A 142,684-nucleotide genomic window follows, 5' to 3' on the forward strand; every position below is an offset into this window, starting at 1 on the left:
ATTTAACTAGGCAAGTCAGTTAAGAACAAATTCTTATTTTCAATGACGGCCTAGGAACCGTGGGTTAACTGCCTGTTCAGGGGCAGAACGACAGATTTGTACCTTGTTGGCTCGGGGATTTGAACTTGCAACCTTTCGGTTACTAGTCCAATGCTCTAAGAAGAACAATTCGGGTTGCCATCAAAATTCTTGAGAGCTAAAGTGACTAATAAAGGAATTTAAATATCGCAAGAGAAATTATAATTCCCCCTCATTAAAATCGACAGATAAATCGTCATAAATTGATGGAAAATTAACTAATTTGACTGCTATGATTAAACCATACGGCCCGGGGAGGTAGGCTATATGGCGAATATACCACGGCTAAATGCTGTTCTTTATGCACGACACACCGTGGAGTGCCTGGATACAGCAATTAGCCGTGGTATATCGGCTATATACCACAAACCCCAGAGGTGCCTTATTGATATTATAAACGGGTTACCAACGCAATTAGAAGAGTAACAATTATTTGGTCATACCTGTGGTATATGGTCTGATATGCCACATGTTCAGCCAATCAGCATTCAGGGCTTGAACCACCCATGTGCATAACTATAGATAAATCCAACAGGAGAGTTTGAGGGATGAAAGTTGGACAGAGGATCTCGAAATCTCTATGTTAGAAACAGTTGGATGAATTAATAATTGTAATGTTAGGCAATTGTGACATTATGTGCCAGATGTTAAGACTAAAAACCGTTATAGATGGTCTATTTGGGAGATTGACTAGTCATTTCAATAGGCATAGGCTAGAGGCTAGACCTATTAACTAAAATATGGGTTTATAATTGTAATTCAACTTTGTCATAGTTTGGTTAGCTAGATGCAGATAGACTACAGCCCCTGATATGCCTACATCTAATTTCAGATCGCCTACAGTAACCTAGGAAAGATGTAAAATGAATGATTTAGCAGCTTGCTTAGTTCAAATTGTCAGACTAATTTATTCAACATGCATAGGGAGGCGATTTCAATGTAGGAACTTTCCCTTCTGGAATAGGCTACTGAGGATGGGGTTATAATTTCAATCACTGAATCAAATATTAATAACATGGATATGAATTGAACAGGCTTATGCTTGTCAAAAACAGTCAGTGGTTTTTATATATATTTTTTATCTGTAACCTAATCTGACAGACTATTACCCTCAATCTAATGCATTCTAATAACAGCTGATCGGCAATTGCGATAGAACTGCGACGATGACACACAATTGATAACTTCCAATTTCATTAACCAAACATGGACATTAATAAACACAAGGCTACAACAACAATACACTGAAGTTATAGGCTATTTATTAAATCAGTTTGCCAGCTCCAGGTAGACTACACAAGTGGCACAAATTGATTTGCAATGACTCCAGTGATATCATTTCAACATATGTATTGTATCAAATGGTAGGCTACAGTAGCCAACATAGGCATAGAAATTAATAGGCTACTTGATTTATTTAACTAGGCAAGTCAGTTAAGAACAAATTCCTATTTACAATGACGGCCTACCGGGAAACTGCATTGTTCAGGGGCAGAACGACAGATTTTTACCTTGTCAGCTTTAGGATTCGATCCAGCAACCTTTAAGTTACTGGACCAATGCTCTAACCACATTTAATGTCCGTTTTATTGTGGACTTTTTTCCCATGACAGAAGCATGTGAGGGAGTTCCATAACTTCCATTTCAAAATTCTACTGCGCATAAAAGCTGATTTAACTAAATGTTTTTTTTTTAGGGGGTAGATCTTTAATATTGCAGATAGATTGTGGTTTCTATCAATGTAATTGTCTGGCCCATTTCCAATCCCCCATATATACATTTTTTGTAAATATACATTGTATATCACTTTATATATTTTTTTTTATATAATATTATTCCCTAACCCTACCACCTAATTGGTGTAAACTAATGGACAACAATACTTAGGCTTCTACATCCTATATACATTTTACAGACAACTAATGTAAAATATACTAACTTGTTCATTTTTTTATCAATTGTTTGTTAACAATGTAATTGTACACAAACACTGTATAGCTTCAAAAACATTGTTAAAAATATCATTTTGATCTCATGAATTTGAGTGGTTCAATTTCTCCAGCCCCATCCCTCAACTCTTTTGCCAAAACAAGTGGCGGGGCAGCCAACCGGTTGTTGTTTTTCGAATTGCCCCTTTAAAAGCTAGAATCCTTAAATTGGTGAAACTGCCACGTCCATTTGGCATATTACAACATCAAAAAAGTTACTGCAAACAAACTGTTTTTCCCCTTCGGAAATCATTGCACGCGCAATAGAACAGCAGAATATGTACTGAAATTTATTTTACCACGCTGCCGGACGTTCCTCTTCCTCTCAAAACAAAAACAATATTAAAGACGCTGGGGCGAACAGTGGTGCTGTTTCCCCAACTGCGGATTCGATAATTAAACCGAAACTAAACCAAAATGCCTGGAACAAACCAAAGTAACCCTTCTCCCACTAACAACAATAAACCTATCCCAACAAGCCTATCATAACAATTCATCATGGGAGCTAGTCAGACCCTCTGCCCAAACCTGACCTAATAACCTCCTCTCAACCTGGTTTTCCCTCACAGTTTCACAAATGGGAAACACAGCCTCGTGTGTCACAATTGTTACACTACACCTGATCTTCCTGAACCGCAAAGGTTCAGGTTTTCCACATTTTGTGTTACAGCCTGAATTTACAGTAGATTAAATTGAGATGTTACTGGCCTACACACACAAACACACAATACCCCATAATGTCAAAGTGGAATTATGCTTTCAGAAATGTTTACAAATTCATAAAAAATGAAAAGTTGAAATGTCTGGAGTCAATAAGTATTCAACCCCTTTGTTATGGCAAGCCTAAAGAAGTTCTGGAGTAAAAAAACAAATCAGCTTAACAAGTCATAATAAATTGTATAGACTCACTCTGTGTTCAATAATAGTGTTTAATATCAATCTTGAATGACTACCTCTGTACCCCACACATACAGATAATTGTAAGGTCCCTCAGTCGAGCAGTGAATTTGAAAACACAGATTCAACCACAAAGACCAGGGAGGTTTTCCAATACCTCACAAAGAAGGGCACCAATCCAAGATGGCGTAGCAGTCAGACGTCTCTGTCATGTCCCGTGTATATATATATTTTTTCCTTCATATATATTTCGTATATATTTTTAACCTCAATTTCAACATACTCTCCTGCAACCCTCCTCACCCAATGTGGTATGGATCTGCTATTTTCTATACTTTAGAACCGGAACCCCGAACAGAAGCTAGCCAGCTAACTAGCTACAAGCTAGTAGTCAGTTAGCCACAGCTAGCGGTCATCAGCTAACCTCAGCCCGGTCAACTCCTGCCAGGCTTGTTAGGATTGGTGTTTATTGCACTATAACCCAATGCTATATCACATGTGATATAATATTAGCAACTGTTAGCCTGGGCGCCTGGGTGTCTGTGTGTGTGCTGGAAGTAACAGTTAGCCCCAGATAAGTGTGCTGGGAAGCTGTGGTTAGCCTTGAGCGAGAACAGTGTGCTCTGTATGCAGGTGCAAATAGCACAGACAATGTTGCAGAGCTGTCTGACCTCAGTCTCTGGGGTGAGGGAGCGTAATCTACACAGCAACAGCGCCGGGACACAAAAGAGCGCAAAGAGGCTGGGACTAGCCTGAGCGCCGGCGATAGGCTGAGCAAAGTTTAAACCACGCTCAGCCTCTACGGTGATAGGCCAACAGACGGGTTGGAACTATGTCTGTCACCGTATAAGAACAGCTGTTTACTTACATCCTGCCAGTTCCCTGTTCTACCCTGCGGGGTGGTACAGTGAACCCGTATATACGAAAATTGCATTTACCATTTATCGCTTGAGTTTAATAAAAATACTTAAAGTATATTCGGTGACTCTGAATCACATTTTGTCCTGATACCAGATTGAATTGACGTAAATCCCTTATATGGTGACCCCGACGTGATCTGGTTGAAGGACTTCGCTGGAGATTGTCCAGCCAATTGACCATTGCTGTCGTCAGACGGTGTCTCACAACTCCAGACCGGTCAACTAAAAAGGTAAGCAGAAACCTATTGTGAAAAAAAAAAAAAATTCTGCACATTGGCATTATCCAAATTTAGTTTTGTGAGACACCTGTTTGACGTAAGTAACCAAATTATATGATTGATAAAATTTAAAATATAAATAACAATAGCTGTTGAATGTAAGAAGCGTATGTTGTGGTGAATGCAATTTTTATTGGCCAAGTAAACGTAGGTATAACAGCGAATGTACTGTACTAGATACTGGGTATCAAGTTTGATTGTAGTTAATAAGTCGGGGACTATTAACAAGTGTGTGTGTGTAAGCGTAGGTATAACAGCGAATGTAATGTACAGGATACTGGGTATCAAGTTTGATTGTAGTTAATAAGTCAGGGACTATTAACAAGAGTGAATGAAGTCCTGGAACTACTGTTGTCAGAACGTATGAGTGATGTACATTAGGTATTAGTCGGCGTACTAATACTGGTTTGAATGATCTGCGGATAACGGTACAGGCGGGGACCTGTGTTATACTGAGATTGGCTTAATGAGTGACTGGCGTACAGTAGGTATTAGTCGGCGTACTAATACTGGTTTGAATGATCTGCGGATAACGGTACAGGCGCGGACCTGTGTTATACTGAGAATGGTTTACTGATTAAAGTTCATTGGGTATTAAGTCAGAGCGCTACTACAAAGTTTGAATGACCTGCGGGTATTTTTGAAGTTATAACATTTAGCTATTAAGGGTGGTAATAACGCTGATATAGATTAAAGATTTGTTCTAAATGTATACTAGTTATACATTTCCCCATTGCAGGTTACTGTGACTGAGTTGATTGCAAACTGTAGTTCGGTATAAGTAGAGAATAACTGTATCTAGATTGGCCCTGAATGTATACAATTTATACAATCCCCCTTTGGAAACTATGAGTCTTGTGTTCCCAGAAGTCCCTCCCCAGAAAGCACCATGGGGGGTTAAGGCGTATGGGGGAAATTACAGCTGTATCACTGGTACAGGTAGAGGTATAAACTATGGGAGGCTCCCTACTGCTGTCACGTTCCTGACCTGTTTTCTCTTGTTTTGTATGTGTTTATTGGTCAGGGCGTGAGTTTTGGGTGGGCAGTCTATGTTTTCTATTTCTATGTTGGGATTTTGTGTTCGGCCTGGTATGATTCTCAATCAGAGACAGGTGTGTATCGTTGTCTCTGATTGAGAGTCATACTAAGGCAGCCAGGGTTTCACTGGTGTTTTGTGGGTGTTTGTTCCTGTGTCAGCGTTTGGGCCACACAGGACTGTGTCAGGTTAGTCACGTTCGTGGTTTTTGTTAATTTGTAGTGTTTGTTGGTTTGCCATTAAATCATGAATACTTATCAATCCGCATCTTGGTCCGATCCATGCTCCTCCTCGTCTGAGGAGGAGAACGACATTGACAGCCGTTACAGAAACACCCACCAAACCAGGACCAAGCGGATTGGAGAAGGACGGCAAGAACAAAAGCAATGGAGAGAAGAGGAATGGACATGGGAGGAGATCCTGGACGGCAAAGGACCCTGGGCTCAGCCAGGGGAATATCGCCGTCCCAAGGCGGAGCTGGAGGCAGCGAAGGCAGAGAGGCGCTGGTATGAGGAGGCAGCGCGGCGACGCGGTTGGGAGCCCGAGAGTCAGACCCAAAAATTTCTTGGGGGGGGGGGCACACGAGGAGTGTGGCAAAGCCGGGTAGGATACCTGAGCCAACTCCCCGTGCTTACCGTGGAGTGAGAGGGCGTCGTACTGGTTAAGACACCGTGTTATGCGGTAAAGCGCACGGTGTCCCCAGTACGCGTGCTTAGCCCAGTGCGGGCTATTCCACCTTGCCGCACTGGGAGGGCTAGGTTGGGCATCGAGCCGGATGTCATGAAGCCGGCCCAACGCATCTGGCCACCAGTGCGTCTCCTCGGGCCGGCATACATGGCACCAGCCTTACAGATGGTGTCCCCGGTTCGCCAGCATAGCCCAGTGCGGGCTATTCCACCTCGCCGCACTGGCAGGGCTACGGGCACCATTCAACCTGGTAGGGTTGGGCAGGCTCGGTGCTCAAGAGCACGTGTCCTCCTTCACGGTCCGGTATACCCGGTGCCACCTCCAAGTACCAGTCCACCGGTGGCAGCCCCCCGCACCAGGCTGTCTCTCCGGGTTCTCTCTCCAGCTGCTCCCACCTGTCCAGCGCTGTCAGAGCTTTCCTCCTCTCCAGCGCAGCCAGTGCCTATACCACGCACCAGGCTGTCTCTCCGTCTCCTCCCTACAGGTCTGCCAGTCTGCCCAGAACTGCCCGTCTGTCCTGAGCTGTCAGAGCTGCCCGTCTGTCCCGAGCGGTCAGAGCTGGCTGTCTGCCCAGCGGCGCCTGAACTGCCCGTCTGCCCAACGCCGCATGAACTGCCCGTCTGGACTGAGCCTGCAGAGCCGTCGTCCAGCCAGGACCAGCCAGAGCCGTCCAGCCAGGACCAGCCGGAGCCGTCCAGCCAGGACCAGCCGGAGCCGTCCAGCCAGGACCAGCCGGAGCCGTCCAGCCAGGACCAGCCGGAGCCGTCCAGCCAGGACCAGCCGGAGCCGTCCAGCCAGGACCAGCCGGAGCCGTCCAGCCAGGACCAGCCGGAGCCGTCCAGCCAGGACCTGCCAGAGCCGTCCAGCCAGGACCTGCCAGAGCCGTCCAGCCAGGACCTGCCAGAGCCGTCCAGCCAGGACCAGCCAGAGCCGTCCAGCCAGGAGCTGCCAGCCAGTCAGGAGCTGCCGGAGCCAGCCAGCCAGGATCCGCCAGAGCCTTCCGCCAGCCAGGATCCGCCAGAGCCTTCCGCCGGCCAGGATCCGCCAGAGCCTTCCGCCAGCCAGGATCCGCCAGAGCCTTCCGCCGGCCAGGATCCGCCAGAGCCAGCCGCCGGCCAGGATCCGCCAGAGCCAGCCGCCGGCCAGGATCCGCCAGAGCCAGCCGCCGGCCAGGATCCGCCAGAGCCAGCCGCCGGCCAGGATCCGCCAGAGCCAGCCGCCGGCCAGGATCCGCCAGAGCCAGCCCAGCCGCCGGCCAGGATCCGCCAGAGCCAGCCGCCGGCCAGGATCCGCCAGAGCCAGCCGCCGGCCAGGATCCGCCAGAGCCAGCCGCCGGCCAGGATCCGCCAGAGCCAGCCGCCGGCCAGGATCCGCCAGAGCCAGCCGCCGGCCAGGATCCGCCAGAGCCAGCCGCCGGCCAGGATCCGCCAGAGCCAGCCGCCGGCCAGGATCCGCCAGAGCCAGCCGCCGGCCAGGATCCGCCAGAGCCAGCCGCCGGCCAGGATCCGCCAGAGCCAGCCGCCAGCCAGGATCCGCCAGAGTCCCTCAGCCAGGACCTGCCAGAGTCCCTCAGCCAGGACCTGCCAGAGTCCCTCAGCCAGGACCTGCCAGAGTCCCTCAGCCAGGACCTGCCAGAGTCCCTCAGCCAGGACCTGCCAGAGTCCCTCAGCCCGGAGCTGCTGCTCCTTATCCCGGAGCTGCTGCTCCTTATCCCGGTGCTGCCCCTTATCCCGATGCTGCCCCTTCATTTAGGTGGGTTTAGTTGGAGGGTGGTCATTGGGAGGGGGATACGGAAGCGGGGAGTGACTATGGTGGGGTGGGGACCTCGCCCAGAGCCTGAGCCACCACCGTGGTCAGATGCCCACCCAGACCCTCCCCTAGACTTTGTGCTGGTGCGCCCGGAGTTCGCACCTTAAGGGGGGGGTTATGTCACGTTCCTGACCTGTTTTCTCTTGTTTTGTATGTGTTTATTGGTCAGGGCGTGAGTTTTGGGTGGGCAGTCTATGTTTTCTATTTCTATGTTGGGATTTTGTGTTCGGCCTGGTATGATTCTCAATCAGAGACAGATGTGTATCGTTGTCTCTGATTGAGAGTCATACTAAGGCAGCCAGGGTTTCACTGGTGTTTTGTGGGTGTTTGTTCCTGTGTCAGCGTTTGGGCCACACAGGACTGTGTCAGGTTAGTCACGTTCGTGGTTTTTGTTAATTTGTAGTGTTTGTTGGTTTGCCATTAAATCATGAATACTTATCAATCCGCATCTTGGTCCGATCCATGCTCCTCCTCGTCTGAGGAGGAGAACGACATTGACAGCCGTTACAACTGCTGACTGCATCACTAATGTCACTATTAATGCCACCTGGCCCGTTGAAGGGCTGAACCAAACTAGAGGTGTTGCTGATGTATGGTGGATGTGTGGACCTGCCAGGCGGTTGACCCCCATTTTGAAAGGAGACTGGCAGGGCACATGTGCTTTGGCCAGTCTGATAACACCATTGACTATTATTGAGGTTACAGCTAACCAACTCCTGGGATCTGCACATGACACAGAGGCTCGGGACCAACCCAGGAGACGGCAGAAACGTGACGCTCCTTGGTCCGAGGGTACAGATAACATCCACACCAACCTGTTGGGGGTCCCAATAGGGGTCCCCCACGAATTCCAGACATTAAACAAGAATGATGGGCTGTGGCATTTGTTGCCCATTATTGGCCCAGCTATTGTTGATGCTAAGCAAACTGCCTGGATCAATTATATCTACTATAATCAACAACGATTTGTTAACTACACCCACACCGCACTTACGGGGATGGCTGAACAATTGGATGCCACCTCTCGAACCGCTAGACAAAATAGGCTAGCACTAGACATGATTCTGGCCAACCAGGGAGGTGTGTGTACAATGTTTGGAGAACAATGTTGCACGTTTATCCCTAACAATACCAGTCCGGATGGGAGCATTTCAAAAGCTCTGAGCGGGTTAGAAAAGTTATCTGTGGAGATGAAGGGTCTTGCCGGTGTGGAGGAGGGTCAAAGACAGTGGCTGGTTTGGCTGGGTGGGTGGCTGGTTTGGTGAGTACACTGCATTGATGGTTACTGGATTTCTGACCCTAATAGTTGTATTTCTTATATTAATGTGCTCTGCTGCATGTATTATCCCCTGTTTGAGGAAATCTTTTACAGATGTTGCGCACGCTGCGGTTATGATGCCACTGCTTGCTCACGGGGGGGATGCTGAGACTGCCTTGACAGAGGATGATCCATGGTTTGCTATAAAATAATAAAAATTGCTTATTTTTAGTTTAATTCATTGCTTTTTGTTTCACAATATATCCTTGTAATCTTTTACCCTGTATGTTGTCCTACCTTATGTCAAAGTTTAAATTTCCTGGGTGGGAGGTAGCCAACCTAGTACCTGTTAGGGTAGCAGGGTGCACTAGATGGTTTTTATTTTCTATAAAATAAAGGTGTGTTTCTTTTAATCTTTGTATTCTGAGTGTGACACCCTAAAAGGGTGTCAAAAGGAGGAGTCGAAATGCAACTTAGCGTATATCATTTGTTGATTTTTTCTTTGTTGATTAAAAAAATAGAAATAATAATAAAATTAATTAATTAATAATAAACTTTTTACTATTTTCATGAAATACTATTAACATATTACTATACTGTGACCGCTGAAGTAAAGGGTAATGAGTGACACCCTAGGGGTGTCAAAAGGGGGAATCCTAAAAATCCCTATGTTATCTAATATGTTACTAGGGTACTGAGAACGTGTTCTGAATGGTCATTAAAGGTCTAAAGTTCCTGGGTTTATCAACAACCTAGTATGTATGTATCGATCATTGAACTTTTTGGTTTCTGTTTTAATTTACACCCCTTTTGGGGTGTAAAAAGGGGGATTGTTAGGATTGGTGTTTATTGCACTATAACCCAATGCTATATCACATGTGATATAATATTAGCAACTGTTAGCCTGGGCGCCTGGGTGTCTGTGTGTGTGTGCTGGAAGTAACAGTTAGCCCCAGATAAGTGTGCTGGGAAGCTGTGGTTAGCCTTGAGCGAGAACAGTGTGCTCTGTATGCAGGTGCAAATAGCACAGACAATGTTGCAGAGCTGTCTGACCTCAGTCTCTGGGGTGAGGGAGCGTAATCTACACAGCAACAGCGCCGGGACACAAAAGAGCGCAAAGAGGCTGGGACTAGCCTGAGCGCCGGCGATAGGCTGAGCAAAGTTTAAACCACGCTCAGCCTCTACGGTGATAGGCCAACAGACGGGTTGGAACTATGTCTGTCACCGTATAAGAACAGCTGTTTACTTACATCCTGCCAGTTCCCTGTTCTACCCTGTGGGGTGGTACAGTGAACCCGTATATACGAAAATTGCATTTACCATTTATCGCTTGAGTTTAATAAAAATACTTAAAGTATATTCGGTGACTCTGAATCACATTTTGTCCTGATACCAGATTGAATTGACGCAAATCCCTTATAGGCTGCACAGCGAGATTCAACCCAGAGCATATCGGACTGCTTTTTCTCTACCACATCTCCGGATTCCTACCGCAAACTCTGAACATTTGAGAGGTCCATCAACTAGCCGGGAGGTCCATCAGCCACTCCTTGGGCTACAATACCTATATCTGGCTCATTGTTCTATCTGTGCACACTGTCTTTGACCCAGCCTTTTGCTAGCCTCGTACGAACATCCTGATCGCACGTGCTTACATGATGTTTCGCGACACATAATGTAAGCTCGCGAGGATCAGGATGGTTCGTATGAGGCTAACCTTCTGCTACTCACCTAAAATTAGCTATATAGTATAAGGGATTCCATTCCAAGCATGGATGGGTTATTCTATTTGATAGAGCAACGTTGTTAGTTTCCCTACAAGCCTATCATTATAATAGTAATATATCATATTCTTGATCTTCAACAGATGCTCAGCCTTTGGCAGAAAAAAAACTGAGTTGGGTGAGTAAAAGTCTCACATTCAATGGTGTTCCCTTTCAAATTGTGGGCACGAAGATGTATGAATGCCACCAGGGGGAAAGACAGACTAACAAAATACAGATATGCTTCTGAAATGAACAGAAAGGCAGGAAGTTCAAAGACAGATCACGGTAATTTATACCATACAGTATACTGTACCAATTTACAACATCAATTTCCTTTTAATAATGTTGAAGTGCTAAAGAACAATGTAATGTTCCTCAATAAAATTTAAGAAGATGGGACTTAAACGGGTGTCCCACCTTTGTGGTCACTCCCATGGCACTTATCGCAAAAGTATGTAAGTGGGGTTAGGGTGGTGAGTTTTCCCTTACACTGTAAAGCGCTTTGGGTGTCTAGAAAAGTACCCTGTAAGTCCAATCAATTATTATTATTATTACATGTTTTGCCATCTTCCATAGCTTTAAGACCATGCCTTTGTACAGAGACGGAAACTGGTACAAAATACCTGGGAGGAGGAAAGTGTGCGGGTTGTTCCACCAATTGAGTACCTTTTGTGTAGTGTAACTTTTATTTCACCTAATTTTAACATTCTGTCATTGTCACGAATCCCGTTTCCTGAGTCTGGTTGTTGCCTGTGTTCTGTTCTGGAGTGTTTTTCCGGTGTCCTGGAACGCACCCTGTCTGGTTGCCGGGCGTTTTAGCTAGTTGGGAGATCTCAGATTACCCGCACCTGTATCCCATCAGCTATCTGTGCACCTGGTCCTGATCATCATCTCTCCTGTTCATAACCCCGGACCTGACATCCATTCCCTGCCGGATCGTTAGCCTTAAACAGTAGGTTGTGCCAGCGTATCAGCCTCCAGCTTGATAGAAATTGTTTTGTTGTTTTTGTACGTCTTGCTTGCCTGAAACTTACCCCCGTTTGTTCTGTCTTCAGTTATTCACCCGGATCACTTACCCCATTCCTGCCTGGTCGTCGGAGGCTTCAGCTACTCCCTTGGACCCACCTATTCACTCCCATCAACTCACCACCGCTGCCCGTTACGCTACCTGGATATTTCTACCCCTTCATATTCACTTGTAAATAAATACTCACCTTCTTCCTACTCTCCTTGTCCTGGTCTGCTTCTGGGTTCGATTTTGAAAGAACGTGACAGTCATGAAGAGTTTAACATAATAAAAACATGTTCTCATTTCAAGATGTTAAATAAATTACTATAGTGCCTCATTTTAAAAATGTATTTATTTATTTCACCTTTATTTAACCAGGTAGGCTAGTTGAGAACAAGTTCTCATTTGCAAATGCGACCTGGCCAAGATAAAGCATAGCAATTCGACACATACAACACAGAGTTACACATGGAATAAACAAAACATAGTCAATAATACAGTAGAACAAAAAGAAAACAAAAAGTCTATATACAGTGAGTGCAAATGAGGTAAGATAAGGGAGTTAAGGCAATAAATAGGCCATGGTGGCGAAGTAATTACAATATAGCAATTAAAACACTGGAATGGTAGATGTGCAGAAGATGAATGTGCAAGTAGAGATACTGGGGTGCAAGGAGCAAGATAAATAAATAGAGTATGGGGATGAGGTAGGTAGATAGATGGGCTGTTTACAGATGGGCTATGTACAGGTGCAGTGATCTGTGAGCTGCTCTGACAGCTGGTGCTTAAAGCTAGTGAGGGAGATATGAGTCTCCAGCTTCAGAGATTTTTGCTGTTCGTTCCAGTCATTGGCAGCAGAGAACTGTAAGGAAAGACGACCAAAGGAGGAATTGGCTTTGGGGGTGACCAGTGAGATATACCTGCTGCAGCACGTGCTACGAGTGGGTGTTGCTATGGTGACCAGTGAGCTGAGATAAGGTGGGGCTTTACCTAGCAGAGACTTGTAGATAACCTGTGGGTTTGGTGACGAGTATGAAGCGAGGGCCAACCAACGAGAGCGTACAGGTCGCAATGGTGGGTTGTGTATGGGGCTTTGGTGACAAAACAGATGGCACTGTGATAGACTGCATCCAGTTTGTTGAGTAGAGTGTTGGAGGCTATTTTATAGATGACATCACCGAAGTCGAGGATCGGTAGGATGGTCAGTTTTACGAGGGTATGTTTGGCAGCATGAGTGAAGGATGCTTTGTTGCGATATAGGAAGCCAATTCTAGATGTAATTTTGGATTGGAGATGCTTAATGTGAGTCTGGAAGGAGAGTTTACAGTCTAACCAGACACCTAGGTATTTGTAGTTGTCCACGTATTCTAAATCAGAGCCGTCCAGAGTAGTGATGCTGGACGGGCGAGCAGGTGCGGGCAGTGATCGGTTGAATAGCATGCATTTAGTTCTACTTGCGTTTAAGAGCAGTTGGAGGCCACGGAAGGAGAGTTGTATGGCATTGAAGCTCGTCTGGAGGTTAGTTAACACAGTGTCCAAAGAACGGCCAGAAGTATACAGAATGGTGTCGTCTGCGTAGAGGTTTATCAGAGAATCACCAGCAGCAAGAGCAACATCATTGATGTATACAGAGAAAAGAGTCGGCCCGAGGATTGAACCCTGTGGCACCCCCATAGAGACTGCCAGAGGTTCAGACAGCAGGCCCTCCGATTTGACACACTGAACTCAATCAGAGAAGTAGTTGGTGAACCAGGCGAGGCAATCATTTGAGAAACCAAGGCTGTCGAGTCTGCCAATAAGAATGTGGTGATTGACAGAGTCGAAAGCCTTGGCCAGGTCGATGAATAAGGCTGCACAGCAATGTCTCTTATCGATGGCGGTTATGATGTCGTTTAGGACCTTGAGCTTGGCTGAGGTGCACCCATGACCAGCTCTGAAACCAGATTGCATAGCGGAGAGGGTACGGTGGGATTCGAAATGGTCGGTAATCTGTTTGTTAACTTGGCTTTCGAAGACCTTAGAAAGACAGGGTAGGATAGATATAGGTCTGTAACAGTTTGGGTCTAGATTGTCTCCCCCTTTGAAGAGGGGGATGACCGCGGCAGCTTTCCAATCTTTGGGGATCTCAGACGATACGAAAGAGAGGTTGAAGAGGCTAGTAATAGGGGTTGCAACAATTTCGGCAGATAATTTTTATAAAGAGAGGGTCCAGATTGTCTAGCCCGGCTGATTTGTAGGGGTCCAGATTTTGCAGCTCTTTCAGAACATCAGCTATCTGGATTTGGGTAAAGGCGAAATGGTGAAGGCTTTGGCGGGTTGCTGTGGAGGGTGCCGGGCAGTTGACCGGGGTAGGGGTAGCCAGGTGGAAAGCATGGCCAGCCGTAGAGAAATGCTTATTGAAATTCTCAATTATAGTGGATTTATCAGTGGTGATAGTGTTTCCTAGCCTCAGAGCAGTGGGCAGCTGGGAGGAGGTGCTCGTATTCTCCATGGACTTTACAGTGTCCCAGAACCTTTTTGAGTTAGTACTACAGGATGAAAATTTCTGTTTGAAAAAGCTAGCCTTAGCTTTCCTAACTGCCTGTGTATATTTGTTCCTAACTTCCCTGAAAAGTTGCATATCGCGGGGGCTGTTCGATGCTAATGCAGAACGCCACAGGATGTTTTCGTGCTGGTCAAGGGCAGACAGGTCTGGAGTGAACCAAGGACTATATATATTCCTAGTTCTACATTTTTGGAATGGGGCATGCTTATTTAAGATGGTGAGGAAGGCACTTTTAAAGAATAGCCAGGCATCATCTACTGACGGGATAAGGTCAATGTCAGGTCGATTAGAAAGGCCTGCTCGCAGAAGTGTTTTAGGGAGCGTTTGACAGTGATGAGGGGTGGTCTAAGTGCCAAATAAAGTAGCAGGGTTTATCTTAAATCAGAAAAAAATCTGCCAATTTCAAAAATGGGCATTTCTGTGAACATTTAGGTGAAACTGTGTACGTTTTACTTGTGGATTTTGAAAATAAAACTCTAAAATCAAGATGTGTCAATTTGTTGGTCTACATGTCATTTTAAAAACAATGCTTGTAGTAAACCTATTTTGGGTCAAGAAAAGTATGAGTAAGGGCAAACATCATGTTAAGCTTGCAAGCTGAGTTTGTATAAGACATCCGATTACCACTTTGCATTTAAAAACGGTTGGTTTTATTATAGCTAATAATTAACCAAATCATTGATGGATTACTAGATAAAAGAAAACATAGAAAACCTTCGGTGTGAAAACTCCCCAAAGGCAGACTGAAAAGTAACTGAATTTGTCGATAGACCCTTTTACCAATAAAGTCACTGAAGGGTTCTGAAAATTCGCAAAAATATAGTCCCTAAATTGGCAAGACTGGATTCCACCAGATGGAAGTATCACACTCTCACACTCACCACACATGAACACACACATAATCAAACCAGAGATATGATATAATGACAATGGGATTCGTTGCTCCTGCTTATTCCTCTTTGGATTGGTGGAAACATCTTGTTATTTGAATAATAATTTTGAATATTTTATGAGGAATGTTGATGTCAACCGTGTGTATTCAATGGAGAGTGAGATGCTTAGACCATCTTGAAGTTCAACAGGGACTCCGATATAAAGTGTTTTTTATCAAAGTTGCCAGGATTTTACTTGCATCACACTTACAGTGGGGAGAACAAGTATTTGATACACTGCCGATTTTGCAGGTTTTCCTACTTACAAAGCATGTAGAGGTCTGTAATTTTTATCATAGGTACACTTCAACTGTGAGAGACTGAATCTAAAACAAAAATCCAGAAAATCACATTGTATGATTTTTAAGTAATTCATTTGCATTTTATTGCATGACATAAGTATTTGATCACCTACCAACCAGTAAGAATTCCGTCTCTCACAGACCTGTTAGTTTTTCTTTAAGAAGCCCTCCTGTTCTCCACTCATTACCTGTATTAACTGCACCTGTTTGAACTCGTTACCTGTATAAAATACACCTGTCCACACACTCAATCAAACAGACTCCAACCTCTCCACAATGGCCAAGACCAGAGAGCCGTGTAAGGACATCAGGGATAAAATTGTAGACCTGAAAAAGCCTGGGATGGGCTACAGGACAATAGGCAAACTTGGTCAAGAACTACAGGAAACATATGATCTCTGTAATTGCAAACAAAGTTTTCTGTACCAAATATTAAGTTCTGCTTTTCTGATGTATCAAATACTTATGTCATGCAATAAAATGCAAATTAATTACTTAAAAATCATACAATGTGATTTTCTGGATTTTTGGATTTTTTGATTCCGTCTCTCACAGTTGAAGTGTACCTATGATAAAAATTACAGACCTCTACATGCTTTGTAAGTAGGAAAACCAGCAAAATCGGCAGTGTATCAAATACTTGTTCTCCCCACTGTATATCACTACACTCGTAACAACCTAATCATTACGAAACTTCTATTAGACCAAATAAGTCTCACTTGTCAAAATAGCAATTCATGTTTATCTTGACTAAATTTGACTCTCTCATTGCCCCCCCATACAAAAACTCCTTGCCTGCTTAATAATTAAGGATCTGCTTAACGTGGACAGATTTCAGGCAGATTTCACTCACTTTTTATTAATTATTTTACTTATATTTGTGTATTGTTTTTGTGGTGTGGTTTTCACATAAGCCCTTTTGGGCTTCCAACCTATGGAGGATCAAACCTGCCACAAATCAATACATAAATAAATGCACACATAGATAAATGGATGAATGAAGCACACAAATAGATATATATAAATATTAATCTCACTTTAATTAATTTTATTCATTTTTATTATTTATTTATGTATTTCTTCCTCCAATATGATAATGAGGGGGTGTCATCAAACATTTGTGGGTGGTATATAACACACCATTCGTAAATCAATGTCACAGCGCGTTGCTCGATTCAGTATGCCAGAACGGTGTTCAACGTTTAATTAAATCAAATCACATTTTGTTCGTCACATGCTTTGTAAAGTTTAATTAAATCAAATTTGAAATCAAATCACATTTTGTTCGTCACATGCTTTGTAAACAACAGGTGTAGACTAACAGTTAGGGTCCTTCCTAGCAATGCACAGAAAAAGGAAATAATAGAAAAGTAAAACACGTAATAAAAGTAATAATAAATACACAAACGGTCCTGTGATGAACGACCAGTTGAAAAACGGTGTGATTATGGTGGCACACAGGGCAATTTTCTATGGTGTGCTGCACCTGAACTCTAAGTCATCGGGCAACTTCCTCCAAATTGTAGCAGCTAGCTGACTCAAGTTTTCGATGCATTCCTCGATAACCGGGGTTTGTGTGCTAGCTTAACACATAGAGCTGCCTCCCTGAACTTGCCTCTGACTGGGCTTGAACCAGGTGCCTCTACCTCGCCAACACAAGTGACCGACGGCTTGACAACGTGCGAACCAATTTAGGCTATACAAAATTAACCAATTGGATAGCGCCATCGGCGATATTTTAAGCTAGCGGTGGAGTGAGGTTACGGTATGTTCTTAAATCGAGGCTCTCAAGTGGCACTGCATCTCAGTGCAAGAGGTGTCACTACAGTCCCTGGTTCCTATCATCAAATCAAATCAAGTTTATTTTATATAGCCCTTCGTACATCAGCTAATATCTCGAAGTGCTGTACAGAAACCCAGCCTAAAACCCCAAACAGCAAGCAATGCAGGTGTAGAAGCACGGTGGCTAGGAAAAACTCCCTAGAAAGGCCAAAACCTAGGAAGAAACCTAGAGAGGAACCAGGCTATGAGGGGTGGCCAGTCCTCTTCTGGCTGTGCCGGGTGGAGATTATAACAGAACATGGCCAAGATGTTCAAAAATGTTCATAAGTGACAAGCATGGTCAAATAATAATCAGGAATAAATGTCAGTTGGCTTTTCATAGCCGATCATTAAGAGTTGAAAACAGCAGGTCTGGGACAGGTAGGGGTTCCATAACCGCAGGCAGAACAGTTGAAACTGGAATAGCAGCAAGGCCAGGTGGACTGGGAACAGCAAGGAGTCATCATGCCCGGTAGTCCTGACGTATGGTCCTAGGGCTCAGGTTCTCCGAGAGAGAGAAAGAAAGAGAGAAGGAGAGAATTAGAGAGAGCCAAGATTTTCAAAATGTTCATAAATGACAAGCATGGTCAAATAATAATCAGGAATAAATGTCAGTTGGCTTTTCATAGCCGATCATTAAGAGTTGAAAGCAGCAGGTCTGGGACAGGTAGGGGTTCCATAACCGCAGGCAGAACAGTTGAAACTGGAACAGCAGCAAGGCCAGGTGGACTGGGGACAGCAAGGAGTCATCATGCCCGGTAGTCCTGACATATGGTCCTAGGGCTCAGGTTCTCCGAGAGAGAGAAAGAAAGAGAGAAGGAGAGAATTAGAGAGAGCATACTTAAATTCACACAGGACACTGGATAAGACAGGAGAAGTACTCCAGATATAACCAACTGACCCTAGCCCCCCGACACATAAACTACTGCAGCATAAATACTGGAGGCTGAGACAGGAGGGGTCAGGAGACACCTATCCAGGCTGTATCACATCCGGCTGTGATTGGGAGTCCCATAGGACGGCACACAATTGGCACAGCGTCGTCCGGGGTAGGCCGTCATTGTAAATAGGAATTTGTTCTTTATTTAACTAGGCAAGTCAGTTAAGGTTAAATAAAAAAATAAAAAAAATAAACTCTGTTACACCTCCACATGGAAAGGCAGGTAATCTGGAAAGGCGCTGTTTTCAGAAGCGTTAGCCAGCACTGCCAAGTCTCTGGCTGTTGCTCGCCTGATTGCAGCCATACTAACTAACTGCCAGAAGAACTGGTCTACTGTAGCTACAGTATCTACCGGTTGTAAATCTCTCAAGTGTGTGTAGTTTGATTGTTTACTTCTCGGACCATCAGAGTCAGGCAAAAGCAATCAAGCAACGTGCCGTGACATTGATCATCCAATGATGTGTTAGATACCACCCACAGATGTTGATTGACACCCCCTCATTATCATATGGAGGAAGAAATAAAAAATAAAACAAATATATACATGAATGTGTTAATAAATAATTAAATACATACATATATGTAGATGCATTTTGGTCAGTATATTTGTATTTCCTTGCTAATTTATTTATGTGCAGATGTATTTATTCATTTATCTATATACAGTTGAAGTCGGAAGTTAACATACACTTAGGTTGGAGTCATTAAAACTTGTTTTTCAACCACTCCACAAATTTCTTGTTAACAAACTATAGTTTTGGCAAGTCAGTTAGGACATCTACTTTGTGCATGACACAAGTAATTTTTCCAACAATTGTTTACAGACAGATTATTTCACTGTATCACAATTCCAGTGGGTCAGAAGTTTACATACACTAAGTTGACTGTGCCTTTAAACAGCTTGGAAAATTCCAGAAAATTATGTCATGGCTTTAGAAGCTTCTGATAGGCTAATTGACATTATTTTAGTCAATTGGAGGTGTATCTGTGGATGTATTTCAAGGCCTACCTTCAAACTCAGTGCCTCTTTGCTTGACATCATTGGAAAATCAAAAGAAATCAGCCAAGACCTCAGAAAAAAATGTGTAGACCTCCACAAGTCTGGTTCATCCTTGGGAGCAATTTCCAAACGCCTGAAGGTACCATGTTCATCTGTACAAACAATAGTACGCAAGTATAAACACCATGGGACCACGCAGCTGTCATGCCGCTCAGGAAGGAGACGCGTTCTGTCTCCTAGAGATTAACGTACTTTGGTGCAAAAAGTGCAATTCAATCCCAGAACAACAGCAAAGGACCTTGTGAAGATGCTGGAGGAAACAGGTACAAAAATATCCACAATAAAACGAGTCCTATATCGACGTAACCTGAAAGGCCGCTCAGCAAGGAAGAAGACACTGCTCCAAAACCGCCATAAAAAATCCAGACTACGGTTTGCAACTGCACATGGGGACAAAGATCATACTTTTTGGAGAAATGTTCTCTGGTCTGATGAAACAAAAATAGAACTGTTTGGCCATAATGACCATTGTTATGTTTGGAGGAAAAAGGGGAAGGCTTTCAAGCCGAAGAACATCATCCCAACCGTGAAGCACGGGGGTGGCAGCATCATGTTGTGGGGGTGCTTTGCTGCAGGAGGGACAGGTGATCCTAACTGACCTAAAACAGGGAATTTTTACTTGGATTAAATGTCAGGAATTGTGAAAAACGGAGTTTAAATGTATTTGGCTAAGGTGTATGTAAACTTCTGACTTCAACTGTATGTGCTAACAGATTTGGTGGCGTTTGAGCTATTGAATTCGGCACAACCTAAAATTGTCACTTTGGAGTCTGGACTATAGGCCACTGAAGAGATTCTTATGGCTTTCAAATCATCTCGACCGCAGACTTCCTCTTCCAATGCTTACCCAGGCAGGGATGTTCCACTCAGGGCCTGTTTGATCTGACATAGAGCAAGTCTCATCTTAAGCCATTCTCTCATTTGCAACGCAGGCGAAAAACTCCCGGTTTTTGGTTGAAAAAGTGTGCTGAGGCAGCTGTGAAAATCTTCACTGTTGAATCGTCTGGTTGGAAAATGTAACCCATATGTCCTTCACTCGTATCAATCACACCATTAAAACAATCAGGTGCATCACAAAGAATGGCATCAATTTTTTTGTCATTGTGTTCCTGACACAAAGGACACAATACAGATAATTGGTCTAGGAGCCATGTTTTATGTCGTTTATCTCTCATGGTTTCTTGTCGCTTGTAGTGTTCACAGGTCTTACTTATACTTAGGCATACCTACCCTGGAAATTACTTTTTTCATTCTACAGAGGCTCACAAGCTCACTCCATAAGTTCACTACAAAAATTCCCAACTGTTTAAACTTTTCAAACTCAGGCCTCCCTCATTCACTATATAAATTCCCAACTGTTTCAAATGGTCAAACACATTCAACAGTTCAACAAGGTCACTACACATCAATCAACATGACATTTTTATTGAAAACATATGCTTTACTTCAAAGGAACAGCTGCACTATCATATTACATAAGCACTCACAAGATAGCGTGAGAACATCCGGACAGGAAGTCCATAAAAGGGCATAAACACGTGACACTAAAAATAGATCATCAATCACTTTTTCACACATGCCATCTACTGTATTCTCTCTATTGTGCCTTCAGAAAGTATTCACACCCCTTATATTATATTATTCATACCCAAAAAAATGACCACATTTTGTTGAATTAAAGCCTGAATTCAAAATGGTTTAAATTGCTTCTTCTTTTTTTACAGAAATATCTTATTTACATAAGTATTCATAACACTTTTCTATGACACTCCAAATTGAGCTCAGGTGCATCCAATATACTCTGATCATCCTTGAGATGTCACTAGAACTTGATTGGGGTCCACCTGTGGCCAATTCAATTGTTTTGACATCATTTAGAAAGAAACACACCTGTCTATATAAGTTCCCACTGTTGACAGTGCATGTCAGAGCAGAAACTATACCATGAAGTCCAGGGAACTGTCCGGTTATCGCCGAGATACAATTGTGAGGAGGAATATATCTGGGAATGGCTATAAAACTATTTCTATGGTGTTGAAAGTTTCCATGAGCACACTGGTCTTCATCATTGGGAAATTGAAAAAAATATGGAACTACCCAGACTCTGCATAGAGCTGGCTGTCCGACCAAACTGAGCAACTGGGCGAGGTGACCAAGAACCAAATGCCCACTCTGACAGAACTACAGAGTTCCTTGGTTGAGATGGAAGAACCTGCCAGAAGGACGACTTCACCAATCTGGGTTTTATAGGAGAATAACCAGATGGAAGTCACACCTGAGAAAAAAGGCACATGACAGCACGCCTGGAGTTAGCAAAAATGCATGTGAAAGACTCAGAGCATAAGGCTACGTCTGGAGAAAACCAGGCACACACAGCCCATCACCTGTCGAACACCATCCCTACCGTGAAGCATGGTGGTGGCAGCATCATGCTATGGGGATGCTTTTCAGCAGCAAGGACACAGGCAAATCCTTGATGAGAACATACTTCAGAATGTAAATGACCTTAACTTGGTCAAGGCCCCAGTCTAACAGGACAGTGACCCCAAGCATACAGCCAAAGCAACACTGGAATGGCTTCAGAACAAGAATGTGGAAGTCCTTGAGTGCCCCAGCTGAAATCCAGCCTTAAATCCCATTTAAATTTGTGGAAATTCTTGAGGATTGCTGTTCACCGCTGCCCCCCATCTAACTTAATAGAGCTTGAGAAAATCTGCAGGGAAGAATGGGAGAAAATCCACAAATCCAGATGTGCAATGCTGATACAGATACACCCAAGACGACTCAAAATTGTAATCGACGCCAAAGGTGCTTCTACAAGTATTGACTCCGAGTGTGAATAATTATCTAAATCAGATATTTCTAAAAAGAACCATTGAAAATCACAGCATATCTTTTGGCTGTCTTTTGAGTGGGTGAATATAGGTTGGAATCTCATTGATCAACATCTCAACCAACTATTACCCAATTATCCACGTGGAAATGACATGGTGTGCCCAGTGGGAAGCGATCACTTGTCACTGACTTTTATTTTGACATGAGGCAAGCGGAGAAGTGGGACCCACGTTTGTAAAGTCTGATTTAATATAATTTCTTTTGAACCTTTATTTAACTAGGCAAGTCAGTTAAGAACAAATTCTTATTTACAACGATGGCCTACCCCAGCCAAACCCGGATAACACTGGGACAATTGTGCGCCGCCCTATGGGACTCCCAATCACGGCCGGATTCTAACCAGGGTGACGCTTAGTGACGCTTCTTGCACTGAGATGCAGTGCCTTAGACCACTGAGCCACTCGGGAGCCAGTACATACAGTACATTCCTTTTAATATTTTGTCTCAAAAGGACCAATCCCCCAGACAAATGAGCAGACTAAGTTCAAATGTAATTTTATTCAATATTCTGGTTTCCAGAGGTCCTGAGAGAACCGTTTCCAAAGATTTATTGTATTGCATTATGTCAGACTGTGACTAGCTAGCTGGCTATCACTGGATGATGTATCAGGCTAGTCAGAGGCTTACTTTCAGGGGCTGGTAATATCACACTGGACATAAGATGGTTACAGTTATGGTCAAGTTTATTCTGATGTTGTTTGTATAAAATGTACCAAAAAATGACAAAAACCTTTAAATGAATCTGAGCATATTAATCTTTGAGCATCTCACAATGAATGTTTGACAGAGAGCTCAGCCTATTGCCTTACAGTTGCTGCTCTCCAGAGACCCTGCCACTCCTCTAACTGCTCTTCTTCTTCCACTCCACCCTCCATTCAATCCAGTCCAGTAGGGTTCGACTGGTCTGCCATCCAGCTACCTCCAGAGCTAGAAGAGATGAAGCACAAACAATGGTGACTGACCAGTGTGACAACATCCAGGGGCGTCAGTTGGGTATGGCGCTCAAGACCAAAAATGTAAATTAGACTCAAATCATTCCAATCCCGATTTACAATGCAACAGCTGTTTAACATATTGCGGGCTGGCTTTAGGACCATGTGGAGCATCGCTCGGAAAGCGGCTGCCAGCCTGCGGCCTCAGAGAGAGTAGAGAAATCGAGACACCCCACTCCCAATTTTTTTCCTGATTGGGGCGGGGCCACTCTGGTCTACTTATTGCCCCCGACGGGGCGGGAGCGGACAATAAGTAGACCAGAGACAGCTGTTCCGTCTCTTGCGTGAGCATGCCAGATATTATGGAGGAACCGCGAGCTCACATGGGTAAAGCCTGCTCATGCGAGAGAGGAAACGCCCACTTATACAGACAGGAACCGTGACCATTTTTTCTTCAATGGTTAACCGCCTGAGTAAACACTTATTTATCTTTTCGCTCACTTTTAGAAAGCAGGGACAGTGCCAGTTTGCTTTGCTGGACAGCAATTTAGGAAGTGTGCTGAATGCTTTGAATTTGATGTCGGCATTTGAACTGTCTTATTTGATAGCCAGGAGATAATTTAATTGGGAGGTGGGGAAGCCCTCCTTTTTGGTGGCCGCTCAAAAACAAAAGCATTTATTGCCATTAAAATATGGGTTATGAAAGATGGAGAGCTAATTTATATTTTCATCTGTTCACCGAGTAGGCTAGAGCAAGTTTGGTTTCCTGTTTTTGGCCTTAAAAACGAACAATTGTAGGCTACAACAAATGTGCATTGTCATGCAGTGACAGAATGATTATTGAGATAATGCAAATCATTCATGATTACTTAGTTGGGCTAACTTTTTTCAACTTCTTGATGTAGGTCTACTTCATTATCATCATCCTCTGTCTGAATCCTTAATCCCTACCTGTAGCCTACCTGCCTCTGGTATAATGCATTTCCACCACTCACTATCAGTCTTGCTTGTCCATCTTCCTGAATTAAAATTAGATATTCTAACAATCTTGCTTGCAAAAGTTATTTAGCTATAGTGTGGATGTTGCACTTTTTAAATATAATGAGCACCCAGATAGTAATGTGTTGCACACACAGAAGTTGCACTATCAGATGGAGACAAGCTGGCCCGGGGAACAAATTGAGCGAGCCACCCCTTCGTTGGTTACTGAACTGAAAAAAGAAATGTCCTCTCACTGTCAACTGCGTTTATTTTCAGCAAACTTAACATGTGTAAATATTTGTATGAACATAAGATTCAACAACTGAGACATAAACTGAACAGGTTCCACAGACATGTGACTAACAGAAATGGAATAATGTGTCCCTGAACAGGGGGGGGGGGGGGGGGGGGGGGGGGTCCAAATCAAAAGTAACAGTCAGTATCTGGTGTGGCCACCATCTGCATTAAGTACTGCAGTGCATCTCCTCATGGACTGCACCAGATTTACCATTTCTTGCTGTGAGATGTTACCCCACTCTTCCATCAAGGCACCTGCAAGTTCCTGGACATTTCTGGGGGGAATGGCCCTAGCCCTCACTCTCCAATCCAACAGGTCCAAGACGTGCTCAATGGGATTGAGATCCGGGCTCTTCGCTGGCCATGGCAGAACACTGACATTCCTGTCTTGCAGGAAATCAGCCATACTGCTCATTCTGTGCGTGGTGGCATTGTCATGCTGGAGGGTCGTGTCAGGATGAGCCTGCAGGAAGGGTACCACATGAGGGAGGAGGATGTCTTCCCTGTAACGCACAGCGTTGAGATTGCCTGCAATGACAACAAGCTCAGTCCAATGATGCTGTGACACACCGCCCCAGACCATGACGGACCCTCCACCTCCAAATCGATCCCGCTCCAGAGTACATGCCTCGGTGTAACGCTCATTCCTTCGACGATAAACGCAAATCCGACCATCACCGCTGGTGAGACAAAACTGTGACTCGTCAGTGAAGAGCACTTTTAACCAGTCCTGTCTGGTCCAGCGATGGTGGGTTTTTGCCCATACGCGATGTTGTTGCCGGTGATGTCTGGTGAGGACCTGCCTTACAACAGCCCCCTGCCTACAAGCCCTCAGTCCAGCCTCTCTCAGCCTATTGCGGACAGTCTGAGCCCTGATGGAGGGATTGTGCGTTCCTGGTGTAACTCGGCAGTTGTTGTTGCCATCCTGTACCTGTCACGCAGGTGTGATGTTCGGATGTACCGGTCCTGTGCAGTTGTTGTTACACGTGGTCTGCCACTGCGAGGACGATCAGCTGTCCGTCCTGTCTCCCTGTAGCGCTGTCTTAGGCGTCTCACAGTACGGACATTGCAATTTATTGCCCTGGCCACATCTACAGTCCTCATGCCTCCTTGCAGCATGCCTAAGGCACGTTCACGCAGATGAGCAGGGACCCTGGGCATCTTTCTTTTGGTGTTTTTCAGAGTCAGTAAAAAGGCCTCTTTAGTGTCCTAAGTTTTCATAACTGTGACCTTAATTGCCTACTGTCTGTAAGCTGTTATTGTCTTAACGACCGTTCCACATGTGCATGTTCATTAATTGTTTATGGCTCATTGAACAAGCATGGGAAACCGTGTTTAAACCCTTTACAATGAAGATCTGTAAAGTTATTTGGATTTTTACAAATTATCTTTGGAAGACAGGGTCCTAAAAAAGGGACGTTTCTTTTTTTGCTGAGTTTACATCAATATTCTCAGTGCCACATTGTTGGTTAATAGAATGTTTAAATACTCTGAGGCACCTTGTTGATAAAATGCCTCAATATTCGTTGAATGTTTTCCTTCCCTGGTGAATATTGCAGAAATTATAAAATGAGCTTGGCGCACACATTATGCAGCGCAATAAGAGAAAATGTAACTACTGGAAATATATAGGTTCGACACAGAGAATGATAGAGGCCTCTAGTGGCCAAAAGGCCATTTTAGCATGGGCAGCGCCATGAGGGCTTCCACCATTTTAATGTAGTCAACTGGATGGGATTTCCAACTTCATTGGCTGAGCCCTCCTGGTGACCGTGTTCGAGTCATGTCCAACCGGGTCATCAGGAGGGATCAGCCAATAGTGAAGAAGAAAATTGACTACTTCAAAATGGAGATTGCCTCAATGACGCTGCTCATATACGCTACAATGGCACATATAAAATATGAAACTTCTATCTATCTCTATGGTTTGATAAGGTGACATGTAAAGGGGCCTTAGCTCCCTTTTTAAAAGGCATGTGTAGATTTTCTATTTGTATTTCGTGATTTAGGACATTCTTTGGTCGAGTCATGCGTCCTTGTCGGCCTAAGTAAGTCATTTTGTGTAGGCCTAGGCCTTGTATTCAATGCATGTTTTTGATTTATGTGGCATAGTTTGCATTCGCGGCCAGCTGTTTTATGCACCAGATACTCACATTTATTTTTATTATATTTATTTAACCTTTATTTAACTCGGCAAGTCTTAAGAACAAATTCTTATTTACAATGACGGCCTACCAAAAGTCAAAAGCCCTCCTGCGGGGATGGGGCCTGGGATAAAAAATAATCATAATAATAAAATAAAATAAAAGGACATTGATATCGGCTTTTGAAATTCGTCCTTGTTGTGACCTGATAGCCTGTATTATGCATCTATTTCATGTTCACTGTATGTGCTGTTCCACAAGTAAATGAGTCAATTTATGAAGTTGAGTAGTGGTTGACATTTTACACACCATTCCACAGACCTTTAAACCCAATATTGAGGTGATAATTAATGGCTGGGATCATTTTTATTGGTTTTTGCTGTTCTCCAAATAGCATTTTATAGTTTTTAAACTGTGTAGAAATGCAGTAAATGAGCTTCAACTTCCAAACAATTCCTTGGGGGGAGGGGCATACCCTAGGTTTAGCTGAACGGACGCCACTGACGACATCCCAACATACACGGTGGGAGTAAACAGCTACTGACTGAGCACACCTTGTTACACTGAGCTTACCTTTGAGGAATGGCTGAAAAATGTGGTCCATAAGTTTATGACTCTCATGCACCAGCTCCCAATGATCTTGAGGGAAAGGAAAAAGGGATAACAGAGTTATAACACAGCATTGACAAAGACTTTGGTTTAAACTGTCATGTAAAGATGATCATTAAAGGCTCACTGTTGCTGTGTGACATTGAGAGTTGTTTGAGAGCCCCCTCTAGTGGCGAGACAGGGTGTAACACCGTGCAGAGGCACACTGCTTGGCACACAGCCCTGATCTCATCACATACAGATGCATCTGTTCCCAAACAAACACACACCGAGCCTAAGGGAGAGAAATAGCACATTCAATAACACTCACATGACATACACCATCTATTAAAATGACATGATGTAATGTACATCCATCTCGAAACAACCCACGTCAAAACTGAATACAGCAGTTGGTGGGGGATTACTGAAATATGTTATACACACCACGTTTGACTCCGATAAGGAAGAGCTTCTGGTTGTTTTTCATGGCCAAATTAAGGTCCTCTGACCTACAAAATGAAAGAAATTATATCATTGAGCATGAACATCCAAATCTGAGCACACTTCACTTCCACACCAAACAGGCAGACACCAACTTACATATAAACAAGTTCCCCTAGCCTCACTCCCAGTTTGATTGGCACTGTCCTCCTGAACTCTAAAAAAATAAACAGCAGAAAAGTATGTTAAAGCCATTGATAGTTGATAGCCATAATGATCAACAAGCCATTTCATTGTTTATTATTCACTGAATGTCAGCCATACCCAAGAATACAGGCTCTTTATGATTGGCCTCTAGTGGACCGAGGACCCGCCCACAATAGCAAGCCGAGCTTCGTTGAGTGTCTCCATGACAACCGAACGCACTGCTTTGTAATTTGCAAAAAGGTGGAGGATGGTGAAAAGGAAGAAGAGGACGAATGTCAGCCTGAGGAGATGAGAAGGGATGGAAAACAGATCAATATCCATCGAATAACCAATAGGTTAGCTATATAGAGCTGTCATGTCCTATCTCATACAGTGGCAGTGTAAGCAGTGCAATAGAGGACTCACAGTGGATTGACAGTGACAAGAGGAATAAGGATCAGACTGACCAGCAGTCCAGACAGATTCACTAAAGTCTCCTGTAAAGAACACATGAATTACAATAAGATCCTCATCTTAAAGCAGCAGTACAAGACAGGACAGTAAAAGCCATGGGTTAGTTACAGTATCTTACAGTATCATCAAGTAGAGAAATATGTATGGAGCACCTGGCTGCCATCTTTGGCAGAGATGTCCGCCATGTTGTCTCTGCGAGCTTGGTGAAGAGTCAAAGCAGCTCTGGTGGCCCCACCTGCAACCCCGACAATGGACTGACAAACACAGAGAGAGAGAGATATCGAACAGTGTACATTTACATTTAACAGACGCTCTTATTCAGAGTGAATTACAATCAGTGCATTCAACCAAAGTAGGTAAAACAACCACATATTAGGAACATTGCAAGTAAAACCTTCAAAATAGCTGGTTGCTATCTGCAAAATCAATGCTAGTGAGAATATGGTATTCAGGTTTACCTTGAATATTCCAGCAGAGCACACAATTAGAGTGAAGAATGTTGGGCAGTTAGGAGCCAGTATTTCCATGAACATGGCGATATCATTGAGAACATCAGCAACAAGCCTAAGGAAAACAGCACAAGCATTGACATACCCAATAATTCCATAACACACAATGAACACACTCACTTTATTGATGCTTGACATCCCTACCTCCATTTTTTGGCCTCAGAGTCTAGTTTATTCCTAAAACACAGAGAAAGACAAAATTTGAAAAACAATATTGACAATTACTAATAGTAGATTACAAAACAAATCAAAACTCATTAAGCCAGGCAAATAAGATTCTTCCCAGCATGCCTGTGCCATCTAAAATGTAGATTGTTTTTTTTATAAACCCCCTTAACAGGAAAGAAGACAATAGTCTTATCACAGTCATTAACACTAACCTCGTAATAACCAGGTAATTGTTGCAGCAGCAACTGTTGCCTCTTGGTTTCCAACACCAACACCCCTTAAAGAGGCCTGGGTGGCAAGAGTACCTGAAAGAGAACTGGAAAAGGCCTGTGTGTGTGTGTCAGAGAGAGGGAGAGGGAGAGGGGGAGAGAGAGAGTCCAATAGAGTGTTAAAATGTACATAATAAATTTGACATTTCAAAATTATGGCACACATATCCACAAAACAACCACATCCTCTGTCTTTCTCACACAGACCTACCTGAAGAGTATCCCAAAATTGATACTGCAGGTAATCACCACTGACACTCTCTGGATACCCCTGAGGCAAGAAGACACTCTAACAAGAGTAGATGAGATATGAGAGAGAGAGATATGAGGGGGGGGGGGGGGGGGGGGGGGTGTTTAGGGACAGAATGAAATTTACAGTATGGGTACCTGGAGGAAAACGAGGGAGGGTCATGCTTTTTCAATTTCAGTCAAGGGGAGGGTTTAGTATTTTTTTTAAATCTACTCCAGGGGAGGGTCATGTAATTTGTAATTGATGACATTTCTATATTTCTCAGTGTTTTAGAATTAGTTGCTTACTAGGCTATATATCGATGTGTGCCCGATGCCTCCCCTCATCTCTGATTCTCCACTGGGCGCGCAATATCAAGTGTGCTTATAGGCTATTTAGTGTGGTCTCAATCAAATGATCCATAGCCTATATGTGCTTGCTAGGAGAAGCACAGAGCAAAGTTATATTTCTAAGATAGCTGTTGGGATGGGGTAAATAAAACTAGGCAGCATTACACACTGCAATGGATATTCCAACCCTGAGCCCCAGCCTGCGCTTGCTGACCAATGGCTAACCAATGGCTGTGCTGTGTAGGCCTACGGTGGCAGTTCAGGAGAGTCAAAGGCTTCTTCTGATTTTTTTGTTGATTGCGCGCCGACTAGCCTATGTTCTGTTTAGGTTAAGAAGGAGAGGGTGAATATGAGGAGCTATAGGAGGACAGACTCATTGTAGTGGCTGGAATAGAATAAATGGAACGTATAAAACACAAGGAAACCACGTTTGACTCCATTCTATTAATTCCATTCCAGCTATTACAATGAGCTCGTCCTACTATAGCTCCTCCCACCAGCCTCCACTGGTGTGAACAAGCATTACAACTCAGCCTGGAAAACACCCTCCATTCACCTTTTATGGTGACAGTAACACCCTTTATTTGCTGTATAATTTGTAACTATTGGCATTAGGCCACGGCATGCAAATATTTAGTTTATCAATAGATTATTGTGTTTATATGCCCTGCCTTGGTATAGGCTCTGGGATTAAATAGGCAATGATGTCGCGTTCCTATCGCACAGCAATACTGTAGCCTATACATACTGTGAAATATTTTACCTAAACTACTGCCCTATTTAATGTGTTAGCAGTCATTTATGCTGTATCTGGAAAATAACTGTCAGTTTCTGAACGAGAAAACAATGGCACATTTTCGTGGACCTGTCAGCAGAACATTTTAATTCGGCAATGTTTTAAAATAGACTTTTCCCCCAACCTAAATATGATGGAGAACCCGTGAATTCTGAAACATAGTAGGGCAGGCCACAAAAAAATGCAATTACAGTACTTACAGTAGGTACAGTTGTATTTCTCCTGTGTTTTTGTTTTACTTGACTTTTTAATTTATGTTTTATAGTACTACTGATATTTATTACTGCGAGAAAAACATTTCACAGTAGGCTACTTATGCACATGAGAATACAAATTGAAAAGCCATACATAGGCCTACTTCAATGTAAAAGATCAGCTGTTAAATTCAACTGTATACCGGTATTATAAACCGCACTGCCTATGAGTTTGCAAAACTTGAAATACATATAGCCTATGTATTTACTAGGCTACTAGGTCCAATTAAATGAGAGATGTGGATGGTCATTTGTTGTATGGCTCCTTTGAGAATATGAACCCAACACGTCCAGAAAAAGTGAGGAATATATTCTGCAAATATATTCCCTAAAAAAGGGAAAAAGATTCCTATGTCTAATTATAAGATTTCTATGTCTAATTATTTTTGATTTTAAATATAAAACACATATATTTTCATTCTTCTAACTAATGGTAAATGGTTGCATTCTTGTTCATATGTTTTCCTGTTTTTAGTTTTTTATTAAGCTTTTCATCATATCCCCCATTTGCACAAAATAGTTACTTGCAGTGGCGACCCGTCATTCAGGGCAGAGCCCCACCAGTTTTGCGCAACAACAAAAAAACAAGTCGACAATCTACTGGCAAATCCTTTTTAATCCTTGTCATATGAAGATAAATTATAGATAAAACGTATCGGTGCTCATCGGCCATTGGACATAAAGACATAAAGAACAAGTTGGAAATCGCAAATTCACCAATGAGTTGTATGGAAGGAATCAGTGGCTAACTGCAAGCACTGCAAAGCAATCACTAACATTAGCCTGCTATTCAATGGAGTGGCTGTGTGTTTTTTTTCGAGTTCCCACCAGAAATCCAGAGAATGGCAGACTTTGATGACAAAGTTTGTTGACAAAATGTGCCCACAAAGGACCGCCGCGCCACCTTCACAAGGTGAGTCCAAAAATGTATTGTATGCTGCTGCATAAATTATGTAATATGCAAGGGAGATATGTACACTGTAGCTAAGAAAGTAATACTAAGTGTATGTTGTGTAGTAAGCTGTTAGTAGCCCATGTCATTCGTGGCCGGTGTGTGCTTGTTTGCCAACTTTTTTTCACAGCTTTGACAGTGCTACTGATAGTAGTGGTGGCGCCTGGGTTGCACATGCGAATTCAGCAGACACAACATTCTACAATAGAATTCTGTTATTTGACATGTCAAATTAAAAGCTGCACTATGCGTCGAATAGTGTTATGACGTGTATCTTTTTTGACAGGCAAAGACCCAAACGGCGTTCAATGTGCCTCACCCTAATAATTTGGTCTATTTTCACCTCTTAATTTTGCCTACTGTTCTAACTTGGTGGTGCACATGTAGCCTATAACCTGTTTTAGAGAGATGTAATCATTGAATATTGCAAGAGCTTTCATTGTCTGGTTTATATGTCCCCTTTATTTATCCTACAGTTCTGACTTGTTGTACAGGGAGTACACTGTAAGAACGGCCCATGTTCTGAATTCTGTCGCTGTACATTTCAAAAGTGCTGAACAAATAGTTATATTAGCTACGTCCGTCGTCGCTCGTTAATGTCTTAATCGAAATTACAGATTGCCTCTTATCCACTTGTCGTCCCCTTATGCCACAGTTTGTACATCTCAATTGTCAGTAGAAACCACATTTGTTTAAGCAAGTCAGCCATATCAGCTATGTAGGCAGTAAATGAGGCTGAATGAACTGTTTCGCTGCCAGACAAGGCTCCGCTGAAAGCCAGGTGTAGCAGTGGTAAGGTGTTGGGACTGCTGTTGGAACAGCATTATGAAGGCCCTAACAGTTTGTGGACACCGTTTGTTACTGTTATAGTGCAATTAATGTATTGTTTAGTGTTGTGTTGTGTAGTGGCTTTGCTGGCATGCATCCCACATTTTTGTTTTTGCCCCACCAATAGATTTACATCGTGGCTAAAATCGCCACTGCTTACTTGCAATACAATATTTCAACCACTAGCAGATGTGTGTACACATGGTCTAAAGTTTGCGGAGAGGTGAGCACATTCTCACAGTCAAGCTAAACTTTTTTAAATGCCAACTTTTGCGTGAAAAGTGGCGCAAGCACATTTTGGGGTATTATTTTGTACTTATGAAAGGTTTATAAATTAGGCCCCTGGATCTGTCCCAAGAAGTGAGGGTAAACGGTAGGCATGTTCCCTGTTATCCACTTTATGTTTAATTATTTGGGGTATAGATGAGGGTCACTTGTTTATTTTCAAGCGTTCAGGGAGGGTTTAGGTCAAATATATTTTGCTGAAGAGGGCCAACCATTTTCACTTCAGAGATGTCCAATTTTCTCCATGTAACCCTTATTATAAATAACGTTCACTCCCTTTGCAGTTGTGAGACTATATTCAGTGAGCCTTTATCAAAATTCATTATAATGTAAAAAAATGTCTCACTTTGAACACGCCAATGATGGTTTTTCCAGTCGTCCCACCGTTGCCCCCTACTCTTTCTCTCTCCATTACTCCATCCTTCAACTGATATTTCCATGACTCGAGGGAGCCATATCTCTCCGTTGCCACCACTGGCATTTTCTCTTTCTCAATTTAATGAAACACCACCTGCACGGTTAGACATATGTTTGTAAATAATATATTTAGGTATGCATTTTATGCAATAGTACTTTCTGTTGCATGTTTTCACTTACCAAAGCTTTACTTCCGTGTTTTCAGAATCCACGTCAGCTGTACAAATTCTGTATTTTCTATTGGCTAAGGACTGAAACTGTCCCTGCAGTTTAGATCAATCCCGCGATTGCTTTGGGACAGCTTGATCCAGAAGTCACAGATCATTTTCCACAAGCATGAATTCTGCTTGTTTGTAGTATTTGTCTGTGTGTGTGTCTGTGTGTGTCAAATAAAATCAATAAAATTGTATTTGTCACATGTTTCGTAAAAAACAGGTGTAGACTAACAATGAAATGCTTACTTACGGGTAATTTTCCAACAATGCAGAGTTAAAGATACAAAAATGGAAAAGTAAAATAAAAAAAAGAATAACAATAATGAGTAACAATAACTTGGCTATATACAAGAAGTACCAGTACTGAGTCGATGTGCAGGGGCACAAGGTAACTGAGGTAGCTACAGTATGTACATATAGGTAGGTGTAAAGTGACTAGGCAACATGATAGATAATAGACAGTAGCAGCAGTGTGTGTGAAAGTGTGTGAGTGTGTGGCGTCAGAATGCATCTGTGCGAGTGTTATGTGTGTCTGTGGACGAGTGTGTGTGTGTGCTTGAGTGACATCACTGTTGAAGAATGCAGTCTGGTAGTCCCCAAGTACTGAAATAAGTATTCCTTACCTCTGGGTCAGAGAACAAAGAGTAGTTTGGCGGAAGTCTTGAAACAGGGTGTGCACGTTAACTTAGACTAGAGTAGCAAAACAGTTGACCTATAACAGAGACCTTGAGAGAGTGGGCATATCTCAACACATAGTTATCCAATTACCTAAATCATTCTCACTTACGATGAACCAAAAATATTGGGAATTGTATGTGTGTATGTGAAACAAAGCGTGCATGAAAGGTGTGAGTTTAAAAGAGGGATACAGGGGGAGACAGACATGAATACAGTGTCATAAAGATATTATTAACATGTACAGAGGAGGATAAGGAAGGACAGAGTACATGAAACCAAGCTGTTTGTTTTCCCTCAAGGCAAGGCATGTTTTGACTCACCTATGCAAGTTTTCAGGAATGTTGCACAGAGAGAGCAAGAGAGAGAGAAGAGAAGCTAAGAGGCACTGTATTCCATAACATCGTGATTGATAGAATAATAGAATGTGGAGAACCAACAAGTATGGTTGAAGTGGAGGTAGAGTGTAGTTAGATATAGATAAAGGTAGGGCCTGAGAGTGTGGGAGGGAGTGGGACGAAAGAGGAGGTTAAAGTGTGAACAGTAAAGGGGCGTGGAGGTTTCACACAAGAAAGAGTTATAATCCACTCCCAGTTTCTCCTTTTTCAGACACCACTAACTTTCATGGTGACCACAACCAAAACTGAGACTGTAGAAGAAAGACAGCCAGATTGCTCAAGAAAATATTATAAACAATAAATATCTGGATAACATTTGGACATGTTAACTCAAGTCTTCACGAACCTGAAGCCACAACCAACTAGCAGCTGTGATCATTAACTAAATCCAGAAAGGAAAATAAATCAAAGAAAAGATCAGCTTTCTTCTTCACAACTCTGTCAGCCGTCATAAGTGAGGATTTCAGTTTGACTGGAGAGTAGACAGAGGCATACAGAGCTGTACTTTCCCAATCAAGATCAAGCCTGGACTAGTAAGCCAATTATTATCTGTGATATTTTTATGGTGTGTCATATACTATTGTTTCATTTCAGATACTGTGTGCTTTGTTAATCCACAAAAATGCTGTTATGTTGTTCCGTCTGTAATTCCCTTTGAGAATGAGTGTATGAGACCATATGGGAAAAGAGCTTGGCATCGCTCATTCATTGCGTTGCGTAATCAGGACTTTACAGACACTCCAAGTTATTTCCCTAAAATACTTCTCCTTTATGATCAGTTGATGAGGAGAGCTCAAGAAAAGCCCCCAATAATGTTCTGTTGCCAAAGACTGAAGGGAGAGACTATTACAATGTAACTATTCTTCATTCATTGATAGGATCTTTGCTGTAAGAATACATATCAAATTACTGGAATTCACCAGGTCAAGTCTGAAACTGGGACAGGAAAAGGTTTTTCATGTTAACATTACAGCAGTAAGATAATGTTGATGGTATCTAATGACATCTAACACACTTAAATGTGATATACACTGAGTATAAAAAACATGAAGAACACCTGCTCTTTCCATGACATAGACTGAACAGGTGAATCCAGGTGATCCTTTATTGATGTCACTTCAATCAGTGTAGATGAATGAAGGGGAGGACATGCTAAAAAAAAGCCTTGAGACAATTGAGACATGGATTATGTGTGTGTGCTATTCAGAGGGTGAATTGGCAAGACAAAAGATTGAAGTGCCTCTGAACAGGGTATGGTAGTAGGTTTGTGTCAAGAACTGCTACGCTGCTGGGTTTTTCACGCTCAACAGTTTCCCGTGTGTATCAAGAATGGTCCACCATCCAAAGGACATCCAGCCAACTTGTTGGGGTGCAACTCAATATAAGGAAGGTGTTTGTAATGTTTGGTATACTCAGTGGACATACAGTCATAACATTTCCCTCTTGCTGTTTTCCTTCTCCATTACTAATGTTAGCACTCTGGCATATATTCACTTGCACACTGCAAAGTGTAATCATTCCAGTTCTTCAGGCTCCTGTTTGATAGATAGCAATGCATACCTCATCCCATGGGGCATAACAGTGTTCTGTCTGTGGAAAGTACCCTGGCAGAGAATGAGCATCTCAAACCATTTTTGTTGGCATGTCAGTGAAAGACTATTACAAACAAACTAATTTACTTTCAGTAAACTAATATCCTACATCCTTTATGACAATGTCACAACTGCAAATAATACAGTACTATCAGACTTGAATAATTGTATTCCCTTGTTCTGCATTTGATCTATCCTCTGAACTCTCTGCTGTATCTCTTTTCTCCTCAGAAATGTCTGCCCAATCAGCAACAATGGAGGATATTCCACTGACTGCTGTCCCAGGGACAGGTGAAACGACAGATGCCCAAAATGACACCACCTGCCTTCAAGTGATCACCTGCTGTGGTCGTGACCATACTGTTCCCTCCTGTGCCAAGGACAGGGACTATAGGAGACTGGCCATTAGCAGCATCATCTGTGGACTCTCCTGCATTGGCATTTTAGCTTTGGTCAACTCAGTCAAGGTAATTTCAAGCTTTTTTTTTTAAACCTGTTTTTGTAAACATTCTGTAATGTAATAAAAGGTGTTGCCCCTTTAGGAACCATCTTGGTTCTCAAAATGTGCACATCTACACTTAGAGTCTATATCTTAGATATGAGTCATATCAAAATATAATGTACTCTTCTATCCCTATGACAGGCTCGAGAGGCAAGGAAGACGACTCCAGAGAAGGCTAAACAATACTCCCAACGGGCAAGAACGTTTGGGATCATTTCTATTGTGGTGTGGGTGGTGATTCTGGTACTCAGCCCACTACTATTGGTACTGGTGTCATACATACTCACTCTGATAGACTGACCAATTCCCAGGAACCACCAAGGTGGATGTACTGTACCATAAGGATGGCTACAGGACAGCGGTCCAACTTCTTTAGTATTGATCTTGGACTGCCGTGACACTGTGAGGTGGGAACAGATGGAAAAGCACCTCCAGTGACTCAGGGAGACTCCACTGTATACAGCCTTCCTAAGTATCATTCTGATAAGGCTGTCTTGCTGATAAGGATTTACAAAGGCACCTTTAACTTTCTTTTGTGTCACTCTGGAATTTATCGCTGGAAGAATGGTTTATAGTTAACATTCAAGTGATACCACAGCTATAAATACATCATAAATATTAAGATATTTTGACATTTATCAGTAGCCCAACCAGACTTTTAGCACTTAGAGTAAGGACTGTAGTCAAACTACCTTCTTCCTGAATAAGAGGTTGGTTCGGAGACGAGAGATGAGCAAGGGGACACAAAATAACCACTTGTTTTTGAGATAGCATTTAATGGACACAGTTTATTTTTTGACATGAGTCCAGGACTGTTTGAGTATAAAACAGATTTAAAAATTCCTATATAAATTCAAAACAAACTGTGAGGCACTATACAGGAGCCTGACTCCAAAACACTCCCATGTCCACTATCTGTCTCACTTTTACCATTTATGATATGCAACATGAACTTCATTTTTGAACAATGTTATATTTTTATTTAGCAGTGAAATAAATTATTTGTATATGTGAGGAACTAACTATGAATGTCTAATTATAAAGGACAGATTGTGAACTAGGTATAATTAAATCAGTGCAGTGTTTCTGATTTACAGTAATAGTGAAAACTGCCTTTGGTTTTAAATACCAAAAATGTACAATACTTCATTTTGGTTACATTACCATTTCTACATTTACTGTATTCATGTTATTGCCTTACTTTGTATTTTATATTTATACATTGCATGTTTAAAATGATTTTTTAATTAAATTAAAATATATTTACATCAATTTGATCTGAATTAAGTTCCTTTTCAGGCTATTTGCCTCATTTACATTAAGTTAATATAGCTACAAATACCTTTTACTTAATATAAAGTCACTCTCTAGCTGTAACAAGAAATGCATACAAATACATTTATTCAATACAAACCACACAGTAAAGACAAATATTTTCAGAAATATAATTACAAAAAATGTGATCTAACAGAAAAGTAATTTGTATATACTAGCAATTTTCAATTAAATATTGCTATCAAAACAAATATTACAATCCACAATGATACAAAACATTAAACTAATTGCATTGATGAAAATATTCATGCTAATGTTTCCATAGAAATACTCATTGAAGTGTCATGACGTTTATGTTCAATTTTACACAAGTAACAATTCTACATAGAATGTTTTACAAAAATGTATAAAATGGACAATATACATTTTATTTGCTATAGTTATGATCCGGAGGTGAAGAAAACAATACAATGTAATGTGTATACAAGTCAAAAATTGGCAGGAATAATCAGGCAACAATTAAAGGACGGTTCTAAAAAAAAATATGAAGTCTGATTGTCAGAACCAGAAACATTTTCTTACAGCTGTAATTTGGCCAAAAACAGAATTCTCAACATTCAATATATCTTGAAAGTAGCTGCCATTTGATGCTAGTTGCCAATAACAGGTTTGCACCTACAGCTAAATTGGGAATTAACATCTGGAAATTGTTTGGCTAGTAAGAATCCTTACTTGAGAAGTATGTGCATACAATAACTGCTGTGTAAATATACATTGATGTCAATGGATAATATCCACAAAGATTTGAGTTGCATGTGAGCTTCCAAATTTAGGATTCGGTAGCAAGTGATTAATAAAGCAGAAAGTGTTTAATAATGATTAAAAGGCTGAGGCATTGGCATATTAAGAATGCAGATTATCAACAAAACTGAGTGCAGAAATAATAGCAGTTTTAAATACACAAACACTTATGTACGAACTGACCTAAACCAATGATATAAAATGCATTACATTCATAGATAATCAAATAATACAATAACAGTATATTCCATATCGTTATCTACAAATAGTACACAATGAAAAAACAAAATTTCTTCAATTATCATTTTAAACAACTCAATGGAAGGTAAATAATACACCCCCACAAAAGAAAAACATTGTAAACAATTACAGAAGATGAGGACGAGCTTGATGTTGGATGGAAGGCAACGGGGCTGGGCAATTTGTAATAAGAATATTTTCGAAAATGTAAATGTGCTTTTGTCTACCCCTTTGATTGGCATTTGTCAACAGATATTCTGGTCAAAAGCTAACCAGGAATCCAGCTGGTCAAGCTTGGAGCAAAGAAGTGAATCAAGCTCGTGTAGACTGAGGGTGGGGTGATCTTTAGAAGAGGGGGAACCCCCACGCTTGGGCCTTCCAAAAGGAGAGCCAACCCCAGCTTTCCTGGGTAAACCACCCCCTGCCCCATCACCAACAAGTGGCTTCCTTGGCTTTCTGGCCACACCAACCTCTGGGAACTCCACAAAACGCTTCATGCGCTTCTGACCAAGGAGGGAATGAGACCCATCGCGTCGACTGAGTGGCACCTCAAATATGGTCTCCAGCCGTCTGGGACGAATAAAAACACAGAGCAAGGAAGTTGTTAATGAAAGGAAAGTTACAGTCAATCATTACAATGATGATTACATGTACTGTAGGATGAACAATAAGATGCATGAGTGAACAGTAACCTTTCAGGGGGCTTGGTGAAGTTTTTATTAGTGTAGATTTCCTCCAAACTGAACTCCTTCTTCTTCACCCTGTTGGAACACAACAGATTAGTTGGGTTTTTTGTAATTCATGTCATCACATTTTATGAATACAGGTAGCAAGTTTACCATATACACAAAGGCACACCATCACACACTTCAAATACACATACCTGATAGGCTTGGGCAGGCCCATGGGTGTGAGGTTGTGGAGGGGTTTGGGTAAGGCTTTGCGAATTCGAATGGATGACACTTTCCTTCGTTCCTCATGTTTGTCAGTTTCCAACTGTGCAAACACCACCAGTGTTACCATGGTGAAGGTGGGTTAAAGCCAGACTCACTTATCTACTCATCTTCATAACTAATCACAGTGTATGTCATATGTAAATGACATAGTTCACATTAAATATTACGTGGTGAGTGTACCTTAATTTCAGAATCTGACAATGCTTTTTCCTCTCTCATCCCTATGGCATCGAACTCATTCCTGAAACGGTTGCTGTCCTCCACATTCTCCCCATCCTCCTCACGCTGCTGGCTTGTCTCATTCTCCAAGGGAATCTTTGACAATGCACTGGAAACATGGTGGAATTAATCATTTTTAATTACCGTAATCAAAAAGGAAAATATTTATTTTTGAACAAAGGACAAAGTGGTGTTTTACCTGCAAAGGGAGGAGACTGAAGCAGAGGATATGTCTGATGTCAGGTCACAGGGGTCGGAACTGGAGAACAGGTGACGTACAGAAGAGCAGGATGGTGAAATGGAAGAGGAAACACTGGAGGGGGAAGGGGAGGTATCATGACTGCAAGCATTACTAGTGGCAGCTAGACTTCCTTTTCGCAATTTCCTGGAGAGGAAGGCCAGGGGGCTTGACAGGAAGCAGGAGGCCCAGACAGAGATGGAAGTGGAGAGTGGCACACTGGGTAACAGGTGGTAGGATGGGTTGCCCAATGAATAGGACCTTCTTGAGGGGAACACCTCCTTACGCAGGCATAACGGAGCTATCTCCCGCTCAATTTCCACACTAGAGACAGTATGACGGCGTGGACGTCTGGACGGTGCAGGAGGAGTGGGGACAGGAGGAAAGAGGGCGGGGTGGAGCCGGGGTACGGAGAGGATCCTGCCGTGCAGAGAGGTGGTCCAGTGGCTGTCATGGTGGAGGAGAGCAGGGATCTCTGGGCAGGAGTAGCTGCGCAACAGACGCTTGTTAAGGGTGTTGTTATCTGATGAAAAGTCCATCTGCTCACCAATTGCGGTATTTCTCTCCCCCTCTTCTTCCTGCCCCCTCTTCCTAATCACAGGCCTGTGCTTCCTACATTGAGTCGCTGCTTTCTTTGGCTTCTTTTTTTGCCCCCTCCCCCTGAGCCTCGTCTCAGAGGGTATAGGCAGTTCAGAACACTCATCCTCCTTCCCCTGCTCCTCTTCCATCACCTGGTCAACAGTCTTGTTCTGGCCAAGGTTAGTTGGTTCAGAGGCAGTGGAAAACACTTCTACATCAGAGTCCATTGCCACATAATTTCCTTGCATAGCCATAGAATGTTTCACTATATTTTTGTTCAGCTTGATTGAACATTTGGGATAAGTTCGCACAGGCCAAGGCACAGTTCTCTTTTTTGCTTCAACTGTTATTTGATTAAGTTGCAGGGACTGAGTTGTCTCGTCATTGTCCTCTGTGGACGGACCTCGGCTGACTCTCTTACGTCCACCAAGGGGTTCCACAAACCTCTTATCCATCAGTAACGCATCACTGACAGACATTTTATTAGATCCATTCCGACTCTTCTTTGGGCTCTTGCTAGAGTCAGACACACTAATTTCTGCTCCCCAACCTGAGTCTTTGTGGACAGCCACCACTGCGGAAGTCTGTAATGTCTGTTGTGTAACGTCTGAAGATCTAGAAGCTACATGGACATTGTCATCTTTGCTGGGCTTCAATGAGTGCAAGTGATCGGCACCAACATCAGTTAGCCCTGAAGACGTGCCAAGCTGTTGGGTTGAGCTTGAGTTATGAGACCTCCTGGATTTATTTTGTTTCGGTGGTTTTAGTGGACGACTCTCTTCTGAAGTGATCTCATTCAACTTCAGACACTTTTGTTGATTTTGAGATGACGCCACTTCAACCACTGGGGAAATCTTCCTCTTCTTACAGATGTAGTTTTGCTGATTTTTGGATGACGTTTGAGGCCACTTCCCCTTGATATCCAAGAGCTGCTCAGAGACGGGCAGTTCATGATTTTCTTTCATCAAAGCGGTTGTCATGGTAGTTACCATTTCCATATTACATGCTGAACTAGAGTCAGTGTCACCATAACTCAAGGCACTGGTCATACCCCTACTATTGCTGGCTGCTATGCTGTTGTCACACAAACTGTCATTACTGTGCTCTAGTACACTCCCATTACTTGAAGTGGCCATTACTGTGAGAGACGTATTTTTCTTAATACGCCCACTTCGACCTTTACCTTTGTCCTTCATCATCTCCATCAGAGGTACATGTGTTTCAGAGGGGTTTTGAGTGGTTTCAATGTATACGGTAGAACTCTGGCTAACCCGAAGCAGCACCCTACTTTTAAGAGACTGAGATTTAGAAGTTGCACACGGTTTTGTTCCAACCCCCGGCTGGACAAGTTCTACATCACTTGCGTGCTCTACCGATGTTAATGTGTAACTTTCTAACTCAACATCTACCGTGTCTTCTTTTGTAACCTCTTCACATCGCTCTCTTTTCGTCAGATTCACTCTTTTCTTTTTCTCTGCGTCTCTCTTGATCGCTGTAAAAGGAGTTGCTCTGCATCTCCTCTTAACTTCCTTTGCTGAGCCTGCCATATAGCCTTGCTTTCCTTCACACTCATCTATCTGCTTTTGAAGACACTGACTGACTGAGGCACAGTTGTTCAGTGTTGTGTTTACAGGTTTTCTGGGGCTTTTCCGGATAGACATATGTGACTGGGAACCACACACCAACATGTTTCGGTCTTGAGGCAGACCAACAGCTTTTATGCTGTCATCATCTGTCTGGCATAGACTCTCAGAAGGGGTATTGTAGAAAGAGGAGGATAATGGACTAGATGTTTCACTGTCAAAACAGTCCCAGATTTTGTACTCTACATACGATTTTGTGGCAAGCCGTTTAGCCTTGGGCTCACAGATTCCTACTTCAGCTGGTAAACTAGAGATGCGGTCTGCTTCAGATGAGTTAATTGCAGCAGAGGGACTGCTCTGTGATGCAGCTTCATTTAGAAAAACACATTTTCGGCGCAATGGTCTCCGGTGAGCCCCTGTCAAATCCACCTGCTCCTCCATTTGAACAATGAGAGACAGCTTGGACCCACATGAGGAACTTGAGGGGTCAGGGGGTTGAAAGGACGTGGAAGAGCATGAGTTGAACTGGGACTCCGTTGATTCAGAACCACACTTGATACTGCTTCTGAGTAGAGGACTAGGCTGCATACAAGGTAATGAATCATTATTATTGGTCTCCTTTTCTGAGCTGTTTGACATACAGGTGTCCCTTTGCGCATCTCCAGGTGGCATCATATTTTGTTTCCCCTCAAGAGAAAACTCATCCTCTTCTAGAGTGCCGTGGGTTTTTAGATCCATGCTGAACTTTAAGTGTTTACGAGAGGCAGGGTCATTTCCTCCTCTTCCAGCTTCAAAGTGTTGCACTGTGCCAGAGGTTAGCTCGTACCCAGGTCCTTGTTGGTGAAAACTATGAGAGGCAGAGGAGACGTCTACATCTGGTTCAGGTGGGGAGCCATTGGGTTTGAAAAGTCGGACGGGACTCATGACAATCTGTGTGAAACTGGCCATCTTGGATTTAAATGACTGAAACAATGGGCCAATCACCCATCGCTTCACAGAGGTCTGGTTTCCAGGGGACTTTCCACAGCCAATCTCTTTATCCGCCTCCATGCCTGATTGGTTGAAATCATGTTCAGTCTTGCCAGTAGTATTTACATCTAAAGTTAATGTGGAAGAGGATGGAATCGCTTTGTTAATTGAGCCTTTCGTGTCTTTGTTCCTACAATGGAAAGAAACAAAAAATAACACATGAACAGAGAAAAACAACACTATTGTACAAAATACAGGTATGTTTAACAAACTACAATTAGGTGTAACGGTATTATTCATCCAAACTAAGAATAGGCACTACCAGCTTGTTTTCATGAATACTTATGAATGAATCTTAACCAAATAATTCCCTGACTAGTACCCCTACCTTAAACTACAGTTGGGGATATGAAGAGGTTGAACGTAATCAGACAAGCCTTCCCCTAATCTGAAAGTTTAACTCCATCCATTTCACTTCATCTATTTTTCCTCCATCCTTTTTCATCACAAAAGAGATCAACCTGGCCAACTGAGCAACACCCTCCATGATCACTGATCTCACGAGGCAGGTTTCCATTGACCCAGGTTAATTTGACAAAAGCAATGCAAAAAAAAAACATTAACGTGTAATTAAAAACAGTAGCTATAGGAGAGTTTCTAATGATCGACAACATTTGTATCCATTCGACAGGGGGCGGATTTACATTTTTGTTAATCTTTATTGCAACAAATGATGGAAATTATATTTTTTAAAATAAATTATTGCTGAATAATTTAAGGTATGTGGGGCACGTGATGTTATCACCCAACTATAAAGCTCCACTCAACATTTAATTCTAAATGCCTACTGTTATCTAAATGTATTATTCAACTATGAAAATAATGTTTCTTTGCAAGATAAGATTGGTCTTGACTTTCAAGAAAGCCTGAATTGCTTCGCCTTGCTTTTCTGGTTGGCTGGATGCAAGTTTCACCATCCAATTATTTCAGATCTACAGGAGTGCAGGTTTCACAGTGGCACATGAGAATTATATGAGCGGTTCCCTAACTTTTGGGGGGAGCGACCCCACCATGTAAATAAAGTGATAGAATCAACAGCCAATGTTCACTGTTTTCATTGGGACTATGACAGTCTATTACAAATCTGTCCGACAGTGCTTTTGATATTATTTAAATCTGAAGGAAGTATGGTTTGAAGTGACTGAAATGCACCAGAAAGGTATTGGGAAGTTCAAAAGATCGGCAATCATTTTGTATGACCTTTTCTGTAGAAAATACTATCATTGGTGATGTTCTTTTCCTCCCAGTCTTATTTAGTGCCTGGTCTTGTCCACTCTGTTCTAATGAGTCCTGTGCAGCTTGTGGGCATTGTAGAGGGAAACAAAGTTGCATCTTTCAGTGATGGGGTCATAATATTTTGTTGCTTAAACAGTTCAAAAGACTTCACCCATTTTTTAAAATATTTTTTTTATAAATACAGAAACCATTGTTAATTACAACTGCATCTAGCAGCTATCAGAGGTTACTGATGTAACCCCAGTTCTATGAACCAAGAGCAATTTTATTTATTTTTATCTCAAAGTTTCTCACGACCCCATTTTCAAATCAGGCGACCCTAGTTTGGGAAACGCTGTATTAGAATGTGGCAAATAGTCAATTATTGCATTCTATACATGCTGGCTTTTGAAGGCCACACAAAACATAAAACAGATGGGTTGGAGGGCATACAGGCAGTAACCAATTTATTAATGCTCAATTTGCCTAAATGGTTAATGGAAAGACTTCAACCAATCATTTTTTTTTTTTAGGTGTGACGTATTATGTCCAGCTGTTTTTAAATCGACACGAGATAGTTAATTGGAAACGCACCGTAGCAGGCAAATGTTGCATCTATTTTCTATGCGAACTTGCTAAATGTTGACAAAAATCACTTGATAGGTTAATGGAAACAGCCACTGACTCAATCAATTTCTCCACCCATGGTAAAACACTTAGTTTCTAGACATTTGAACAAATCAAGTCATATGCACACAAAAAACATTGAACTTCTATGCAAGTCATCATACTCACTTAGACACTTGACATTCTGATGCAACATTGAGATCCAAACCGCTCTGCAAAGTAAATATTTACATCATAAACATATCCATATAGTGTAATCACTTTGCCAATAATTGCCTCTGCCTTTATCACGCATAGTGACCATGAAAAATAAATAGGTTATTAAAGATTTTATGCAACACAAAAAAAGTTGTTTTTTGGTAGCAAAATGGCTTTTATATAGACAGCGACAATCTGCAATAAAACTGATTGTTAATGTAAACATCACTGAGGATGTCTGGCTATCGGCAAGTTAGGTCAGTCATGTTTGCAGACACCAATTATTGCTCCTTGCTCTGCATCTCTAAGATGCAGCAGACCGTGTAAGAGGATTAATTTACATATTTCTACCGGTTACACCACGGCATTGTGTAGGGCACTGTACTGCCAAAACACAGTGCACTTGGGATGGGCCATGTCTGGAATGACACATGGTCCTGTCCAAACATCGTTGATATACGATCGTATCATCTATTTTCTCTCTCGGGAAGGGGGGTTGCAGAATGATTTACAAATTGGTAGGGCTATGTTTCTCATGTACATAAAGAAAATCAAATATCAGTTATATTAGCCTGCTGTGAACCATCCAGAGGTGTAGGGGTAAATGGGAGTCAGAGGGGCGGGGGCACTCAGGGAATCCCTGCCGACGTCACAGGATTCTCCGATCACATAACTTATTACCGGCGCAGGTGAAGGCACGGGGGCAATTATGCACAGGGGGAAAAAAGAGAACAGTGGGAACCGCAGGAGGGGAGGAAGGAACGGACAAAGAAATGAGGACAAATATAGAACGAAGAAACCAGAAACGGACAGAAGAGGACATCGAAAGACAAAGAACGAATTAAAAGATGAAGAACGTGAGTGATTCCTGTAAACGCGAGCCAATGCCAAGCTAAGCCACAAAAGAGACTATTTAATTTGTTGATTATCGAAAGGCTCATTGGTGTGTAAGTAAAGTGCTCTGAACCGAGCTAGGACTTTGTTTCCTTTCTTTAACCAATCGAGTGCCATTCTGTGAACATTAAATACATCACTTATTTTTTCAAATTAAAAAACTGACTCTTCCTCTGTTTACACCAACCCTCGCTACCGCATAGATCGGAACCCCTCTGGACTGATCACACTACCTTTTAAAAAACTAATATTATAGCCGTACCAATCGTAGGCTATTGTTATTTCATCTTGATCACCTGGGTAAGCGCATTTGCGACATTCCAACAGTAGACCACAAGCGAAGGGAAAAGGTGAGAGGAGAGTGCGTAGATGGTAGGAGAAGGAATTATACATCGAGCAAATTGATGATGCTGTTTGTATGTGGCTGCTATGAAAGTGAACCGTGAGTGCGGGTGATCCTGGGTGTATTCATTCTACCGACTCTGTTGAGAAACTTTTGTTAAACGGAAGCAAATGGAGTGAAACAGGTATAAACCTATTTGTCCAAATGAAACTCTCATTTGCAACTGTTTGGACTAATGATTACACCAAGATCAGCTAGATGCAGGCAAGTGTGCAAGGAGGTATTTAATGTGTCACTGTCTGTCACCTTGATAACTCCAATTTGTTGCGCAGCCTGTGCACCTACATTATACACTTTAATTCATAGGCTACGTTGTAGCAACCTCATGATGGGTATAGGGAAAATCATGTGGAAGTATCATGTAGTAGCCTAAACCTATCGATGTTACATTGAGCAGGATAAATGGAATATGAATGACAGTGATCCAATACGCTGTAATAGAAATGAGGCCATGCTCATAAAAATGTAATAAAAAATTGTCCACCCTAATCTTACCCAGCACCGACCACCACTAATGTACAGACAGATTATCTAGAGTGGATACAGTAGAAAGTGGCCCATGCACAAATAGACATTTATTGCATACCTTTTTTAGCGATTGTTTGCAGGGGGGATCAACACTCATTAGCTTTACTGACAGGGACTGAGACACTTGCATCTAAGGATCAGAGAGGAGTGAACTGATTACCAAACAAGACCCTTTTAAGTAGCCTATAATATCTAAGAAACCATTAAGACTTAAACATGAAACTACCACACTGGTCTCCCTCTTGGCAGGGGATGTATTTTGTCTGGACTCCGCCACTGTGTCTTTGGGCTCCTGCTTCTTCGATGTCTTCTGAATGCGCCCACTCCTCCTCCTGTCAACAGGCTTTTTGCCATCTTCACAGCTGTGGGAAATGAACAGTTATGGTTTGGACTCTTCACCAGTAGCTCTCAGTAATTGCGATGGTGGTTAAAAACATGGGTTTCAAACAAGCAAGGATATAAATACAATAGGGGAAGAGGGAAGCAAAAGGTGCCAGGGGAACTATACCTGGGGGTGATGGAGGAAAGAGGGAGAAGGTGGGGTGGAGGTTCGCTGTGAGGGGGGTTACAGAAAGGGGTTGGGGGAACCATGGCATCTCCCTCCATTGGACAGACTATTTAGGGGAGCAAGTCAGGAAACTAGATCAACATCCTCACTCTATCTGTCTTTCTCTGTAAAGACAACAGAAATAAACATGCTGGACATCAACATAAGGGAAACATTTGATAAACATACTTTTATCTAATTTTCAAATTAGGAAGGCACTGGCTTGCTTGCTTATGGTATATGTTCAACAATTGCACAGTAAACATTTGTGCAAAATGTACACAAATGGAAAGTGTTTGCTAGCTTGTGCTTTTATTTTCATCCAGCTAACAACACATATACAGATAACCTTCTAGTTTAACCTTTCCAGAATGAACAATAAAACGTGATTTGATTAGTTTTACCTCGTCAGCTAACAAATACGTGAATAAGCCACTAATAGCTACCCGTATTTGATCAAATGCATAATTTTTGCCTCCTATTGACAATATATCATTTTCATGCACTCTTTTGAACAAAGCACATTATTTGTGTTGTCATGGGGATGGTACACCGGTGTAGGCCACTTCTACAAGAGCTCGTTATTCGTTAACTAACAGTAGATCTGTGTTGTGCATATCGTGAACTTCAATGCAATAGCCGGCTAAGGTCTATGTGGTAGTCAGCTAGCTAAGTTAGCTTGGTAAAGTCGGGAGAATTCAATCATTTCAAGGAGGATAACGTAAAATGAGGGTAGGGTGAGTATTAGTAGTTAGCTAGCTAACGTTAGCATATTCGCACTGCTGAGATAACGTTATAGTCATAAACATTAAAAATTTGCATATTTTATGAAGCCAACTTGAAGTAGTAAACTTACCGCACCGCCCCAATTATTTAGTAAGAAAAATATGAAGTTTTGTTATAATATAATTGTGTACAGACATCTTTAACGTAAACACGACGCAGGACGGCGCCCAAGTTTAACCATTTCACAAATGTCCGTTCATCATGAAAAGTTCCACTGGCACACCGACCAAAAAACCAATCAGAGGGAAGCTTTCACATGGAAGAAATCCCTCCAGAAAATCTAACCAATGAAGGAAAGCTATAAACGTCTCTCAACCAACTGCATTCTAGTGAAGGTATCTTGTTAGGTAAGGACGGCCAACAGAAGTCTGAAAGCAGTCTTTGTCCTCGAGTGATGTATATTAGAACCAATCAGAAAGCCGGAAAGCAGCTTGTTCAGAAACCAGTGTAATACAAAATATTATTTTAGCAAATTTGTCTAACTACTCTTAAAACCAATGTTGTAACACTGTGCACTATATAGAAACCAAACAAATACTTAGTAAAATGCATTTAGCAATGTTTCAAGACCTTGCTTGTAGGCTTAGCAGCAGACAAGAAATAGACTATATAAAATACCAATTTGTTTATTTTAAAACAGGAAGGCTACATACAATAAGAGATCAGATAACAGAGAATTTGGATGTCTGTGTGTGTGTGAGCGAGAGACCATCATTGGTATTTATTAGGATCCCCATTAGCTACTGCAAACGCAGCAGCTACTCTTCCTGGGGTCCACATGAAACAACATAATACATAAATTATTAGTCAAGAACTGATCATGGTCATGTGTAAAGATCAAAGTCTAGTCTCTTGGAATTGTAGAACTGAGCGCTTCCCTGTTCAATCCTCCTGCAGTAAACACCATCTTTGAAATAGCCCTCATCCACCCAGCCCTGAAAGAGACAGAAAATAGGGATTACTGGACAGAACCGGCCTGGCCTAATCCAGTATAACCAGGTACAGGATGATAAGGGAAGAAGGGAAGAAGGAAAATAAACTGTGTGACCACCAGAAAAACAGACCAGTAGCAGAATGGCAGGTACTGTTGATGTTCCTACCCCTAGGACAGTTACTAGAGCAGAAGTGCAGATACTACTGCCCTTAATGTATTGTCCATTATACTGTAATAGAAAAGAGAGATAATTCAAACCTGCATCTGCTGACTGCTGAAGGGGCCGTAGAGTTCAGAATTCTCCTCTGTGTCCCATTTATACTCCCACATCACCTCATCACTCACTTAAGACAAACAAAATATGTTTACACATACATCTCAAAAAAGTCAACAAAAATTGGACCTGTAATAGTAGTGTAAATGGTTTGGAACCAGCTGACCGCACACCAATTTACTCTCACTAACCTATCTCATCATCCTGATCCTCTTTGTCCGGAGCTTTGACACTGTGCTTCTCGTCAATTTTGTCTGCAAACATGTCAAGCTCATCTTCTTCCTCCTCCCCATTTAAACTCCTCTCCACTGATTGCTGCTGGCTCTTCCCTTTCAGTGTGTAGGCCAGTTTTTCATACGTCTGCTGGTATATTTCAAACACCCCACTCCCAACCAGTCTGTCTGCAAGTGCCGTGAGCCTGTCCAGTTTTTCGGTATCCCTATTTGTTTCTTCTGCTTTCCCGTTCTCTTCCCTCTGCTTTCCCTTCTTACGCCCACCTAGGCCTCCAAGCCGGCGAAGCCCTGCGGCAACAGTCTCCCCAGGTAATAGCAGCTCCAACACAGCCTCTGTGAGCTGATGCTGGCTGTAGGATGCCAGGGGGTCTTCAACTGGCTCCTTTTCTTCTTCCATGTCTTCCTCTTCGTCACTGTCTGCCTGCTTCTCCTCTCGCTGTTTCTCTTCTTCTGCCTCATCTTCATCCCCCACTCTCCTCCTCCTCTTGGCTGCCAGACCTTTCTTCTTTCGTTTAGTAGGTTGCTCTCTTATTTTCACCTAAAGAGCGAGACAAATACATTACTTCACTGTGTGTGACATTTCTACAGTGAACAACTAATCAAATAACTAAAGACACAGTTACCCAGTCAATGTTGTCAAGCCAGTTGTCCCTGATCTCCTCATCCTTTTTGACATAGTAGTTTCCTTCAGAGTCAAAGTGCCCTTCTTGCATCTCCTCATCCAGGTTAAAGGGTGTGATGGGAACTCCCTCGTCACAGTCAATTGTTGCCCCCTCCTGACCTAAAACAAAACATGCACTTTTAGACATTAACAGGTAGACTCAGCGATATGACAGATGCAATAACTAAACAGCATAGTGGATCAATTTTCCTAACAGCTAAGAGTGTTGAAGCGCGATGCTCAACTTCTCCGCCGATTTGGTCCTGTGGCTACCACGTTGTAATGGGTAAGGCGAACCCGTGCACATGCGCAGATACTGTGTGTGACTGTGTCAGAGGGAAGTCTTGCGTCTCACTCATCCCAAAATCTGCGGTGCTGCTTGTGGCAATGTCATTTCTCAGTCTACCTTTAAATAACTGGAGGGCCAGGTCTCAGTTATGGAGACAATCAAATTGGTAAGACAAACCTTCCACATCGTCACTGGCCAATATGTTGTATTTGCTGCTGCTCTTATCTCCATCTTCTTCCTCGTCCTCCTCATCACTGTCCAGAGAATGTTTTCCCTTGAACCTGGAGCCCGGCCCAACCACGTCCTCACATAACTGGCGAGATCCCAGGTGAGATAAGGCGAACTGGTCAGTATAGAGAACCCTCAAACAAATGCCTCTAGCTAACACAAGTAACTGAAAGACTCTTACATCAAAAAGCAAATTTGTGTTGGTCAGATGTAATTCTTATGTCCCACTCTATGCTGTTAAAAATTAATGTAGCTCTGTACTTAAGATCTGAGAACAAGTGTTTGTGGCAGCACCTTTTTCTTTGGAACGTCCTCATCCAACAACTCTCCACCATCACCGTCCCCAAATGTGACTTTTCTTTTTGACATGCTGTTGATGACAGAAGAGAAAACAAATCTACATGTACATGTTTGTAGTATACATGTCTATATATTACTGTACTATAATGAATCAAATGGAAGCAATCTTCCATTCCAAGCAAAAAAAAAAAAAAAAATGTAAATCTTCTTAGCTAACGTTAGCTAACTACTGCGCTAGCTAACGTTAACAAGTAACGTTAGCGAGCTAACTAACGTTATTAGCTAACCATTTACTGAAGCTTTTGAATAAGTATGTCATCAATATTTAAGCGAGTAACGTTACACTATTCCACGTGACGTTAACTTACGTGATACGATTATCTCCACAATAGTGTGACTACTACAGCTATAGCTAGCTAATTTAGTTTTGTTTTGCTAGCTGACTAACGTTACAGTACTAGCAGGTACAAAGCAAACAACGACACGTGCAGAGTTAGTAAGTAACGTTAATTTAGCTAGCTTCACAACACCTTGGATGGATAAGGATAATTAAAAATACCAAAAATACAACATGTATCTAAATGCAGATAGCTAAGGAAAACACAAACTACCTCGCTAGCTACTAGCTATCGATATGAACAGTCTGCAAGCGACATTCAACTAAACCGGAAGTGATGTCGAACCTGACGCGTACAGTTCTGCGGCGTGTTCAAGAGGTGTCACGGTCTCAAAAAGTTCTCTAAACAATTCAAAACGTTCAGCACCAGAACGGGGTGTATTCAGAGTGTGTTAGTTTCGAAGTGTTTTAATGTTTTGTAACGTATCTATCTCCATGCAAGGCCATTTCATGGGTGTTTTTGGGGGGGATTTGCCTCTAGAGACCAATTTATTGAAGGCCAATGACACTCCTCCTTTTCTTAGGAGCCTTGTGTTGTTACTATGTTCAGGTAAGTCACATAGTATTTTTATCATCTTTGGGCTTTGATGATTTCAGTGCCAGCACAAGTTGGTCGAGGTCAAATAACTCTCATTGTTCTCAAGTCCTTTTTTGTTTTTATTGTTCATAAAATGCTTAATTTCAATAGGTAAAAACTGCAATGATAAAGCTCTGTTTATGTGGCTCTGGCCCTCATTACCACTCATGTTAATGTAGTGGTGCTATGGGGTCCAACTAGGCCTTAATGAGAAGATTCATTCTTGGTTATGAATCAATCACCAGAGGAAGTAAGGAACATTTAATCAACTTCAAGAACACATTTAATATAGTAAGAATTTTTTCTAAAGCATCACTGAGGAAATTAACTTAACATTTTACACAGAACAGGGAAGTGAGGAAGAACACACCCTCAATGTATACTATCTGGGTAGTAGGTGTGGACTTAAGCGTAGAGGGGAAAGAGAATATTGTGTGTCAGGGTTTTGTTTCCAGGAAGTGGGTTGAGTTATTTATATTTCAACACTTGTCCTCTAGTACCCATGGGAGGACCTGTGTTCGTAACCTGAAACTTTATATTTAAACATTGTCTAATTCTAGATGTGTTGCGGTGAACACAAACTACTGTGGGAATTAGACTGAGAGGAACAAGTGAAGGTTTATGGCAGAAAATCTAAAACATATACATTTGGATGGATAGAGAGTGACCCTGAGAGGTAAGCTTGGATGACACATTACTCCTCCGCTAGACTGGCAAGAGATAGAGATGGAAATTGTGTGTAGATTTAAGATCATTGTCATAAAGAATGGACTAGTTGAATACAGGACGATGGCAACTGGTTACTGGCAATGTTGCTTTACTGGTGAAAAAGAAAGGAGGTATTATGACAGACAAACAAGGCTCAAATGTTATGTGTCTGTACTACTGGTGCTGGATATATATTATCAAGGATGCCTTTCATCCTCTAAAGGATCCTCTCTTTGTTGGAGAACGTTGTAATGAAGATCCATGAGAAGATTTTAACACATTACCTATCCTGCACCTCACCGATAAATAAAGAAGGATATCTCTACAAAAAGGTATTGTAAAACTTGACAGACACTAGCAAGAGCCAAATTACATTATCAATATGCTGTGAGATTCTGTTATAACACAGTCTCCTCTTGGCCTTTTGAGTTTCCCTGCCTAATAATAATTATGTCTCAACTGATATTTGATATTTGAAGCTACTTTATTATTATCAATGTCAGCCCACCCCCCCCCTATTGATATATCACTGACATAAATAGAACATTGAAATGGAGGGCTTGTATAATGGCACTCATTTGGGTAAAATTATCTCTGTATTTATCTCCGTATCTATTCTCACTCTTTACAACTTCCCTCCATCAAAAATATTGTTACTTACTCCTCCCTTTCTCCATCTTTCACCCCACCATCCTGGCATCCTCCTCTTACACATACCACATCAGAAAGAGAGGACCTCCTCCTACCAGAGGCGCTGGTTTGTCCTGAAAGCCAATCTGCTGTTCTACCAGGAGCGTCCGGCAGATCGACACCTGCTGGGGTTTATTGTCCTAGAGGGCTGTGCTGTCCAGCGCTGTGAGTCTGAGGGAGGACTGTTTGCCTTCTCCATGGTGTTCAGAGGTTCAGGGCTGAAAACCTACAGGCTTGCTGCTGAGGACCAGCTGGGCCAGGAGAGCTGGGTCAAAGCCCTGCTCACAGCCAGCCACTGCTACCTTTCACTGCTGGTCAGAGACCTGGGGAAGCAGTACGAAGGTGAGTGTGTGGAGAAAGTGTGGTGTGTGTGTGTATTGTTGTATTCATGCTTCAAAAATATGTGTTCCTTTCCTGCCTCTCAACCTGTATTCTTTTGTCACTAAGCAGAGGCTAAACGCCAAGCTGGCCCTGCTGAATCTCATCAACGAACCACTGTGACTGGTCCAGGCTCAATGTGCCTTACCCAATCCATGACTTACCTGAACTCATGCTCCTCCTCCTTCCTCATGCCAGGACCAGTGAGGAGAGAAGGGGGAAGCCACAGTGCCAGTAATGTATTACAAGCCCCTCCAATCCCCAGCAAAGTGATCAATAAGAGGTCCCCTAAGCATTGGCCCAAGAGAAACGCACATGTAACACCGATAAATGGACCAGCACCACCATATGGGGAATGGCCACAAGTGGACTTTGATCCTCTAGAGGATTTCACCAAGCTACATGATTACTATGGAGAGGAGGTGAAGCAGCTGAGAGCTGATTGGCTGAGGAGGAGGCAGGAGGAAGAAGAGCACCTTGAGGAGGATCTCATTGACCTAAGTGAACACTGACCCACAGAGATCAGACTGTCACCACTCTGGTTATTTTGATGAGGACTTTGGTGTGAATGCCAGTAATCTGAAATAAGAAAGTGACTTTATAATTTGAGGAACTAGAGCATTAAAGAAGAACTAGTCACCTGTGTATACATCATGATGGGGTCCTATGAGGTTGATGATGACCCTCAGAATGTCTTGTCACAAAGCAGAGACTCATCATCAAACTCATAAGACTATCACCCTTAGTGGTGTTGCAAACAACCGGATGCATCCGGTTCTCAGGGATACAGCCCTGATGTGGGAACTCTGCTCGGCTGTTTCTTTTCCGCCTGCTACGTTAGGTTTTAGGAATATAATCAGCTCATGCTGTATACACAGGTGACTGGTTCCTCTTAAACACTCTAGTTCCGCAAATTATAGTCACTTTCTTATTTCAGAGTACTGGCACACTTACGGGTTTGTCTGTTACTGTTTGTAAATTATCATTAAAATCACTGGTATATTTTCTAGGTAATATTGATGGTGAGTGTGAAGCTTAACTTTCTGTCAGCAATCAGGGTAGTTATGCAATATTGAAGCAAAGAGCTTCCAGTCGAAGGTCGCATCCACTATAAGGCCATGGTGCTTACCTACGGAATAGCAAGATAAACTGCCCCTCTCTACCTTCAGGCTATGCTCAAAACCTACACCCCAACCCTAGCACTCCGTTCTGCCACCTCAGGTCTCATGGCCATCCCACCCCTACAGGAGGGCAGCTCCCGATCAGCCCAGTCCAAGCTCTTCTCTGTCCTGGCACCACAGTGGTGGAACCAGCTTCCCCCTGAAGCTAGGACAGCAGAGTCCCTGCCCATTTTCCACAAACATCTGAAACCCTACCTCTTAAACAGTAACTTAAATAAACAGTATCCTCACCTCGATCCCCCCCCCCACCCACAAAAAACAACAACATCACAGCAACACTTCATCAGCGCTTGACCCCCCCCTTCCAGCTCTGCTTCTACTGATAGCTATGTTATTGAGGAAATACAGTGGGGCAAAAAAGTATTTAGTCAGCCACCAATTGTGCAAGTTCTCCCACTTAAAAAGATGAGAGAGGCCTGTAATTTTCATCATAGGTACACTTCAACTATGACAGACAAAATGAGAAAAAAAATCCAGAAAATCACATTGTAGGATTTTTTATGAATTTATTTGCAAATTATGGTGGAAAATAAGTATTTGGTCACCTACAAACAAGCAAGATTTCTGGCTCTCACAGACCTGTAACTTCTTCTTTAAGAGGCTCCTCTGTCCTCCACTCGTTACCTGTATTAATGGCACCTGTTTAAACTTGTTATCAGTATAAAAGACACCTGTCCACAACCTCAAACAGTCACACTCCAAACTCCACTATGGCCAAGACCAAAGAGCTGTCAAAGGACACCAGAAACAAAATTGTAGACCTGCACCAGGCTGGGAAGACTGAATCTGCAATAGGTAAGCAGCTTGGTTTGAAGAAATCAACTGTGGGAGCAATTATTAGGAAATGGAAGACATACAAGACCACTGATAATCTCCCTCGATCTGGGGCTCCACGCAAGATCTCACCCCGTGGGGTCAAAATGATCACAAGAACGGTGAGCAAAAATTCCAGAACCACACAGGGGGACCTAGTGAATGACCTGCAGAGAGCTGGGACCAAAGTAACAAAGCCTACCATCAGTAACACACTACGCCGCCAGGGACTCAAATCCTGCAGTGCCAGACGTGTCCCCCTGCTTAAGCCAGTACATGTCCAGGTCCGTCTGAAGTTTGCTAGAGAGCATTTGGATGATTCAGAAGAAGATTGGGAGAATGTCATATGGTCAGATGAAACCAAAATATAACTTTTTGGTAAAAACTCAACTCGTCGTGTTTGGAGGACAAAGAATGCTGAGTTGCATCCAAAGAACACCATACCTACTGTGAAGCATGGGGGTGGAAACATCCATGCTTTGGGGCTGTTTTTCTGCAAAGGGACCAGGACGACTGATCCGTGTAAAGGAAAGAATGAATGGGGCCATGTATCGTGAGATTTTGAGGGAAAACCTCCTTCCATCAGCAAGGGCATTGAAGATGAAACGTGGCTGGGTCTTTCAGCATGACAATGATCCCAAACACACCGCCCGGGCAACGAAGGAGTGGCTTCGTAAGAAGCATTTCAAGGTCCTGGAGTGGCCTAGCCAGTCTCCAGATCTCAACCCCATAGAAAATCTTTGGAGGGAGTTGAAAGTCCGTGTTGCCCAGCAACAGCCCCAAAACATCACTGCTCTAGAGGAGATCTGCATGGAAGAATGGGCCAAAATACCAGCAACAGTGTGTGAAAACCTTGTGAAGACTTACAGAAAACGTTTGACCTCTGTCATTGCCAACAAAGGGTATATAACAAAGTATTGAGATAAACTTTTGTTATTGACCAAATACTTATTTTCCACCATAATTTGCAAATAAATTCATTAAAAATCCTACAATGTGATTTTCTGGATTTTCTTTTCTCATTTTGTCTGTCATAGTTGAAGTGTACATATGATGACAATTACAGGCCTCTCTCATCTTTTTAAGTGGGAGAACTTGCACAATTGGTGGCTGACTAAATACTTTTTTGCCCCACAGTATGTACTTTATATGCCTGTGATATGTGGTTGTCCCACCTTGCTATCTTAAGATGAATGTACTGACTGTAAGTAGCTCTGGATAAGAGCGTCTGCTGAATGACTAAAATGTCAAACGTAAAAACATCCTTATGGTGTGTTAAACATCATATATATTGATGTGTTGTTACACACTGTCAAGTAAAGGCTTCACATCCCCGTTTAACAAAATAATAAGTTACAGTGCAGCACTATATAATTAGGTGTATATCTTTCATGTTAAATGTATCCATTATTTTTAAGAAACTTTAATGCGCACAAAGATTGATGCAGCTCAACCATGCTGTACCACCAGAGGGTGCTACAAACACTAGCTGTGAATTAAACCATTAATGTCCACTGATTAAAAAGTGTGACAAGACTCAGTTTAATTCAATCATAATATTGTTATAGAGAGAGACATTAGTATCGACGAGCCCTCTCTGGTATTGCCCTGATGGGACATCCATCCACCAGCCAACATGTAACACATTCAGTTGAAAAACCAAGAGATGAAAAGTGAGCTAATATTAACAGGACCAATGTAGTCTCATGACAGATGTGAGGTTTGGATCTGGGTTCTGAGATAAGGATATATGAGGATTAATATAATGTACACTAGTGAGACACCAGTGGTAAAATAAACAAGTTACATATTTAAGAATATCAGATCAACGGATCAAACTGAAGTTCACACACGGTGGCAGGTATCCTAGTGGTAAAGAGCATTGGGCCAATAACACAAAGGTTGCTGGTTGAATCCCTGAGCTGACTAGGTGAAAAATCTGTGAATGTGCCCTTGAGCAAGGCTCGCATCCATATTTGCTCTGGGTAAGAGTGTCAGCTAAGAGTTGAAACTTTTAAGTTGAAGTGTGAAAGTGGTTTTCTATGTGTGTCTCAAAGATGAGACTTTGGCTTCACCACATACCAGATATTCATACCAATCATCTAGAATGTGATAGATTTGTCCAGGGGAGCGTGGAAGTGTGTCACCTTACACAAAGCACATACATCTGTATATCAACACCTCCTCACACTGTGACAGGATATAAACAAGCCATAAGGTGTAACCCAGGGCTGTTCAATTCCGGTCCTGGAGGGCCGAAACACTTCGTTTCTACCTGGTAGTTAATCGCACTCACCTGGTGTCCCAGGTCTGAATTAGTCCCTTATTAGAAGGAGAGGATGAAAGCCAGAAGTATTTCGTCCCTCCAAGATCGACACTGAACACCCCTAGTAACCTGTCTTATAATAAAGTAGGCTATGTGCACTCTATATAAGGAAGTATGGGGTCCTGTTACGGAATTGTGTGTAGATAATGTATGGTACACCATATGACCAAGCATCCTTGACAGTAACTTCCCTGGTTAAATAAACTAAAGTATAACGAAAAATGACTTTACTTTACACTTTACCATGGCAATAACAAGGCAGATCAGAGGTCATAGAACAACACAGACAACCGATGGCAGGTTACAGGCCCTACCATAGTCCCCCGACACTGGGGAAGCTTCTCACCTGTCTGGCGGCACTTTGGGTTTAAGTCGTTTAAAATTAAAATAAATCAAAGACACCAGACTGGAATATATAAAAACAACTAGATGAGTGGATGAACTATGGATGGACAGTTTTAAAATTGATGATGAGTGGGGGGGGGGGGGGGGCAGACAAGTTTCCTTTGCTATTTTGGTCTTTCTCAGCTGTCCCTCATATATATTCTCCTCATAGCTCCTCCTGCACCCTCAGTCCCCCTCCCTGTGATCCCCTCCAACATGGCATTAGGAGTGGAGCACTTGAGGAAGGAGAGAGAGCACTGTGTGTTTGTGTGTGTGTGTGTGTGTGTGTGTGTGTGTGTGTGTGTGTGTGTGTGTGTGTGTGTGTGTGTGTGTGTGTGTGTGTGTGTGTGTGTGTGTGTGTGTGTGTGTGTGTGTGTGTGTGTGTGTGTGTGTGTGTGTTTGTTTAACTACCTTCTGAGTCGACAAGGAAAAATGCTATTTTAGGCTTACGGGTTAGGTTTTGGGTTATGGTTACAATTGGGGTTAGGGTTACAATTAAGGTTAGGAGTTACGGTTTGATATAGGTTTAAGGTTAGGGGTTTAGGAATAAAGTTAGGGTTACGGTTAGGTTCAAGTTTAGGGTAAATAGTTTTTAGGATGGGAATCAATTCTTTGGTCACCACAAGGATAGCAATATAAAACTGTGTGTGTGTGTGTGTGTGGGGGGGGGGGGGCTGTCTGACTTTCTGTGTGTGGCACTATGAAAACAAATGAAAGTGTGTGCATCACTAAAGTAGGATCCCTAATAAAACCTAGGAGAAAAAAGGGCATTGGTCAGAAGTTAACAGTGCCTGAAGTTTCTTGGGTTTTTGTCAAAGGTTAACAACCTGAGGTTGGTTTTAGGGAGTATAGTTTCTTTAGCACTCTTGCCACTGATGGTGAAAACCCCTTAACGTGACCCTTGTGCTAATCAAATTAGCAAAATAAAAAAAATCCCCATAAAAATCTGTCTGTTTAAGCTTGAGATATCTGAATTGTTTTGGGATGGGCTGCGTCTCCAATCCATCGCATTCGCTGATGTCGGCCTTCTGCATCTGCAGTGGAAAGGGGCGGTGCCACAGCGGTGTTTGTCAGTCTTCTTGCAAAAATGTCTGTAGCATCCAATTAATATTACCCCACCATCGAAAGCTGTGACTCTCATGAACACCTACAAATCGTTGTTTGGCTCTACGACACCCACAAGCCTAACAAGACTCGTTTGAAAGTAATTTCCTGAGCTTTCTTGTATCTCTCAGATATAGGACAGACACTTTAAAACATGCTTCCTTTTTTTGCCATGTATGAATATGTTATTCAATGCGTTTCTATGGGCTAATAGCAAAAGGCCAAATTCAATGTTCTATCAAATAATAAAATACTGTATATATACACACATTACACAGGAGGCTGCTGAGGGGTGGATGGCTCATAATAATGGCTGGAACGGCACGAATGGAAGGGCATCAAACACATGGAAACCATGCGTTTGATACCATTCCATTAAATCCGCTCCAGCCATTACCACAAGCCCGTCCTCTCAAATTAAGGTGCCACCAACCAACTGTGATACAGTATATACAGTGGGCAAAAAAGTATTTAGTCAGCCACCAATTGTGCAAGTTCCCCCACTTAAAAAGATGAGGCCTGTAATTTTCATCATATGTACACTTCAACTATGACAGGCAAAATGAGAAAAAAAATCCAGAAAATCACATTGTAGGATTTTTAATGAATTGATTTGCAAATTATGGTGGAAAATAAGTATTTGGTCACCTACAAACAAGCAAGATTTCTGGCTCTCACAGACCTGTAACTTCTTCTTTAAGAGGCTCCTCTGTCCTCCACTCGTTACCTGTATTAATGGCACCTGTTTGAACTTGTTATCAGTATAAAAGACACCAGTCCACAACCTCAAACAGTCACACTCCAAACTCCACTATGGCCAAGACCAAAGAGCTGTCAAAGGACACCAGAAACAAAATTGTAGACCTGCACCAGGCTGGGAAGACTGAATCTGCAATAGGTAAGCAGCTTGGTTTGAAGAAATCAACTGTGGGAGCAATTATTAGGAAATGGAAGACATACAAGACCACTGATAATCTCCCTCGATCTGGGGCTCCACGCAAGATCTCACCCCGTGGGGTCAAAATGATCACAAGAACGGTGAGCAAAAATCCCAGAACCACACAGGGGGACCTAGTGAATGACCTGCAGAGAGCTGGGACCAAAGTAACAAAGCCTACCATCAGTAACACACTACGCCGCCAGGGACTCAAATCCTGCAGTGCCAGACGTGTCCACTTGCTTAAGCCAGTACATGTCCAGGCCCGTCTGAAGTTTGCTAGAGAGCATTTGGATGATCCAGAAGAAGATTGGGAGAATGTCATATGGTCAGATGAAACCAAAATATAACTTTTTGGTAAAAACTCAACTCGTCGTGTTTGGAGGACAAAGAATGCTGAGTTGCATCCAAAGAACACCATACCTACTGTGAAGCATGGGGGTGGAAACATCATGCTTTGGGGCTGTTTTTCTGCAAAGGGACCAGGACGACTGATCCGTGTAAAGGAAAGAATGAATGGGGCCATGTATCGTGAGATTTTGAGTGAAAACCTCCTTCCATCAGCAAGGGCATTGAAGATGAAACGTGGCTGGGTCTTTCAGCATGACAATGATCCCAAACACACCGAAGGAGTGGCTTCGTAAGAAGCATTTCAAGGTCCTGGAGTGGCCTAGCCAGTCTCCAGATCTCAACCCCATAGAAAATCTTTGGAGGGAGTTGAAAGTCCGTGTTGCCCAGCAACAGCCCCAAAACATCACTGCTCTAGAGGAGATCTGCATGGAGGAATGGGCCAAAATAACAGCAACAGTGTGTGAAAACCTTGTGAAGACTTACAGAAAACGTTTGACCTCTGTCATTGCTCTGTCAACAAATTACTTTTGTTATTGACCAAATACTTATTTTCCACCATAATTTGCAAATAAATTCATTAAAAATCCTACAATGTGATTTTCACGCCAGAGCCGCCCGCCAGTCAGGAGCCGCCAGAGCCGCCCGCCAGTCAGGAGCCGCCAGAGCCGCCCGCCAGTCAGGAGCCGCCAGAGCCGCCCGCCAGTCAGGAGCCACCAGAGCCGCCCGCCAGTCAGGAGCCGCCAGAGCCGCCCGCCAGTCAGGAGCTGCGAGAGCCGTCCGCCAGTCAGGAGCTGCCCTTCAGTCCGGAGTTGCCTTTCAGTCCTGAGCTACCCCTCAGTCCTGAGCTACCCCTCAGTCCTGAGCTGCCCTTCAGTCCGGAGCTGCCCTTCAGTCCGGAGCTGCCCTTCAGTCCGGAGCTGCCTTTCAGTCCGGAGCTGCCCCTCAGTCCGGAGCTGCCCCTCAGTCCAGAGCTGCCCCTCAGTCCGGAGCTGCCCCTCAGTCCAGAGGCGTCCTTCAGTCCAGAGGCGTCCCTCAGTCCCGTGGGCCCATTTATTAGGGTTCCCAGGCCAAGGTCGTCGCCGTTCCTAGGAGGCCACAGAAGCGGACTAAGACTATGGTGGAGTGGGGTCCACGTCCAGCGCCAGAGCCGCCACCGCGGACAGATGCCCACCCAGACCCTCCCCTATAGGTTCAGGTTTTGCGGCCGGAGTCCGCACCTTGGGGGGGGTGGGGGGGGGGGGGGTACTGTCACGTTCTGACCTTAGTTCCTTTGTTTTGTCTTTTGTTTTAGTATGGTCAGGGCGTGAGTTGGGTGGGTTGTCTATGTTAGTTTTTCTATGATTTTCTATTTCTGTGTTTGGCCTGATATGGTTCTCAATTAGAGGCAGCTGTCAATCGTTGTCCCTGATTGGGAACCATATTTAGGTATCCTGTTTTGTGTTGGGTTTTGTGGGTGGTTATTTTCAGTCTTTGTGTGTCTGCACCAGATAGAACTGTTTCGGTTGTTTCTTTGTTGTTTTGTTATTCAGTGTTCAGTTTTGATGATTATTAAACATCATGAACACTTACCACGCTGCACCTTGGTCCTCACCTTCTTCCACCGACGACAGCCGTTACACCGATTGCTCATTGGCCGGGCAGCCAGCTCTAGGAAGAGTCTTGGTGGTTCCAAACTTCTTCCATTTAAGAATAAAGGAGGCCACTGTGTTCTTGGGGACCTTCAATGCTGCAGAATTTTGCAGTGCCTCGACTCAGTCCTGTCTCTGAGCTCTACGGACAGTTCCTTCAACCTCATGGCTTGGTTTTTGCTCTGACATGCACTGTCAACTGTGGGAACTTATATAGACAGGTGTGTGGCTTTCCAAATCTTGTCCAATCAATTGAATTTACCACAGGTGGACTCCAATCAAGTTGTAGAAACATCTCAAGGATGATCAATGGAAACAGGATGCACCTGAGCTCAATTTTGAGTCTCATAGCAAAGGGTCTGAATACTTATAAGGTATTTAAAAACATTTTTTTATACATTTGCTAAAATTTCAACAACAATTTTTTTATTCTCTTTGTCATTATGGGGTATTGTGTGTAGATTGACTAGGGGAAAAAATTAATGTAATCCATTTTAGAATAAAGCTGTCAAGGGGTTTGAATACTTTCCGAATGCACTGTATATATATATATATATATATATATATATATATATTAATATTATTTGTTTTATTATTATTATTTAATGAAACATTGAATTTGGCCTTTTCCTATTAACTCAGATATATACCACTACAGAGGTATATATGGTCCTTAGCCGAATGGTCCTTGGTATAACCATCTTACAACAACTCCATATGTTAGACTAATAGAAACCCAGGCTCAGGCCCTTAGACTCTAGGGGGATTATGGGAGACCTCACTACCAACACCAATAAACATGGTCTAATAGACACAAACACTGTACCAGAGTGTTCCCAAAATATTGAAAATATTGATGCAGTGACAGTATTTTATGTAACAACATTACACATGCATGTTGAACAGTGCAGTTATGTGCAGTGCCATGCAGAATGTGAGAAGGCCGTTTCAATTGCCTGTGGAAATCGCTGGACATATGAATATAGAAAGTGTAGACAGAGAAATATATCTACCCATGCATGCACATGCATAAAAATGTACATTTCAAGTCGCTGAGAGCACAAAATGTGTTTATTTAAGCCTTTAATATTGTAATGGAAAAACTAAAGTCAATGATAGGTTGATGTGCCACACTGAAGGGTGATGGTGATGGAGACTATGGAGGGATGGGACGGTGCCAAGATGTGTCCAGCCAGCCAGCAGTCCATCAAGCCTTTTATTTCCTGAATGTCCATATTAGTCCACGTGGGACACTAAACGTATGGCCTGGTCCCTGTTGTATCGGGTTCCCTTCATTCCAAGACTCCTGGGTCTATTTCTGATCTCTTGTAAGGTGATAGCTTGTCCCTCATTCTGCCAGTCGCTTAACTTTTGCTTCAAACTCATCCCTCCCTCTCTCTCCCTCTCTCTGCCTCTACAAATCCAAACTTGAGGCTGTGGCTAAAGTTAGCACGGTCTACAGAGGTATATAAGCCCTCGAGGATAGGGGTTTAATGCGGCTTCACATCAGTCTCTTCTCTTGTTGACCATCCAAACCTCCATACATACCGTCTCGAGATGGTGAGTAACACCGGTCCTCACTTTCTGACTGCTTACCTGTCCACTATGTGTGCTGTCGATGGGAACCTCCAGGAATAACACAGCATTTCCAGATTTTCTTGTTTTTCTATGTTAAGCTTTTTTGCTAGATTGAAAAAGAAATTATGGAACAACTTTTTAAAACTCAACTGGACTTTTTTGGGTGGTGACATTTTTAGACATTTTGTGTAAAGCTGTTCCTGGATATACAATATCATTCACAGGATCTAAACATTTTGTTAACACTTTATTAACAACATTTATATAAAAGATGCTGTAAAAGGTTAGCTACCTGAGGATAATTAATGTTTTAATACATCCACATTCAAAAACATCGTCCTCTGTCCTGAGCCAGAGAAAGATTGTTCCTGAACTGTTCTGAGCAAATTTCAAGAGCTAGGAAGTAAGGGATGTTAAGCTACATTGAAGACATAGTGGCAGGATTTAATGGTGGACCACACATATTCACCCCACATCACACTGATAGTCAGATCAAAGACTGTAACGCTAGATGGCGGACGGAACAGTGTACTGGACCTACACACAAGGACATCCACTCACCTGTCCCTGACCAGGAACAGCTTGACACTGAAGTCAAAGATCACTAATTGGCCTCCTGAGGGCTACAGCTGCAGGATGAACAGACCTAGAAGGTCCCATTGTTAAGCAGTTGATGTGTTTGTCTTTCAGGCACCCAAGAAGGCCAAGAGGAGGGGAGCAGCAGCAGAGGGCGGTTCCTCCAACGTGTTCTCCATGTTTGAGCAGAGCCAGATCCAGGAGTACAAGGAGGTGAGGATTTCTTAACACACTATGCAACACCTCATCACTTTTACACCTTAAAATGTCAATGGGACAGATTTCCTTTCAACTCCCTATCTGGGCTGAGAGTGAGTGACTCTAGTCTGGCCACCAGTCAGTTTCATTGTAACCTAATTCTGATATAGAGTGGCTGAAATAATTGCTAACGCTGAAACAGACAGGCACAGCGGCTAAATTGATACTGTTATAATCATGAGTCAATCATGGTGTACTGTTTTTCCTTGTTTCATTAAAGGAGCGAACCCCAAATTAGATTTTGGGGGCTGGCCTCTGATTGGTAAATTCTCAGTGCAGTTGCTATTTTGTCTGTCCCCCCTCTCTCCCAACTTAATAAAGCAAAGAATGTCATGAGGAGAAGCTCTGAAGTTTCTGTAACCTTTTGAAGCTCTCCAGGCCTCCCTCTCGTCTGAGCCTTCAGCTGTCACTCAACCTCTCATCTTAAGTCCTCTGCTGCTGAGGGCTGCATGATTAAGTATGGCAGGACAACTGGGCCCTGGCTGGCACTCTGCACAGAGGAGAGGGGAAGGGCAGTGAGGGGGGCGGGGATGAACGGGGGGTGACTGGGGGGGATGGGGGGTGGACAGGGGGAGAACAGGTGGGGACAGAGTGGAACAGAAGGGGTGGGGGGGGGGGGGGGGGGGGGGCACCTTCTTGAGCTTCTGATAAGGTCTAGAGTTTGGAAGGCAGGTTAGTGTACCTGATTATGAGGAGAGGAAGGTTGGAGAGGTGAACGGTATGTAGATGAAAAACGGAGGGTAGAAAGTGGAAGGAGTGTAGGGAAGGATACTGTGTGTATGGAAGGATAGATAAGGTCAGGAAATAGGGATCTGGAAGTAGGTGGGAGATTGTATATGATAGTATGTGTTTTCAAAAGTGTTGTCAAGGGATATGGGCACAGACTTGACGGAGGGAATTCTTGCTGCTGTAAGTGATACAGACTTCTTAAGTGTCACTTGGGGAATGTCTGACATCATCATTGGGACAGTCTTAACACTTTGCAATGATGGGGGGAGTGTGTGTGCATGTGTGTGAGTCAGGAAGATGGATTACCAGCTGCTTTTTTAAGTTCAAGATCAACCATGGGGGTCCTCTTGGGTTTCATAGATGTAAGAGATGAGGTCCAGAGACAAGCTGGGACAGTGGAAGAAGGATTTAACAGGTGTAACTTAATGAGCTCTCCCTAAATGAACGTGTAAGAATTTCAATTTCTTCTGTTCTTTTTAGGTCTCGCCTAACAAGGGTTACATAGCATTGTGCCATAAATAGGCAGCACCTGGCACTTAAATGACCATAGTTGACAGAGGTGTCTCTAAGTTGTATGGAGTGCACATGCTACACACGTCCCACTACGCACAGGACTGAACCCACCCTCCTCCACGTCCCACTACGCACAGGACTGAACCCCCCCTCCTCCATGTCCCACCACGCACAGGACTGAACCCCCCCTCCTCCATGTCCCACTGGGGATGACAACTTGGCAGACTCTGGTGACTGGTGTTCATGTCATGTCAGACATTCTCTGTCTTCCTCACTTCTTCCCTCCCTCCTTCCCTCCTTCTCAGGCTTTCACAATCATTGACCAGAACAGAGACGGTATCATCAGCAAGGATGACTTGAGGGACGTGCTGGCCTCAATGGGTGAGCAAGGGTTACATTTAAGACCTTTTAAGATTCTGAGGACATATTATGTGACTGACTTGTCTCTATTAAATGTGTGCCTTAGTATGTCCACAATGTCCAATATGTACTGTATATGTTTGTATGTGTTTGTGTGTGTGTCAGAGAGAGATAGATAATGGTCCTAGCTAACCTCCACTCCCTCCCTGCTCTGTAGGCCAGTTGAATGTGAAGAATGAGGAGCTGGAAGCCATGGTCAAGGAGGCCAGCGGCCCCATCAACTTCACCGTCTTCCTCACCATGTTTGGAGAGAAGCTCAAGGGTGGGTCTATAACTCACTGTACTTGCTTGCTCTATTTATGTTTCACAATCTCCTCATTTCTTGGTTTGACTCTGTTAGGCTCACTGTCTAACTTGTTATAACCAGGTTATAATCGCTTCAAAGTGTTAGTGGCTTTCTAAGTACACTCCCATATCTGATTACATTGCATGTGTCTTGCTGTCAGTGTAACATGCCTGACTGACGCTCTGTGTGTCTCAGGTGCTGATCCCGAGGATGTCATCGTTAGTGCTTTCAAGGTCCTGGACCCCGAGGCTACCGGTTTCATCAAGAAGGAATTGTGAGAATATTTCCTTCCTTATTTTACAGTTGTAGTAATGAGTGCACTCCATAACAGAATCCACAGCTTCATGAATGTTTCTGACTTTGTCTCACTCTCTCTCTAGCCTTCAGGAGCTCTTGACCACTCAGTGCGACAGGTTCTCTGCAGAGGAGGTGAATACATTTCTAATCATTCAGTTTGAATATCATCATGATCTCTCGTTGTCCCTTGACTTGGCGAGTGGCTGACCCTTCTTCTCCTCCCCTCAGATGAAGAACCTGTGGGCTGCCTTCCCCCCAGATGTGGCCGGCAACGTAGACTACAAGCAAATCTGCTACGTCATCACACACGGAGAGGAGAAGGAGGAGTAATGAAACAGACTGAAGAAAAGAAAACAGCCTCCCTTGCCATTCTACCTTCCTGCTCCTCTCTTCTTCCTTCTATTCTCTCATACCTTCCTTCTCTTTATGTGTACTCATGTGCTCTGTCTCTCACTCACACAAATTCTCTAAAAGACTCGTCTCTACTAAAGATATTTGTGTGAGAGCGGGTGCTCATGGGTTGTCTATGTTTGTTCGTGGGGATATGGGATTATTTTCAATAAAAATGATCTTTTAACATCTCCATCTCTTTCTCATCCGCTTTCTCTTCCCTTAACCCTCTTTTTCATATCTATCGTTGGTTGTTTCCCCAGTCTGTTAGAAGAAATGCACACAGCAAGTCGTATTCCACTACTGTGGTATGGATGTGTAAACCCCAAGGTGAAATGGAGCACCAGTCTTTGCCTCAGCTGCAACAGCTCAGTGGTTAGACCTGGAAGTCCTTTCACTCCCCCTTAATTGAACCCTCAGGCGGGCAAATAAACCGAACAGAGGGATATCGTTCTATAAATATTGTAGATGTTAACTCCTGTAGATAAGGTGGGGAAATAGGATATTCTAAGAAGGAATGAGGCTAGAGAAAAACATGGTCTCCTTAAAGTGACGGCTACGTTTTTCTCAAGAAGTGAGAAAGGCTGCTAGAGAGAAGAGAAAGGACCCAAAGAAAACACTCGTCTTCACCTCCTTTCCCTCCTCCCTTTCCTCCTTTACCTCTACCTCTGTTTTCTATAAGCTCCTTTGTTTTCTGCACCTGGACTAGCTTTAGTCTGCCAGAAACTCCTCTGTAATGAATAAAAGGGACTAACTGTGAATAAAAGCTCTTATCTTTTGTACACTAGTGTCTCTGTTCATGAGTGGTTCTGGTAGAGTGGGATTGAGAAACAACAGGGCTGGTGTGGGTGTATTTCCTGTGCTGTGTGTACAGGGGGAAGAAATACAAACTGTCTGAGACACCAAAGTCTTATCTGCAGACTAGGTTCATTGGTAAAGACAGCAAAAATACACCTTTACTGCCCCCTGCTGGACCATAGACTGTCTGAAATATGAAGTTTTTCCAGAATGGAATAAATTGTTCATGCACAGCTCATTGGGAGAATGCGGGCTATATCAATATGAAACAAGAATGCAAGGCAGAGCAGGGTTCTTTAATATATTATTGGTTATTTTTCATCACAACTGTCATTATCATTTAAATACATCATGTGTAGATTTTCTGCAGGTAAGGAATGCATTTCATTATCTAGGATTTTATTTTTCCACCAATAACAGTTCCATGTAAACTTAAAAAAACAAAAGACATACAGTTGGGGAGAAAGCAATGACAAAATAGAAAAAATTAAAAGCAACAACCTTTAAAAACATCTAATCGGTGGGACGCTCCCGATTAAAAGCAATCAAGCTCAAGGATTTCAGGACCAATGCAGAAATGCACTCAGGACCTAAGTGTCTCTGTTGACTCATCCTGGCTATTTCAGGAGTGAAAACTGATTCCAGATCCAGATCAATTTGGGAGCAATGACAGGATGACTGTCATGACCTCTTGATGACTCAACACAGAATTGAGGACCTTAAGGGGCCTACCCAATTGGATGAAGCCAGGGCCTGCTTGGAGAAATATTGCTCTATCCTGATTGGTTCTGTAGCATTCTCAGGGTTCTCCAACGTCTAATTATTGCCATGAACACTACTGATCTCAGCAGTGGCATTGCTGGCCGTCAGTGCTGCTGTTTGACAACATGCTTTGTGAACAGTAAGGTTTGCATAAACATGTTCAGGTCATCTTCGCTGACTCTACTCTGATCCAAGTGATTCTGAGAAGACTGGAAGCAACATGTGGAGGAAGAAGGGGGAAAGCAGAGGCGTAAAAAAATAACATGAGTTGGGAAAAAAAGACAAATAGTGAACACAAAGGACATTTTGGCTACGATTACACTAAAGACCCTCCTCTCCTACAAAAACAGTACAGAGAATCAGTGTTAAGAAAATCAACGGTTTCCACCAAGGAATGGTATTACAGTAACTAACCGGCACTATCCATCTAATGTACAGTATACATACGCTACATAACACTGTGTGTGAGAGGGTTAGGGAGTTATCAAAACATCATTATGGTGGTTGGTTACAACATACTGGCATGACAAAGACAACTTCAGATCTTCAATTACAACCCTTGTCAGAGTTGACTAAACGCCTCCCAGTATCTTATACAGTACTTTATGACCTTCGGCTCACTCAAATTATGTCATATCTGAAATATTCATGTGAATCTTAGTTGATGGTCATTCCCCTGTTCTTCAATCACTGTCAGGTTTAATACTGTAATAAGGTAAATGGAGAATTGTGGACCTAACATTACCCATAGCTACCACAGTAAACTTGAAATATGAAATGACATAAATAGGATTTGTTATCTTAGAAGATGAGGACAAATGTGCAATAATGAAATCAAAACAGCCATACCAGTATCTAAAAAAAAAAAAGAAATACTTAACATTATCCTCCTTAAACTGGGCTTCACATCGCCAGCCATCCTTCCAGTTAACCAGGTGTCCTTTACTCGCATAGAAAAATAGCAGTCAGATCCAAAATAAAGAATAATACATATATAATATCTGATTAAATTAACCAACTTTGTACATAAATACATCAGAGCCCGAAGGTCAGAGTTCAGAGGTTAATGCTACATTGGCACGCCTGACCCGCCCAGCACCAAGTAGCTTCCTATGGGTCCTAAAGGTGCAGGAGTAAGAGGTGAAACTATCCCATAGAGATGGAAAGAGGCCTCATCATTGTATCCGTGCCATTATGGCAACTGTGACAGCTTCATTGAGGCAATCTCCATTTCAAAGTAGTCCATTTTCTTCTTCCCGATTGGCTGAACCCTCCTGATGACCTGGTTGCACGACTCCAACAGGGTCACCAGTAGGGATCGGTCAATGAAGTTGGAAGTCCCACCCAGTTGACTACATTAAAATGGTGGAAGCCCTCATGGCCCTGCTCATGCTAAAACAGCCTTTTGGCCACTAGAGGCCTCTATCATTCTCTATGAACTATCCAGATGAGATTCAACAACCTATCTACCTACCAAACAGGAGTGGTCAACTTAAGTTTCTCAAATCACTCTAAATAGATCACATTCCAATGGGTTAATTTACTAAAAGCCTCACCCTTATTAATATTTGGCTAAATAAAATATATATTATTTAATTTACCACAAGCAAAAAAATAACAGATGGACATTTGGTCTGATGGGCAGATTCAGAGTTGTCATTGAATGCAGAAGGACCCTCCGCCGCTAAACTACCAGTATCTATCATCATCTCCCACTATAAACATACTCAAGAGAGACTTGAAAAGAAAAAAAATAATTGCATTCTAAAATTAAATCACTCCCTGTGTTGTTAGGGAGGTGCCATCCTGATCCATGCATGTCTGTCTGTCAAGGCTCAGAATGTCATGTTCATTTCTCCCTCTCCTTACAAACCCCTCCCTATCGCAGTGTACATCTCTCCATTTACCTGTTGGGATTATATTCCTCTGTCACTGGTCAGAGGACTAGAGATCAAGAGATGAGAGAAAGGGGGGAGAAAACAAGCAACTCAAAAAAGAGGAAGACAAAGACATGAGAGAAAGAGCAGAGAAACTGGGTGGCAATATTGAACGGTAACAGTTCACTACGCTACTAAGGCACACTCACACAACACTACAATAAATAGGCCCTCCCAGACATCCAAATACCACAGTACTACCAGCAATCACAGCTTTTAGTGCCTGGGTTTGAGATATATTTCAATTGTTTACTTTTTTTCTGCAGGCATTCCAGTTGGACATCTGACCACAAACTGGACATGACAGGGCATTATGGGGAACGACTTAAGGATCCTACATGGATTTAGGATGTTCTATTTACATCCAATTGCACCCAATCTATAACTCCCACCTACTCTATGTCCACCAGCTTTAGTCTGATAAAAACTAAATCAAATAAAAAACTAAATGAGAAAACAGTTGTGTGATCTTGGGAGATCCATTGTGAACCACACAGACAATTCTCCAGTTGCAAAAGGAAACGTGTCCCATCTTAATTATTCAAACTCATTGATGAAGAAAGCATGGGGGGGTTGTATGGGGGGGGGGGGGGGGGGGCATGACCCCAGGGGCGCTAATAAAACCATGATCCAGATGTCTCCAAAATCATCCTGACTATATGTAGTCCTCAAGATGCACTGTACAGGAGGCCTTCTCCTTTTCTCTCTTTCGTTCCACTTCTGGGGGTCTTTTGTTTCCATGTCCTCTTTTTTTCCTTCCCTGTTTTCTTTCAGAAGGAATAACAGGATAAACTAGGCCGAATCTCTTGGTGCTGTGGCTCCATTCTTCTCTTCTGCCTCTCCTCCAGCTCTGTCCTTTTTCTTCCCCCCTTTCTCCTTTTTCTTCTCTTTCTCTGCCCGCTCCTTCTCTTTCTTCTGGCTCTCCTTGTCTGCTTTGTCCTTCTTCTCCTTCTCTTTCCTCTTCTCCTCCTCCTTCTCTTTCTTCTTGTCTTCCTTGCTCTTCTTCTTCTTCCTGTCATCCTCTCCTCCTGTAGCTGCTCCTCCTCCTCTCCCTCCGTCTGGGAACGGGGGCAGAGGGGTGTTGTTAGCGGTGGGTGATGGGATGGTGGGTGTGATCTGCTCAGAGGTGATTTTGGGGGAGAGGGTGTTGGGTGGTGTATGGTGTACTGGGGCTGATGCACCAGGCTGGCTCTGTGCTGAGGTCTTGGATGGGCCAGAAGAGGGGCCTTGACCAGACCCAACCAAAGGACTCTGAGAGGCAGGCGCCCTAGCTACAGAGCCACTAGACATGGGTGGTTTGTGGGCGGGGCCTCTGGGTGGGCTTGAAGCTGCCGCTGAGGGGTTCTGTCGCTGCATGGCCTCCATCCCAGAGGCCCCAGAGAAGGAGCCCTTCTTCTGAGAGAAGAAGGGAGTTTTGGACTTGCGGAAGCCGGGGAGGGAGAGCAGGCTGGAGGAGGCCCTGAGGGGCCCTGGAGGGGGGATGGACCCCAGGAAGGAGAAGCTACCCCCGGAGCTGATGGCGGAGGCCCGACGCTTGTGCTCGTGGATGTCCCGTGTCCCGTGGAGCCTTCGGACAGGCTGGTGGGTCAGTTCGCCCCTGGACTCCCTCCACTTCCTTACCTGAATACTGCACTCCCTCTCGATCAGAGCCTCGGTCACCGCCAGGGACACCACCTACACACAGACAGAGACATACAGAGGAAGTCATCAAACCAGATCTAGACACAGACAGTGAAACGTCAGTTGACTCATTTGACTCGTGTAAATGAGTCAGAGTAGGAGTATGTTTAGAACACGTGTATGTGTGTGTGTATGTCTGTGTGTGTATACACTGTTTACAGTCTCACCTCCTGCACCAATAGGTCCTCTTTGACAGACTCAGGTGGGATGTTCCTGAGGCGCTCCATGGTTTCGTACATGCCCTGGACCTCCCGCAGTTTATCCACAGAGCCAAGCATCTGCTTGAGCAGCACCAGGCCCACACGGAACACTATCTTCACTCCTAGAAAACAGCACAGTTAGACAATAGTTAGCCACAGCATCATGTGCACTGGGTGTGTGTGTGTGTGAGTGTCTTACCCTCACAGAAGAACATGTCCCACACACGTAGCACACAGGACCACGGCAGGGTGCGTGAGAAGACACACATGAACCACTCGGTCATGTAGAGAATGGGGTCTATCTTAAACTTCTTCAGGTGACGGTAGGCCATGGGACAGACACGACGTAGCAGAGAGAAGAAGATCTCTCCATCCAACTGGATTGCTTCCTAAAAGAATGAGGAGTCGTCTCAATGTACACCAAAGAAGAAGATAGTGTGTGTGTTCGTTCATTTACTCACCAATCCAGCGCTATAATATCCAGGCAGGTACGTCTCACAGATCTGCACCAGACACCAGAAGGCATGCTGCAATTTGGTAATAAACACATACCACATTATAAACACCTAGCCCCATCCCACTACTTCATCATTCTATAACATTGTTCCCATTCCCCTCCACAGTCCCCCTCCCTGTGTCCCCCAGCAGCCCCTCACCTCAGCAGGCATGTGCATGAGCAGGACAGCAGCCACCGGGGCCTGGGCCTGGCAGTATCCCTCTTCAGGTCTGTACACTGTGTAGGCTTTCAGTACCCGGTACAGATCCTGCTGCCTGGAGGCCACACCAGAAGAGATCAGACAGTTAGCACACAAAGTACATTTTTATTGTACATGTCAGTGTGCTCTACATGGACTGAACAAATCCTATTATACGTCAGTACAGCATGGTCATTTACCCGTGTCCACCGCGAGCAGCAAACATCTCATGGAAGGGGAACTGTCTATGCAGGTCCTTCTCTATAATGTCCAACCATTTAGGGTCTCCCTGCTCCCTCTCCAACTCCTACAGAGATTAAGAGAGAAAGAAATGTTCAGAGCATTTCTAATTGAGCAACGTATCTAGTTGGAGCAGCATAATATGGAACAGGACTGAGTATAACTAGGCCTTTAACAAAGCATGTCTGTGTCAGAGTGAAAGCAGAGAAAAGGAAGGAAAAGGGTTTATCTGATATGATCTGTCTAGACCCCCAGGTCTGTGAAGGTAGACCCAGCCAGGCTGGATTACTGCCCAGGATAAGAGGCTTAGAGCTGGGGAGGTCTCTGCGCCCCCTAATAAACACCCCTGGAGATCTAACTGGTCTAACGAGCCACAACTCCTCCCCATCGCATTAACTTCTGTTCCAGTTAGTCTGTCTACCTAGAGGTCACTGAAGAACTTCTGTACTCATATACGTTCTTTGATTACAATGACATTTTGACTACAATGACCCTAAATAGAGGCTGTAGGAATGATGGCCTCGGATTTGAATGGGTGAAGAGTACATAGTGAAACGTTTGTCTTTTTTGAGTGTCTGCTTCACAATAGACATGTTTTGCATAGTGGAAGTGTGAGTAAGAAGACAGAAAGGGTGTGGGTTAGCAGCAGTACCTCAAATTTGCCGGGGTTGGAGTCCAGGAGCTCCTTGCTGTTGGAGAGCAGCTGCCAGGCTTTAGCCCTGAGAGAAGAGGGGATCCCCTTCCTACAGCGCAACTTCACCTGGAACACACACATACACTTATGTTATACACACATACAATGTATGTAATAGATACACAATCTCATACCATACATAGACAGTTGTAGCTATGTACCTTTTGGAAGCGTCTTGAGACCCATTTGTCCCAATTGTTGAACATGTCCAGCCATTTCAGCTCTCTCTGCCGTGCTACATCAACTCTGATGTCCTTATCACTGTAACACATGGAGAAAGAGTTAACATAAACACCAAGACACACATGCATGTCAACCACACTGGGCAGTAAGAAAGTGTATTTATTGCTTTCCAGGGATTTTTCTGCCATTGAAATCCTTGGGCGGGGCACCTAATTATTATTTTTTATATATAATTGAAATACACTGCTCAAAAAAATAAAGGGAACACTTAAACAACACAATGTAACTCCAAGTCAATCACACTTCTGTGAAATCAAACTGTCCACTTAGGAAGCAACACTGATTGACAATACATTTCACATGCTGTTGTGCAAATGGAATAGACAAAAGGTGGAAATTATAGGCAATTAGCAAGACACCCCCAATAAAGGAGTGGTTCTGCAGGTGGTGACCACAGACCACTTCTCAGTTCCTATGCTTCCTGGCTGATGTTTTGGTCACTTTTGAATGCTGGCGGTGCTTTCACTCTAGTGGTAGCATGAGACGGAGTCTACAACCCACACAAGTGGCTCAGGTAGTGCAGCTCATCGAGGATGGCACATCAATGCGAGCTGTGGCAAGAAGGTTTGCTGTGTCTGTCAGCGTAGTGTCCAGAGCATGGAGGCGCTACCAGGAGACAGGCCAGTACATCAGGAGACGTGGAGGAGGCCATAGGAGGGCAACAACCCAGCAGCAGGACCGCTACCTCCGCCTTTGTGCAAGGAGGAGCAGGAGGAGCACTGCCAGAGCCCTGCAAAATGACCTCCAGCAGGCCACAAATGTGCATGTGTCTGCTCAAACGGTCAGAAACAGACTCCATGAGGGTGGTATGAGGGCCCGACGTCCACAGGTGGGGGTTGTGCTTACAGCCCAACACCGTGCAGGACGTTTGGCATTTGCCAATTCGCCACTGGCGCCCTGTGCTCTTCACAGATGAAAGCAGGTTCACACTGAGCACGTGACAGAATCTGGAGACGCCGTGGAGAACGTTCTGCTGCCTGCAACATCCTCCAGCATGACCGGTTTACCGGTGGGTCAGTCATGGTGTGGGGTGGCATTTCTTTGGGGGGCCGCACAGCCCTCCATGTGCTCGCCAGAGGTAGCCTGACTGCCATTAGGTACCGAGATGAGATCCTCAGACCCCTTGTGAGACCATATGCTGGTGCGGTTGGCCCTGGGTTCCTCCTAATGCAAGACAATGCTAGACCTCATGTGGCTGGAGTGTGTCAGCAGTTCCTGCAAGAGGAAGGCATTGATGCTATGGACTGGCCCGCCCCTTCCCCAGACCTGAATCCAATTGAGCACATCTGGGACATCATGTCTCACTCCATCCACCAACGCCACGTTGCACCACAGACTGTCCAGGAGTTGGCGGATGCTTTAGTCCAGGTCTGGGAGGAGATCCCTCAGGAGACCATCCGCCACCTCATCAGGAGCATGCCCAGGCGTTGTAGGGAGGTCATACAGGCACGTGAAGGCCAAACACACACTACTGAGCCTCATTTTGACTTGTTTTAAGGACATTACATCAAAGTTGGATCAGCCTGTAGTGTGGTTTTCCACTTTAATTTTGAGTGTGACTCCAAATCCAGACCTCCATGGGTTGATAAATTTGATTTCCATTGATAATTTGTGTGATTTTGTTGTCAGCACATTCAACTATGTAAAGAAAAAAGTATTTAATAAGAATATTTCATTCATTCAGATCTAGGATGTGTTATTTTAGTGTTCCCTTTATTTTTTTGAGCAGTGTATATTTTCAGGATGGATAAACGCTTCCACTGTCAACGTAAACAATTTAAACCAGATCGGATTACTGAGACTGCCAATGTTTGTCCTCCATTGGGCAGCACTTACACTGGTGCTAAGTGTCTGGATGATTCCTTTCCTCTGGATGAGGAGAGCGTGTGGAGAGCACAGCAGAATGATGCCGCCATCATGGCTATCCACAAGAGTCTGTCTGAAGAAGACTCGAAGAGTCGCTTCAATTAGAAGTTCAGGATAAAGTGTATCGGAAAAACTCCAAGAGGAGATGGAACACATAGCACCCATTACCACGTCTTCATCCCCTCTACATTGACTGACCAGATGATCCAAGCTTATCATGCCAACCCCATGAGTGGCCATCTTGGAGTTTACAAGACCTACCGAAGATTACAGGAGGTGGCTTACGGGTTGACACCAAGAAGTTTGTACAGCAGTGGGAAGTCTGCCAGAAATACAAACCAGACATGCCTGAAAACTGCAGCAGACATGGTGAACCATGCCAATGAAGTGCTGGGAATTTACCTCATGGGACCTTTTCCTCCCAACCGGGAAGGAATTTTTATTGGTGGTAGTGGACTACCACACACACACTGGTTGGAGTTGTTTCCCCTCCGCAAAGCCACTGCATCCGCCATTGCTCTAGGGGGGTCTTAGGGGGGTCTTAACCAAATTCGGGATTCCAGACCAAATTCTCTCTGACTGAGGTCCGCAGTTCATATCAGGAATCTACAAAGAGCTCAGTACCTACCGGGGTGTAGCTGGCAAGCTGACAATGGCCTACCATCCTCAGACAAACCTGATTGAGAGGGTAAACCGCACCTTGAAGGAGATGATTGCTTCATTCGAGGGGCAGGGGGGGGGGTCAGCACACAAGGTGGGATCAGCATCTTCCTGAGTTTCGCTTTGCACTGAAATCCGCAGGCCAGTAGATTTGGGGTCACTCTCGCCGAACTCCACTTGGGAAGACCACTAAAAGGTCAGATGGACAGGGTCTTGCAAAGTTCCAACGTTTCACCTGACTGCCCCGCATTTGATGCAGTCCAGCATCACCACACCTTGCTAGCCAGAGTGGAGGCCAGCAGAATCAAAGCCAAACAACGACAGGTCAGAAACTATTACAAACATAGACGAGAGTTTACCACCACATGCTGGTGTCTGGGTCCGTTATCATCTGTCAAAGGCTTCCAAACAGTTCACTGCCAAGCTAGCTTCAAGATGGAAAGATCCATACCGTGTGGTGCAGCAGTTGGGGCCGGTGAACTACTTCGTCTGTTTGGAGGACACTTGGGAAGATGTCAGGACGGTGCATGTTGTTGACCTAAAGCCCTGCTACCCTACTGCAGAGGAGGCAACAACACCTGCAGGAACTCTTCTTGGAGGGGGACTTCCCTGGTTTAGTGTCGGAGGAATCTGACCCTGCCAAAACCTGCATCCTCTGTTTCTACAGGCTTTGGCGAAATCCTGCACGGCGCCTTCACCATGCCCTGCCACTTTAAGAGCGCATCAGCAGTCAGGTAGGAGGAAATAACGACAGCTCTTCCGGCTCTCTGTGAAGAGCTCTCGGTTGGCGCGGCAGTTTGACAGTGTGTACAACTCTGCAGAAGTATTGTTAATTTTCAGCATGCTTAGTTGTAAAGTGTTTAAGTCGATCACTGGTGTTACCGGTCTAGGTCGTGGTTGTAATCTTTTGGGAACGCTCCTGTCATTGTTAGCATGGAGTAGTAACAACATTGTTGCAAAGCTTTGAAAAACAAACCATCAGGTGTATCAGACAGATAGACAGTGTTACTGCAAGCCCCCCCCCCTCTCATATTCCCTCTATCGCTCCTGTGCTTTTTACTGCAGCAGACTTTCTTTTTATCCTAGATGCTCCTTGAGATGTTCAGTGTCGTTGGACTATTAGTTCCCTGCCATTCATATTTGGTTTGACATTTTAGTTATTGTTTATTGTTGTTTGAACTGTATTGATTTTGTGTGGGACTATTTACATTTGGCCAAGAAGATTTTGGGACATTTTAAGGCCTTCTTTGTATTGTCTATGAACACACACTCCACACACCCATTCACACCGCCCCCCTCTGAGGTAATGCAGAATATTGCAAATCATCTAATGTTGATGACTGGGTTCTTTCTTGTCAATTGTTTCTATGAAGTTACCGTTAAATTGCTCTGCCATTATTATTGGTTGGGTTACCCCTGTGCTGTGGCATGTGTTTTATATGGTGTCTTATCTTTTCTCTCCACTGGCTATCTGGCAAACAGGCTACACTCTAGGCAGTCTTCTGCTGATGTGTGTGGGTGGGTCTGGTAGAGGTACTTTATCCTACTCTTTTCCTTTCAGCAGGGTTAATACCTGCCTGGCGCCGAAACAAAATCTTTATCTTTACTAGAGGTCGACCGATTACTCGGAATGGCCGATTAATTAGGGCCGATTTCAAGTTTTCATAACAAATCGGTAATCGGCATTTTTGGACACCGATCACGGCCGATTACATTGCACTCCACGAGGAGACTGCGTGGCAGGCTGACTACCTGTTATGCGAGTGCAGCAAGGAGCCAAGGTAAGGTGCTAGCTAGCATTAAAAGCATCTTATAAAAAACAATCAATCTTAACATAATCACTAGTTAACTACACATGGTTGATGATATTACTAGTTCATCTAGCTTGTCCTGCGTTGCATACAATCGATGCGGTGCCTGTTAATTTATCATTGAATCATAGCCTACTTTGCCAAACGGGTGATTTAACAAGCGCATTCGCTAAAAAAGCACCGTCGTTGCACCAATGTGTACCTAACCATAAACATCAACTCCTTTCTTAAAATCAATACACAAGTATATATTTTTAAACCTGCATATTTAGTTAATATTGCCTGCTAACATGAATTTATTTTAACTAGGGAAATTATGTCACTTCTCTTGCGTTCTGTGCAACAGAGTCAGGGTATATGCAGCAGTTTGGGCCACCTGGCTCGTTGCGAACTGTGTGAAGACTATTCCTAACAAAGACAGCCAACTTCGCCAAACGGGGATGATATAACAAAAGTGCATTTGCGAAAAAAGCACAATCGTTGCACGAATGTACCTAACCATAAACATCAATGCCTTTCTTAAAATCAATACACAGAAGTATATTTTATTAAACCTGCATATTTAAGTTAAGAAATCCAGGTTAACAGGCAATATTAAATTAGGGAAATTGTGTCACTTCTCCTGCGTTAATTGCACGCAGAGTCAGGGTATAGCAACAGTTTGGGCCGCCTGGCTCGTTGCGAACTAATTTGCCAGAATTTTACGTAATTATGACATAACATTGAAGGTTGTGCAATGTAACAGGAATATTTAGACTTATGGATGCCATCCGTTAGATAAAATACGGAACGGTTCCGTATTTCACTGAAAGAATAAACGTTTTGTTTTCGAAATGATAGTTTCCGGATTTGACCATATTTTTTAAAACTTTATTTATCCATTATTTTACCACGTAAGTTGACTGAGAACACGTTCTCATTTACAGCAACGACCTGGGGAATAGTTACAGGCGAGAGGGGGGTGAATGAGCCAATTGTAAACTGGGGATTATTAGGTGACCGTGATGGTTTGAGGGCCAGATTGGGAATTTAGTATTAATGACCTAAGGCTCGTATTTGTGTGTGATATGTTATAATTAAGGATATGATTTGATAGAGCAGTCTGGCTGAGCGGTGGTAGGCAGCAGCAGGCTTGTAAGCATTCATTCAAAAAGCACTTTCGTTCGTTTGCCAGCAGCTCTTCGCTGTGCTTCAAGCATTGAGCTGTTTAAGACTTCAAGCCTATCAACTCCCGAGATTAGGCTGGTGTAACCGATGTGAAATGGCTAGCTAGTTAGCGGTGGGCGCGCTAATAGCGTTTCAAATCGGTGACGTCACTCGCTCTGAGACCTTGAAGTAGTTGTTCCCCTTGCTCTGCAAGAGCCGAGGCTTTTGTGGAGCGATGGGGAACGATGCTTCGTGGGTAACTTTTGTGATGTGTTCCTGGTTCGAGCCCAGGTAGGGGTGAGGAGAGGGATGGAAGCTATACTGTTACACTGGCAATACTAAAGTGCCTATAAGAACATCCAATAGTCAAAGGTATATGAAATACAAATGGTATAGAGAGAAATAGTTCTATAATTCCTATAATAACTACAACCTAAAACTTCTTACCTGGGAAAATTGAAGACTCATGTTAAAAGGAACCACCAGCTTTCCATATGTTCTCATGTTCTGAGCAAGGAACTTAAACGGTAGCTTTTTTACATGGCACATATTGCATTTTTACTTTCTTCTCCAACACTTTGTTTTTGCATTATTTAAACCAAATTGAACATGTTTGATTATTTATTTGAGGCTAAATTGATTTTATTGACGTATTATATTAAGTTCAATTCAGTATTGTTGTAATTGTCATTATTACAAATAAACACATTTTAAAAATTAGGCCGATTAATCGGTATCGGCTTTTTTTGGTGCTCCAATAATCGATATCGGCGTTGAAAAATCATAATCGGTTGACCTCTAATCTTTACCCCGCTCTAACAATAACGCTACAAAGTACGTACAAAAGATAATGGACCTATATATATATATATATATATATATTTTTTTTAATAATAGAATCTTTGAGAACTAAAATCATAAAAATAAAAGCTAAACCAATTAATTGAACAGTATTAACTTTGTTATTATGTTTGAGCAAAAGAACACAGCATTAGACATGGCAAAATGCATATAATTGCAGGTAATTCACCTTAAACTGCAAAAATGTTCTCGGCTCCAAGGCAGAATATGTAGAAACGCAGGAAATTAGCAACATTTTCTCTCAGTTCCATGGCAGAATATGTAGAATTGCATGAAAGTAGATTTAAAACAGCAAAAATGTCTCTCAGTGCCACGGAGAAGTTTGGAGAATTGCAGGAAATTGTCTTAAAAATTATAAAGAATTGGGGGCCTCTAAAATTCAGCCCCACTGATGGGCTGACTGCGCCCATTGTCACGACCCCTGCCATGCCCACCACTTAAGCACATTTTTTAATCCAGAAGAAAAACCTGTTATCTAAATATGGATATCCTAAGATTGGACGCAGCCACAGGGTCATGTTCATTCAGTAGATTCCAAACAGGAGCAATAGTTGTTTTAAATGGAAGCTGTGCGACCTGAGCTTCTTTAAAAGGAATACCGTACTCATCTACAGATTTATAATATACTTCATATTATATGCTCATTTACAATATTTCTGTCCTACACTACTCTCTCACACACAGACACCCTTTGATAACGACACTGAAAGGGAACAGGTTTAATCAATAGCAAACTAAATCAATAAAACAGAAAACAGAAGAGGAAGTTCACTTAGAGAGACTGTCCGAGGGGAGGGGCAAGATACGTTCTCCAGAAAGAGAGGGAAATGAGTGGCTGCGCGAGGCACAGTCAGTACATATTGTGTCACAAAAGCACTCTCAGCACTATCTATCTGAGTCACACAAAGGAGAGATGAAGGACAGACCGATAAGTTTAGAGTGGATATAGGGAAGACTGGACAGAAAGGGTGGGGAGGGAGAGATCACTTAGGGCAAGCTGGGTGACTCAGAAAAGATGTCCAAGCCAGGAAAGACGGTTGATTGTCAAAGACTCCAGCCACCCAAGTCATAGAGTTCTCTCTGCTACCGCACGGCAGGCGGTACCGGAGCACCAAGTCTGGGACCAAAAGCTCCGTAACAGCTTCTACCTGCTGAACAGTTAATCAAATGGCTACCCGGAGTATTTGCATTGACCCCCTTTTTTTTAATGATACGTTTTTGCACTGACTCTCTTGCACAGACTCTATGTACACTCACACATACTACACTGACATTCCAACACACACACATGCACATTGACACTACACATATCCCTTCACATTATGCTTCTGCTACTCTCTGTTTAGATCTATGCATAGTCACTTTACCCCTACCTACATGTACATATTACCTCAAACCCCTGCACATTGACTCGGTACCCTTTGTATATAACCTCATTATTGTTATTTTATTGTGTTACTATTTTTCCTTTAGTTTATTTAGCAAATGTTTTACTTTTTACTCTGCACTGTTGGTTAAGGACTAGTAAGTAAGCCTTTTACGGTAAGGTCTACTACACCTGTTGTAGTCGGCACATGTGACAAATATACCTTTCTTTAAGAGAGAAAAAAACAAACCAGTGTAATTGCCCATCTACAGTCAGAGTGAAGACACAATAGATTAGTATTTGACATGGGTGTGTGCATAGAGTGAGGGTGTGTTTTTGTTTTACCATGCCCACCTGCCCTCGCTGTACTGGTTCCCGCCGAGGAAGCCATATTTGTCAGTGCGTCTGACAGCCAGGCCGTTGATCTCTGAGTCTGACCCAATAGAGCTTCCATCCTCCCCCAGGCCAGACAGAGAGTCCAGGGTCCCTGACATCATGCTGGCTGACTCAAGGTAGCTGAGGGTGTCTGGGGCTGGAACTCTGGGGTAGGGCAGGGAGAGGGAGACAGGTTCCTGGATCACTGGAGGGCTGGGGTGCCCTGCTCTGGAGGGGGTGTTGGGTAGCTCTGCCCTTCTGGGAGATTGGCTTGAGGTCTCAGGTATGGGAGACAGGCTGGGGGTGTCCAGTTTGGGATGGGGGTGAGGGTTTTGGCTTTCTTTTGGTGGCTGAGGATGTTGTGCTTCAGGGGCTGCAGCTGCTGCTGTTTGGGTAGAGTCTGGAGGAGGGGGAGTGTGAGTGGGGGCAGGAGGAGGAGGAGATTGCACCATGGACTGAGGCTGAGCATAATCAGTAGCAGGATTAGTGTTCACAGTGACATGAACACTGGGGTAGAGATTAGGGGTGAGATTAAGACAAGAGGAGGGGCTGGTAGTCTGCTGTGTTACCCCCTGTACCTCTTGCTCACTGTGGGCCTGTGTAGGGCACTCTGAGGGGCCATTTAACAACTCCTTGCCCCCTGGGTTACTCAGTTCCTGCTTTACAGCCAACACTGGGCTGGCCCCTGCCTCCATGTCTGTCTCCTTCACTCCCTCCCTCTGCCGCAATGCTACATCTACAGGTGGGATGGCAGGAGTATCTAGGGCTATTACAGGTACGGGGGCAGGTCTCTCTGGGGGTATTAGAGGTGGGGGCACTGGAGTCTCTGGAGTTAACGCTGATGAGACGCGTTTGGGGGGACTCGGTGGAGGTCCTCTCCCCCCTCTCTTGGGAGACTTGGGAGAAGGAGGGTGAGAAGGAAGCGTCTCTCCTGGTACAGTTAATGTCAGAGAAGCTTTGTCACCGTACAGAGAGGACTTGGGGACGGGGTACTCCTTAGGGGGCTCTGGGGTGGTGCTGCTGGGAGGAGGGGGGGCAGTAGAGGGTATGGGGAAGGAGGGGGCAGCATGTGTGTCACCTATAGCTGGAGGTGAGGGGATTAGGGCGGAGATTTCGGCCATGGCGCCTCCTTATTTTCTCCTTGACAGATGGAAAGAAGACAGAAAGGTTTCATGAGAAACCAAAGTTAACAGAACTCTTAATCATGATTACATGGAAACAACCTCTCCACATTTCCATAGTGTATTCGAGTAAATTATGTTAGACTGATGATAATAAATAATACTGAGGCCATCAGTCCCTGCCCCACTCTTTTCAGACAAGTTTTTCACAACAACAAAAAAGTCCTTGCTGACACAATGTTAAATGAAGAAGTTGGCTGTATATTTCAAAATCAAGGACATTATTTGAGAGATAGGCTAATGCCCAAAGCTTTATTGGCAGAATTGCAGTTTTGAATAGTGGGGAAGATTCTAATAACAGACAATGAAAATCAGATAAAAATAAACAAACACAGTTCCCTATATCTGAAAGAGGACATTGGACACGCATTACACACCTACCTCCTACTCTATGTCTTCTATTTGATATTTAGTTAGTGGACATGGATTTTTCAAATTATTGCCCATTGGGGTATTTTCAACAAGCACCATCTCCACAATAAAGTAACAATACAGTAATAGGTAGAATTATGCATGTCTATCTGAGGTTTTACTTAATGTTGTTCAATATGATGATTTGACCTGTGTTATTTACTTCACCCAAACCCACCTCTCCATTTCTGCCCAATATCTATCCAGTGTCATCGAACACTGAAAATCCACGGACAATCTACAGAGCTAGATGTTGACAATGACATGTCTACAATTCAAATACATTGTAGAATACATTCATTCAAAAGACTGCCTGGCCCTAACAATCAACTCAGGTGTGGCCACAAACACTATCACGTGCATACACTAACAAGCACAACAGTCAGACAAAATTACCTTCGCTAGCAACCACCGATACAGTACCTTATTTCTTCTACCAAGATTACGGACAACATATTTATATTCCGCTTATCTAAACAGGTTGGTTTGCTAACTCGCGACAGCCAACACGCTAACTACCTAGCTACTATAGCTACCTAAAAACGAACGATTGTGTTTTCATATCCTCTCGAGGCCTCATTCAAAGCGACACAACTTCCCGATTCAACCACAGGAAAATTATATTGTTGCCTAACAGGTATCTTAGTTTTCTAGTTAACTAATGGTCCACTCCCCTCCCTGTCGCTGGGGCCCTGCCTGACCATTGGGTCCACGGCCTTGCCCATCCGCTTCCCTCGCTATAAACTCGCTCGTGTAAACTTACCCACGGCCCGCGTGTCTACGTGATCCGTCCGCCTGGACGCCCAGGGCAGGGGGTTTGTCCGCGGGCCCCCCACAGCTCCAGTCCGCTAAGCTCCTCCGTTCAATGAAAGCACGACAATGAGAAGCTGGACTGTCCAGGCAACAAAAGGCAAATAAATAGATAACGGCTGAGCAGGTTAGGAGGCGCAATGTCCCCCAAAACTAGCTAGCTAGTTAGCCTAGCTTGCTGGCTAATGATGTTAGGCGGGTGTTGTTAACCTAGCTGTCTGGGTTACTCTCTGACATAACTGCAGAGAGTTTAAATCTTACAAATGTATATCATTTTACGACCAAATGGTATTCCTTTCTCCCAAACTGTCCTTCACAATCAGCGTGGTCGTGCTGCTGCTAGACATTTAGCACAAATCGCCTGCATTTCCTACTGCTGACAGCCACGTGCGCGCTCCTGTTAGTGCGATCGGGCACTCACACGTATAGGTATAATCGGGACCATCTGTCAACATGAGTGCAGAACATGGCAAAGCAAATAATAATATCAGGTTAAACTAGAACTAAGTACATAGTATTTGTATCAAATAATCTTTCATTTTCAAATATGTTGTTGAATCTGTATATGCACCATTTGGTTGAACCAAACTACCCTCAGTTTTTTCACTGTAGCATACATTTGCCGGATTGTCGCTGTCTCTCAGTACTCTGCTTCCCTCTGCTGTTGGTATAAGGCCATTACTTTTTATAAGGCCATTACTTTTTATACCAACTTCCCTACGATTTAACAGCAGGTAGCACAATACTTTAAGACCAGTATGAGACTAGTAGGTGGCATAAGATATTAACACGTTGTAAAACATACTCAGTCGAGTAGCAGCAGTGTAAAAACAATGGGGGGGGGGTCAATGTAAATAGTCCGGGTGGCCATTTTATAAATTGTTCAGCAGTCTTATGGCTCAGCAGTCTTTTGGTACCCTTTCCCAGATCTGTGCATCGACACAATCCTGTCTCGGGCAATTCCTTCGACCTCATGACTTGGTTTTTGTTCTGACATGCACTGTGAATTGTGGGACCTTATATTGACAGGTGTGTGCCTTTCCAAACCATGGCCAATCAATTGAATTTACCCCAGGTGGACTCCAATCAAGTTGTAGAACCATCTCAAGGATGATCAATGGAAATAGGATGCACCGCAGCTCAATTTCGAGTCTCATACAAAAGGTTTGAATACTTATGTAAATAATGTATTTTTTATTTTTAATAAATGTGCACAATATTCAAAAAATCGGATTTTGCTTTGCCATTATGGGGTATTGTGTGTAGATTGATGAGGGGGAAAAGTATTTAATCAATTTTAGAATAAGGCTGTAACGTAACAAAATGTGGAAAAAGGGAAAGGATCTGAATACTTTCCAGATGCACTGTACATTTGACAGTAGTACCATATACAACAGAGGAGGCTGGTGGGAAGAGTTATAGGAGGACAGGCTCGTTGTAATAGCTGAAATTAAATTAATGGAACGGAGTCAAACACGCGATTTCCATGCGTTTGATGTTCCATTCATTCTATTGTGTACTTGGTAGGGTTTGGAAGTCATAAGCGTTACTCAATTGTTATTGTCATTGATCCAACCCAGCCACTTACAACTCTCTGAGTAAAGCTCAACTAGCACAGGTCTTATTTATTTATTTATTTATTTTTTTCACCTTTATTTAACCAGGTAGGCCAGTTGAGAACAAGTTCTTATTTACAACTGCGACCTGGCCAAGATAAAGCAAAGCAGTGCTACACAAACAACAACACAGAGTTACACATGGAATAAACAAGCACACAGTCAATAACACAATAGAAAAAAAGTCTATATACAGTGTGTGCAAATGGCGTGAGGAGGTAAGGAAATAAATAGGCCATAGTATTTGCATGTGTAAATATTTAGAAGATTGCTATGGAGAAACCAATCCAATGGGGACACCCAGACATGTCATAGAGTAGGGCGGAATCCCTGACTGTTTACAAGGGAACTCCCTGGTTACTGGGTAGCCTCTCCTTCTTTCTTAAGTCTTCGCCTCATTCTTCCCTTTCAAGCTTATGTGGTTTAGAGCATTCTCTCTCTGCATGACTGAAATTGTATAAAAAAGAGTCTACACCGCTGTTGTGACATAACACATTGTTTTCTGTAAGGTCCCTCTGGCTCTCAACCCTCACAGTGTTCGGTTCCACCCCTAGAGCTGGAAGTATTTACTTTGATTCTGGAGTCTGACAAAATGTTTCCATAATAACAACATGGTTGCATAGTTCTGCATTGAAAAACAACATCTGTGTAATCTCAATGGTAACTTCACATTTTTTCTCTACAATGACTCACTCTGGCTTGTAACTAGGACACACCATTGACACCTTGTGTTCCATGTGTTGGAACCTTGTGTTCCTCCAATTTGTTTTTCTTGCCGTTTCCGAGGTCACCATAGTCACTATGTGTTCCTGGACCTAGGCAGTTTCCAGGGAAGAGCTTGTGTAGTGTCTTTTAAATTCTTGCTTGAGAAATAGTTTTTTGCTAAAAAGCCATTTTTATGGAAATATATTACAGTAAGGTACTTAATCGTTACCCAGAAATGATTTGATATTCATATAAAAACGACTGCATTTGGGCAGTTGTTTTTAACAAAATCTAAAACAAACTGAGCAGGGCCAGACTAACGCATTTGGGGCCCCAAATGTATGGCAAAACGGAAAGCTAGCTAAATATTGAATTTGAATATTCAATTAAATTGAAATTGAATTTTAAAATGGAATGCAATATTTATTCAATTCAGTTCATATTATGAATTCTATGATTACATTTGTGCATTACAAATTCTAAGATATAACATTAAAATGTAATATTGTAATACAAGTTCATAATTATGGAATTCAAATACAGTTTCTGTTGGCACTGAAATTGCTCTATATCTATTAACCAATTTACCACCTGGTGATTTCACCAGGCAAACTGAAACTCCCGCCCATGCAAACCTGCTGATTAGGTCCTGTGTAGATTGTATTTTCAACCAGAAACTATCAGGAAATAACACTGAACACATTTTTTCACAGTTTTCCACTGTTAGGTTCATCAGCTGTTGTACACAATGATTTATATATACACTAGATGAGTTTTAGGGAGCGCTGTGTTGAAGCCACCCTGCCTCCATCTTGTCACTCCCTCACCGTTGTAAGAAATATTTACATTCGTTTTTGCCACATTTATTTTATTACAGACACCTTATTCCATACTTCTAAATTATATTATGTGAACAAAAAAATATAAATACACTACCTTGACAAAAGTAAGTGGACACCTCTTCAAATTAGTTGATTCAGATATTTCAGCCACACCTGTTACTGACAGGTACATAAAATTGAGCACACAGCCATGAAATCTCCGGAGACAAAGAGTGGCAGTAGAATGGACCGTGCTGAAGAGCTCAGTTACTTTCAACGTGGCAACGTCATAAGCACCTTTCCAACAAGTCAGTTCGTAAAATTTCTGCCTTGCTCAAGCTGCCCCGGTCAACTGTAACTGCTGTTATTGTGAAGTGGAAACGTCTAGGAGCAACAACGGCTCAGCTGCAAAGTGATAGGCCACTCAAGCTCACAGAACGGGACCGCCGAGTGCTGAAGCATGTAGCACGTAAAACCTTCTGTCCTCGATTGCAACACTCACTACTGAGTTCCAAACTGCCTCTGGAAGCAACGTCAGCACAATAACTGTTCGTTGGGAGTTCATGATATGGGTTTCCATGGCCGAGCAGCTGCACACAAGCCTAAGAGTACCATACGTAATGCCAAGCGTTGTCTGAAGTGGTGTAAACCTCGCCGCCATTGGACTCTGGAGCAGTGGAAACGCGTTCTTTGGAGCAGTGGAAATGTGTTCTCTGGCGCAATGAATCATGCTTCACCATCTGTCAGTCCGACAGATGAATCTGGGTTTGGTGAATACCAGGAGAACGCTACCTGCCTGAATGCATAGTGCCAACTGTAAAGTTTGGTGGAGGAGGAATAATGGTCTGGGGCTGTTTTTCATAGTTCGGGCTATGCCCCTAAATTGTCAGCATACACTGACATTCTAGATGATTTTGAGCTTCCAACTTTGTGGCACACAGAAATGGTTTGTCAAGATCGGTGTGGAAGAACTTGACTGGCCTGCACAGAGCCCTGACCTCAACCCCATCGAACTTCTTTGGGATGAATTGCAACGCCGACTCCGAGCCAGGCCAAATCGCCCAACATCGGTGCCCGACCTTGCTAATGCTCTTGTGGCTGAATGGAAGCAAGTCCCCGTAGCAATGTTCCAACATCTAGTGGAAAGCCTTTCCAGAAGAGTGGAGGCTGTTATAACAGCCATGTGGGGACCAACTCCATTTTAATAACCATGATTTTGGAATGAAATGTTCGACAAGCACTTTTGATCATGTAGTGTATATATAAAAACATTTTCCTTAAAGTTGCATTTTTTGAGATTACTAATGTTACTGTCTCCATTACCAAAAAAAACTTAAATACATGTAATGTTGTCCTTGAAACAATGAATGTAAATACTGTAGAAATTCATTAATTCCTATGGACTGCTCCTACTGGGGAGTGCCAATATGGCCAACCGGTGGCGTCAAAGTCTTTCAATGGCCAATACATAGCATCAGCAATCCAGGGTTTACACCTCGAGGTCAGGGCCCCGGGCACGTGCCCGGTGTGCCAGTTTGGTCAACCCCCAGAAACTGTGGGTTGACACAATTGACAGACTGAGACTTACAGAAATACCTTTTTTACATTCCAATCATAACTATTAAAATAATGTACATTATCAATTAAATATCTATTATGATACATCATTCTACAAATACATTGTAGTCAGTAATAATATATGTATTTGACATTCACACAGGTACCATGTACAAATACTGTGTACTTGGTAGGGTCTGGAAGTCATAAAGCCTTACTCAATTGTTATGGATCCAGCCAGGCTTTGCCAAAATAAAACTGTCATGGATCCAACCTCATGGATCCAGCTCTACCAGCACAGCTCTTACTGCATGTGTAAATATTTAGAAGATTGCTATGGAGAAACCAATCCAACGGGGGACACCCAGACATGTCATAGAGTAGGATGGAATCCCTGACTGTTTACAAGGGAACTCCCTTCTCTCTCTCTCTCTCTCTCTCTCTCTGGAAGTATTTACTTTGATTCTGGAGTCTGATAAAATATTTCCGTAACGACAACATGGTTTCATAGCCCTGCATTACAAACCAACATCTGTGTAATCTCCATGGTAACTTTGTTTTTTTCCCTCTACATTGACTCACTCTGGCTTGTAACTAGGACACACCATTGACATAATGAGGTTAGAGAGAATCAGTGGTGGAAAAAGTACCCAACTGTCATACTTGAGTAAAAGTATAGATATCTTAATAGAAAGTTACTCAAGTAAAAGTGAGTCACCCAGTAAAATACTACTTCAGTAAAAGTCTAAATGTATTTGGTTCTATATATACTTAAGTATCAAAAGTAAACGTAATCCCTAAAATATACTTAAGTATCAAACGTAAAAGTATAAATCCTTTCAAATTCCTTATATTAAGCAAAGCAGACGGCACCATTTTCTTGTTTTTAAAATGTACAGGGATACACTCCAACACTCAGACATCATTACAGACAGCCAGGGATACACTCCAACACTCAGACATCATTACAGACAGCCAGGGATACACTCCAACACTCAGACATCATTACAGACAGCCAGGGATACACTCCAACACTCAGACATCATTACAGACAGCCAGGGATACACTCCAACACTCAGACATCATTACAGATAGCCAGGGGCACACTCCAACACTCAGACATCATTACAGACAGCCAGGGATACACTCCAACACTCAGACATCATTACAGACAGCCAGGGATACACTCCAACACTCAGACATCATTACAGACAGCCAGGGATACACTCCAACACTCAGACATCATTACAGACAGCCAGGGATACACTCCAACACTCAGACATCATTACAGACAGCCAGGGATACACTCCAACACTCAGACATCATTACAGACAGCCAGGGATACACTCCAACACTCAGACATCATTACAGACAGCCAGGGATACACTCCAACACTCAGACATCATTACAGACAGCCAGGGATACACTCCAACACTCAGACATCATTACAGACAGCCAGGGATACACTCCAACACTCAGACATCATTACAGACAGCCAGGGATACACTCCAACACTCAGACATCATTACAGACAGCCAGGGATACACTCCAACACTCAGACATCATTACAGACAGCCAGGGATACACTCCAACACTCAGACATCATTACAGACAGCCAGGGATACACTCCAACACTCAGACATCATTACAGACAGCCAGGGATACACTCCAACACTCAGACATCATTACAGACAGCCAGGGATACACTCCAACACTCAGACATCATTACAGACAGCCAGGGATACACTCCAACACTCAGACATCATTTACAAACAATGCATTTGTATTTAGTGAGTCTGACAGATCAGAGGCAGTAGGGATGACAATGTGTTCCATTGATAAGTGCATCAGTTGGACCATTTTCCTATCCTGCTAAGCATTCATCATGAGGGGAAAATGTATGGAGTAAAAAGTACATCATTTTCTTTAGGAATGTAGTGAACTAAAAGTAAAAGTTGTCAAAAATATAAATAGTAAAGTAAAGTACAGATACCCAAAAAAACTACTGAAGAAGTACTTGAAAGTATTTTTACTTAAGTACTTTACAGCACTGGAGAGAATAGTCCCAGTCGGTATTCACATAATAATAAGGAATTCCCCTTGACCACCAACATTCTTTCCTATTGACCCCCATTGTAAAAAAGGCAACTTTGTTGTCGATTTTTTGTTATACAGAAATAATAAAAAATCCAGAAAAGCTGCTATGTTGTTCAGTGTACATGTAACTAGGTCAAATATTCCGACCTACAGTTCGCAATCCTCCCACATAGGGAAATAGAGCCTGCTAGAAGAGCCCTGTGCTGTGGCTTCAAGCTATTGGGCGTGGGAGAGTGGGAAATGTGGGGACCCAGTGTCCATGTAGGCTACATGTAGCTGTTGGTGGAAAACATTTAATCACAGGTAAGACATTTAACGTCTTTACACTGAACAAAAAATATAAACGCAGCATGTAAAGTGTTCATCCCATGTTTCATAAGCTGAAATAAAAGATCCCAGAAATGTTTCATACACACAAAAACCTTATTTCTACCAAATTTTGTGAACAAATTTGTTTACATCTCTGTTAATGAGCATTTCTCCTTTGCCAAGATAATCCATCCACCTGACAGGTGTGGATATCAAGAAGCTGATTAAACAGCATCATCTATCGCTCTCTTTTTTCTTACCATCAACACGCATAGTCATCAACACGCGCAGTACAAGACTAGAGACTCGGTTTGTTTTACTTTAACAACAATCTACTATGGTAAAAGTTTACAATAGTTTTCCTATTCATATCTGGATCCTGGGACGCAGTTATCGTTAACGCTGGAACCGCTGAAATATGTCCCGGGATCCTTGCTAAAAACCTGACCCAAGTTATGACATTACCAACCAGAACGCTCACTAATAGGTCCGGTATCACATCATCAACTTGTATTGATCACATTTTTACTAACATGGCTGAACATTGTTCTAAGGCTGTATCCGTGGCACGAGGTTGCAGTGATCATAACTTGGTTGCACTCACTAGGAAAACTAAAATACCAAAGGCTGGCCCGAAGGTAATCTACCAAAGGTCCTACAGAGTGTTCAATCAGGACTCAATCGTGGATGAGATTAATGAATGTGCAATGGTTAGAAGTGTGTAGTAAGGATGATCCTGAAATGTCACTAATGTGTTTATGAAATTATTTATGAGTATAGCTGATAAGCATGCCCCTTTAAGAAAATGCACTGTGAGGTCAAACGGTGCCACATGGATTGATGATGAGCTGAGAAATTTTATGATTCAACGGTATGAGGCCAAAAAAGTATCAGATAAATCTGGAAAATCAAGCTAAGTTATTGTAAATTAAGAAATATTGTGACCAAGCTAAACAAAGGAAAGAAGAAGGGATTCTATCAGCACAACATTGATGAAGTTAAGGGTGATGGGAAAAAACTGTGGAGAATGTTGAACACGATTATGGGTAGGAATTCGAACATGTCCGCCTCTTTTGTTGAATCAGAGGGTATTTTTATTACAAAAACACATGACATGGCAAACAAATGAATATTTTACAGGCAAAGTGGGCAAGTTGACGAATGCTATGATTCCAACTGATGGCTCTATGTCATATACCCTTATAAAAGATTGAATCAGGAAGGAGGGGCAATGCATGTCTGAATTTCATCAAGTAGAAAGGGAAGCGGTAGAAAGGATGCTGTTGTCTCTTTCGGATGACAAGTCACCTGGTACAGATCATCTTGACTCCAAATTGCTTAGAGTTACAGCTAACCAAATATCTACCCCAATCTCTCATATTTGTAATAAGTGCTTGATGTATGGGGTGTGCCCAGAAGTCTGGAAAGAGTCAAATGTTATTCCACTACCTAAGGATAAACAATCTGCATTCACTGGTCCTAATAGTCGTCCTATAAGCTTGCTGCCTGTGTTAAGTCAATTATTGTAAAAAAAAATTATCTGTACAAATCAAACATTATTTATCATGTAATGATCTGATAATGGGTTTCCGGCATGCATACGAAGAAGGGCATTCCACGAGTACGGCCTTAGCACAAATGACGGATGATTGGTTAAAGAGTATGGATGACAGGAAGTTAGGTGGTGCAGTGTTGCTAGATTTCAGTGCTGCTTTTGATGTAATTGATCATGAACTGTTACTTGTTCAACTCAAATGTTATGGTTTTAACCCTTGTGTAGTCTTAACATTCTGTATACTCTCCTTGTTCTCAGGGTCAAAAATGATAAAGCAGCTTAATTGAATTTTAAACCCCAAATCTATTTTGCATGAAGAAACAACCTGTCATTCATCACAAACTTTGTAAATATCTGGGATTTTCCCTCTTCACAATACAGAAAGACTGCATTTAATCAGTGGCCCCCACTCGTTTTTATTACAACACACCTGTCATAATTGTTTTCTTTACTAAAGTAGAGGTTTATTATTATTATTATTGCTAAAGGTACTGCATAGGTGTAAACATACAGCAGAGGCTGCTGCGCGGAGGAGGCACTCCCTTCTTTGAATGTGTGGGGTTACAAGTGCCTTTCCCAGCTGTTCCAGGAAGACCCTCCTCTTGTTCCGCTTATCAGGCATCCAGGCAGGGTTGATCTTGTTCCATATCAAGAAGGCATTGTATGAGGACACATCAATGATGTTATGGAAGATGACCAGGGGCCAGCGGGCAGTCATCCTCCTGCAGCTGTAAATTCCAGTTGTGGCTTCCTGTCCTCATGATCACTGATCTCAACTGTTTTGAGCACTGTGCTCAGGAGGACCACATTCTTGCTCCTCTTTGGGAGGTAAGAAACTAGAGTGGTGGTGGGGGTGAAGGCAAACTTTGATGAGAAGGCCTCTCTCCTCCTTGTTGCGAGGAGTGCAGGGGGGAGCTCAGACTTGTTCTTTCTAACTGTGCCAACCATGGTGATCTTCCTCTTCAGGAGCTGCTGGCTGAGTTCATAAGAGGTGAAGAAATTGTCACACGTGACATTGTGCCCCCTTAGTCCATCTGTCACATCAAGCACAACCCGCATCCCCTGGTTTTTCTCTGGGCCTCCACCGGTCGGCTTCCCTGTGTAGACTTGCATCTTCCAAGCGTAGCTGGATTGTGCGTCACAGGCCACCCATATCTTGATGCATATTTTGCTGGCTTGCTGGGCATATACTGCCGTAAAGGACAGCGAACCTTTGACAAAAGAGATTACTATCAGTAATTAGTATCAGTGTCACAGAAAACAATCACATAAATCAATGATATTACAGAAAAACAATAATAAAATTAACAGTGAAAATCACTTACATTACAGATATGAAAATAAACATTTACCTCTGAATGGAACCAGTTGCTCATCCACTGTTACTTCAGGCCGAGGGTTGTAGAGGTATGGCAGACGCTCCACCCACTTCTCTCAGACCTCCCTTATGGCCGCCAGTTTGTCTCTCACACGTCTTGCAGGTCTTGGCTCTCGAAAGCCAAGTTAATAAACAGATCACTGACCATTTCGAATCCCACCGTACCTTCTCCGCTGTGCAATCCGGTGTCCGAGCTGGTCACGGGTGCACCTCAGTCACACTCAAGGTACTAAATGATATCATAACCACCATCGATAAAAGACAGTACTGTGCAGCCGTCTTCATCGACCTGGCCAAGGCTTTCGACTCTGTCAATCACCATATTCTTATCCGCAGACTCAATAGCCTTGGTTTCTCAAATGACTGCCTCGCCTGGTTCACCAACTACTTCGCAGACAGAGTTCAGTGTGTCAAATCGGAGGGCCTGTTGTCCGGACCTTTGGCAGTCTCTATGGGGGTACCACAGGGTTCAATTCTCGGGCCGACTCTTTTCTCTGTATATATCAATGATGTCGCTCTTGCTGCGGGTGATTCCCTGATCCACCTCTACGCAGACGACACCATTCTGTATACATCTGGCCCTTCTTTGGACACTGTGTTAACTAACCTCCAAACAAGCTTCAATGCAATACAACACTCCTTCCGTGGCCTCCAAATGCTCTTAAACGCTAGTAAAACCAAATGCATGCTTTTCAACCGTTCGCTGCCCGCACCCGCCCGCCCGACTAGCATCACTACCCTGGACGGTTCTGACCTAGAATATGTGGACAACTACAAATACCTAGGTGTCTGGCTAGACTGTAAACTCTCCTTCCAGGCTCATATTAAACATCTCCAATCCAAAATCAAATCTAGAATCGGCTTTCTATTTCGCAACAAAGCCTCCTTCACTCACGCCGCCAAACTTACCCTAGTAAAACTGACTATCCGACCGATCCTCGACTTCGGCGATGTCATCTACAAAATAGCTTCCAATACTCTACTCAGCAAATTGGATGTAGTCTATCACAGTGCCTTCCGTTTTGTTACCAAAGCCCCTTATACCACCCACCACTGCGACCTGTATGCTCTAGTCGGCTGGCCCTCGCTACATATTTGTCGCCAGTCCCACTGGCTCCAGGTCATCTATAAGTCTATGCTAGGTAAAGCTCCGCCTTATCTCAGCTCACTGGTCACGATAACAACACCCACCCGTAGCACGCGCTCCAGCAGATATATCTTTCTGGTCATCCCCAAAGCCAACACCTCCTTTGGCCGCCTTTCCTTCCAGTTCTCTGCTGCCAATGACTGGAACGAATTGCAAAAATCGCTGAAGCTGGAGACTTATATTTCCCTCACTAACTTTAAACATCAGCTATCTGAGCAGCTAACCGATCGCTGCAGCTGTACATTGTCCATCTGTAAATAGCCCACCTGTAATGATCGTCTAAGGGAGGAGACCAAAACGCAGCGTGGTAAGTGTTCATGCCTTTAATAGAAAAGTGAACACTATGACAAAAATAACAAAGAGATAAACGAAAATCGAACAACACGAAACAGTTCTGTCTGGTACAGACACAAAGACAGAAAACAACTACCCACAAAACACAGGTGGGAAAAGGCTACCTAAGTATGGTTCTCAATTAGAGACAACGATAGACAGCTGCCTCTGATTGAGAACCACACCCAGCCAAACATACAGAAATAGAAAACATAGAACACAAAACATAGAATGCCCACCCCAATTCACGCCCTGACCAAACCAAAATAGAGACATAAAAAGGATCTCTAAGGTCAGGGCGTGACACCACCCAATCTACCTACCTCATCCCCATATTGTTTTTATTTACTTTTCTGCTCTTTTGCACACCAGTATCTCTACTTGCACATCATCATCTGCTCATTTATCACTCCAGTGTTAATCTGCTAAATTGTAATTATTTTGCTACTATGGCCTATTTATTGCCTACCTCCTCACGCCATTTGCACACACTATATAGACTTTCTTTTTTTCTATTGTGTTATTGACTGTACGCTTGTTTATTCTATGTGTAACTCTGTGTTGTTGTTTGTGTCGCACTGCTTTGCTTTATCTTGGCCAGGTCACAGTTGTAAATGAGAACTTGTTCTCAACTAGCTTACCTGGTTAAATAAAGATGAAATAAAATAAAAAATTAAATTAAATATAGAAAATCTCCAAATGGTTCAGAACAGGGCTGCCAGATGAGTTCTTCATTGCTCTATCTGTATGAATATTATCCAAATGCATCAGAATCTCTCATGGCTTCACATTGAAAACAAATTACTATCCAGTCTTCTGATCTTCTTTAGGAATATTATATTTTTCAAAAAACCACAGTATTTTTCAGGCTAGTTAGTACATACTAGCAATACGCATAACCACCAAACCAGACAGGCAAATTTAGGGCAGCTAAGTCAACCCAAGCCAAGGACAAATCTCCTTAAATCTACAGTTTTATATAGAGCCATAGCTGAATAGAACTCTTTAACAATCCATCTTCAAGAAAAAAATAAAATAACATGCGATAGACCATATGACTAGAGAGGAAATAGAAAGCATCAACTGAATAAGCCCCCCCCCCCCCCCCTTAAAAGATTTAGATGCACTATTGTAAAGTGGCTGTTCCACTGGATGTCATAAGGTGAATGCACCAATTTGTAAGTCGCTCTGGATAAGAGCGTCTGCTAAATGACTTAAATGTAAAAAAAATGTAAATGAATATTAAATGTGTTTCCTGTCAGGTACTGTAATTGTCTGTATTGTCTACTTGTTGAATGTTTGTGAAGTCTTGTTCATTGGTGTTGGACACCAGGAAGATTAGCTAGCGTTACGGCGTTAGCTAATGGGGATCCTAATAAAAATGACAAAATTACACAAGTGCACCTTGTGCTGGGGATAATAAAGCCACTAAAATGTGCAGTTTTTTAACATAACACAATGCCACAGATGTCTCAAGTTTTGAGGATGCGTGCAATTGGCATGCTGACTACAGGAATATCCACCAGAGCTGTTGCCAGAGAATTTTATGTTAATTTCTCTACCATAAGCCGCCTCCAGTGTCATTTTAGAGAATTTGGCAGCGCATCCAACTGGCTCACAACCGCAAACCACGTGTATGGCGTTGTGTGGGCGAGCGGTTTGTTCATGTCAAGGTTGTGAACAGAGTGCACCATGGTGGCGGTGGGGTTATGGTATGGGCATGCATAAGCTATGGACAATGAACACAATTGCATTTTATCGATGGCAATTTGAATGCACAGAGATGCCGTGACGAGATCCTGAGGCCCATTGTTGTGCCATTCATCCGCCACCATCACCTCATGTTTCAGCATGATAATGCACGGCCCCATGTCGATACACAATTCCTGGAAGCTGAAACTGTCTCAGTTCTTCCATGGCCTGCATACTCACCAGACATGTCACCCATTGAGCATATTGGGGATGCTCTGAATCGACGTGCATGATAGCGTGTTCCAGTTCCTGCCAATATCCAGCAACTTTGCACAGTCATTGAAGAGGAGTGGGACAACATTCCACAGGCCACAATCAACAGCCTGATAAACTCTATGCGAAGGAGATGTGTTGCGCTGCATGAGCCAAATGGTGCTTACACCAGATACTGACTTGTTTTCTGAACCACGCCCCTGCCTTTTTTGTTAAGGTATCTGTGACCAACAGATGCATATCTGTTTTCCCAGTCATGTGAAATCCATAGATTACTGCATAATTTATTTATTAACTGATTTCCTTATATGAACTGTTACTTACTAACATTTTTGCATATTTTGTTTATATTTTTGTTAAGTATAGTATAGTCTTTAACTCCAATGATTACTTGTAGCTGTATATTCTGTTCGTTTGTGCTGTTGGTCTCACAGTGGCTGCTAGCACCGTCATAAAAAGGGGCATGAGGGAATCCCTACAATATTAGTCTTTCTAAGTAGTGAGAATGCTTGGGAGCAGGTGTTGGGGTAGGTTCCTTGTTCCTTGTCAATCATTGGCTTATTGGTAAGTAAATCAATGAAACCTTTATTAATGCAAATGCAGACAGAAGTTGACAACGGAAACACAGCACGTATGTTTCAGAGTAAATTCTGCAAAATAAAAAAGATCAGTTGCTTTAATATACTTGCAGTCAACCCCTAGTGGTGTAACTGCCTACGTCAACACCTTCTACTCATGAGACCAAGCCCATGCATATACAGTTATGCAAACTTGCAGGAGAAAACAATAGTTCCAGTGTTTTCTAAGGGCTCAGCAGTCATTTTCCATTCCCGTGTGGCTTACAGTGGTATGTCTGACTTGTCTCTTATCTATTTACTCCCCTGCAGGGGTCTCTGTCTATGTATGTCTTTAAGCCTTGAGGCGCTTTCTCACAGACACCCTGTTTTGACTGCAATGGCTCACACATCTGCTCAGACCGTTTCTTATAAGAGGCAGAGACTAGAAAAGAACTGTGGAACAGTATTAAACCTTATAATGCATATATATATTGCTAATCTGTGGTCCAGGACCCTATAAATGTAGTGGGGGAGTGTCTTATAGCCCTTCCATTAATACAACATAAGCATAATCAATTATTATAATACATCAATCATTTGGTGCAGCCCCTATCATGACCAAGGTGACTCCCATCACAGGCAATGTTGAAAAGTAATCTTTAGACGTTGTACTTTTTTGTAATTGTAATTCGTTTTGTAATTGACTAAAACAAGCAGACAACAAGAAAATTACGTTTGAAAAAGGTAACCACAAGTTGTTTTCCCCACAGGCAGGCAGGGGCGCAACGTTCTATCTAATACCGACTGGGACTATGTAAAGGACGTGTAATGAATGTGTTGTTAACATGTATTCCATATGTTTCTCCATTTAGTTTATTTTGCCGTTTCCGAGGTCACCATAGTGGACCTAGGCCGTTTTCTGCAAAAATCATGCATTGTGTCTTTGATAGTATCATATTTACCTTATAAAAAACAAATAAACTTTGAATTAATTAAAATAGTTGTATTTGGAATTAAACAAATAAATACATAATACATATTCAATACAATATTCAAAACTGAAAGCGTATGCTTTCCAAGTCACAGGGGCTGAGGAGGGGAGAACGGCTCATAATAATGGCTGGAATGGAGCTAATGGAATGGCATCAAACACATGGATCAAACACATGGAAACCATGTGTTTGATACCATTCAACCAATTCTGTGTTCCAAGTATGTCTATTGTTTTCTTAAAGGGGGCTGAACTTCCTGATTGAGTCCTGGTTTCAATTCTCCTCATTAGGAAATTAAACTAAACGAGTTTTGGGTCTCGCAGGTGCTCCTTGATGTGGGTGTCTCTTGTGTTTGTTCCGACGTGGGAAGCATTTGTACTTACACTCTGCCTAAACAGTACACACCCTTTGAGATAGACTGTTTCAAGTTAACAGGGTCTTGTGTCTGGAAGAAGCCTAAATTAGCTAGCAAGTTATCCAACTTCTTTGCCGGCTGGTGTGCGACAGTGTCAAAATTGTTTTGACTTTAGATAGCCTATCTCTGGGGCTAGTTAGGGACCGTTAATAAATTACACATTGTAAATGGGACAATAGTTTCATGTTACACATCTTTTATAGGTGTCTCATGAAATGCTTACATTTCATTAATGTAGTTGGTTTGAGACATATATTCTATTCTCTGGTAGAAAATGGCCTAAGTTTTTTATTGCTTTCAGTTGCTCTTTAAGTAACGCTACTTCTCAAAATTATAATAATAATCAATAGGCATGAAATATAAAATTAACCGTTTCTCTGTCTGAAGTTTAAATCTGACTGCACTGGGAAATGTTATCTTTAATGATTTTTTAATTGTTGTTTTTAAATTGGCAGTGCATTCAGATGATAAAATCACCTTAATGTATAGCAGGTGATTCATAAAACTCTAAAATCACATAGGACATAATCAGACAATATTTTCTTTGTGCATTAATGCATGTTTAAGATGTAAATACTTATCTTCTGCACTAGTGCTCTTCAACAAAAACAGATCAAGTCTATGTAGTGATGATGTCTTGTGGAAAATGTATTGCATTTTCATGTATGTATTGCAAAATATGTATAGCAATGTATTGCACTGTGTATTGTTGGAAATAGACTCAAAACAATTCATGAGCAGCATTCCTAGATCACATACCTACGCCCTTTTATGACTACAATCACATTATATCTACCCCTTTTTTAAGAAGATGAATATTGCAATGTCCGATAAAGCCCCAAACTTTTTATATTGAATCTCCAATGTATTATCTCTTATTTAGGGCTGGGAAGGGTCTCATGTGAATCAGAAGATCATGGGATGGATAAGTGACCCATTTCAGTGTGGAACATGCCTTGTCATCATTTTGCCTGAGGAGCTACAGGCTAGCCACAAGTAGTGACAGGTAGGAGGACATAACCATTTTTGAAGAACACGTGCAGGAGGTCATAGTTCAGGGTTAAAGAGTTCAGGGGTCAAGAGTTCGTATGCATACATGTAATGATAATACTGCTTATGATGGAGCAAACATAGTGAGAATATAAATCTGAGAAAGTCCTCTCACTCCTCCATCCATCCCAGGTTATGATGTGTGGTGCATCGGTTTAGCCCAGACAAGGTTCCACCAGACCAGCAGATCAGCCCAGATCAGGAGTCCTTGGGGCCTGCGAAGGGAAAGGTGTCCACCCATCTCTGTGTGCGGGCCTTGCACTGGTCCCAGTCATAGAGGGGGCGGTACTGGAAGTGGCGCTGGGCCTTGTCTGAACCCACTGTGAAGGAGGTGCTGGCCACAGCGAGTGTGTAGCGGTTGAGTAATGGTGTGTAGCTGCACACAGGCTTCAGCACCCAGCGGAGCAGGTCATTCAGGCACGCCACCAACCACAGCACCAATAGCGGCACACGGACCTGGCGGAAGTTGAACCCAGACAGGAACTGCATGTTGAAATCCTCATAACTCTTGTAGGGTGAGTCGTCATAGCAGAAGTAAACTTCCCCTCCAAGCCTTTGGGGGTGCTCTCTCAGGGAGCGAGCAGCCAGCAGATGCATCCAAGCCACGTTACCTGAAAAAAAAAAAAAAAAAGACTATGCTGAGAACGTGCATACCACTAGCCTAATCCACTAGGGCTGTGGAACAAGTTAAGTAGCCACCTTGGTACATAACCAAGAGCCCAGTAGAAAATCAGCTAAAAGGACGACTCAAGATCTTGTAGGTGTGGCTAGGTATCAGCATGCGTTTCAGGACTCACCTGCATAGACACGACCATGTTCCGTGTCCTTTGGGACGCCTCGAATGATCCAGCCCCCTGTCCTCACACCCATCTGATAGAAGTCCCTCATCAGCTGGTGCTGCTCACCATAGATCCCTGTGGGACGGAGGGAGCATGTGTACAAGCAGGCCCCTTCATTCACCTGGCCAGAGAGAGGAAAGGAAGGATGTGGTAACAGAGCATTAGAAACAGATGGGAAAGGACGGGAAACGAAAACAGTTTTGAAACCCAGAATCCCAAATATGCAGTTTTAACTCAACATGTTAACAGAAGGGTGGAGTAGACTAACACACAAGGCCACAAGAGAACACTTAAACAGCTTTTTGGCAGAGTAACAGTCGAAAAGAATTCTACCATTTATCATAACTCTGAAATATTAGTTTTTCGTGCAGAGTAACAGCACAAATATGGCCATTGGGCGAAAAAATATTACATGTATCATAAGCTCCAAAACATTTTTTTCATGGATTACTATAGTATATTTGTGTTCTGCGGTACCTTTTGGAGCAGTTCAGTCAAAGAGAGAGAATAAGTATCTGAATAAGGTCCATGAAGGGCTTCCCTATCTGAATCAGGCTATTAATGAGGGTACGTTTAAAGGCAACTATCCCCCGGATCTTTCAAATGTCCATCAAATAAAAGTGTGAGTTGGTCTGTGTGTGTTATTACCGCGTCTTTGTATGAAGTATGATGTGTTAATACAAGTACCTTATTGCCGTTGGCCTCCAGCACCAGTTCCTCTGCCTTGGCCTTGCTCCTGGGGTAGGGCATATCGTGATAAACATTGTAGATGGTGTCTTCATCACCTCTGTGCATGAAAGAGAGAGAGGGAGACGGGAGACGGGGGGGGGGGGGGAGGTGTTATTATTTGATGACCTTGGAACAGAATATCACATTCACATGTGGAAGTGGAATGATGCAGTATAATAGCCAGATGGACATTGGCAGTTTCATGGTGTTGTTTCTCCTTGCTGGCTGTGCAGGACTCATCCTGTTGTTTCTGTGAATATTTTAGCAAAGTCAGTCATGCATGTAAAGGCTGACAGACATTTTTACAGACACTGAGTGCTGATGTGAAAGGAAGAGAATGGCAAACACATCTGCAAATCCACAGTGTGTGTGCGCGGGTCTGTCTGCCTCTGGAAAATATCTTCAACATGCGACAGCTGGCAGGACGATTTCAGGGTTGGCTGGTGATTAACTATTTCCCTCATCCCTCTCTCTCTGTCACTAATTCCTTGGTATGACAGAAATGAGTTTAACGTGTTACGAAAGAGATACAATGACGCTACACAAAAACATCTACGGCTCCCAGGACCTGCCAGCCTAAAACAGGTAGAACCAGACAGTGCTTTAAGGCTTTGTGTACCTGAGCCGATTACCTAACACAGGGCTGTTATTATGATTTAGTTAATGTTGCCACACAGTTTTCCTGACATCATCACAGAGCATTGCAAAGTACATCGGCCTGGCTATGTTCATATTGAACTGGCAATGTGCAGCTTCAATTCAATGGTGCAGATGAATTCTATCCTGTGATGTTCCTAATACTGACTGTCATCATCTTTGTCACATATCCACTTATCTTCTTATAGGGACCATATGTGATAAGTACATTCCTAAACACACCTAGTTTACCAAACATTAGGAACACCTTCCTGATATTGAGTTTCACCCCCCCCCCCCCCCCCCCCCCCCCCACTTTCTCCCTCAGAACAACCTCAATTTGTCGGGGCATGGGCTCTACAAGGTGTTGAAAGCATTCCACATGGATGCCGGCCCATGTTGATTCCAATGCTTCCCACAGTTGGCTGGATGTCCTTTGGGTGGTGGACCATTCTTAATACACACGGGAAACTGTTGAGTGTGAAAAACTCAACAGTGTTGCAGTTCTTGATACAAACCGGTGCGCCTGGCACCTACTACCATAACCCGTTCAAAAGGCACTTAAATATTTTGTCTTGCCCATTCACCCTCTGAATGGCACACATACACAATCCATGTCTCAATTGTCTCAAGGCTTAAAAATCCTTCCTCTTCATCTACACTGATTTATGTGGATTTGACATCAATAAGGGATCATCGCTTTCACCTGGTCAGTCTGTCGTCGAATGAGCAGGTGTTCTTAATATTTTGTATACTCTGTGTATAGCATAACATGTCTGCCACATCAGAGAGGCTAGTGTTTTTGTCTGTGTAAGAGAGGGAAGGATGAGAGAGAGAGGGATGAAGGAAGCGTGCCTTGATGTGGGCTCTGCTTAATGTCCATCATCTACTAGACCTTAACGCAACACTATGACTGGAATGCTCTCTATCTTTCATTTCTCTCATAATAATATTATTTATAGTCTCTCTCTATTCCTGTCTCCCATCTTTCCCCTGACCATCTCTCCTCGCAGTAAATGTCTCTCGATGGAGAATTAGGGAAGAATAGAGACATACAAGTTCATAGAGAAATCAGAAAATAAAATAAATAGTCACATGCCTGATATAATACAGATAAGGGAAATCTCGACCATACGGGCTAGACAAAAGACAGATGGAGGAGAGGTAGTGATTTAGTGGAAAGAGGAAAAAAATAACGAAAGCCTAAAGGAGAAACAGATATTTGTGAAGTAAAACTCTACCTGATAAAGGGGTCTCCTTTCACATTGGGGCCGACCACCTCCATGCTGCTGGTGTAGACCAGATACTGAATACCATTCTCCACACATGCATTGATCACATTCACAGTTCCTGTTAGAGACGGAGGGAGGAAGAGAAACATTCTAGAGGCCGATAACGAGAGGTTATCATTGATTTAATTGCAGAAAGAAAGGGCTAGGGTGTGATGCGGTCAACAGGAAGTGCGTGCAGAACATCTGGACAGAGACGTTGGCAGAAGATGAGCACTTGGAGGAGCATGTTCTAGGAACTAGTGTCACGTTCCTGACCGGTTTTCTGTTATTTTGTATGTGTTTGACGGTCAGGGCGTGAGTTTGGGTGGGTAGTCTATGTTATGTGTTTCTATGTTTGTTAAAGGGTGACCTGATATGGTTCTCAATTAGAGGCAGGTGGTTTTCATTTCCTCTGATTGAGAGCCATATTAAGGTAGGTGTTTTCACATTGTTTGTTGTGGGTGGTTGTCTCCTGTGTCTGTGTTTGTCGCGCCACACAGGACTGTCTCGGTTTGTTTGTACGTTCGTTCTTTTGTGTAGTCATTTTCCTGTTCGTGAGTTCTTCGTTTTATGTAAGTTCGCATGTCCAGGTCTGTCTACTCCGTTTTGTTATTTTGTTAGTTATTCAAGTTAGTTCGTTTTTTGTCTTGTTAAATAAATTCATTATGTCCTATTCCAACGCTGCATTTTGGTCGAATCCCTGCTCCTCCTCTTCGGATGAAGAGGAGGAGGAATTCCGTTACAACTAGCCCCGGATGAAAAGTGTTCTCAGAGCTCAACACAAACATCCTAGAAGGATTTGAAACATCTGATATACAGTAATTACACTAACTAATACAAACAACTATTCCTGTGAGGACAATGTCACATTTTCCAAGAAATGAAGAGCAGAAATATGGGACAGATACCCAGATCTGGGACAGTGAGACACACACACACCACAGTAGGCCACCCAGGAGACAGGGAATAGACAGAATAACTACAAACTGGAAACAAAGTGTCAGTGTTAAATTAATTGGGCTTATATAATGCTTCAAAGGGCTTGCTATTTTAATTTGATGTTGTTAGTTTAATAGAAACCAGATGACTTGCAGTGGATCACAGAGAGCAGCAGAATCCCTTCAATAAGTGACTATAAAACCATTGTTGTAGTTGTCATCCTTTAACAGACTCAAGGGGCAGTTTTATAGTCAGAATGTTCAGAGGAAAACACCAGGCACTATAGGAAGGGAGAGGCGACAGGCAAACAGGAAAAACGTGGGTTATACCATGAATCACAATAACTTTAGGGAACACTATTTCATGGGTTTTCATGAGTCTCCATAACAGTTCCTGTTGTGGTATTAATTTACAGTCAAGAGAAGCCAACCACCCCTCCTATGTTTGTCTCGTTCAATCATCTCCAAGGCAACCATTTCTCCCTCTTCTCTTTTCCTTTCCCTCAACATATTCTCCATTCCCTTCTTCGTAAATCCTCCTGTGTCTTAAGGCTTCCACACATCGCACCGAATGTGGATCTAGTGTTCGTCTGCCCACCGTTCAGCGCGCTGTGTTTTAGGGACCACCCGCTGTAGACGTCTGACTGACCACATTTCTTATGCGATTCTACATGTAAAAATCGGTGCGTATTCTCGGCCAGTGAATGCTATTGCTGTGTCTGTCTGAGCCCTTACCTTGAACATTCACAGCCTGGATGACTGTCTCAGGGACTCTGTGCCAGACATCCACCAGGCTGGCCGTGTGGATGACCAGGTCTGCCCCCTTGGACACCTCCAGGACACTGGAGTAATCTGTGATGTCCCCCTGCGTCACCACCACCTTTACCCGCTCTGACGGGGGAGAGAGGGAGAAAAGTGGAGGGGGGGGGTTGTAAAATGTTAGATATAATGTAAAAGAGATTGTTTTCACCGGAATGAAATATCTATAAACTGATCTACAATGCACAATAATACAATTGATCCTAGATTGAGATTGGACAACAAGACATGGACATCATGTACAGAATAATAGCCTAAGAGAAGAATCAGACATATTGTGGTTAGAAGGTCTAGGTACATATGTTGTGTGAGGAGGAACCAAGTCTTTCTATGCATGTTTCCATGGCTATATGAAGTATTCTTTCATTCTTTGACTTGAATGTTAATTTGTTTCCTCTAAATCAGATCCTACATCGCCTAGCTACCTAACCAAAGCTGGGTCCACTGAGGAACTCTGTCTCTGTTTCTGGGAAAAATGTAATCTGACTGTTGCTATAAAAGACCCAATCACCCCACCACAATTAACGTCTTCTCGTACAAGGTCTTTATGTTTATTGGAACACCGGTAGGTGGGTCACAACAAAATCACGTTCTTCACAAATGTGTCTTTTGAGAGCATTTGTCTGTTTGTTCCGTCTTTCCTTCTTGGAATGATAAGATGGAAAAGAAGCTGCCCTTATTCTCAATGTGCTGTCCCTGGCTTGGCTTATCTAGATCATGGCCTTGAAATATATCTGATGACCATGAAGCCAGGACGGGGCTGGAGTCCAAGTAACCACAGGAATGGTCCCGACTCTTAAAAAACACACTCTTGCCTTGAAGTCACACTACTGCAGCTGTCTCTTTCAGCTCTGCCTCAGTGGCTTGGTTAAGTAGCAAATCAAATCAAATTGTATTAGTCACATGCGCTGAATACAACAGGTGTAGTAGACCTTACAGTGAAGTGCTTACTTACGAGCCCCTAACCGACAGTGCAGTTTAAAAAAAATACAGATAAGAATAAGAGATAAAAGCAACAAGTAATTAAAGATGAGCAGTAAAAAATAACAATATATACAGGGGGGTGGCGGTACATAGTCAATGTGCGGGGGCACCAGTTAGTTGAGGTAGTACGTACATGTAGGTAGAGTTAATTAAACTGACTATGCATAGATGACAACAGAGAGTGGCAGTGGTGTGGAGAGGGGGGGGGGGGGGGGGGGGGGGGGGGGGGGGGCAAATGTGAATAGTCTGGGTAGCCATTTGACTAGATGTTCAGGAGTTTTATGGCTTGGGGGTAGAAGCTGTTTAGAAGCCTCTTGGACCTAGACTTGGTGCTCCGGTACCGTTTGCCGTGTGGTAGCAAAGAGAACAGTCTATGACTAGGGTGGCTGGAGTCTTTGACAATTTTCAGGGCCTTCCTCTGACACCGCCTGGTATAAAGGTCCTGGATGGCAGGAAGCTTGCCCCAGTGATGTTTTGGGCCATTCGCACTATCCTCTGTAGTGTTTTGCGGTCGGGGGCCGAGCAGTTGCCATACCAGGCAGTGATGCAACCAGTCAGGATGCTCTCGATGGTGCAGCTGTAGAACCTTTTAAGGATCTGACATTATATGATGATTCCATTGAACCAAACCAAAGCTAGGTTCTGTAATTACCCAGTAACTACAGCAACTGTAATTGAAGTAATTACAGGAAGTGAAAGCTTCAGTCAACCTTGTCCTCTGAAGTGTACAAGCCCCTCTCTTACTAGGCTACTGTAACTACATGAGATGCAGCAGCAGTTCCCATGCTACGCAACATATACACCAATAACCAAGTTAAATTCTTGGTTTTGGTTATCGTTTTAATCACTCATACACCTTCTCTGTGAAAACATATGTATGCTTCATATCTAAAGAGAACCTACAGAACGTAAATACTTTAGAAACATTTCAAGCAAATGCTCAAAGTTAAGTTTCAAATCTCATTCAATCACAGCATCTTGGTCGTCTCAGTTCACTGTTACAGCGAGATTAGAACTAGACTATGAGCTCTGATTACATAAAGTGTACTATAGGCCTCCCCCTGGCTGGGCTATATGAATACTACCAGCCACCAGGCTTTGTGCACGCCTTGGAATAGCCTACATCCCTCAAACTCAAGTCTGGGCCTTGAAGCCAGCTCCACTGCGTTTTTTCAATGTTCCCTTCTAATCAGTGACTGATTTAGACCTGGGTGCAATTATTAATCAGGTAGAGCAGAAAACCAGCAAGCTCCAGACATAGTAGGAGGTGAATACCACTGGCCTACATAATGAATGGTAAGCAAATCATTTTTTCAATTTTTCCTCAGCCCCTACATCTCCTCTACTTGAAAAGCACATTCTCACCACATTCTCATCATGCCGTCCCTAGGAGGGGTGCGTCACTTGAGTGGGTTGAGTTACTGACGTGATCTTCCTGTCTGGGTTGGCGCCCCCCCTTGGTTTGTGCTGTGGTGGAGATCTTTGTGGGCTATACTCGGCCTTGTCTCAGGATTGTAAGTTGGTGGTTGAAGATATCCCTCTAGTGGTGCGGGGGCTGTGCTTTGGCAAAGTGGGTGGGGTTATATCCTTCCTGTTTGGCCCTGTCCGGGGGTATCATCGGATGGGGCCACAGTGTCTCCTGACCCCTCCTGTCTCAGCCTCCAGTATTTATGCTGCAGTAGTTTATGTGTCGGGGGGCTAGGGTCAGTTGGTTATATCTGGAGTACTTCTCCTGTCTTATCCAGTGTCCTGTGTGAATTTAAGTATGCTCTCTCTAATTCTCTCCTTCTCTCTTTATTTCTCTCTCTCGGAGAACCTGAGCCCTAGGACCATACGTCAGGACTACCGGGCATGATGACTCCTTGCTGTCCCCAGTCCACCTGGCCTTGCTGCTGTTCCAGTTTCAACTGTTCTGCCTGCGGTTATGGAACCCCTACCTGTCCCAGACCTGCTGTTTTCAACTCTTAATGATCGGCTATGAAAAGCCAACTGACATTTATTCCTGATTATTATTTGACCATGCTTGTCACTTATGAACATTTTGAACATCTTGGCCATGTTCTGTTATAATCTCCACCCGGCACAGCCAGAAGAGGACTGGCCACCCCTCATAGCCTGGTTCCTCTCTAGGTTTCTTCCTAGGTTTTGGCCTTTCTAGGGAGTTTTTCCTAGCCACCGTGCTTCTACACCTGCATTGCTTGCTGTTTGGGGTTTTAGGCTGGGTTTCTGTACAGCACTTCGAGATATTAGCTGATGTACGAAGGGCTAAATAAAATAAACTTGATTTGATATATGTTTGATACTTACGAAAAAACAAGGTGTTCTAATATTACCTGGATGTAGCCTATGGCAATATAGAGGTTAAAGACTAACAATGTAAGCCTATATGGGCGATTTCATTTGTAATCAATGCCAGGTATTTAGCTCATCAGTCAAACACATCTATGGAGTGATCTTCTATCACTGAGTTTGGAGGAAGGCTCTGTCCAACAAACCTGTCACTCTGTGATGAGCGCAACCTTCCCCACATACCGCCCTGCCTTTGATTCATATTCCACAGAAACTGAAAAGTCACACAAGGTGACAGGGTGCAGGTGGAGATTCCTGTTATGACAGTGACATGTCACAGGTTAGGGGAAATTACATAGGCCGGCTGCAGTGTTCAAGAACAGGAAATGGAATTAGGATGCGTGTGGGCCATCTGTGTCCATGACCCCATCATGTTATGACATTGTTCATGCAGACCGATGCAGTCAAATCAAATGCATTTATAAAGAGCTTTACATCAGCAGATGTCACAAAGTGCTTATACAGAAACCCAGCCTAAACCCCCAAACAGCAAGCAATTCAGATGTAGAAGTGACCTCAGCAGAGTGTAGATATGTGTTGTTTACTATCCTAACATTTCCTTTCAGTGACATTCGCTAACTCTCATCTCTGTCACACTCTAGTATGTATCTGACTTTCAGCTTTCCCATCTCTCCCTCTCGGTCCATCTACCTACTGCCCACTCTCCACCTCTATCCCATATATGGCTCTGTTTCTGTAGTGAAGACTGACAATGGAATAAAAGTTTGTACAAAGTTAGTAAATTAAAATGTGCATGTTCTTATGCCTGAGAATATATGAGTAAGAAAGGTGTAAGCCAAAAATAAAGGGTGTCAGAAAAGAGTTTTCATGGAATACAGCTGATATCCAGAATCTATTTGATTGGGTATGTATGTGGGTAAAGGTCTGTGATGCTAGTCTAGGTTATCGCACTAACTGTTTCACTGAGGAGTTGACACCCCACCTCTTCTCAGTGCATAAACCCCTGAACATTCAAGATTAGAGGTCTTGTCCACTTGAGCCTCTATATATCTTGCTAGGAGTAGCTTAGCCCAATAATAATTGTCACCATGAATAAGGGTTAAGAGTAGCTTAACTTTCATGTTTAAAACTCCACCAGTCCCACAACTGCAAATCATTCTGGACATTTATGAGCCGTTTTCAACTCAACCATACACCACACGAGGCTGCTATGTCAATGAAATATGCATAAAACATTATTAGACAAGAAAACTACAAATGGTGTTTGAGCATGTCAGTGAACTGCCAGACATTTACAATTTATGTTTCAAGCATATATTTTTGTTTTACCTGTGCTGTGGCCATTTAAACTTGAGTCGATGTGTTTGTCAAAAAGCCGAATTTCTGTTACCGCATCCTCTTTCTCCAAAAGGACCTGTAACAGGTGTTGTCCGAGGAACCCACAGCCCCCGGTGACGAGATAAACCAGGCCCCGTTCTTTAGTCGACATTCTTCACTGTTGCTAGTTGCTACTATCAACAATTGATGTTAGGTTGATTAGTTACCGAGTCGTCCTTGTTGATCTTCTACAACTCCCTCTGCGATCCAACGTTCTAAAAGAGCGGAGATAAACAACGAGAGAACAAAAGTAAAAAAGACAGGGAGAGGTAGAGGTGCGTTCAGTCCTCTTAAACGTTTGCTGCGTTGAACAACGGTTTGTACTGAACGACACGTTCCCTCAAAAGGTTCTTGTACGTCCTTGAATAGACTACCGTTTGGTAGATGTGGCGAGGTGTGGCTAGAAGCAATGAGTGACGTGTTTTAAAAAGGCACGTGGTCATGCTGACAGTGTTCCCCAACCCTCCTCGTTCCCCAACCCTGGTCGTTCAGTACAGCACCGTTTCCATTCAAATGAACGTTCCAGAACGTAAAAACGTACTGAACGCAGCCCTGATCGGTTTGTACACAGCGATCGTAAACTGGACTTAATTGATGACCTTCGACTTAGTGTTTGTTCTATCATCAAAGAAAGGCAAAGATCACTATGCAAAATTAACTCGATTGGTCTTCTCGATTAAATGTAGCTTACTGTAGATAGGCTATATGCCACCATGATTAGATTAGAGTTTATTAGTCACATGCATGCACAGGGTTGCAGATGTAGTAGCAAGGTACAGTAAAATTCTTACACTCTGAGCTCCGACAGTGCAGGTCAAAGGGAAGTGATTGAAACAATACACCAAAAAATATATACACATATTTCCAACTGTAACAGTGATAAATGTCCATTGGGGTGGGGGCAGGATACATGTTTGTTGAGGTGGAAAATGTCCATAGAGGGAGCAAATAGCTGACTAGTGGTGGCTATTCAGCAGCATTATGGTCTGGTGGTTGAAGCTATTGGCCAGTCTGTCAGTTTTTGCCATTATGCTCCTATACTGCCCGCGTCAGTGATGGAAGCGGGGAGAACAGGCCGTGGCTCGGGTGGCTGAGGTTCCTGATGATCTTTTTGCCCTTCCTGTGAGACCTGGTGTTGTAGGTGTCCTGGAGGGCAGGCAGTGTGCACCCAATGGTGCGTTCGGCTGAGCGTACCACACTGTAGCGCCTTACCGTCAGCAGCGGTGGAGTTGCCATACCAGGCTGTGATGCAGCCCGACAGTATGCTCTCGATTGTGCTCCTGTATAACACTGCTGCTGGCTGTTGCCATGAAATTCTACTGCATCCTACACCCCGCCCACGCAAGTTCACATTCCACACAAAAAAAACTACAGGAAGGCAACATCTGTAGAGCACTGAATGATTTATTTATTGAGTTAGCTATATGACAGAGGGAATCTGGTTTGGGGACTAGAACAGTCATAATCAGTACGGACCTGCTATGTTCATTAGAAATATATTATTCACTGTCAGCAGTGGCGTGTATTCATGGACACCAAGGGAAACCAGGCTTTCCCAAATATATAACCAATAAAATAAAATAAAAAATAATGTATCTTTCATCTCTGTGTTTTCATAAATTTACGTCAATTCGCAAGTAGCTGAATCTCACCGGAGAAATCATCCGAGCGAACGCAACAGCGTCCCTCTGTCTCAGAATGTGTAGCCCATGTATCTGATGCTGTCTGGACCAAATGACTATTACATGTTGCCGCCATAGCATTTGATTGATTGATGCCAGCAAGCATTTGGCCTCCCTTGATTAAATAAATAAATAAATAAATAATAATAATAATTAGCCAATCAGCACTGAGCTGAGCTCAACTGTGGGTTGTCCTGGTGCCACAAAACACCCCCCAAGGGAGGCCAGTTTGGATTTGGCTTCAGACCATTCAAATAACTTCCTAAGCAAAACGTCATTTTCTGGTCTGCTTGTGTTGATGTCCTGCAGTAACTAGCTTGCTAAATCCGCCCTTTCCTAAGCCATGGATGGAGAAGGGATTTGGACTTAATTATCTGCACAGGCCAATGATTATGACATCAATTCTGATCTAACCATAAACGAATATGTTGTGCCACTGGCCTGAGACGATTGAAGTTCAATATGTAGCCGAGTAGGCTCACGGTAACTAACTAGCTAGCTAACTTAGCTGGTTCATTGTTGCCCATGCCAGGTAGTTAGGCTAGCAAGCATTTTAGCTAGGTATCCTATAACAACAAAAACTAAAAGTGTATGACAGAGTCATACACCGATTTCCCAAAATGAAAGAGAGGATGGCATTAGCGTTCAACTAGTCTACAAGTAGGGTGAGTTAACATGTTATGTTTTACTTGCACACACACACGTCACCAAAGATCCTGGCATACAGCAAAGCTACAGGATAAGGCACAGAGAGACATTTCAGAGACGTCCACCTAAAATGATAGGTGGTACTACATTTAAAGCAATGCATATGAACACTCGACATACAGGCACGCCACAGACACGGACACAGACACACACCAATTCCATTAACACATTTATCTCCAGGCCATCAGACTGTTAAATAGTCACCACTAGCCAGCCTACTCTACCATGCACCTTAGACTGCTGCCCTATGTACATAGTCATTGAACACTGGTCACTTTAATAATGTTTATATTCTGTTTTACCCACTTCATACGTATATACCAGTGGAGGCTGCTGAGGGGAGGACGGCTCATAATATTGTCTGGAATGGAGTCAATGGAATGGTATCAACCACATCAAAAACGCGGTTTCCATGTGGTTGATACCACTCCATTCCAGCCATTATTATGAGCCATCCTCCCCTCAGCAGCCTCCACTGGTATATACTGTATTCTATTAAAGGCTTATCCTATATAACTACTGCTGTACACACCTTTTCTATTCATATACTGTCCATACACACACCATTATGTACATAAAGGACCCTGACATTGCTCGTTCTGATATTTCTTCATTTATTTTATAGTTTTGAAATGTTAATTATTACTGCACTGTTGAAGCTACAAACGTAAACATTTCGCATTACCTGCGATAACATCTGCAAAATGTGTAACAGACCAATCAAATGTGATTTGATCTAACAAGGTTATTTTTTATTTTTGAGTGTGATAGCTGGCCTCAGCCTTGAGATTGGGAGCTTAGTTATGGCACCTCATCAATAAATACACTGAGAACACTTTGTTGATAGTTACTGACGCCTCGACTGATCGTTGTCAAGGGGTCGTAATCAAGGGGTCAAACAATAAGGAATCACTGTTGGGATTATGAATATTACTCATAAGAAAAAGGGATATATTTACGATAGACAGGGAAGTTTACATACACTTAGGTTGGAGTCATTAAAACTCGTTTTTCAACCACTCCACAAATTTCTTGTTAACAAACTATAGTTTTGGCAAGTCAGTTAGGACATCTACTTTGTGCATGACACAAGTAATTTTTCCAACAATTGTTTACAGACAGATTATTTCACTGTATCACAATTCAAGTGGGTCAGAAGTTTACATACACTAAGTTGACTGTGCCTTTAAACAGCTTGGACAATTCCAGAACATGATGTCAAGGCTTTAGAAGCTTCTGATAGGGACACTTCCAATTGACTCAAATGATGTCAATTAGCCTGTGGATGTATTTCAAGGCCTACCTTAGGCCTACCTTTCAAGGCCTTCAAGGCCTACCTTTCAAGGCCTACCTTGTACAAACAATAGTACGCACGTATAAACACCATGGGACACGCAGCCGTCATACCGCTCAGGAAGGAGACATGTTCTGTCTCCTAGAGATGAACGTACTTTGGTGCGAAAAGTGCAAATCAATCCCAGAACAACAGTAAAGGACCTTGTGAAGATGCTGGAGGAAACAGGTACAAATTATCTATATCCACAGTAAAACGAGTCCTATATCGAAATAACCTGAAAGGCCGCTCAGCAAGGAAGAAGCCACTGCTACAAAACCGCCATAAAAAAGCCAGACTACGGTTTGCAACTGCACATGGGGACAAAGATCATACTTTTTGGAGAAATGTCCTCTGGTCTGATGAAACTGTTTGGCTGTAATGACCATCGTTATGTTTGGAGGAAAAAGGGGGAGGCTTGCAAGCCGAAGAACACCATCCCAACCGTGAAGCACGGGGGTGGCGGCATCATGTTGTGGGGGTGCTTTGCTGCAGGAGGGACTGGTGCACTTCACAAAATAGATGACATCATGAGGTAGGAAAATTATGAGGATATATTGAAGCAACATCTCAAGACATCAGTCAGGAAGTTAAAGCTTGGTCACAAATGGGTCTTCCAAATGGACAATGACTCCAAGCATACTTCCAACGTTGTGGAAAAATGGCTTAAGGACAACAAAGTCAAGGTATTGGAGTGGCCATCACAAAGCCCTGACCTCAATCATATAGAAAATTTGTGGGCAGAACTGAAAAAGTGTGTACGAACAAGGAGGCCTGCAAACCTGACTCAGTTACACCAGCTCTGTCAGGAGGAATGGGCCAAAATTCACCCAACTTATTGTGGGAAGCTTGTGGAAGGCTACCCAAAACGTTTGACCCAAGTTAAACAATTTAAAGGCAATGCTACCAAATACTAATTGAGTGTATGTAAACTTCTGACCCACTGGGAACGTGATAAAATAAATAAAAGCTGAAATAAATCATTCTCTCTACTATTATTCTGACATTTCACATTCTTAAAATAAAGTGCTGATCCTAACTGACCTAAAACAGGGAATTTTTCTTGGATTAAATGTCAGGAATTGTGAAAAACTGAGTTTAAATGTATTTGGCTAAGGTGTATGTAAACTTCCGACTTCAACCCTACATAAGTATATGGAAAAGCATCTATTCTCATTATAAACTGAGACAAGTGTTGTTCAGAACACACAACCCAGTTGGTCATCAGTGTCTGTCTAAAAGTGTATGACAGAGTCACAGACCGATTTCCCAACATGAAAGAGAGGAGGATGGCATTGGCGTTCAACTAGTCTACAAGTAGGGTGAGTCAACATGTTTTGTTTTACTTGCTCACACACACACACACACACACACGATATTTAACATCGATTGAACTAAATTGTTTTTGGTATCTTTAAGTTTGTTTTCAGTCTATTAAACTAAGCATATATAGCCTTGTTGATTTTATGATGTTTAAATGTTTAAGTTGAATTGGTGCTGGAATGGCGGAGGCAGTGCTCCTGTTGATTTTGTGCTGACTTGCGGTAACTCTGTGGTTGTAAATCAATAGTTTGTTTATTTAGTAAACTGTCAAACAGTATGTGTAGTTGAATTTATTCCGCAACTGTGTGACTGTTGTCTTCTAGCTGTCATGGCCTTATTGTATATAACGGTGGTGTATGAACTAATGGCTATAGAGCAAACAACGCAATTGTCACAACAGGTTGTAATATGTCTTTTTTACTGGCTTGGCTTGGCCAATGATTTTAACCACAGAACTCTACTACCTGTGAGTCTGGGGCAATGAAGCAGACAGCCCCAGTGGTCTGAAAAAGTCTTAATTCCTTTAATTCTTTCTCTCTGACTGGACTGGATTGAATATCATGTCAAATGTCAGAAGCCTTATTGTTATCCTGTTTTAACAACATGGCCATTCATCCAACATCTCTCTGTGTCCAATAATAGCCTTCTTGAACAGCCCTGTAAGTCATGCACACAGCAACATTTGAATGGACAACATGTTGTGAAACAGATATTGTACTAGCCTAGACCTACATGGAAAGTGACCCACACGGTATTGTATTTCCATTCCTTGCAAATTTCCAGACAGTCACATGATTCACAGACAAGTTACCTATAGTCTCAGCTACAGACTGCAAAACATTGTCATTGCCAGGTTAAACAAGAGCATATTACTCACAGCGCAGAATCAGGCAGTATTTACTGGTTAAACAGCCTCGTTATACCCATCCTGAACTTTAAGTTACCATCTGCTAAACAGTCTCATTGATTTGGTTGAATGTGGACTATAACTGATTTTGACAATCTTGATCAATTATCAATGAAGATTGCAAATTATTATTTTAAAATGCATGTCACAAAGTGCCCCCAAAAGAACAGACCAAGCTTGTAAGTGTCCTAGGTAGGGAGAAACCTCAGCGCCTCATCGGTTTAATTTTGAAGGCCACTAGATGCTTGAAAACAAAGTGAACCCGATGCAACTCCAGTAAATCATTTAGCCATTATGTTTGGGTTATGCTCATTCAATGAGGTATGTCCTAAATGGATGAATGATAAACATTCAATAAATAACTTCTAAAATGTCCTATTTAGGGTTTTACAACTTGGCTTCACATAGTTTTGTAAATTATTTTACAACATGCAACTTTGCATAATAACATATTGGTTATCATGAGTGAGTTCAATCACCCTTGTTATAGAAGCAGAGTTCATGAAGTTAAAAAATAACAAAACCAGCTCAGAAAATGCATACTTCTTCGCCACATAATGGCGTCTTCCGTATTTGTGTCTCCTCCTCCTCTGACACTACACTTTGCAATCCACTTGGCTTCATTTAGAAAGCACCAAGATTTCTCCATCTCTATCGCTCTCACACACACAGGAAACACTCCGTTTTTCAGGTGGAACTTGACTGACAAACGTACCTTCTGTTGTATCCTCTCTATGCACGAGAGCATTGCAGTTTCCGGCAAGCCTGCAAGTTCCTGTACGACATTGTGTGCGTTCCACTATGCACACTCACCCTGATGACATACAGTATAGTACCACACAGGTACGGGAAAGACGATATCAAAAAGACTACTATGTATTACAAAATCGCTTGACGACCCTAAATGGATATTATTCTACTAGGGTCTGGTACTTCCCCCCTGAAAGCTAGATTGCAGATGACTAAGAAAACGGAAATCTAATATCCCATAACTCTTTGCACCAATGGGACGGCGCTAGTCCAATGAATTTGTTTATTTTCGAAAGCTGCCGCAAGCAATTATTACGTTCATTGTAAGACTATTTTATCTCTGTGTTCGTAAAATCACCTTGGAGTGCCAGAGTGCGCTCTGTGCGTTCGTAAATTCAGTGCGTTGTCAGATTGTCCGTTTGTATATTCGGAGCCGTCAGAGAGGAGTAGGGTTGGTCCGAGCGTTCTGACCTCACAACCGCAGTCAATCACCTAAACTAATTGGCTAAAATTGGCTAGCTACTTCCAGACAGAAATTAGAGAACCTCAGTCTGACCATTTTACTCGCGCTATTTTCATGTTATCTAGAGCGTTGGTGACCAACTGTGCTGCTGGCAACAATTGAATTAAGTTTTTTTGACGTTTTTTTTTTTTTATGCAACAATTTAAATTCTTACATCATACAAAACAGAACGCAGGTTAACGAGAAAATACTAAAACAAACAAAAAAATATAAAAAATGTAACAATTATTTTCTTGTTATTCTTGTTATTCACTAGGGTTAATGTTTTAATAAAATAGTTCAATTCAAATTTAAAAAAATTGTAATTTTGCTATATAAGTTTTGAATTTTTGTTTGTGTATAAAATATTTGGCAACAAGAATTTAAAAAAAATCACAATCATTTCAATGGTCTTGTTATCATTGCAATAGTAAAATATTATATCTTTCAAGTCAAAAACATGGTTAGTGTTCATAATGGTAAACAAGTATTTTACAAGGTTTTCCCAAAATTCTGACACAAATTTACATTCAAAGAACAAGTGAGACAGATTCTCACCTTCTTTTTCACAGAAAACGCAGATATCATCAATAGCCACAAATCTGGATATCATAGAATTACATGAATATATCTTATGTAAAATGTTTAAGTGCACTTCCTTAACTTTGTTTGGTATACAATATTTGTAAGGCCTTAACCATGCATTTTTCCAGACAATGTCAGGAATAAGCATGTTCCAGAAAATTTTTCCTCTCGGTGTAAGTTGGTTTTGTGAATGAAGAATTTGTCTTATATATTTATTATAACAAGATTTCTCAAGTAAGCCCACACCTTCCAATCTGAGTTCTGGATAAACTTTGTGATCATTACCAAAGCTAAGATGAGTTTTCATTAATGTAGTTAGACCACTGGGAACGGCTTTGATCACAGAAATAAACTCTCTGAAAGGTATTGGAAACTCGTTCAATGTTATAAATTGTTCATATGTGAGAATATTACCCTTGTGGTCGAAAATATCAAGAACAAAGTCAATATTCCTCTCATGCCAGCTGGGGTAGAAAAATTACTTATTCTTTACAGTTATGTCTGAATTATTTCACAAAAGAGCTTTATGTGGGAAAAAAATTGTGCAGGAAACATATTTTCCAGGCCATTAAAGCTTGTTGGTGAAACCTAGCCAATTTAGCAGGTAATCTTTCAGGAATATGACCTCCCAACTTATTAAACACATTATTTGGAATGAAATACCATATTGAATCAGTATTGATCAAACATCTTTTCAACCAGTTGATCTTGAAAGTGTTATTTATGTCAACAAAATCCAACACTTCTAGACCGCCTTCAGCTCTTTTGTTAGAAAGAACTGACTTTTTTAGTTTGTGACACTTATTTCCCAGATGAAGTCAAGAAAGGTCTTACTGATCTCTTTACAAGTAGCAGGATTTACACATGAAGATAATGAGGGTTACACAAAACGAGACAGTCCCTCTGCCTTGGACAGAAGTACTCTCCCAAGTATAGAAAGATCTCTTTGTAGCCAATTATTAAATATATTTTTGGCTTTCTTAGTTTTAGGAGAGAAATTCAAATGTTGTCTGATTAAGTGGTTTTTTGACAGATGTATTCCTAAATATTTAACACAGTCCTCTACAGGAATATTTTCTATTTCTTTATCATCAGAGTCAAATAAACATAAGATTTCACATTTAGAAACATTCAGTTTTAATCCTGATGCAAAAGAAAATGCAGTTATAGCATTAAGGGCATGGGCGACCTGGTCTTTGTCTCTTAAAAAAAGAGTAGTAGCATCAGCCAGTTGGGAAATGTTGATTTCTTTGTTAAAAATGGTTAAGCCATACAAATTTGCATTATTCAGAATATCTAGAGATAGAAGTTCCACAACCAAAATGAATAAAAATTGCGAAATTGGGCATCCCTGTCGTACACTTGATACTGAATCTTTTGGAAGTATTAAGGTTTAGTAACACAGAACTATTTATATCTTTGTAAAACATGCAAATTACTTTGATAACATTTTCACCGAATCCAAAAAAGTTTGAGGCCTAAAGAGAAATTCATGTTCAATTGTGTCAAAGGCTTTACAGAAGTCCAAAAATAAGACAACCGCATCTGAGTCAATTGCATCTGAATAATCTATAAGGTCCAAGACTAAACGAATGTTAGAGTTTACGTAACGGCCCTTCATAAATCCTGTTTGAGTCTCATTTATAATGGTATCTATTCCTTTCTTTAAACTTTTGGCATAAACCAGAGCAATCAATTTGTAATCAATATTTAATAAAGTAATTGGTCTCCAATTGTCAATGAGACAAGGGTCTTTATCGGGCTTCGGAATCAATTAAATAAGGCCCTGTTTCATAGTGGAGACCATTTCCCCACTTTTAATGCAATCTTGAAACATATTAAAAATCGGGTCTTCTAGTAACTCCCAAAACCAGGTGATTTCCCTTTTTTTCATTGAATTCAGAGCCTCTCTAATTTCTTCAATTGACACAGGTGAATCGCAAAATGAGTGGAAATCATCCTCACAGGGACATAATTCTGAATGTGGCAAATGTAGCTTTCACAACCATTTTCCTGAAATTGAGAGCTGTAAAGGTTTTCATAAAAGGAATTGACAAATGATGATATTGTAATGGGATCTTTGCATAAAACATTGTTAATTTTGAGTGCAGTTATAGATTTTCTTTTGTAGTTTCTCTTTTCAAGTGCAAAAAAGTAACTAGTGTTTCTTTCCCTCTCTTCAATCCATTTTGCTCTTGACCTTACAAAGGCACCCATTGCCAGATCCGTGTAAAGCTGTTCTAATTCTAGTTGTAAAGACTTGAATACAGACTCCTCTTCTTCAGATAGATTACCTTTCTTTAGAAAACTGTCAAGCTTGCTCATCATCTCTTTTTCTCTAAGGTTCTTTAAGTGCATCAGCTCTTTGGCGAGTTTAATGGCTACCACTCTGACTTTATATTTGAAAAATTCCCATCTATTTCCATGACCCAAGTCTTTTCTTGCAAAAATATCTTTAGCTAACGATTTGATTTTTTCAATTAGAGTAGAATCTTTAAGAAGTGTGATTTTTAATTTCCAATATCCTCGAGTACCTTTTGATTTTTTAGTAGCTTGTAAACTCAGGGAAATCAAGTGATGTTCAGAAAAGGGAGCCAACTGATGATCTACATCTATAACAAATTGTAACAAAAAGGCGGAAATTAGGAATAAATCTATTCTAGATTTACGTGACATAGTTTTGTTGGTCCAGGTATAACCCTTTGCATCCGGATTGAAATAACGCCAAGCATCCTCAACACAGAGATCCTTGCAAGTAGTGATAATATTGCTATTTTGAGGGCTTTGACTCGTTCTTGGAGGAAAACGATCAGCAGATGCATCAGGTGTTCATTTAAATCCCCTGACATAATTAGAAAAGCCTCTGAGTATTTGATGCTTAAATCCTGTACTTTCCGGGTAAGTTGGGTAAAAAAGGTCATTATTATTTGGAGAATGTGAGTTATGTCCGTATACATTACAAATGATGAAAATAGCACTGTCAGGTTTAACAGTTACTATGACCCATCTCCCATCTTGTGAAGATGTGGATTCTAGAACGTCACCTTTAAACTTGTGAATAAGTGTCAAAACACCAGCAGAGTGATTTGATCCATGATTGAAATAGGCCATATCTCCCCATTGTGCTTTCCAAAATTTCAAATCACTTTCACCCGAATTAGTTTCCTGAAGGACAAAATCTGCGTTACTGCGTTTACAATGTAAAAATAAAGCTTTCCTTTTAAGATTTCTCAAACCCCTAGTATTCAGACTAACGATATTGAGTGAATTGACAACGAACTCCTGCATTAAAAAAGAAAGAACACAAATTAGATAACACAAGTAGTAATGTGAATAAAACAAACAGTGAACCTTGAGAGGATTACTCCGACGGAAAACCACTCAAATCAAATCAAATTTTATTTGTCACATACACATGGTTAGCAGATGTTAATGCGAGTGTAGCAAAATGCTTGTGCTTCTAGTTCCGACAATGCAGTAATAACCAACAAGTAATCTAACCTAACAATTCCACAACTACTACCTTATACACACAAGTGTAAAGGGATAAAGAATATGTACATAAAGATATATGAATGAGTGATGGTACAGAACGGCATAGGCAAGATGCAGTAGATGGTATAGAGTACAGTATATACATATGAGATGAGTAATGTAGGGTATGTAAACATAAAGTGGCATAGTTTAAAGTGGCTAGTGATACATGTATTACATAAAGATGGCAAGATGCAGTAGATGATATAGAGTACAGTATATACATATACATATGAGATGAGTAATGTAGGGTATGTAAACATTATATTAAGTGGCATTGTTTAAAGTGGCTAGTGGTACATTTTTACATAATTTCCATCAATTCCCATTATTAAAGTGACTGGAGTTGAGTCAGTATGTTGGCAGCGGCCACTAAATGTTAGTGGTGGCTGTTTAACAGTCTGATGGCCTTGAGATAGAAGATGTTTTTCAGTCTCTCGGTCCCTGCTTTGATGCACCTGTACTGACCTCGCCTTCTGGATGATAGCGGGGTGAACAGGCAGTGGCTTGGGTGGTTGTTGTCCTTGATGATCTTTATGGCCTTCCTGTGACATCGGGTGGTGTAGGTGTCCTGGAGGGCAGGTAGTTTGCCCCCGGTGATGCGTTGTGCAGACCTCACTACCCTCTGGAGAGCCTTACGGTTGTGGGTGGAGCAGTTGCCGTACCAGGCGGTGATACAGCCCGACAGGATGCTCTCGATTGTGCATCTGTAGAAGTTTGTGAGTGCTTTTGGTGACAAGCCGAATTTCTTCAGCCTCCTGAGGTTGAAGAGGCGCTGCTGCGCCTTCTTCACAACGCTGTCTGTGTGGGTGGACCAATTCAGTTTGTCCGTGATGTGTACACCGAGGAACTTAAAACTTTCCACCTTCTCCACTACTGTCCCGTCGATGTGGATAGGGGGGTGCTCCCTCTGCTGTTTCCTGAAGTCCACAATCATCTCCTTTGTTTTGTTGACGTTGAGTGTGAGGTTATTTTCCTGACACCACACTCCGAGGGCCCTCACCTCCTCCCTGTAGGCCGTCTCGTCGTTATTGGTAATCAAGCCTACCACTGTAGTGTCGTCCGCAAACTTGATGATTGAGTTGGAGGCGTGCATGGCCACGCAGTCGTGGGTGAACAGGGAGTACAGGAGAGGGCTCAGAACGCACCCTTGTGGGGCCCCAGTGTTGAGGATCAGCGGGGTGGAGATGTTGTTACCTACCCTCACCACCTGGGGGCGGCCCGTCAGGAAGTCCAGGATCCAGTTGCACAGGGCGGGGTCGAGACCCAGGGTCTCGAGCTTGATGACGAGTTTGGAGGGTACTATGGTGTTAAATGCTGAGCTGTAGTCGATGAACAGCATTCTCACATAGGTATTCCTCTTGTCCAGATGGGTTAGGGCAGTGTGCAGTGTGGTTGCGATTGCGTCGTCTGTGGACCTATTGGGTCGGTAAGCAAATTGGAGTGGGTCTAGGGTGTCAGGTAGGGTGGAGGTGATATGGTCCTTGACTAGTCTCTCAAAGCACTTTATGACGACGGAAGTGAGTGCTACGGGGCGGTAGTCGTTTAGCTCAGTTACCTTAGCTTTCTTGGGAACAGGAACAATGGTGGCCCTCTTGAAGCAGGTGGGAACAGCAGACTGGGATAAGGATTGATTGAATATGTCCTTAAACACACCAGCCAGCTGGTCTGCGCATGCTCTGAGGACGCGGCTGGGAATGCCGTCTGGGCCTGCAGCCTTGCGAGGGTTAACACGTTTAACTGTTTTACTCACCTCGGCTGCAGTGAAGGAGAGCCCGCAGGTTTTGGTAGCCGGCCGTGTCAGTGGCACTGTATTGTCCTCAAAGCGAGCAAAAAAGTTATTTAGCCTGTCTGGGAGCAAGACATCCTGGTCCGCGACGGGGCTGGTTTTCTTTTTGTAATCGGTGATTGACTGTAGACCCTGCCACATACCTCTTGTGTCTGAGCTGTTGAATTGCGACTCTACTTTGTCTCTATACTGGGACTTTGCTTGTTTGATTGCCTTGCGGAGAGAATAGCTACACTGTTTGTATTCGGTCATGTTTCCGGTCACCTTGCCCTGGTTAAAAGCAGTGGTTCGCGCTTTCAGTTTCACGCGAATGCTGCCATCAATCCACGGTTTCTGGTTTGGGAATGTTTTAATCGTTGCTGTGGGTACGACATCGTCAATGCACTTTCTAATGAACTCGCTCACCGAATCAGCGTATTCGTCAATATTGTTGTTGGACGCAGCTGAGGTAGCGGTGGTTAACAGTATAACAAATCTATTTACTTCCTTTTTTTTAGTTGGCAAGTGTTCATCAAGTGTAGTTCGGACAGTACATTTATTCGTGGTAGTACATTAACTGTACTCTTGGCAGTACTCACAGTTCCAGTTTGGTTAATGTCAGTTACCCAGTAATCATACATCATTCGATAAACGCGTGTGGGCCCTTGAACCCAGCCTTCTTTCCTTCTTGTCGTGCCTTCTGTATAAGCAGCCACAGTTTCTCCCTGGCAGCCTGATCCTGCGGTATGAGAGCTTCTTTGATGCGGAGATTCTTCTCGTCCAGAAACGTGTTCCCCTTGGCCGTTCCCCAGACGATGTCCCTGTAATTGCGCTTAGTTAAGTGCAAGATGATATTGCGAGGGGGTCCATCAGATCTTTGTTTCCCAAGTCGATGTACCACATCAATCACGTCTCTTAGCCTGTCTTTGATGCACAGAGCCACCTTTCCCAGGATATTAATGACTGTTTCCCTAATATCCTCTCCCTCTACCTCTTTTACACCTTGGATTTTCAGATTCCACCTGCGAGAGTACCTTTGAAGTTCAGCTACATTCTCACACAGCTCATTATTTAGGATTGCATTTTCTTCAACTCATTCTCTAGGAACGTTATCTTTTTTGCCGACGGTTACTGACAGTCAACCATTGTTGCGCTTTCGTAAATTCCTCAGTTTTCTGCACTCTGGCACACTTGGACGAGAGTGCTCTGAAATCGCATTAGATAGCCAGAGTGAATATAACAACACCTATAGACAACCCAGGTGCTAGGGGAAAATCCAGACACTCAACCAAGGCTTTAAAAAAACAAAGCTTTCACTTTAATTAAAAAATATTTTAATGCACCATTAATAAAAGAGTCCAACGCATTAATACAAGAGAAATATTGCAAATAATATTAAAATCAAATTAAAATGAAAAACAAAAAAGAACAATGGAAGGTATGTACAGTTTTCCTCATGGGAAGTAGGAGAGGAACAACGTATTTACAGACTGGAACCAGTGTGTTTCTACGAGAAACAAACACCTCTACAATATGTACATTTGTCAGAACTTTTTTTCCATCTTTTTATTTTAAAGTTAGAGGGTTGGTTTGTACTGAAAAGCGCCTGTTGCAACAAGAAATATAGATTACTTTTCTGCTGTGGAAGAAACAGAAAACGGAGGGGCCTTGTGACATTTAAAACATCTCAATCAAAGATTAAAACTTGTGACAGCGACTGCTTGAGTTGAGAGAGCATGGATAACAGTGAAAAATGACCCCTCGAGATCGACTTAACTAGATTTACCAGATCTGATCTACACAAGTTCACCCTTTAAAACCATTCAGAACACACACTCAATGACAAAGTCCAACATACACAGACCTCAACACTTGTATAGAGGTCAATGGGGCAGAGTTATGTTTGGGCTCCCGAGTGGCGCAGCGGTCTAAGGCACTGCATCTCAGTGCAAGAGGCGTCACTACAGTCCCCGGTTTGATTACAGGCTGTATCACATCCGGCCGTGATTGGAAGTCCCATAGGGTGGTGCACAATTGGCCCAGCATCATCCGGGTAGGCCATCATTGTAAATAAAATAAAAATTCTTAATAACTGACTTGCCTGGTTAAATAAAGGTTACATTTAAATTAAAAACATTTTTTGAACAGATTTGTCTGTAATGGTTTGCCAAATAAGGGAGATTTCATAGAAACAGTTTCTGACAGTGTGCCTTGACCATGTCATACAAAAAGCGCAGACAACCTGACATTTGCAGGTTGTTCAATAGCACAAAACTTCTAATTGACAGTGAGAGCACATTCACACGACAGGAATAAAATCACTCGCTCCCGTAAGAATACATTCTCTTAACACAGATACACACGGGTCAGGTCCTTTCTCTGCTTCCTAACGTGAGGAGGGACAACATCACAATGGGGAAAGGGGAACGTAAAAGGAACAAACAAAGCATTCCAAATTGAGATAAACCTGCAGACTAAAACTCAGCAGCCATCTTAAGCTTTAAAGATAAACTGATGTGACGCCACACACTATTTGATCTACAAATGATTTGTTCTTATTTAGCATTTAAGTCTATGGTCTCTCATCCAAACAAACTGGTGAGGGGAGAGTCACACACCCACCTACAGCTCACGCAACTAAATCAGAACAAGAATAAGAATATGCAATACTATAAAATGACAAAGCTCAAACAATCTTCATGTTTGGAAATCTTGCATAACTGAAGTCCCAATGGATTAGAGTGTGTAACTAAAACTGCGCTGCGAACGAGCGCCTTTAAAACCCTGAATATGTTTGTAAATCCTGTGCGTCTATGTGCGGATTGGTGTGTGTGTGGGTAGAGAGTTTGGGTTAGCGGGAGCTTTCGGACCACACCCTATCTGTGCGGAGGCACAGACCAGTTCTGATAGGTTACGGTTGCATTCTCTATTCCAAGGAAAGGCTGTTGGCAGGGGGGGGGGGGGGGGGGGGGAATGGCCACCCTTGATCGAACGGGAACAAGTGGTCCTAAGTTATTAAATCCTGCTACAGCGGAGACTACTGCTGCATTTCAAGGGTTTGGGGTACAGGAGAGGGGGCCCGATTATTAATCACACCCCTGGGAAGGAGAGTCTCACAGCCCCTAAGATAATAAACCATAACCCCAGGTAAATTAAAGCATGTGAACAGTGCAAACGTTACATGTCTCTCTGTTTTCTGGATATGGTACAGACAACTGTTTGACAGTCTGGAGGAGCAGGTGGGCTTTGGGGTCAGGAGGGGGGCTGTTGGTGGTGGGTGTGGCTTTGTTCTTGGTTATAGTCGGGGGTTGTGGAGGGGGGACAGGAGGGACTGAAACGGGGCACTGCCACACCTCAGTGTGAGAGTGGTCATGCTGTGATATCTAGTTGAGCGTCCCACGGCAGTTCTCTGTTCCACACAGACAGGGAATCTTATTTTCCTCTAGAGGGAACTTGTAGTCGTAGGTAATCTCTTCATTCATGCCAATGGCCTGCTTGGAGTAGATCACGATCTTCTTCTGGGATTCTATGGTGATCACCTTTGCATAGCAGTTAGGCTGGGGAAGGAAGAGGACAGAGACCAGTTATAGGTAATTCAAAGAAAACAAAACGACTTAAGAGGATCTTACCAGTCAATGTTACTGTGAACATTGTGTGTGTATCAGAGTCACTAAATATCTATGATAGAAATATGTGTATTTCTATTTAGTCTTCACGTTGCTTCACTCCATTGTTATATCCTGTATTGTTTTGCTTGTGCAGGTATAGGCTGACTCACAGTGCAGCAGTGGTTGATGAAGCGTGCCAGGTTGCCTAACTTGGTAGCATCAATGATGGTGTCGTGGTCCACTCTGAACAGGTAGCTGCTCCCAATGCCCTGCTGGGCATAACGCTTCTCTCTGTTGTCAGCCACCATCTGGCAAAGAAACGGGCACAAACAGTCAAACAATGATGCCAGATGAACACCCAGGAAAGACAAACACTGATGTTTGCCATGTGTCTATTGCTAATGCTGACACCACACTATGGCTGAATGACGTACAGACTACAATATGGCCCTACACACATACACTCCTCAAGCAGTACAATGACCAGTACCTGTCTGATATTCTGGCCCACATACTCAATGACCATCTCGTCAGCAGCAATGGGTTCCATGGTGAACAGGCCCCATTCATGGATCCTACTGCGGCCAAATCGAAGCTTCTTCTTACGGAACTGAGGAAGGAAGCAAGAGTTAGTGCCATAGTGGTGCAATACTCATTTAGTTACTCTAGTCCAGGGTTTCACAAACTCAGTCCTGCACCACACAACTGATTAAAATAACCAACTCATCAAGCTTTGTCTAGACAACCGGATTGAATGCAATATCAGCCTTTCCTCTAGATTTCACCATAGTCCTGGATCAAAGTCTCATTATCAACACACTGGCATGGGTTTAAAAGGTCACGGTCTTCATTACACAGTAACAGAAGTGAGTTCTCAGAATGAAACCCATGGGAAATGACATGGTGGTTGTAGAGCAGAGGTAACACAGCAGTTAGATAATATCAGTGGTACACACAGTTCCAGGCTGCTGTTGTGTACCTTGAGCTGATTGAGTTTGAGCAGGTCAGAGTCCATGACTGCAGGGATGCCTATGGCACTGAGGAGGCGGCGCTGCTCCGACCGTCTCTCTGACAGCAGCCGGTTTGAGCCCTGAGGGGGAGGACAGAAGGAGAGTTACATTGGGCCAGTGACACACACAATCACATGGCCTTGAGCTAAATACTATTGAGTCAGAGGCACTTTGCCCTAAATGCTCAATAAAATAGTTAATCTGAGATTAAGCGAGTTCATTTTCATTGCCTCGAGCAGACGAGGCAATGAAACGCAAAGCTGTTGAATACATCTGCATGACAAACTCTGCGGGACTTCCTACAGCATTGTGAAGCATATGCTAAAATAAGAAATACACTACTTGTTCACCAACTTTCCTGTATTCAATGACCAAAGGTCATCAATCTTATTGGAACAAAACCTGTGACCACAGAGCCTATGACAAGCAACAACATGACACCATTGTATGAAAAGCCAGAGACTATATATAGTATAAAAAGGAGAGAGATGGCAAAGAGAGGTGTGCGTACCGAGGCGTCGTAGTCGGCAGCCTCCAGTAGGGCCTGCTCAGGCAGTTCCAGATCCAGGTAGACATCCTTCTCCTTCCTGCTGATGGCGTAGTAGCCCTCGCTCCTGGCACAGCCTGTCACGTGCTCCCGCAGCTGCCCGTCTGCACTCTTCTTCTTACGCCGCGGGTTGGGGATGTTGGTAAGTGCAGGCCACACGTTAAGGCTAACAACAGTTACTGTTGAACACACACCAGTCCATCTTAATACACATGCATCATTACACACCATTTCATCTACTTCCACCACAGGAGGTTGGTGGCACCTTAATTGGGGAGGATGGGCTTGTAGTAATGGCTGGAGCAGAATAGGTGGAATGGTATCAAATACATCCATCACATGGTTTCCAGGTGAATGATGCCATTCTATTTGCGCCGCTCAAGCCATTATTATGAGCCGTCCTCCCCTCAGAAGCCTCCACTGACTTCCACAAACCGGTACATTACTTAAAACACAGCTCAACTGTTCATAAGAGGCATCAACACATGGAAGATCCTAAACCACAAGCAGGGCTTCTAACCCTCATTCCAAACCCCCTGCCCTGCCAGTAGTAAAGGATATCAGTGTGGTGGACCCAGTGTGTGTCGTTGAGCCAGTCGGTGCTGTGGTCGTCCTGCAGCAGCTTCTCGTAGGTCGTCTTCAGCAGCGTCATGTCCTCCATGTCTAGACCAGAGTTCCAGATGTCATACAGGATGGTCATCTGCTCAAACTCGCTGCGCTGGTCAAACGTGACGGGCTCCGGGGCAGGGATGGGCTTGGGCCAACGCTGCGACGAAGTCAACCCGGCCTCCTGGAGGAAGAGGCGCTCGCTCTTCCTCACATCATCCCACTCTTCATCTTCCTCGTCCTCTGTGTTAGACAGCTCACCCGGCTCCAGCTGCTCCACGTCCACATCCTCCTCCAGGTCCACCTCCTGACAGGAACCGGGGACAGGAAGAGGGAGAGAGTGGGAGAGGGACAGGAACAAGGAGAGAGTGGAAGATGTCAACTCAGGAACTAAAATTAGCCTGTAACAGGTTCTTAAATACTGGTCAATACAGGCCATAGGATGGGACTTTCTAGATTAGACTGTAATTTAGTAGTAATTTGTTTGACATTATTAATATATATTTACATGACAATTTGGCCATGTAACTGTCAAGCTGTGAAACTTTGTGCAATTGAGGAAAGACGTTGCTTTGCATGTCATTTTAAGACAACAAAGTTACAGTAAATGTAAGCTGTGGTTGAGCAACACCCTATCTTTACATGTTGACGCACCATGCTCAACACTTCTTAGTTGTGACACTTGACTCAAGCACAAACCCACAAACCCTCACACCTCTAGTTTCCTCTTCTGTTTCTTGGTCTGGTGTTCCTTCTGCTTTTTCGTTTGCTGCAACTCCAGATTTTCCTTATCTTTCCTCCTCCTCTTCTTGTTCTTCTCTTTCCCCATCTCCTCCAGTTCGCTCTCCCTCGCCGCCATTCCCTTCCTCTTGGCTGATGGGGTGAGAGGTGTCAGCACAAAGGCCTTGGCCATGTCTCCATCCTCACACAGCAGCCCCATGCCAGACAGACACTCACCCTGGTGTTTCTCCCTAGAGGGCAGGGGTTCCCCTATGACCTCCTCAGGAGCTTCCAGCACCCCAGAGATGGCGTGATGGTTGAAGTCTGCAGGGAGGAGCACCCCAGGCTCCTGTTTGGAGACACTCCTCTTTTGGGCAGGGATGAGGTGGAAGGGGGCTTTGGAATAGTTGTGTTCCTGCAGGGCAGACAGTCCCTGTGGGTCCATAACCAGGGGGAGGGCTTTGGGAGAGAGGAGAATCTCCTCCTCCATCTTTTGCTCCTCTGCCTCGTCTGACGTCTCCGTCTCCTCTGAGTCTCCAGCGTCTGGGTCCAGCTTCAGGGCCACATCAGCCAGGACAGACAGATCAGCCGTGGGGGCCGAACCCAGCTGTAGCAGGCTGGATGCTCCCAGCTGCTCACTGAGTCTCAGCCTCTGCAGTCCTTCCTCTTCCTCCTCCTCTCTGAGGGTGTGGAAGGAGGGGAGAGGGGTGGGGGTCGACAGGCTGACAGTTCTGGGGCGTCCCCTGCCCCGGCCCTTTGTGACAGGGGGCGGGGCCTCCTCGAAGACCATCTTGACCATGGAGGCGTGGTCCAGGGGGAGGTTCTGCACGGTGCGACACACCCACACTGGAGCGGGAGATTTGGGGGAGGCCCCCCGTTTGTTGGGGGACTTGGTGGGGGTGATTGGGGGGGACACCAGAGGGACAGGGCTCTTTTTTGAGTCTTCTGGGCGTACAGGCGAGGGAACAGTGAGAACAGGGGAGGGAGAGAGGGCATTGCCTTCGCCTGGTTTGGAGGCAAAGGGGAGGAGTGAGAGAGTCTTGGAGGGGGTGGTTCCAGGTGTGGAGGCGATGAAAATGGAGTCTGGAAGGTGAGATTTCATGTGGGACAAGAGAGGAGAGGCAGTGGAGGGAGGTGGGGACAAGGGGACCATTGGAAGGTGGGGTTTGTAGTCGCTCTCCCTGGTAGAGAACGAGACGGTCTTCCTTCGCTTCTTGAGAGGAGGCACAATGACAATTGGGGAGGAGGGGCGGGGGGCTGGAGGACGAGCGTTTGAGCTGAGTGTTGATGAATCCTTCTTGCTGGCAGCAATTTCTGAGATATGGGCACATATTTGAATTATGAATCAGGTGAAAAACAACATTGGCACTTGCCATGGAAATGAACATCAGTAACAGAGAAACTAAATGTGTGACTAACCAGCTTTGATCTCGGCGCTGAGCGGTGCTTTTGGAACAGCAGCTGCAGACTTTTCTCTGGAGTGAACAACAAGTGGAATGGTCAGTATCAACCCAGACACACATTGAGCAACAAATCAAGTTTCAATAAAGACACTTCCATAGAAAATATATAGAAAACATTTTGGATACTTATATACAGGTATATTCAAAATCAGGAACACTGTTCAAAACGTACCGGTCATCCCCCTTCTCTGTATCCAGAGCTGTGCTGTCCATCGTAGACTCATCCATGGTGTCCAGTCCACTGCCGGCCTGCTCTCCTTCCTCCTCGTCTTCAGAGGAAGAGGAGGATGATGATGTTGAGGAGGAAGAACTCTCTGTGGATGAGGAGAGGCTCTCATCATCGCTGTCCGCACTCAAGGCCTCATCTGAAGAAAGAAGTGAGAGGAAGTGAGAGATGATAAGATGGCATGATGGAAAAGGTAGATAAGAAAGCCTGTGAGGGGGGCACATTGGCTTCAATAAGGATAACATGAAGAATGCTAGATTTACCTTCTGACCCCTTGTCACTTCCCTCCTCGTCCTCCTACAGAGAGGAACAGAAGGACACAGTTTGTGATAATATACAATAGTGTCTCAGGCTCAACCCAAGTCAATGAAGCCAAAGTACAGCAGAGTATGAAGAGGTATACAGTGAAATGCTGCCATCTAGCCAGCACTATGGGGAAATACAACAACACTGCCAGTATGTACTGCTTGCGGAAATCATCAACTGATTAGAAGAATCCTGCATTATTGTTTCTGTAGCCATTTATTCAATTTTTGAGATAAGATGAACTTTATTATGTGGAGAAACATTTTCATGCTAAATTATCCCTTGCACATGCAGACACACACCTTATCTGAAGAAGAACCGTCAGAAGTCTCTTCTCCTTCGCTGTCCAGGTCCCAAGGTTTCCGACTTCTCATCTTCTTCTTCCTCCGCCTGCTGTTCCTCTCAGCCCTGTGGCCCTCCCCATCTGCCATTCTTCCCTCTAGACCCTTGTCATGGTACGAGTCTGGGGGGGAGAAGGAGAGAGAAGGTGAGCAAACATAGGAAACACAAAGACAGTCGGTGACAAATCCCCAAAGGGATTCCCAAAGGAGGGGGTCATTGATGAAAAGCTCACCTTCGTCGTCATCCTCTGGTGGTGTCTTGGGTCTCTTCATCTCTCCTACCTCTGCTAGCTCCAGAGGTTCTTTCCTCTTCACCTGGACACAATACACACACACAGTTAATATCATGATAAGTTATGGTGGAAAAAATCCCTAAGTGAATGGATGGATACATTGGAGTAATGTCTATATACATGAACATGTATTAGTGTAATGTCTATATACATGAACATGTATTAGTGTAATGTCTATACATGTACATGTATTAGTGTAATGTCTATATACATGAACATGTATTAGTGTAATGTCTATATACATGAACATGTATTAGTGTAATGTCTATACATGAACATGTATTAGTGTAATGTCTATACATGAACATGTATTAGTGTAATGTCTATATACATGAACATGTATTAGTGTAATGTCTATATACATGAACATGTATTAGTGTAATGTCTATATACATGAACATGTATTAGTGTAATGTCTATATACATGAACATGTATTAGTGTAATGTCTATATACATGAACATGTATTTGTGTAATGTCTATATACATGAACATGTATTTGTGTAATGTCTATATACATGAACATGTATTTGTGTAATGTCTATACATGTACATGTATTTGTGTAATGTCTATATACATGAACATGTATTTGTGTAATGTCTATATACATGAACATGTATTAGTGTAATGTCTATACATGAACATGTATTAGTGTAATGTCTATATACATGAACATGTATTTGTGTAATGTCTATACATGAACATGTATTTGTGTAATGTCTATACATGTACAGTACTAATCCATCTCTATTTCCTATGCACAGTACAAACATGTATGTATCAGTAACTGACAATTCCCCAGTTCCAACTGCTGCCTCTGTGTACTTGTTTACCTTGAATGAGGGAAGTCGTAGCGCCCCTCTCAGTGAGAAGCCTTCCATTCCTCCACTCTTGGCCCAGTCCACCAGAGACATGAGGGGCTCCCGGGGCTTGCTGCTGGCCTTGTTCTCCTCCTTCTTGTCCTCGTCCCTCACTGCAGCCACACCCCGAACCATGGTCTGGAACGGCTGGGGAGGGAGGACAGATGTGGATTTACAAAAGCCAATGGGTATCACAGCAAATCAAATAATGGATAAAAAAATAAAAACAGGAAAACCATGTATGACTTAAAAAACAGAAATCAGAAACCCATTTCAATTGACCAGATGGGTATACTACGATGCAAGCTAGATCTACTCAGGGTTTTCAGAAACTAGCCAGCTTCAGTTAGCTTCACATTCCAGCTCAGATTTCATCCGTAATACAAGGGTGGATATTGCTTGTCCGCCTGCCGCTAACTCTAGCAGGCTTGTAACTGCGTGTGCATGTCGCACGTGGCTAATCGAACAACAAACTCGTCGAGACAATACTGAAACATCAATCCATGGGCGAGAAAGTGACACATTTTAATTGTGCGTCAAGTTTCAAATGCATTCTGTCATTACTAATTGTAATGCGATAGGTATTTTAACATTTATGTTTAACATACAAAAAAACATTTGATTAATAAAATGAGGGGGATGATGGAGGGAGGGAATCTTGATGAGAGGGAGGGAATCGGATTCATTTGGTCCTCAACTCATGGCAGACACTTCATTCAGGATAAATGGAGTTAGCCCTAAGTTAGCCTGCAGGTTAGTTCTGAAGGATTCGTTGCCATAGAAATGTACCTGGCTGAAGGGTGAGTCACTTTCATGGCACCAGTTATCCCGAGTTGAACTCAAGGGTTGCCCAAAGTTACCTCACTAACTCCTCAAACCAGGTATGTAGTATAGGGCATTTTTTCTGTGCTTTCTGAACATGTTGTTCCACTCTCTTACCTTGGCTTTGGTCTCCTTGCGCTCCCACCACTCGTCAAAGGTTCCAAAGGCGATGTTCTCCACCATCTTGCGGTTGAGGTCCCTCTGCATGATGCTCTTCATCTCCTGGATGAGGGTGGCCAGCACCAGCTGCACTGTGGCCTCGTGGGGGTTCTCTGTTAGCAGGGGCATTTGGGGGTCCCCCTCCGCCCCGTACTGGGCCTCTCCCCCCACAGGAGGCATAGTCCCATAGGGCGGAGGGGTGTGGTACGCGTAGTGTTCGGGTAAGACATGCGGGGCCCAGCCCGTGTGTGGAGGGGGGATGGCGTGGTGGTGGGGCATCTGAGAGGGGCCAGGGTAGGCGTAGGGCATGTGGGAGGGCATGTAGTGCTGGTCCTGCTCATAGCCACCCCCTTCTTGGTCCATGTAGGGGTGGTGGGTGTGTGGGGGAGGGGGCATGGAGTGGTAGTAGTCTGAAGGGGGGGCGTCGCCAGGGGCAGCGGTGCCATTAGAGGACATCCTCAGCTGGTGCAGCCGACTCAGCATCTGGGTCTGCATCTGGAAGGACATGGGGGCTCCGCCACTGTACTGGTTCATAAGCTCCATACTGCTGGCATAGTCATACATGTGTGGGGGCATGGGAGGAGGGTACTCAGAGTGCAGCTCCATGTGGCCCAGCGGTGGGGGGATGCAGGGGGGTGGAGGGGGCTGCAGGGAAAAGCCCGGGGGAGGGAGGTGAGGGGGGTAAGAGGGGATGGGTGGAGCAGGCATGGACGTGCCAAAGTGCTGTGTGGGGTCAGTGGGGGAGGCAGAGGGGTCTGTCTGGGAGGGCAGGGGGGCCTGGGATGAAGATGGAGAAGAGACGGAGGAAGGAGTGGCGTGGTGGGTGGTCACTGCTGTAATGGTGTGTTCTTCATCCTCGTCGGAGATCTCCATGTCTTCCCCAGAGGAATGAGGGGATGACTGCAGGAAGGAAAGAGGAGAGAATTCACAAATTTCCCACACTTTTGCATCAACTGACAATCCCTGCTAATACACCAACGTTTCCATACAATCTGTAAGATGTTCTTACCTGACTCTTTCCGTTGTAGGGGGGTGTCTGTGCCCCTTGTCTGGTCCTTGGATCAATAGGCTCAGGTTGGGCTGTCTCCTCCTGCAGAGGTCCTGTTCCATGGAGACTAGTATGGTCATCTGTGGTGGGGACGCGGGGTGAGAAGGTGGAGGAGGAGGAGGGGGTAGCTTGTGCTACTACAGTGGGACTCTTCCTCCCCTCTCCCCCCGTTCTCTGCTTCCTCCCTCTACGGCCGTCTCTATCCCTCTCTCCTTTCCTCCTCTGCTGGCCTCCACCATCTCCTCCTTGTCTCCTCCGCCTGTCTTTCTCCCCATCCTGCTCCCTCTGCTTATTGCTCCTGCCCTCGCCTGCTGCTCCTCCCTTCCCTGCTCCTCCCTCTCCTGCTGCTGCCACCTTCTCTCTCTGCCTTTCGTCCTTCCTGTCCTCTTCCTCATCTTCATCGGAGGGCAGGAAGGAGAACTTAGCTTTCTGCTCTTTCAGGAGCATCTCAATACGAGAGTCTAAGCTGCTGCTGTGGTAGACAAATGGCAGGCTCTCATTGGTGGAATCTGGCTCCGGGGAGGAGGAGTCTCGCTGGGGGGGTGGGGAGAGGGAAGTAGAGGAGGGGAGATGGTGTGGGAGGGAGGTGGAGGAGGGTGAAGTGGAGGAGGAAGCGATGGAGGAGTGGGGTGGAGAAGAGGGAGGGGTGGAGGGATGCTGAGGAGGGGGAGGTGGGGTGGTGGGCTGGCGTTTGGGCTTGGTCCACGTCTCCTCTCTGACTGGGCTCTCCTGGCCAAAGTCAAGAGTGCTGAGCGTCTCTGCTACAGCCGCCGCTATCACAGAGGCAGGGGGGAGGGGAGGTGGTGGAGGGGGCGGCAGAGGGGTGTGGTGGGATCGGGGGTCCTTGTCAGACACAGACCCCCTCTCCCCAGAACCAGCACCACTAGGCTGGGCACGATACACTGAGGAGGGCTCTAGGCGGGAGGAGACAGAGGGGTTGTGGGGAGGGGGTTGGTCTTTGGAGGAGGAGTAGGAGGGGTAGGCAGATGGAGGCGGGGACAGGCTGTTGGAGGAGGAGCGGTGGGAGTTGGAGTTGAATCTGGGGTCGGAGCTGTTTGAGTAGTCGCTGTCTCTGTCCCTCTCCCTGCTGTCTCGGTCGTGGCTGCTCCGTCGCCGGCTGCTGCTACTACTACTACTACTACTGCTGCTGTGATTGTGTGAGTGGTGGTTACGGTGTCTGCCGTGTTCTCTGGAGCCCAGGCTGTCCCGTCTGTAGCCCCTCTCCCTCTCTGAGTGATGCGAGTGGTGGGAATACTTGGAGGAAGAGTTGACCTCCTGGTAAGATGACCTTCTAGAGCCAATCCCACTGGCACCGTACCGCCCTCCTGAGTCCCTGTCCCGCTCTCTGTCCCTCTCTCTGTCCCGGTCTGCCAGAGGAGGCTGCTCGTACTGGGGTGCAAGAGGTGGGGGAGGCATTGCAGGGTGGTGTGCCATGTGCTGTCCAGCCCCTCCAGTGTTTGGGTATGTGGGGTAGAGCGGGGGCTCGTTAGGACGGAAAGGGCCGGTAGGGGGGTATGTGGGGCGACACCTTTGGTAGGGGTCTTGAGGGGGTGCATGGGGGTCCTCCGAGTACCGGGGAGCTTTGTATGCCCCGACTGAGGAGGAGACGGTAGAGGAGCAGGAGGAGGAGGGAAGCATGTCCTGGGGAGGGTAGCCACTGGTCAATGGGCCAGCACTGTATCCAACTTGTCTAAGAAACAAAAGGAGAAAGAGGGTTCATAGAGGGTTTACATATAACACAAGTTACCACATTGACTATTACTATCCTAATAAAGAGAAATGTGTATATCTTTTTGGAATGACAAACACATTTTTAGATAAATGAACAACTGAGCTACTATGCATTCTCCCCAATACTGACCTGGCAACAGCGTAGCCCGAGTCCTGTGAGACAGAGCGAGGGGTGTAGGGCGTTCCTCCTCCCTGCGAGGAAGCGGAGGAGCCTGGGGTGTAGGGCCCCCCCATGGAGGAGGGGGTCGTGTCTAGACGCTGCTCACTGAAGCCTGTGTCCACAGAGCAGGGGGTGGTGCTCCCAGGGGTGAGAGCCGGTACCCCTGCAGCCAAGCCCACAGCCAGGCCAGCTATCTCAGAGGACAGTCTCCGCCTGATATCTGACGACTGCACAGAGAGAGAGGAACAGGAAGATGGGAGAATTAGACAGAGAAAGTAAAAAACATTACACAGTAGAAATTTATGAAAGCCTCTCAAGAATGATGGACCATAAAGGTAAATCCTCCATGAAACTGTCAGTAGGATGATTGTGATGAGCCCTTCGTGAGTGTACCGTGTCTGGTTGTGTTGGCGCTGGGGGCTGGAACCGCTCTGTCAGGGCCTTGCCTCCTGTGGGCACAGTCTGGGGCGTGTAGGAGCCACTCACTATCAGGTCATAATACTTCTGCCTCTGCTGGCCTGCAGATACACACAAACATACCCATAAGACAAGGATGTAGCTAATATCTTCACAAAATTCAAATGTGACAACAATTATGTCTCCATAAAACACCTCTATACTTCAATAGTAATTGCAATAGAAGTTATTTTTATACAAAATAGATTTTTATATCAAATCAAACATAGATATTAAGCCATGAATCCATGTCATACCTTTGATGTCCAGCTGAGCGTGAATGATGTTACCCATGACGGAGGTGTTGTGCAGGTGTTTGACCGTGTCCTTCGCCCCCCTGGTGCTGGTGAAGAGCACGCGGGCCAGGCCCAGGTGCTTACGGGTCTTGGGGTGAAACAATATCTCCATCTCCTCCACCTCTCCAAACTTTGCGCACATCTCAGCCAGGAAGGGTTCCTTGATGTTGTCATTGAGGCGAGCGAAGGTCACCTCCTTGAGGGGAATGGGGCCCACGTAGAACTCATCCAGCTTTGGGAACAAAATAAGGAAATTAGAGATAGCATGCTACAGTGCAGCTTTTAGAGAGTGAGGCTGGTGTGAGTGTATGATGAGTCAGCAAGTTAGTTAGGGTCCTAACTTTGAACTTGGGTACTGGCAGGGCCATCTCTGTGTGCCTGGACCAGATTCTACGAGGTCGAGGGTCCCGCAAATCTCCCACTGGGGGGAACCCCGAGTCCTGGAGAGATGACAAGTAAAAGTCAAAGGCTCATGTTACAATTCAGGACATGTACAACAACCCTACTCCAAAATAAATAAAAAAAGGTATGTAAAAACAATACCAACCGGCACACTGAAATGCACCCCATCATATCGGTATATTTTGTTGTTAACCCTCCGGATGGCTGGGTCTTGGACGAGCTTATAGCTCTTCCATTGCAAACTGAGAGCTCGTTGTGTATCCGGCTCACTGTCTGGATCCATGCTATAACTGGAAGAGTGAAGTGGGAGATGCAACTGAATTAAGTGTTTTGGCACTAACGTTTCCATAATTTTGTATCCTCATAACAGGCACAAGTATACATGACGCTAGCTACATACTCGTATTTGGTTAAATAAAACATGTTTTAGAAAACCTTCTTTGATAAAACAGGTCACATCAATGTAGCATCAAACGTCAGTTCTTGTCATTGGTAACCTACCTCTGGCATACTGTAAACTCGCTCCAGCCTGGTGCTGCTGTCAAAACAATGACAACGTCACACGCTAGCTAGCTGTGTTTTGATAGGATTCCACTATTTTCAACCCGCTAGTTATGATTTAGATAACTACGGTAGCTTATTGTAACGTTAGTTATATATTTCGGATCACCTTAACTAACTAGCTATATCTAAACTAGATTAGCATGTGTAGCTAGCGTTAGCTGCTACCATACTCAGTTTCATTTAACAAGTTAGCTTGTTACCTAGGTAGCTATTCAAATCCCAACTAGCTAGTTAAGTTTCATACATTTTAAAGTGGTTATTCAAAATATTATTTCTGTACAACGATGCAAAGATCGACCTAAGTTAGCTTGCTAATCGTCATTCACTCGCCTAACCGAACCTGCCTCTTTCAAACCGATTGCCCGTTTCATCCGAAACTACCAACCCGCCGCTCAAGTGAACCTAGGCCTAGGACGAACGGGGAAAAACACTTGAGTATCAAACTGAAAAGATAACTCCGTTTTTGCTAGTGGGCACAATAGCTCAGTTCTAACAATGTCGATACTTTCCCGGTGCTGTGTAGTTACCATACAAAGCGTAATATTTCACGAACTATTTGTTTATGTCCTAAAACAAAATAATGTTAAACGAGCGGCCATCGCGTAACAAACCTGAAAGCCTCGCCTGCACTCCATCAGTCTTTGCGAATACATTTCGTCATTCGAAGTCAGCACTTTCCTCATACTCCATCCAGATACACGAAAATAAACGGAATAGTCAACTCAGTCAAAATACAAACGTCACCGACTAAAAATATATTACATTTTTTTCTGTTGGATGTGCCTACTACATACAGGTAGCTATAGGATTTTAAAAACTATTCGTCTGTGCCTTCTCTTGTCTATGACTACTTGTGGCGAATGTAAGGATCAATGTATCAGATGTGGCCTTAGAGATACCCATTCCATATAGTATAACTTGCAGGACATTGACACAGAAAAATGTATTATTTAATTATCCTCATACCTCCAGTTTTGAACGTCTTTACTTAGTTATATTATGCATACGGAGTACCAAAGAAGTTTCAAAAGAACTACTGCACAAGGAAACTATCAAGGGACAACACTGCCATCATGTGGCCAAACATGGCACCGCAGGGAAACGAGACACATGATCACATACGTCACACAATTAAAAAGGGTTATGTTCATAGCTGCGGGAAGTAGGGTTGCTGCAGCACCCCCTTAAACAAAAACATTACTCCTGTGTGAGCGGACAAAAACAAAATATTCCTCAGCAAAGCACAACTAGCTAGTGTGTGACGTTGCCATTGTTTTGACAACTGCGCCAGGGTGGGGGCAAGTTTGCAGTATGCCAGTAGTATACAACGGACGTTTAAAGCTACATTGGTGTGGTCCTTTTTATCAAAGGTTTGCGAAAACATGTTTATTTATTAATCAAATACGAGTATGTAGCTAGCATCATGTATACCTGTGCCTGCTATGACGATTTAAAAAAGGTAACATTACTGACAAACACTTCCATCTCCTACTTAACTCTTCCAGTTATCACATGGGTCCAGACAGTGAGCTGAATACACAACGAGCTTTCAGTTTGCAATGGAAGTGCTATAA

At 43.3% G+C, this 142,684-nt stretch overlaps 7 protein-coding genes, 2 long non-coding RNA genes and 1 pseudogene across 16 annotated transcripts; 4 read left to right on the forward strand and 6 right to left on the reverse strand.

Annotated features, from left to right (window-relative positions):
- Positions 1-22,640: 22,640 nt before the first annotated feature.
- Positions 22,641-34,650, reverse strand: LOC120040453 (annotated as a pseudogene).
- Positions 34,651-34,875: 225 nt separating this feature from the next.
- LOC120040477 lies at positions 34,876-37,975 on the forward strand. The gene is made up of 3 exons (XR_005475668.1): positions 34,876-35,145; positions 36,436-36,671; positions 36,848-37,975. It is a non-coding gene; the product is annotated as an uncharacterized LOC120040477 (long non-coding RNA).
- On the reverse strand, positions 37,473-49,018 carry LOC120040464. Its single transcript, XM_038985610.1, has 10 exons — positions 48,895-49,018; positions 48,000-48,163; positions 47,718-47,853; positions 47,550-47,621; positions 45,637-45,680; positions 40,397-43,756; positions 40,159-40,306; positions 39,906-40,018; positions 39,715-39,783; positions 37,473-39,592 (listed from the first exon to the last, which is right to left on the reverse strand). The coding sequence occupies exons 2-10, from the start codon at positions 48,095-48,097 to the stop codon at positions 39,268-39,270; spliced, it is 4,365 nt and encodes a 1,454-aa protein (XP_038841538.1). The 5' UTR covers positions 48,098-48,163; positions 48,895-49,018; the 3' UTR covers positions 37,473-39,267.
- A 416-nt stretch (positions 49,019-49,434) lies between these two features.
- On the reverse strand, positions 49,435-52,431 carry LOC120044664 (CD2 antigen cytoplasmic tail-binding protein 2-like). 2 transcript variants are annotated; one of them, XM_038989339.1, is made up of 7 exons: positions 52,355-52,431; positions 51,738-51,813; positions 51,393-51,528; positions 50,889-51,046; positions 50,224-50,803; positions 50,017-50,102; positions 49,435-49,759 (listed from the first exon to the last, which is right to left on the reverse strand). In XM_038989339.1, exons 2-7 carry the CDS (start codon positions 51,810-51,812, stop codon positions 49,649-49,651), a joined length of 1,146 nt encoding a protein of 381 aa, XP_038845267.1. In that variant the 5' UTR covers position 51,813; positions 52,355-52,431; the 3' UTR covers positions 49,435-49,648. The 2 variants fall into 2 exon arrangements, with proteins under 2 accessions (XP_038845267.1, XP_038845266.1); XM_038989338.1 differs by having other exon boundaries at positions 52,112-52,394.
- A 1,245-nt stretch (positions 52,432-53,676) lies between these two features.
- Positions 53,677-55,110, forward strand: LOC120044665 (sesquipedalian-1-like). The gene is made up of 3 exons (XM_038989340.1): positions 53,677-53,757; positions 54,151-54,457; positions 54,566-55,110. The coding sequence occupies exons 1-3, from the start codon at positions 53,677-53,679 to the stop codon at positions 55,003-55,005; spliced, it is 828 nt and encodes a 275-aa protein (XP_038845268.1). The 3' UTR covers positions 55,006-55,110.
- A 9,587-nt stretch (positions 55,111-64,697) lies between these two features.
- LOC120040487 (myosin regulatory light chain 2, skeletal muscle isoform type 2-like) lies at positions 64,698-68,459 on the forward strand. The gene is made up of 7 exons (XM_038985620.1): positions 64,698-64,777; positions 65,486-65,584; positions 67,177-67,252; positions 67,449-67,553; positions 67,773-67,851; positions 67,958-68,006; positions 68,103-68,459. Exons 1-7 carry the CDS (start codon positions 64,775-64,777, stop codon positions 68,202-68,204), a joined length of 513 nt encoding a protein of 170 aa, XP_038841548.1. The 5' UTR covers positions 64,698-64,774; the 3' UTR covers positions 68,205-68,459.
- Positions 68,460-69,337: 878 nt separating this feature from the next.
- On the reverse strand, positions 69,338-86,366 carry LOC120040503 (TBC1 domain family member 10A-like). Of its 2 annotated transcripts, none has more exons than XM_038985623.1 (10): positions 85,954-86,366; positions 83,569-84,738; positions 75,432-75,531; positions 75,229-75,336; positions 74,537-74,643; positions 74,298-74,412; positions 74,103-74,168; positions 73,841-74,030; positions 73,609-73,763; positions 69,338-73,435 (listed from the first exon to the last, which is right to left on the reverse strand). In XM_038985623.1, exons 2-10 carry the CDS (start codon positions 84,717-84,719, stop codon positions 72,554-72,556), a joined length of 2,874 nt encoding a protein of 957 aa, XP_038841551.1. In that variant the 5' UTR covers positions 84,720-84,738; positions 85,954-86,366; the 3' UTR covers positions 69,338-72,553. The 2 variants fall into 2 exon arrangements, with proteins under 2 accessions (XP_038841551.1, XP_038841557.1); XM_038985629.1 differs by having other exon boundaries at positions 72,554-73,435; positions 83,578-84,738.
- Positions 86,367-100,048: 13,682 nt separating this feature from the next.
- Positions 100,049-119,283, reverse strand: LOC120040521 (3 beta-hydroxysteroid dehydrogenase type 7-like). Of its 2 annotated transcripts, none has more exons than XM_038985641.1 (7): positions 119,069-119,283; positions 112,353-112,615; positions 107,646-107,801; positions 105,943-106,051; positions 104,024-104,123; positions 103,295-103,457; positions 100,049-103,108 (listed from the first exon to the last, which is right to left on the reverse strand). In XM_038985641.1, the coding sequence occupies exons 2-7, from the start codon at positions 112,510-112,512 to the stop codon at positions 102,696-102,698; spliced, it is 1,101 nt and encodes a 366-aa protein (XP_038841569.1). In that variant the 5' UTR covers positions 112,513-112,615; positions 119,069-119,283; the 3' UTR covers positions 100,049-102,695. The 2 variants fall into 2 exon arrangements, with proteins under 2 accessions (XP_038841569.1, XP_038841573.1); XM_038985645.1 differs by lacking the exon at positions 119,069-119,283 and adding an exon at positions 113,192-113,208.
- Positions 119,284-127,534: 8,251 nt separating this feature from the next.
- LOC120040543 (histone-lysine N-methyltransferase SETD1A-like) lies at positions 127,535-141,754 on the reverse strand. 4 transcript variants are annotated; one of them, XM_038985651.1, is made up of 20 exons: positions 141,722-141,754; positions 140,692-140,836; positions 140,486-140,584; positions 140,106-140,376; positions 139,786-139,910; positions 139,363-139,619; positions 137,463-139,191; positions 136,412-137,353; positions 135,446-135,619; positions 134,281-134,634; positions 133,936-133,969; positions 133,619-133,811; positions 133,403-133,458; positions 131,979-133,297; positions 131,219-131,570; positions 130,622-130,803; positions 130,080-130,190; positions 129,591-129,710; positions 129,271-129,408; positions 127,535-129,049 (listed from the first exon to the last, which is right to left on the reverse strand). In XM_038985651.1, exons 2-20 carry the CDS (start codon positions 140,827-140,829, stop codon positions 128,876-128,878), a joined length of 6,768 nt encoding a protein of 2,255 aa, XP_038841579.1. In that variant the 5' UTR covers positions 140,830-140,836; positions 141,722-141,754; the 3' UTR covers positions 127,535-128,875. The 4 variants fall into 4 exon arrangements, with proteins under 4 accessions (XP_038841579.1, XP_038841587.1, XP_038841591.1 ...); XM_038985659.1 differs by lacking the exon at positions 141,722-141,754 and adding an exon at positions 141,048-141,685; XM_038985663.1 differs by lacking the exon at positions 141,722-141,754 and having other exon boundaries at positions 134,281-134,441; positions 134,553-134,634; positions 140,692-140,986.
- Positions 132,897-136,101, forward strand: LOC120040577. 2 transcript variants are annotated; one of them, XR_005475703.1, is made up of 4 exons: positions 132,897-133,482; positions 133,645-133,865; positions 133,976-134,128; positions 134,273-136,101. It is a non-coding gene; the product is annotated as an uncharacterized LOC120040577 (long non-coding RNA). The 2 variants fall into 2 exon arrangements; XR_005475701.1 differs by having other exon boundaries at positions 132,897-133,865.
- Positions 141,755-142,684: the final 930 nt, after the last annotated feature.

The sequence above is a fragment of the Salvelinus namaycush genome, chromosome 3 (assembly GCF_016432855.1).
Source record: "Salvelinus namaycush isolate Seneca chromosome 3, SaNama_1.0, whole genome shotgun sequence".
Classification (NCBI taxonomy): Eukaryota; Metazoa; Chordata; class Actinopteri; order Salmoniformes; family Salmonidae; genus Salvelinus; species Salvelinus namaycush.

Bases quoted from the DNA above. Each gene is read 5' to 3' on its own strand.
- LOC120040543 (XM_038985646.1), bottom strand. From the start codon at position 140,895: ATGGAAACGTTAGTGCCAAAACACTTAATTCAGTTGCATCTCCCACTT. The intron at 140,377-140,485 runs GTTAGGACCCTA...TTGTTCCCAAAG, and splicing joins TGCCAGTACCCAAGTTCAAA to CTGGATGAGTTCTACGTGGG. The intron at 139,192-139,362 runs GTCAGTATTGGG...TTTGTTTCTTAG, and splicing joins TCGGGCTACGCTGTTGCCAG to ACAAGTTGGATACAGTGCTG.
- LOC120044665 (XM_038989340.1), top strand. From the start codon at position 53,677: ATGAAGATCCATGAGAAGATTTTAACACATTACCTATCCTGCACCTCA. The intron at 53,758-54,150 runs GTATTGTAAAAC...ATACCACATCAG, and splicing joins AAGGATATCTCTACAAAAAG to AAAGAGAGGACCTCCTCCTA. The intron at 54,458-54,565 runs GTGAGTGTGTGG...GTCACTAAGCAG, and splicing joins CCTGGGGAAGCAGTACGAAG to AGGCTAAACGCCAAGCTGGC.
- LOC120040487 (XM_038985620.1), top strand. The intron at 67,554-67,772 runs GTGGGTCTATAA...TGTGTGTCTCAG, and splicing joins GTTTGGAGAGAAGCTCAAGG to GTGCTGATCCCGAGGATGTC. The intron at 68,007-68,102 runs GTGAATACATTT...TCCTCCCCTCAG, and splicing joins ACAGGTTCTCTGCAGAGGAG to ATGAAGAACCTGTGGGCTGC.
- LOC120044664 (XM_038989339.1), bottom strand. From the start codon at position 51,812: ATGTCAAAAAGAAAAGTCACATTTGGGGACGGTGATGGTGGAGAGTTG. The intron at 50,804-50,888 runs GTAACTGTGTCT...CTCGCTCTTTAG, and splicing joins GGCTTGACAACATTGACTGG to GTGAAAATAAGAGAGCAACC. The intron at 50,103-50,223 runs GTTAGTGAGAGT...GTTTGTCTTAAG, and splicing joins GGATCAGGATGATGAGATAG to TGAGTGATGAGGTGATGTGG.
- LOC120040464 (XM_038985610.1), bottom strand. From the start codon at position 48,097: ATGGAGGGAGATGCCATGGTTCCCCCAACCCCTTTCTGTAACCCCCCT. The intron at 47,622-47,717 runs GTAGTTTCATGT...TCTGATCCTTAG, and splicing joins CCAAGAGGGAGACCAGTGTG to ATGCAAGTGTCTCAGTCCCT. The intron at 43,757-45,636 runs GTGAGTATGATG...TTTCCATTGTAG, and splicing joins TCAGAATGTCAAGTGTCTAA to GAACAAAGACACGAAAGGCT.
- LOC120040503 (XM_038985623.1), bottom strand. From the start codon at position 84,719: ATGGCCGAAATCTCCGCCCTAATCCCCTCACCTCCAGCTATAGGTGAC. The intron at 75,337-75,431 runs GTACATAGCTAC...TGTGTGTTCCAG, and splicing joins TCTCAAGACGCTTCCAAAAG to GTGAAGTTGCGCTGTAGGAA. The intron at 73,764-73,840 runs GTAAGACACTCA...GCTGTTTTCTAG, and splicing joins GGACATGTTCTTCTGTGAGG to GAGTGAAGATAGTGTTCCGT.
- LOC120040521 (XM_038985641.1), bottom strand. From the start codon at position 112,512: ATGTCGACTAAAGAACGGGGCCTGGTTTATCTCGTCACCGGGGGCTGT. The intron at 106,052-107,645 runs GTAAGGGCTCAG...CGTCTCTAACAG, and splicing joins CCAGGCTGTGAATGTTCAAG to GAACTGTGAATGTGATCAAT. The intron at 104,124-105,942 runs GTAGAGTTTTAC...TTTCATGCACAG, and splicing joins AAAGGAGACCCCTTTATCAG to AGGTGATGAAGACACCATCT.